The sequence below is a fragment of the Cucumis sativus genome, chromosome 7, assembly GCF_000004075.3.
Source record: "Cucumis sativus cultivar 9930 chromosome 7, Cucumber_9930_V3, whole genome shotgun sequence".
Lineage (NCBI taxonomy): Eukaryota > Viridiplantae > Streptophyta > Magnoliopsida > Cucurbitales > Cucurbitaceae > Cucumis > Cucumis sativus.
In genome coordinates, this window is record NC_026661.2 from 22,349,927 (window position 1) to 22,466,726 (window position 116,800).

A 116,800-nucleotide genomic window follows, 5' to 3' on the forward strand; every position below is an offset into this window, starting at 1 on the left:
ACTAGACTTTCTCTTTAATAGCTCACATATATCATCTTTAGTTTTAACTTACACTCTTCTAAATTTGAGATTCCTTTTCCTTCCCAATAATACTTTTATGATATCCTCTCACTCCAAAGTTTTAGATTTCTTCTAAGAGTGAGATTTCATCACCTTCACCATATTTAGGCCTTCTAAATACTATAGGAAATGAATAATCTCTCTCCGGATCTACGATAATAATAGTTAAATACTATATACAATTCTTAATTTAAGTCTTTTTAATATGTCGAATTTGGCTATATGAAAAAGAAAAAGAAAAAACTAAATCTTCAAGTTGTAAGTTAGAACAAATTTAAATTTTATTAAATGTTTGTATATCCCATCCGTCCAACCGACTTGTAGCTTCCAAAATTGTCTCATCAATAGCCAAAGGCCTAAATTTTGGATATGTTTTTTCTTTACCAAGTATGTTTGTGTATTACCACTAAGCTAATTGCTCATGTTATCAACTTAGTACCTTAATCAAGTGTTTAGTATATGTACAATAATAAAAAGAAGATGGCCAAGATTGTAAGTATGTTTCAATTAATTAAGAGAATTTCGCACGAAGAAGTATAAATTTTTTCACCCTAACATAGTTTTAAATTAAAATTGAGTATTGCAATTTGATCCTTAAAAAAGTAAGGGAAGGTAAGTTAGATAAAATATGGTGTTTTTCTTTGTTAACAAAATGTGCAAAATAAATTAGTATTTACTTAAAGTGATGAAATGAATGAAAAATTGTAAGTAAATTGAAACGTGTGGGTTTTTTCAAAGACCACGTGTCTTTTGGCCAGGCTGGACGGTGTGATAAAGAAACATAGAGCACGTGAATAAAATGCTGATACCGCTGCTAACTACTTTTGGTAATATATGGTGGGGAAAGGAGTGGGTTTAGCTTTTAAAAAGCTAATGGCCCATAATGGTAACTACAAAGCCCAACTAAAATTGCTTTCGTTTCAAACTATATGGTCCATAACGTAACCAATCGATGGGCTTTCTATATGACCCTTCAACTAAATCCATAACGTAAAATCAAATATATATATATACACGTGGGTAATTGTAATTGTAATTGTAATCGATGGCCAATTGACCATTTATTTCATTTATGAAGTGAATTTTAGATTGATATATATATATATTTCACACTGTATCTAAATGGGGTTTGAATGGAGACCATTGAGAGAATAAGAAGGATGCGAAAGTAAAGAATAAGACTGAGAATTAACCATGGTGATCAATGTGGCAGTTGCCAACAATTACTTTCGGGTAGCAAAATTATTATTCTAAGAAAACGTGCAACTCTATTTATATATCGATAGTTAAGAATACTGAGAAATGTAAGTATACATCATTGTTAAGCCATCGCCAAAGAAGATGCAAATTGAGCAACCGATTGTCCATGATGAGAAAGGAAAAACCCTAGTAATCATACCATCTTTATTTGGCTATGAGTGATCACTGCATTGCAGCCAATATTGATCATGCCATACGTATCCTAGTTGGTTTGGTCTAGACATGGTAAGATTTTATGTGTTAAAATAAAAGTATTTTGAAAAATAATCACTCATAAACATATATGTACCAACTTCAACTAAATTGGTTAGAACCAAATTTTGTAAAAGTTCACCATCTATTAGATGGTGTTAGAAGATGTTATGAATGGAAAATAATAAAATCACACCATAAGGTGAAGCCGAAAATATCAAATCTTCAAATACATTCACAACCACACAATGAATTAAACTCATTACCCCAAATGCAAAACCCACTTGTGAAGGAAGAAAAAAAAAAGTCACTTTTTTTTTTTTTAATTAAAGAAAAGTTTCTTTTGCTAATCATTTAATAGCAGCCTCCCTTAATTAATTATTAATCTGCTTTTCGTGAAGCTGCTACAACTCTCTCTAGATATTTTAGCAGTTTTTTCCTTTCTATGGTAATTAATAATGGTGTTGGAAAATGGGAAAGATGATGAAACTCACTCACTTCCACTCAATAATATATAAGTGAAAGAGTAGTGGGGTTTCATAAAAGCTTAATTTTTTCAGATATGGAGTTTGTGTGTGGCTCAAGACTCCAAACTCGTGAACCTTAAACCCTACCTTTTTCCTTTTTTAAAAGAAGACAACATTTCTTCTAAACTACCAAACCCTTTTCTTTTTTCTTTTCTATTTTTATCATATTAGCTACGTTTTATTTTAAATAAATCTCTCATTTTTTCAAGTAAAATGTTAATTACAATAAATAATAAATAATTAAGGACCATTGGTATTTATAACAACATTTTTAAAGTATTACTAGACTTCTTGGATGATATAATCTCCCTTCTCTGTATTCTATTATATTTAAGTTTAATTGTATTGTTATATTTGCAACTAGTTCTTTTTATTGTGGTTTTTTAAAATAATATTTTTATTATCTAAAATCATCCCATAAACTATACTAAACACACTTTACATTACTATTTTAATTTGCTTGTAAAAGAAATAAATTTTAGTTAAAACATATTTTCTGTCTTATGTACGTATACACACAATGGGTTAACTGCGGTGACAAATTAAACCCTAAAAGAGTGAAAGTTTGGAGATTGATATTCAATGAATTATCATTTTAAAGGATGAAATGCCAAAACTTTTATATGCATGTGTGTGTATTATCTATAAGGTGGAATTTTCTTTGTGTTGAAGAAAATAATGAAATGTAATTTGCAGACAAATTTATACGAAATAAGTGGCTTTCTCATATTTAATGCATAAAGGATACTACTAAAGAAACATTTTTTTTGTATTAGTAGTAGTAAATTTAATTACATGTATATACAATAGCATCTCTTTTTTTATTACTTCGGAAGTAGAATTATTCATTTGTAAAGTTCTAAATCTTTTTAAAATGCTTGTACATGGCAATATAAAAACGTTTTTATATGTTGACAATATATTTGGTTTAAAGTCAATTTGTTTTGGTATGTTATAAATTAAAATTATTGGGGAACATTGCATTAATTGATCAACTAATTTGAAAAAGCATCTTCATTGAGTGAGAACATGACTTAAAGGGTGACCCTTGTGATACTTCAACAGAAAAGAAAAGTGAGATTTTACTGAAAACCAAGTTCAGATGAATGCTAACCAAGAATAATATTGCATACACACATATATATATGCATCTTCTATTTTCTTTTCTATTTCATCTTTTATCTCCTATATGCATTGCATGTTAATGAATGTGACCCAACGTCACACATTAATTATTACAAACAAAATTAATGCAATTTCATGCACTTACGTTGAAAATTATAGCTATTATATTTTATTAATATGAGCTTACCTATTCAAAATAAAAGTTTTCTTTTATAACATTTGAATCAATTAGTCCATTGTTCAAGTGTGCAATTAGTAATTAATGACTTAAGTTTATTGACTCCAATAATCCAAAAGAGACAATACCATCGTAAATTGAAATTACGAGAGAATTTTTTTTTTTTCTGATGCAAATGCAAATTATATGGTTTCAAATTTATTTAAATAAAAGAAAAAAGTAAGCAAGTAGACATCAATCTCTCGAAGATTTGTGCATGTTCATGACTCTTCACGTTAACTTTGATAAATGACATGTGACTCTGCTTTCATCCACAGAACTTCTTCCTTCGTACTCAACTCAAACTATTATAAATAACCCCAAATCCCTTCCCTTAACTTCTACAACCATTAGAGTCCTTATTTCAATCAACACCCAGAGAATCAAAGTGTTAAGTTTTCCAGTTCTTGAAGAAGAAAACCAAACATTTCCTTTCATTTGTCAAACATGGCACCTCATGGCGAGGCTATTTCAAGGAGCAACAACTTTTCCAAGCCACCAAGGCTTTCATCCAATGGCCTCCAAAGAACAATCTCAGACATTTCAATGGAACTCGGGAAGGAGTTGGCAATAACATCCGATACCAAGCAAGGGGTGCTTCCACCGATATCTGAGATCGAGGATGCACGATGCGAGTGTTGTGGAATGTGTGAGGAGTACACACAAGAGTACATCGATAGGATGCGAGACAAGTTCCTGGGTAAGTGGATATGCGGGCTCTGCGCTGAGGCTGTGGAAGGCGAAGTGGAGAAGCACGGAGGGAGCAAAGAGGCGGCTTTGAACGCGCACATGAGCGCCTGCGTAAGGTTTAACAAACTGGGGAGAGCTTATCCAGTGTTGTTTCAGGCTGAGGCAATGAGAGAGATGTTGAAGAAGAGTAGGATGGATGGGAGAGATGGTTTTAGAGCCAAGTCTTTGAGTCCTAGAGACAAAGCTGCAGTTCAAAAGAAAGGTGGGATTGGTAGGAGCTCAAGTTGCATTCCAGCCATCATAAGATCAGAGGATCTTAACAATCTCAAACTGCAAAACTAATTCATATTTGCTTCAGATCTAATTTTAGTAATTTTAGCTGCCCTTTATTCCCTCTATTCCTATACCCCATCATCTTAACCTCTACTAAAATTTCAGTTTACTTCCCTTGCTGTCTTTCAAATCTTCTTCAGCACCTAGTTTTATCACCTGGCTCGTAAGGTCATTTTTTTTCTAGGTGGGTTTCTTCTATTTTTGCTTCCCTTTCATGGGTTTTTATTATTATTTTTTCCTGCAGTAAAAGAGTACCTTAAATTTGGTATTTGCTTTGATATGCATTAACAAGTGGTTGGATATGAAGATCTGGCTACTAGAAGAAACTCATGATTTTCAGCTGTAGGCCATTTTCATTTCTAACCTATTAACAGCATGTATCTATATGAAGCTTGTTCAAATAAAATATGTTATTAGTATTAATGAATCCCTTAAACTATGGTCTTTTTAAGATTACTTGTAACTTTCATTATTTATCTGGTACATCATATTCACTTTCACTTGTCATGTGTACCAGTTGAACTGTGAGTGACGAGTGAGTCTATTTGATTAGTGTTGTCAAATAGTGCGCTGCAATTAACTAAGAAAACTAAGCACGTTAAATACAAAGATTTGATAGTACTGAAGGAGAAGCCCGGCTCATTGTCTGTCAGTCCACCTGTCACTGAGATCCAAAGTTTACATAACCAAAAGAACTAATAAAAAACATCTAACATTAAACAAGTCTTCCAACTTCATTTGGGAAACCTTAGCATCAGACAAAGGACCAGTTCACAAACATAAAACAGATGCAGTGTGCATTTTCCTCTTCATTCAGCACCTTCCAAGCCACAGCTCTTTCGTACGAGACAGGTCGACCCATGCTCGAAAGGCATATGCCTCCTTGAAGACAAGCAAATCCCTAAGAAAACAAAGATATTGTTAACAACGTTGATATGGTCATCTTTTATGATATATGATAAATTTTCCACAGTAAAAAGGATGGAAACCTGTTGCATTATCTGTGGAAATTCTGAGCAGAGTGTCTTTTTTCCATGGTCATCAAATATCTTTTCCAAAGTTATGTCTTGAAGTGCAACTAAGGTTGTCTCAAGCATGTCAAGGCCTGCCTGATTTGCGAAAGTGAACACTGGCAATGCCTGCATAGACTACAAAAGTTGTAAAATTAAGCGCTGCACATGTATACAAGTACAATATAAAGACAAAAGACCTTATGTTAGAACTGAAATGGATTAACCAGAAGTAATAGGACATTTATTGAAGGATAAAACCATATGAGCTTTTTCCCTTGCGTATTGTTCAGAAAATAACTTCTTGAAGATCAATGGAACTCTAACGGTGTTTGGAAACTACCAGTGACCATTTTCCTAAGATTTTAAGACTGTTCTTATGAAATGTAATGCCATTTGCTCGATGTAAAATTTATTTCTGCAAGTTGTTTCGATATAGTAAAATACACACCTTTAGAGAGCAGCACATAATTGCATCCGAATGATGCCACAATGTTTTCAGCACAAGCTCCCCTCCTTCATTTCCAGATTTTAACAGCTCCACCCCCAAGTAGCACCTGTACGCATCCAAACCAACAATTCACATATTTGAAGTTTTCCCTGAGCGAACTCTGGAATTCACAGGTTGAGGAAGAATGACATTTTCTTAAACTTGATCATTATTTATAAAATCCCCATAAAAAAATGAAGAGGAACTTTTTAACTAGACATGGAATTGGCAATACATACAAGAAGATAAATTATACCTATAACTATTGCAAATCCAACGAGCAAGTGTCTGTGCTTCAGGAGTACCAAGTGGAGATCGTAGTCCAGTATGTGAACTTAAATGAGAAGGTGAGAGAGCTAATGCAACCCTCTGAACCGATGATATAATACTACGTACATATTGTCGAGCCATCGATGCCACATGCTCTTGCATGTGGCTCTCAAATGCAAATTCAAATGCAATCGTCATTACAGACCTTGTACAACCAGAATTTACAGAGTCATTTGGTGTTCTATTTCCAGCAGGGCCAATTTCAAGAGCAGAAGCAAGGTCAAGTGTGCGATTTGGGCTGGATGCTTCCTGAACATTTGCTCAAAAATATCAAAATAACAACAACAATACTAAAAGAAGAGAAGGAAGCTCAAATCCTATATCGTACAACACCTCACCTTTCCTTTGATTGGCTAATAAACTCACACTCAGCAATTTGAAAAGAAGCAAAATATCCGAAGGAATCCATCCAAGAGAAGGAATAATTGTATACTAATTTAATTGAACAAACCTTTCCAGAATCAAGTGGTATGATCCGAAACCCCGAGGGCAAAAGAGGTGCGTCATCAGCAAAAGAGGCATCAATTGGAGCAAATATTAGTTCAGCACAAGTGCCAATAGCATTTTCATCCATTCCACTGCAGAGCTAGGAGGACAGAAAACAAAGATAAGGACCTAGAACTAGAGTATAATCTCAAAACACAATGTTCATCCTACAACACTGGAACAGATTTTGTACCAGTCCCCAATGATATGGAGAATGATACTATTAAAGAAAAAATCAGGTGGGGTTGTAAAAAATAAAGTGGTGATAAGATACAATGATGTTAGATCAAAACTCGTTCTTGAAGGAGAAATAGCCTGATATCTTATTGTCCAATTTTATAATTGTATTTACACATTTTAAATAAGCTTGGGCTTTAGTCATACACAAAGTTACCAACCCAAACCAGAGTATCAATTAAAAGCATAAGATTCAAAAAGCTAGTAAATGAGATGAGCAATTGCTTAAGTATTACTTACTTGCAGTAGAAACATTTCTCTAGGCATCATTGCATCTTCAGGAGTATGGCCAATCCCTTCCAGTTTAATCACTTCTAGAAACTGAGGTCAGAAAAACGTATTTGGTTGTATTAACAGCAAGAAAGAGGCCAATGGCCTAGAGAGAAATAATTCACTGCAATATGTTTAATCACCTCTTCGTGCTCAATGGTATGAGCCAGAGGAAGTATTACTTGATTCCCAAAACTTCCAACTCTAGACCCTGGTAAGCTCCATGGGCCAACCTTGACAGCAGCAGCTGAATAAGCATCAATATTGTTGTCTGCCCATTCTGACCTGTGCTCCCGCAGAAACCTCAGTAGAATTGCAGGAGGCACATTCTGCAGTAGCCACATTGCAGGTGAAACAGACAATTGGCAATAACATAAAGAAAAATTATAATATTCAAGTAGATTTGTCATGATGAATCAAAAGAAAATGCTTTGAAGCAACTATTCTATTGCACACGAATTCAAAACTAATGGATGAATTTCCGATGAAAGCTATGGCATATATATATCCGAAGGAGTTATTAAGAAAGAAATTAACAGCAAATGAATTTCTGCCTGGAAGTGAGGATGAAGATTATATCTATTCAAGAAACTTCAAAGAAACACATCCTGCCATTTTATCAAGTAAAGAAAAAAAAATTATGAGAAAGAAGTGTGCACACACACACACACACAATTTTACCTGCAACAGCATCGATGCTCGAGCACATAAAACTGCATTACTGATGGCAGAAAATCCATTTGCAAACGATATGTTCAATCCCATTAGCTTGTCAGGAGAGGAATTCACGAGAATAGTTACATCATCCATTCCATCATTTCCCATCACAGACCACCCTTCGTCATTAAACCCATTAAGTGCCTCGTTAAAACCCCTACAAGGTATTTGCAGCGTTAAAGCAATCGATAAAGCTACATAAGTAAAGCAGATATGGAGAAACAATTGTTGTATGCTAACCGGGTAAGCCTCTGACCAAGCGAACGTAGAGCTGCAGGGCGTCTACCCCAGCCTGTTACATTTGACTGCGAAACTTCATGAGCTATCTGCCTCAACTGGCGTAGAGCCTGAATAAAAATTAGACAACCAATGTATGAATATGTTTGGCAATTCAAATATTCTAAAAATTAAAAAATTTGTCACTGAATTCTCTCAAACTTAAGAAAGTAATGAGCACGTTCAGCACCATAAATCCTACAGCAACATCCATAAGGTTTCTTACCGCCATAGTCATCTTTTGAGCAAGAACAGTGGATGATTCATACAATGGGCGCAAAACTTCTGGAACACTCCATGGCTAAGTAATAAATGGAGTATACTCAAATTAGCATTTGCCATGTAGACTTCAAGAAATGATCTGATTGAGAAAAAAAGAATACAAGTGTATATACTACCTCCAGATCCATATGATCAACGATATGAATGATAGAACCACCTCCTTCACATGGTCTTATCAGATATCCACTCGGCAACATCTCTGCTCTAACAAAATGCTGCACTGGAGGCATGGTTGGGCCATTCTGAGTGTTCTTAAGTGATCTCTCACAGATCTGTGAACATCAAATCCCCAGAGATTTCAGACAACCAACCCACATGAATAATGTAGTTGAAACTTGAAAGCAAGTTGTATCATAATAACAATCCAAAAGAGCATACCACAAGGCTGCCATCTTCCAAAACAGAAGTGTAACGTAACAACCAGAAGTCTCGTGCAGGCGCCAATGTTGTAGGCGCATAGAGCTACAAAACCAAGGAGTGGAGAGATGTCAGAGTGCCTGAGATACTTGAGAACCAGGGAGGGGCATGAAAATGATTTAGAAATAAGCAGTAACCTGCATATAAAGCAGCTCAATGGTTCCACCATTTGCTGTTGGCAGCACATTTAGAACATCCACAGCTCGGCAATCGCGAAACCACGACGGCTGATCCTTGAGGATTTCAGCAACCTGAGAGTTATATTAGTCATCTGTACGGTCTCACTAGCCTAAACTTGTTGACTCAAATTTAATAGTCATGGCACTTACTCTAGTAGGTTCTAGACCCACCAGGCCGCAGGCACGTGCAGCCACACCAGGGCAACCATGAGAAATAGCAACGATTCCAATGGAATCCGGACCAGGCTAAACAAGGAAGAAGCAAGAAAAGTGCTTAGAAAGGTGAGCTTTATCCCATTCAAAGATAACAACTTGGCCCATTCTAATTTAGAAAGTAGTTTGTTAAAAAAAACAAGACCATGCTATACCACAAATAAGTAAAAGAAAAACGAAAATTTAAGAAATTAAAAATAATAATAAAAACAAACAAAAACAAACAAAAGTAATGATAAAGGGGTCTGACATGTGGGAATGTGATATTGCAAAAAAACTGAATGAATTTGCAGTAAATTTAAACTATTTACTGACCGTATATTAGCAAAACGAAATCAATTGTCAGACAAGTATAATTTAACATTAATAGAAAGGAGGGCAAAGCGACACCTTCATTCCAGGCATTTGGACCCACTCCACGGCAGTTCCAGTAGCCTTTGAAAGAAACTCTGTTAAAGTCTCTTCTGCAATAGACAAAAGTCTGAAAAGATACGGAAAATAAATTAATCGTCTGCAAACACGGAGAGCAATGTGGTCACAGATTACGATATTAGAAAAGGACCCATCAACCAAATGCCCACTAACCCTGCAGGGCTAGCATCCCTTGGAGGATGCTGAGATGTCAAATTGTGTTGACCGCTTGTTACCACCGGTTCACAACTTGTGTCTTTAGCTCCAAGCGTTGTCTGAAGAAATTCCATCACAAATCAATTGCTAGTGTTGCTCAACGATATATAAATAAACAGAGAAAAATTGAAGAAGGATCAATAAAGTATCGTTCGTTTAACATTAAAATTGGTGTTTCATTCATGAAAAATCAATATATTCCAGGAAATCTCAAACTCAAGAATTGGAAATGGAGAAAAAGTATTATTATGATAGCCCACGGCAAAACTCACACTCTGAGTATGCTGGCGGAAATAGCCATTCTCATACACCAGCTGCGAAACCTGCTTCTGCAGCCTATCATTCTCCTCCATTAAAAGCTTATTCATAGCCGTAAGCTTCCTGTTCACAGCTTGTAGCCGTGACGCCTCTTTCCTCTGTTTTTCACGACATCTGAAGAAACAACATTAACAGATGTACTATGGTAAGGATGGCAATACATCTAGCAGTTGAAGAAATAAAGGCAATTAATACCCTAACTAACGGATTTTCATCTTTTTCAAAATGAACTTCTGCCATTATCAAATGGGTTTATTATGGCTACCCAAAAAGGAAGAAAAAAAAAAGTTGAAACTATCACATAAGACATAGCTATCGGAAATGAATAAAATAGAATTTATCCGTGCCAATAAAGCACAAGGAACGGGAAAACCTTAAAACCCACGATCATAAAATTAAAAACCAATAGCAACTGAATTAAACTCTGAAGGTAAAGTAAAATATAGCTCAATTAAGCTAAGAATACCTTCTATTTTGAAACCAGACTTTGATTTGCTTAGGCTCGATATTAGAGAGAATGGGGCACTCTCTGATAAGCTGCTGACGACGAATGGAACTGGGTTTTGGACATTCGTGATAAAGCCGCTCAAGGGCTTCAACCTGCTCCGGTGTGTACCGAACGTATTTGCCGTTGTCGATACCATGTTTGTTACCATCCTTGCAGGACATAGCCATCTTAAATTTCTAACTCGAAATTCTGACGAAGTCGATGGAAGCAGAACCAACCCTCTTTGCCAAATTGGGCAAAAAGTTTGAGCAATCCTTGCACAGCCCAAAAAGAGAAACAAACATACACACGCACAACTTTATCACAATCTACAACCCTCCTGCAAAATACTAGTAACAGTAACGGCTATTCCACTAGCCGCAGCGATAAAGATGAAAAAGATAACGATATCCAGAACCGTAAAACACTTATCCTTGTAGAGTCAAAGTGAGACAAGCGCCAAACACAAGGATAAGTTAAGATATCGAGATCAGAGCTTCAAACCCAAGCTTGAGCTTCAGAAAATTAGAACGATCTGAATTCCCAGCGCACGGAAATAACTAAGAAAACCCTAAAGAGATGGGGGGAAACAAACTGATTCAAACCCAAATACTCCATTAGCTAAATATTCTTGAACTCCCACCAAAGATTCAGTATGGTCATCGCTAAAAAAAAATCCACCAAAATCACTGAGAATCTACAAACCCCGAGATTAAGCACATAATAGTGAAAACGATCTCTCATTTAGGCTTGGGAAATCGCCATGCATCGCCGATCCTCATGGTGCTGGTTGGGTAGAAGCACACAGAATCTCCAAAACATCTTGTGGGGATTCAGAAGGAAGCGAGTAAACTCAAAAGGAACGCCATAGGAGGCGTATTGATAAGAGAAAAAGGTAAAAGGTAAGCGGGCAGCTACAGGAACCGATTTGAGGTGTGAGTGGAGCCTGATTTCTACAGCATACGGTTCAGGTTGGTATGGTTTGATGAAAGAAGAGCAGAGGAAAGCATTGGAGACAATGAGAGAGAGTAATGTGAATATATTTTGTTGGTTTTCATGCGGATTTTGTTTCACCACTGAGCTTCCATTGGTTCGTCACTTTCGGCTCTGCTCGAAAACGAGTTTAATCTTTCCCTCCACTGTGCAGGGGGAAATGGAGCATGTTTTTTATTATTATTATTTCTTTAATTTTAAATATTTGGATGACGTGTAATTACCAAAGTGCTCATCATTCCTTTTCTAAACAAACTCTTCCTTACCTTATTCGTTTTTTCCATTCAAATTCCCTGTATTACCCCTCTATCCCCGCTGTTTTCTTCACAAAATAACCCTCTTCAAAATACCTAACCTTCCCTTTCCTATCCTTATTCCCATTTCTAATCATATAATTATCAAATATCATTCTCCATACATACTTCTATTAAGTATATATATATATATAAATCTACTTACATCGGTGATTTACTTTCTTTTTACTCTCAAATTAAATTATTTGGAGATATCAATAAATAATTTACACTTATATTGATCTACCATCCAATGGCAACTTTCAATATTCTTTCTCTTCCTACGCATTCAATTTTGAAAATGGTAAAATGCGAAAGTTTCCGTTATATACAAAATTGCAAATTCAATAATTCGTTTGACGCGAACTTAAAAGTTAGAAAACTCGTTATAAATTTTTGGTTAGGAATGTTAGACTAACTTTAAGTGTGACTTTGACACTAAAATTGTAGTTTTTAGGGAAGAGAGCTTGTCTAGAACAAAGTAAACACAATACAATGGTGTGGTGTAGGTCACACACACTTGGATGCTTAATTGTTTTATCAAGTATAAAATGTATAGACTAAGTCCTCCAACCTTGTTTACTTTAGATTATTATTCCAATTTGTAGTTTTCAAGTCTGTGTCTGTTTTGTTTATGAAGTTTAGGGTTTAGAGTATAAGTTTGATATAATTGACAATCTTAAATATATGAACATATGTAATACAAGGATGAATTTGAATTGGGGGCCACTGAGATGATTCGGCTAGTTTTATTCGTTAACTATACACCTTTTCATAGTTAATAATGCGTTTGGAGGGTGTTTTGGTCCAATTAAAACAGAGAAAAAAAAGACGAAAGTGAGAGTGGCAAAAACGTAAATGAGTGGAAACATGAGGGGTAGTAAAATAATGGGAGGCGCGAAGGAAGGATGCTTGAAAAATACAAAAGGCGAAACGGGGGGGGGGGCTTGCGTGGGGGCTCAGAGGACACCATGATGAGGTCTCTTGCATGCGTCTCGGTTTTTAAATTATTTATTTATTATTATTTTATAATAAATTGGGATTTTCGTTTATTTTTTTATATATTTTGGGATAATTTTAATAAAATTACATTGTATTTTATTTTTTAAAAAGTTTTTTGTAATTTTAATTTTAATTTTATAGAAGGTGATGGTCGTGGTCATCATACTGCTGATGCCGTATCAACCATAACATAGCCCGCATACATGACATGACTTGACATGACATGCGACATAATAATGGTTGATGGGAAAAATACCATTTCTGTCCTTTGTCTTTTTTCTCCATTCCAGTTTTTTCTTTTTTCTTTTTTCCTTTCTTATTAATTTTAAATAGTAATGTTCGTATTATTTCAATCACTTTAAATATATTGGATATAACTGTTTAAATAACCTAAGTTAAAAACAGCCTAAATCATAGAAAACAACTTATAGTATTAATAATGAAATGAAAAAAAAAAGAAGAGTAAAATATTAAATCAATATATATGGTGCATAAGGGTAGAAAATCTCTACCTCCAGAAATTGAAATATCAACTGCACCACTTCATCTCTATCTCTCGTTCATGTCCACGGCAGTTCTCACGCCAACTCAGCTGGTATATGATTTCCACCGATCTCAATGGTTTCTATATACCCATCTCTACCACAATTCTCATCGGTAAGAAAACAATCTTTGTTCATCATCTCTGATTCTCCACCGCTTTTTAACCAGATGATACCTCCATGAAACACATAACAAAAAATACATTGTTTGACAATTTAACAATTTCTATGGATGCTAGTTTAATCGGTACAACAAAAGTATTTCTTTAAGGAATTTAGACAAATTTGGAATTAACCTTACTCTCTATTTCTAAGAGTTGGAGTCCACACTTGTAACTCATTTGGAAAATATCACGTGGTGGTATCATTTTTCGTGACGAAGAATGAAGAGACGTGGAGTTTGCAATCACTTTCTCTCCTTTTCTCAATCTTCACCATGACCATGTTTAGGTCGTGTGATTGTTTTATCTTTATTAAAAATCTTATTTTGCTACTAAATTTGTCTATATAAAAACCAAAATTTGCACACTTTTGCAAAATTTTGATTCCATTTAGTTCTAGGTGTAAGAGCTTTAACAATGGTGCTCCACCATTGTCTCAGTTGCTCGACAGAGCCTTGGTTTAGAATTTGATTATAAGCAAATTGTTGAAAACTAGATAACTACAAGGGTGAAACATACTTTTGATTTATATGTATTTATGAATAAATAAATCGTGAAAACCAACTTGCATGTCATGGTTATATACATAAAGTGTACGTTTTTACACACATAAGTTATTTGTGTGTTTTTCACTCTCTCTATTCCTTATTCCCACTTCAAGAAGGATCTTCACGGTTGAAGAAATAGTTTGTTGCGACCTATTCTACCAGGATATAGTAAAGTGGATATCGTGGAGAGATGAACCAATTGAGAATTAAAGCAAGTGATTCCATTGTTTCCGCTCCTACTTGAATGGTTCCATACTTTAGTTCTTAATGAAGGAATAAATTAATTTTTTATTTTTATGGAGGAAAATGTATATTCTTTTTGCAGGTTTTTTTTCAATCTTTCCAATTTCTGTGAATGAATTTTAGAAGGTTAAGATTTTACTTTTTTTTGTATGAATATATTTGCTTTCAAATTTCTTGAAACAAATGTAAACTGTAATCATTAGTTGCTTCCAAAGATTTACATACAACAATATTGAAATCGACAAAAATAAACTTAAAAAACATTGCATAGAAGAGAAGAGTAGGAGATAAAAATTAAATTAGGGTTCCAGATTTGAAAACAAAAATAATGGACTTGAATATAATAAAGAAAACATTTTCTATTTTCTAAATGGTTAATTTTTCAAATGGAAAGGTAATTATGTGATTGAAAGTTAATGCCAGACTTGAGAGAAGATCATATACTTCCACTTGCAACCATAATTTGGAAACTTCTTTCATTTGTATGCCTTTATGTTACATGTGTACATTCTTGACAATTACTTAATTTTTCAATATGAGAAAACACTCCTTTCTTTTTTACTTCTGCCTTTTTGTATGCCCATTGGTCCATTGTTATAAGTTGAAACTATCGATAAACCTTAAACTTATAATATTTTCAAACTTTAAATTTATATCAAAATCAAAATTTAAAATTTAAAATAAATCATTTTCAAATGTAAGTAAGAAAAAAAAGGTTTTATAATTTCTAGCAACACTCGAAGAGTTTTATATGGCTTATGAAATATGAGTTTTTAGATTTTGTATACACATACATATTTATAAATAGACATAGATATTCGTTTAATTTACATTGTATAATTAAAATCGAAAATATGGTTAAAAATCGATATAACAAAGAATGCAGTGGAGAGAGACTAAAAATAAATTCAAATCAATGAAAACAAATATGTTAGATTAGTTCAAATTAATTATAAATTAATAAAATAGTCAGGTATATTATCAAAACATGGTACAAATCTAAGACATTATCGAAAAGAAATCCTACGAAACAAACAATAATCAAAATATTCTCACATATATACACGATATTCATATAAAACAATCATAAGGTAAAAAATCTATAATTACGAGCATATATAAGTAGAGGGATCTAAAATTGTAGTCATCTGGATTTTCACAAAACAAAAGCGGATTAAATTGTAAACGTTCATACATAGTTAGTTACTTTTGATTATTGGACTTCTTACATGGAGATCAGATGAGGGGAGGAACATAGAGAAAAGATGGTGGTGCAATAATTGAAGGTGTCCGATCAGGGTGAGTTTTTTGACGGCTCATATTTAATGAGGTCCAAAAGAACATACGAGTAATGGGCGATGGGGATGGGGATGGACATGGACATGGATGCCAATACAACCACGTGGGTCCAGCCAGGGTGTGGTAGTGGACACTGAACACCCAAGGCATGACCTGACAGGATATCGCTGGGCTCCACTTTTTACCCCATATTACTTCAACATATGTGTTCTTATGGGACCTTTTTCATTTCCCTAGCCCCATCAATCTCCTTGGTGCTGCCCTCGACCCTGTAACCAATTGTATATCAAAGAATTACATTCATAGTTACACATTTCTTAAAGATATTTGCAAACCAATTACATTCATTCACTGTAGACTTCTTTACTATTTTGTATTTTCAATATTATATGAAAAAGCCTTATGGAAAGTAACAAGTATCATCGACTAATTACGTCGATCTGTTTAACTACTTCAAATAGAGAGCAGACCGCTGAATGGAGGATATTCATGTAATAGCCCAAATACATGGGGCAAGCCCAATATGGTCCTCTAGTATTTAGGCCCAGTTATATAGCTCCTTGGTACATCAATTCTGCGCTCTTCGTGTTCCTCTCCTCGTTAGTTGTTCTCCCTCAAATTGAATGCTGCATCTTCTCCGCATCCGAGGTTTGCCTTTTCTCTTCTACTCACTTCGGAGCTCTTAATTCTTTTTCTTCTAGGGTTGGTTTGGTTCTTTCTTAATGTGTTGTTAATTTCTTACAATTTCATCCACTTGATCCATCTATTTCGAATCATGTCACTTTGAAACTCAGGATTATAGATCTATAAATGTTGTGACACATGATTGCCATTACCAATTGACTTATTAAGTGGGTTGTTCACATCATTTACGACGTTTGATTATAAATTTTCTCATGCTTTCAATTGTTGTTATTATTTACTTTTTTTTTTTCTTAATTCGTGTCTCCCTTTGCAATCTGATAGATTGAAGTGTAATACGAATTCTATCTGCTCCCCGGGGGTAGTTAGAGAAAGGTTCGACATTCAAATTGATCCCGGTGTTCGCATAGCTGAAGAATAAGCCATATCGGTATTAGAGAAATGCCTGCTCTGAAGATAGATAGTGGTCACCAGGACACCGTCCATGATGTTTCGATGGATTATTATGGGAAGCGTCTTGCAACAGTTTCATCTGATCAGACCATTAAGATAATTGGAGTCAGTAACTCGGCTTCTCAGCATCTAGCCACGCTTACTGGTCACCAAGGGCCAGTTTGGCAGGCTGCTTGGGCGCACCCAAAATTTGGGTCGTTGCTGGCTTCGTGTTCTTATGATGGACGTGTGATTATATGGAAGGAGGGCAATCAGAACGAGTGGACTCAAGCCCATGTTTTCGACGATCATAAATCCTCCGTTAACTCTATCGCTTGGGCTCCTCATGAATTGGGTCTGTGTTTGGCATGTGGTTCCTCTGATGGGAATATTTCAGTATTCACTGCAAGGCAGGATGGTGGTTGGGATACATCAAGGATTGACCAAGCTCACCCTCTTGGTGTTACATCGGTCTCATGGGCTCCTTCATCTGCGCCGGGTGCTCTTGTTGGTTCTGGCTTGGTTGATCCTGTTCTAAAGCTTTGCTCTGGTGGTTGTGATAATACTGTGAAGGTCTGGAAACCGTATAATGGAATTTGGAAGATGGACTGTTTCCCTGCACTTCAGATGCATACTGATTGGGTTAGGGATGTTGCATGGGCGCCGAACCTCGGGCTACCAAAATCTACTATTGCAAGTGCTTCTCAGGATGGAAAAGTTATCATATGGACTGTAGCCAGGGAAGGGGATCAATGGGAAGGAAAGATATTGAGTGATTTCAAAACTGCGGTCTGGAGGGTCTCATGGTCTTTGACTGGAAACATCTTGGCTGTGGCGGATGGGAACAACAGTGTGACTTTGTGGAAAGAATCTGTTGATGGGGACTGGCAACAGGTGACAACGGTAGAGCCATAGATCCAGTTTTTAAATTTTTGCAGTGCATCTGGTTTTAGACCTTACGATCTGCTTGCTACATGAGAAATATTTTGTTTCTTTCAGAATATATATATAATTGATTTGTTCTCAACCATCGATCCACTTTGATCATTCTTTTAGCTCTGGCATTTACTTCGCTTGAAAGGAACACTGGTAAGTACTAAGTAGTCCCTCTCTCTCTTTTGCCCTCACGATCAGTTGGCTTTGATGTGGTAGGGAGGTTCAGTAGACGATAATTCGACCCACCACTCTTGGTTGGCCAAAAATTGGAGGAAATGAGTTCAAGCTAGGAATTAGGATAGTCATCTAGTTGGGAATTATATAATTTATGGATTTATTTTAACAATAAAATACAATTGGGTTGTTTTGTGAGAATAGTGAAGACTTGAGAGTGCAAAACCAACTAGCTCTATGATGGTGGTTTGTGGATCACTAGTTTAATGCCTTTTTTTCTAATAACTATTTAGTTTTTAGAAATTAGTCTTCTAGACACTATAACCCACCTATGATTTTCTTTGAGGCGAGACATTAGGTTAGAATTTATGGTTGCGGGTAGTTGCTTATCCGATTATGACTTTTTTCACTCCTTCAAAGACCCAACATGCATTGTAGCTAATTACTTAAGCTGGCAGAAGGTTAGTGGGAACCTTGTTTCTGGCGACACGAAAAGTTAATAAAGACTCTAAAAGGAACTTCTTTTTTCTTCTCCATTCAACCATGCAATACTTTCTTTACTGCATATTGCATATCCAACTTTTTGGACACAGCTCTATTCAACTTGAGCCATCAGGTCAGTAGCAGGCTTTGAAACGGTGCATTGCATGTTTGAGTAATCTTCTTCTTAAACTTATATTCATATCGTACCTAGGAGAATAGTAGTTTGATGAAAAATGTAATCTGTTGCATGCATGGAGTAAAATAACTTTGTAATGTTCGACATTTTTATTAGACTGGGTTTATATGCAAAACTTCACCAATGATATGTTATGGACATGGTACGACCTTACATGAACAAGATTTGTTCTATTGATTGTACATATGTGTCTGTGAATTTTAAGGAGACAAGATATTCTACTCGCTTGATAGGTCAAATTGTTGATAGACATGTGTTACTTATTTGACAACGCTCGAGACATCAAATTATAAATAATATTTTTGTAAACTTTTTTTGGTATTCTTGCTGTATATAAAATAATGTTCAAGCTTAAGATAATTATTACAGTCCTACTTGGTATTCATTTCAATTTTTAACCATCTTTTTTTGTTATCTAGCTTGATTTAAAAAGTAAGTCAAATTCATCTTTCTTTTTTTGTTATCTAGCTTCTACGAATGATTTAAAGTAAGTCAATTTTGTTAAGAATTCAAATGGAAGATTCAAATCATTATTAATATATAGAAAATATAAAAAAAAAACTAACAGCTTACTAAACTAGGATTTTGTTATTTGTTTTAATATTTTAAAAATCAATGCTTTTGAACACTAGTTTGCTACACGAGTTTGTTGATTAGTTATATACATTTGACAATTTAAAATCTTAGTTCGATAGGTAAAATGTGTTATTATTTTCTTTTTTTTTGAAACGGACTCAATTAAATAGATGAGAACTAGTAAACAATCGAGAAGATACGTTTACTTTTTTAAGAACGAAAAAACTAAATAATCAATTCGGTTCAACCTTCCTTTTATTTACCAAATGAAGTTTTTGAGTTGATTGATGTACATTGAGAAAATGTTGATGTTAATATCACATATCGTGTTGAAGTAGTAAACATATCACATATCATGTTGAAGTAATGCCACCATACACACGAAGGTAGGAACATAAGTATTCAATATATTCATCAAGGCGAATCTACCTCTAAAAAGAGAGGAAACAATTGACTCCATCGATGTATTAATGACCTAGTAAAAGGTAAAAGCACGGGATTGCTCAATGCTCATTTAAGTGTTAATTTTCTACATTCATTTGATTTGTTTATAAAATAGGGAGTGGTAGATATAAAACTTTGGTCTAGCTTCAAATTGGCCAAACCTTCAGCGAGAAAAAAAAAAGCACATATTTTATTACCACGATTGATTCATGTGTAAAAAAATGGATTTGAAAGAGTAAGTTGACATGAATAAAGAAGGAAAGACTAAATAGAGAATCTAGGCGATGATGAAGAGTGGTGAAGGTGTGAAGAAGCAGCAAGAGGAAGGATCCCAAGAAACAAGGTCCGTGCAATGCACGTGAGTGAGTGCACGTGCGAGGGTGTGACTGTTTGGACACGTTAAGGGAAAGCACGTGCGAGGAAAGATGAAGGAAACGACGGTCTTTCCAGGCAACAGATTCGAGCCACGTGGAAATTGACCAGCCATTAGGGACCAATGGGCTGGCTTTTACAAACCAAAAACCTTAAGAACCCTCTCACATGCTCCCTGACACAACCCCACCTTTGTCACGTGCTCCATCGACCCCACCATTCCTTTTAAATTAATTCCAAAGATAAATAAATAAATAAAGCTTACGCAGAAAACAAAAAAAGAGAAGCAATATATTCAAGTATCTTTACCTTCTTTTATTATTCTTTTATAAATAGTTTTAGTCCTTCCCCTTTCACTCAAGCAACAATTTTACTTCTTACACTTTATTACCCTTTTTTATAATTTAGTTCATTCATGATTCATCTATTAAGAGCTAATTAGCATATGTATGATATAAATAACAATATTTAGCTTTATTATTGGTTCCATCAGTCTTTCTTATTAAACTAGTGAAAATTAACTTCTTACTTAGTAGTAAATGTGCATCTCACTGAAACTAGGTAGATACATTTAAAATAGACAAAAGTATTTTTCAACTTTATTTTTTAACAGTGTAATGATTAAATCAAACGATTTAATACATATTTTAACCAATCTGAAATACTAACTAAAGAACCTTATCCAGTTTCGGGATCAGTGTCCATGTCCTCAATTTACTCCACAGTATTTTTACAACCATTAATGGCATCTTTTGTTTTCCTCAAAATATATCTATATACAAACATTACACAAAGTCACAAAACCCACTCGTATAATTGATAATAATAATAAGTAAGGTCGAATATTTAGAATTATTAGGATATTATAATATATCTTATTTATCTCTATAGTATTGTATTGTTGAGAAATAGTAACATTTGCTCGTTGAATTCTCAAAAATATAACTTCTAATTTCCTGATTTTCGAGAATATGCGCGCACGCTTGATGATTCAATTTTTAAATTAGACATTTTCAATCTTAAAACTTATAAGCTGAGTTTTGAAGGACTAAACACACGGATATTTTGAAAATTGGAAAACCAAAAAAGTAGATATGAAGTAAGTGGACATATTCTAAGATGAAGTTTTACGTTTATTCAATATATTAGAACACAGAGAAGAGAAATTAGAATTGAATTTTGGGGTGAGAAATTAAGAGAGAGAGAGAGAGAGAGAGAGAGAGCGTTTCCATGTTGATGAAGTCGAGCTGTAAGCGTCGTGCTTTAACGTGGGAAGAAGAATATAATAAAGGGTTATGAAAGAAAATAATAATAATTATATTAAAAACAAAATTTAAGTTTATATTTTTTTTAAAAATGAAAAAAGCACACGTCCCAATGGGGAAAAATATTATTAGCTAAGGCAGAAGAATCCGGGTGTAATTTTGGACATTATTGGAGGAATCACAGCGACAAAACCTGGAAGATGGATTATTTAGGTGTGAAATTTTGATCACAATAAGTAGAAGATTAATGTCTGTAATTAATTAATGGAGATTTGTTTTGACAAAATTACTGTATTGTAAATGTATGTGGAAGCCATTGAGGAGGAGAAAGCTGGTGGTAAAGAGGCTAAATTAGAAGTAAAAGGAAGGGTGTTTTGGGCAGAGTGAAAAAATAGAATGGTATGTTTGGGAAGGGAAAAAAAAGAAGGAGAGTTTAATTGGAAACAACTTTACAGAACTTGCAAGTCACTTCCTCATTATTATATTCATCTCCCTCTGCATGCAGCGAGATGCTCATTCCTTTTTTTTTTTTTCTAAGAAAAATAAAGGCTGTATTCCATTTCTGCCCTTGGATTTGGTCCTCAAAATCCCCCTCTTCTCCATCTTCCCCATTCTCCATCGAACACATTTTCTTTTCTTCCATCTCTCTCTCTCTCTCTCTTTTTTTTTCACTGATTCTTCTGCCACTTTACTTGCTTCTCTTTTTCTCTCGAACAACGAGATTTTTGTTTTGAGTTTGTGTGTGTGTGTGTGTTTGAGAGAGAGAGTTTGGGTTTTGGTGTGGTTATGGAGGTGAACAAATTTCTGATCGGTGGATATTTCGATGGTGGAGTGGGAGAGTTTTCGCCGGAGATGACGAAGGCTGCGGATCATTTCACCATTGATGACCTACTTGACTTTTCTAATGAAGATACGATTATGACAGACGGTCTCTTCGATAATATGGCGGGAAGTTCGACGGATTCCTCAACCATTACTGCAGTTGATAGCTGTAATTCATCTGTCTCTGGTGGTGATCATCATCATTTCCATGGAAATATCGGCTCTCGGAGTTTCGACGAGTCACAATTCTCCGGAGACCTTTGCGTTCCGGTAATGTTTCACATTTGAATTTCTACTGCTATTCAGAACTTCAATTCAGTTGATTGATCACTGAAATTTGGAATTCGTTGCGAGAATTAAAACAATTTGAAGACAGATTAGTTCGATTCTGATTCAATTTCTGGATTCTATGTTTACAGTGCGATGATTTAGCGGAACTCGAATGGCTCTCGAACTTCGTTGAAGATTCATTCTCCACGGAAGGGAAAGATCTTCAAGTGCTTAATTACCTCTCTAATAGTCATTCAACTTCCAAACCTCAAACTCCAGAAACTTCATCTTCCTCGGCATTACCGGCTTCCTTATCAATTCCCTCCAATTCCTCGAATAATTCGCCGCGTTTCCCAGCCGAAACGCCGCTCCCTTGCAAGGCTCGAAGCAAGCGATCGCGAACCGCTCCTTGTGACTGGACCACACGCCTCCTCCATCTCCTCTCTCCAGCCGATCCTAAACCGCCGAAATCATCTTCGTCGAAGAAGAAAGATGCTTCTAACGGAGATTCCTCCGGCCGGAAATGCCTGCATTGTCAGGCGGAGAAGACTCCTCAATGGCGGACTGGACCCATGGGCCCTAAAACACTGTGCAACGCTTGTGGCGTCCGGTACAAGTCCGGACGGTTAGTCCCGGAGTATCGACCGGCAGCGAGTCCGACGTTCATATCGGCTAAACACTCGAATTCTCACCGGAAAGTTCTGGAGCTGAGAAGGCAGAAGGAGCTTCATATTGCGCAACAGCAACAGTTCGTAAATCAGGGTGCAATTTTCGGAGTAACGAACGGTTGTGATGAGTACCTGATTTCTCATCACATGGGCCCCAGTGTTAGGCACATGATCTAGTTAAGGCTAGTGTAGCAATCTTACCGTGGACTTCATAATTTCGCAATCACACCTTCTTCTTCTTCTTCTTCTTCTTCTTCTTCTTCTTTTCCTTTCCTTCCACAGTCCATTTTGGTCGTATCATATAAACAAAAACAGAGGAGCTCCCAATTTTTATTTATATCACAATTTTTAATTTTCAGCGTCAAATTGTAGAATTTAAACAGAAATATATAATCAATGAAATAAATAAATAAATAATAATAATAATAATAATAATAAGTGGTTTCAGAAATAGGGCTTTAATCGATTTTAAAGATATTACAAATACCTTTAAATTTGGCTTATCTGTCAAATTTTATTCTTCCTTGAAAACCAAATCTTTTGGTTCCAAATTATTAAATTTAGTCTCTTCTCTTCTGGTATCATTTTTCATTTACCTTTCTTAAAACTTTAACTAATTTGTATCTTATCTTTTAATTGTTATAATTAATACTAGCTACCATGATCATAAATTAAACACAAACCTTAACACTAACCTTTACTCTTATATATTTTTTACTATAATATGAGAATCAAATCATAAATTTTTTAATCACTAATATATTCATGTACGTACACCTCTATTTACTTTATAGTCGTTTTTTATGGATTACATATTTTGATAGATGACATATATTTAAAACTACTATTTAGCCAGAGTTTTAGTCAAACTTATCTTAACTTTGATCATAAATTTATCTCTTCATATATTGTGAGATTGTTATAGATTATATAAAACCCTATATTCAATTCAAATTTGGAGGGACATATATAGTTGAAAGCGTATAAAATTCTAGGACTAAATAAATCTATTAGTTACAAAAATTAATCAAGCGTATTATTCAACTTGGGTCGAAACTTTTTGAAGAGAGGTATGTGCCATTTCTTAAAGTAGTTTTTAAAAATATAAAATTTAATGTGAAAATGTTGGGCAAAGTACTAACCACAAGGGGATAAGGTATATTGAGGTCAAAATAGCTACAAAACAACTTAGTGCATCTTTGGTGTATATACAGTGATCTAGATTATAAATATAAAACATTACGATTATAAAACATAGAAGATATGTTTGAATAACGGGGGCTAAGTTAAAGCATACGAGATGAGACTAAATTCTATCTCCTCAGATAAGGGTTTCACCTTGAAAAGAAAACAAGAAAGAAATAAAAATAATTGAGAAAAGAAAGGAAGCTAAGGGAAACACAAGGGGGGTGGTACAAAAACAACTTTGAGGTTTAAGCCAAACGAAATGGGCCATGAAAAGAAACAAAAACCAGGGTTTGCAGCTGTGATAGGCTTTCTTTTGGTTTTGGAGTAGATATATGGCCAAATTGCACATGAAGAACTCATTAAGCTTTCACTAAAATTCACGACTTCTTTCTTTCCCTTTATTTATTAATTATTAACAATTTTCGTTTTGTTGGGTTAGGCATTCAAAAAAGATATATGCAATATTGTTTTATTTTTATGATTAGATAAAATATAAAATAATTAATTTGGTGGCATTTCATTTCAAAATTCTTTTCATTCTTTATAGTCACATGCACATGGGGGTTTAAAAGGACAAATACCAAGGCAGCCACTAGAGAGAGCATTGTTTTCAGAGTCCCCATATCCCATTCCATTTCGTACCACTTTTTATTACCATCGTATCCTCTACGTACCATCCACATGGACCGCAACTGTGTCTCCAAAGTTTACACAATTCAATGAACCATATACTATATATAATATAAATTTAATTTAAAGTTTTACTTATCTTCAACCCTATTATTCCTACCACATTACACTTTACTTTACGTATATTTGATGTGGTCGATTCTTTCTCCAAATTTCTTTTATTTTTAACTTTAATGGTGTACCAGTGATTAATAAGGTTTTATGAAATTATTGTTCCTCTATTCATCTCATTTTAGTTTATGATTTGTTTTGCAACTCTTGTGTCTTTCAACATGTTTTTGTCATCTTTTTATATATATAGCAGGAGAATTCCTGACATACAAAAATTTAATTAAGCATGCTTAAGTTTGATATGACTTAACTAGTAAATTTCAACTCTCTTAAGTCTTTTTTAATCATGCTTTTATGTTCCTTCAAATGTGATATATTTTCATGCATGTTTCCAACCTAGAACTCAAGTAGTATGACACAAATGATCTTGAGAATTTCACATGACTCAAGTAACTATCATATATGTTGATTCTATTACCTCTTTTGAAATACCAACATTTTCAATATAATATATTATGGAAATTACCTTTAACAATCCTAAAATATTTGCATGGGTGTGGGTAGAGAGATTTATAAACGGTAGATTTCGATAGTTAGTACACTCAAATGCTAAACTCTTGATGAACAGATTTATAGAATAATAACATTTATCTAACCTGTAAAATGATATTAAAAATAGATTATGTGTCTATAGATATCAAGATTGATCATATTTTATTATATTGAAATGAAACACTATTTTAATTCATCAATTGAATGAATAGATAGACAAACCAACAAATTTTAAGATGGATAATTCATATTTCATGAATGATTAACGTTTCATTTAACTTCATATAAATTGCAGTAAACCAGTTGGAGAAACACTTGTGAGTTGAGGATATTATAAAGTTAATTAAGCTGTTGGCCTTCAAATTTAAACTCGGTGCTTATTTCCCATCCATTTTTGCATCTTATTAATTTTTTTATAGCATATAATTAGTATGAAATGATAGTTTTAGAAATAATAATTAAGTATATAGCAATATATTTTTTTAAAAAAATTAAATATAACAAAGTCTATCAATAATAGTTTTATATCTTTGATAGACTCTGGTAGTTTTTTAGTGATAGAGAGACTTTGATGATTTTGCTATATTTGATTTTTTTAAAAAATATTGTTATATATTTAATTATTTTGAATATAATTGTTATATTTGTAACTGTCCCTATTTTACTTGAAGGAAACTTAGGTTTATTTGTTTTCATTGTCACGTCTCTCTCGTACTTACATCACAAAAACTCTATCTCCTGAAAGGGTACGTTATATTGAAATTAAAGGATAACTTTGTCATTTCACTCCACGTTATTCAAATGGAAGTACAAAATAGTTGAAGTGTGATGTTTGAGTGGCTAACATTTATCATATGAACTTTCACAGTTTGATCAGTGGATTAATTATATTAAATAAAACCATTTTTAATATATCCTTATTGTATTAAAAATTAAAAAGACAACATATCTAATATGGTGGAAGTAAAAGTAATTTATTTGTCATTTTGTGGGAGTAATTTAGGATCATTTCTACAATTTATAAGTTACAAATTAAATTATGTGATATTCCTCTCTTGTTTTCATCCCCTTTTCACATGTGATTATACACCTACCCGGCCTCTCCTTTTATTATTGTTGTTTTCTTCATCTCCATCGCTCTCTTATCTTTTTTTGTTTTATTTTATATATTATTCAAATTAATTCTCATTTACAAATTAAAATTCTTAGTTTATAAATTTAAATCAATAGTGAAACTAGAAAGAAAGAAAGAAAGTAGTTTTTTTTTATAAATAAAACTTGCTAACGATTCATGTGTTTTTAATTAGAAGTATAAAAAGCAGGTCTAGGGTACATTTTATTTGCCATATAGTTTGAAAATTTCTTTGATAGTCTTTTAAATATTCAAAGCTATGGCACTTGTAGTCTTTTAAGAACTTGAAATTAGTTCGTTGGTAGTAAAGATGGACATATTTAATTGACTAATTTAAATTAATTTTTTACTAATTGGTCCGATAGATAAATAGAATATTAACATCTCATCTAAAAAATTACTTTATGAGAAAAATCAAATTCAAACCTAGAAAAGCTTAGATGTGTGACTCTTAAGATTTTTAACCATAAAATAAAAATTAAATTCAAATACAAAAAAAGATAAAAGTGTTGGTATTAAAAGTCTATTATTTAAGTAAACGATTAAAGGACTTGGATGGAGGCTATACGTTCGAAGGTTAAATCTGCAAAACAAAAACTCATTAGTAGTATGGTTGAGTTGTAGATCTCGTTTTCTTTAAAACATTTTGCAACTCTGCTCGATATGCAAATAGTTTTAAAATCGCCTCATCATCTCCGGTATTAAACAATCTTAACTTTGTTCATCGATCGAAGTTGCACCAGAATCGAACGGAAAACTAACACTCCAATAGATACTTGCTCCAAATTATTCACGAGTTAAAAAACATAACAAAATAGAATACGAGAGAATAATAGTTTTTTTCTTCTAATGATCTGAAATGAGAATTGAAGTGGATATGTATATATATAATGAAGGGAATGTAAAGTTGGTATATATTAACATGTCAAGTGAAACGTTTCAACAATCCAAAATTAATTATGAGAAACAGTTCAACAGTCCAAAATTGTTTGTAAAAAATGGCAACAGTCAAGATTTATTTTAGCAAAATGATAAGTGTATCATTATTTTATTCTACCACATGACCACACGTTACCTCGGCGCGCATGTGTGAAGATATTGACAAGAGCACATTTATGTATCTCCCTATCTTCTCACCCTCTATAAACTTGGGTACCCCGGGTTCGTTCTAAACCAACAACTTAAGTATGAGTATATTTTGGGGGAGCTTTCACTTAACTTTCTAAGCAAGGTACGAATCTATTTTTGAATAGAATAATAATATTTAAACAATTTTTTGATGAAGAGTAACATTTACCCTACTTTTCAGTTGTGGAGTAAATTTATGTAACTAAACTTGAGCCTGAAGAGAGATCAATAGTTGAGGAAATGTGTGACCAATATAATGATTCAAAGCATTATATTGGTTGAAAATTTGTGCATCTCCCACGAGAAAGGACTGAAAGAGGACAATAATAACATATCGAGGTTACTTTTGTTAAGAGCCTCAAAGTTTTGAAGGTGAGTTTAATTAAGTCAAAAGAGCCCGTGAACTTTGCCAAAAAGGATTGAAAGTGTTGGGTATAAATTTGGTTAGCCACTGAATCAAAATATTATATTGCTGTAAAGCAAAGCCTTAGGTTTGTGCAGTAGCAAATATTAATGGGCTGCTGCTGTTGCTGCTGCTGCTGCAAAGTTTCTAGCTTTTCATCTTTGGCTTATAATTATGGCTAAGCCTAATGTCTGTTGCTCCATTGAATTGGAGCCCAAAACCTTGAACCAAGGCCAACTCCACAAGGCTAGGGTCAGTCATCAACCCATTACAATAACAAAACGAACCCAAACCCTTATTTGTCCTAGCTTATTTTAATATTTTTTTTCTTTTTTCTTTTTTGGGTTTTGGTTTTTTCAGGAAGTGGCTGCTGATGTTGTTCAGAAACTGGAGCACAGTGAAGCTACTCTTGTATTGATTGATGTATGTGTTTCTCTTACCAACGATATATCTAATCTAATTGAAATATTATTGTTTTCTTATTTATGGTACGTAGGGTTTGGAAATGTTGAAATTATTTTTGTAATGTTGGAGAGCATTAGTCATATATATGTGGTTTTACGTTTTTAGATATGATTTTCTTAGAAGATAAAGATATATGGATACATACAATGTTAATAGAAATATAGTAATCGTTTAATTTGAATGTGTATAATTAATTTTGTGTGTTATTGAGAGGTTAGATGGTAGAAAGGTTGAGACCGATGAAGTGTATGTTTGAAAGAAGAGGAGGAGGAGGAGGAGGAGGAGGAGGAGGATCATTGAGAGAATTTGAGGAAGAAAGAAAAAGATGTCAGTGCTCTTACGTTTCTACTGATCAATCCCCAAATAAAGTGCTGGAGTTGCTCAAGGAACCCCTTTCAGCTCCATTTTGAAGCTTTTTAACTTCTAATTTAATTACATCTCAAGTGGTATGTAAATGTAACGAATGTTTTTGATTTTTTTAATTGCATTTGGTATATCATCACTACTTTATGTAAGTTGTAATGAATAATTCTCAGTTGATTAATTAATTTAATTGTCTCGTTGGGTAACATATATATGTAGACTACATGCACCAATATGTTTTCAAAATTTGTAGTGAGAACACTACAAAATATGTAAATGAAGAAACAACCATAAAGTAGCATTAGACACTAAATTTCAATTTTTTTTAATTAATTAATTTTATTTTTAGTTGTTCTGTTCTATAGAGTTTAAATAGTTGGTTAATTTTTATTTTTAAAAAACTTATTTCGATACCATGTAATTTTGATAAAATCGAATTAACTGTGAAAGACTATAGTTAATATATATTCAAGTTATTGAATATTTGAAAATATAGGAATTAAAGATACAAAATTCATTCGAATGAAATAGATTTTAAGTTGGGATTAAATTTTGGGACAATTTTAAAAATAGCAAAATAAATTAAAATTTTGTATTCTATCACTATAACATCGATATGATTTGCTATATGTTGTAAATATTTTATAAAATCTACTGTTTTTAAAATTTTAATTTGGATCTAATTGCACAAAAGATTTTTTATGCTTTCAGTTTTTTCCACGATTTTAAACTAATATAAGAATTAGAAACATGATTTTTCAAATTTTAGAATGAAAATAACGGTGTACGTGTCGAAGGGCCGGGTGTCGTATTCGTCTCCCTATGTCGTTTGAGTATATGAGTGTCATTCGAGTTCCACTTCCAATACCATCTACCCTAAGTAAGTTATACTTGTATATTTAATTAATTAATTATATATGTATATATATATATTAAAAAAAAGTGGTTTAGTTCGGTTTTAGAACCAGTTTATATTTACACACAAATTGAATTGAACCACATGCATTCAATTTTTGGTTCGATTTTGATTTGGTTGCGGTTCAGTTTATCTATATGTTTGATTTTGAACTATTTTTTAACACCCATGGTAGAAGATGACAATCAAAATGTAATCAAATGATTATCTCAAAATGTTAACTAAAATTGAAAAAAAAAAAAGGATAATCATATGACAACCGGAATATAATAATCAAATTATATGTCAGTATTTTATTTTATGGTTAAACTTTCTATGACCATTTCTAGAGTGACAATGAGATTATCAACAATGTTACATATATTACAAAAATGGTTGATAATAATTGACAGAGAAAAAATATAAAGTCATTAGATATCGATTTTATCATTTACAATTAAATAACAATCAATTAAATTAAATATCAATAAACGATAAATATGTATCATTAACAAAGGGATAACAAGGAAATAAGATGACAATAAGATAACAATGGTATGGTAATATTTGTTAATTAGTTATTTCTGCAAATTTTGAAACGTTAGGTTATGAACTCAATTTCCATTTTATCAAAAATTTCGTTGTTGTCACCAAAAAAAAAAAACTTAAAATATGAATATTGAAATTAAAGCAATTTAATTTCGAGTGTGGGGTTCAAATAATATCACGAATCACGCTGTCAAACCGTATTCCCCACCGGAGGGAGTTGGGGTTTAGGGTTTCAAACTTTCAATTTTCAACCTTCTAAACCTTTTTAGGTCTTTTGTCGTCCACTTTGGGCGTCTCTGTTCCAAAATACTTTGGAGAGGGAAAAATCAAATTCCCAAGTCTCCTCGCCTCTCTAATTCTCTAATCCAATCGATCAGTTCGAAGCAGAGTTCGACCATTTTCTCAAGGTGATTCTCCTAATCTCTCCTCCATTTTCTCATTGCCTTTTCCAAGTTTTCTGCATTTCGTATACTTGAACTCCACTTTTGTGTTATTTGAACAATTGAATTAATATTTCCCAGCGGCTATGGACTTTTCGACCCAGTTGAACTATATAGTGTTTTAGCTGATCTATTGTTTCTTGATTTATTATAAAGTTCTAGATTGCTTCCTCAGAATTCGTATTTATTGGGTTTGTTCTGGAACCTTGATTCTCCCAACCCCCCCTGCATCTGTTAGTTCTTTAATCGAGCTCACACAGACTGTTTGGCGGTTTAATTATTAGAACTTAAACGTTCGTTTTTTCAAATTTGTTTTGTCGAAGGGAAATTTCATTTTATGTTCCTATGCAGTTGAGATATATCTTTCTTTGAAATCATGAATACCACTGTGCATAGAACTCCCAATTCTGGGAGCCGGTCATTGTTCTACCAAGATTTAGCATCTCCTGTTACGACGCGGAAAGGAAAATTTTCAACTCCAGGCCAGGCAGCTGCTGTTTCTGCTTTATGGCGGGAGAATTTTGGAAACTCAGATCTTCCTCCTCCTCCAGTTTTCACTTTGGAAGACCGCTCGGTTTCAGATTTTTCTCCCGAGTCTGGGATTCCTGATTATCCTGTTTCCCCAGAAACTAAATCAGACCCCAGGACCCCTATCCGAAGGCATGACTTCTCTTCGCCGACAAAAAACAAGTCAAATGCCAGCACTTCTTATACACCAATCAGTGGACAACAAAGCCGTCAGGGATCGGCTGGCTTTAGTTGGTGGTCAACATCGAAAGGTGGTGGGAGCGAGCAAGAAGATAAGGGAAAAAGTTCACCAGTCGAAGGTGTTATTCAACCTGGTGCATTAATCACACTTCCAACCCCGAGGGAAGTTGCCAGACCGGAGGTGCAAAGGAATTGCTTGCCTTTAGCAAAACTCAATGAAGAGGAATGGGTTACTGTCTATGGGTGAGTTCTTTATTTCCTTTCTTCCTTCTCACATCATCGTTAGCTGTGGTTTTTATCTTTGAATTTGAATGATTCATTTACCATCTTTGAGTTTTGCCTTATTGATTACATTTTTTTAATCTACATATTAAACAGCTAACCAATTTTCTTTTGAGTCATCTTAAAGTTCCCTAATCACGTTGTGGACGATCAAAGTGGTTTTCGTATGTATGATATGGTTTATGCAGCCTTGCCTTGTCATTTCTCTCAGATGAATCTTTCTCTTACATGCACCCACATTTCATTCCTGCACGCAAAAACATGCTCGCATATTGAATGTTGCTTCAAAATCAATTTGATATTAAACATCTTCAATTTGGAAGCGTTTTAAGCCTGTTCTTATAGCTTGCTTTCCTTCTTGTCGAAATGAATGAGCATGCGTCATTTGTTTGACATGGAAGGAAGTACCCTAGCTGCTTAGGTTTACCTCAGTGGCAATGCTGTGGTAATTTATTGCAGGCTGCATTTATATTAGTTTTGATACGGGATTACTTGAACAAGATTTATTCTATAGATTAACAACGGTGCCCTTGAGTTCTAAAGTGAGGTTGGTTTTGATAGAAGCAATTTAAATTGTTAGTGTTGAGTATTTGATAAGAAGCGATTCTGTTACTGATTCCAAATGTTATTTATTAATTATATTATTTATTAATTATATTATTTGTTGTTCTCTTTCTTCAGATTTTCCCCTGCTGATACAAATCTAGTTTTGAGGGAGTTTGAAAAATGCGGTGAGATCTTAAAACACCTTCCTGGTCCAAGAGACGCTAATTGGATGCACATTCTTTATCAGGTACCAATGCATCTCTGTTTCCTAGCTTTATTTGACTGGTTTTCTTGGTTTTATGTTCTTTTTGTTTTAGATTCTTCCAGTCAATCTGTTATTGTAAATCGGAATGGCTTTGTTGCTAGTTGTTAAATTTTGAAATCTTGTTAATTATGTATCAATTATTGTGAAAATAACAGCACAACATGTATTCATGGATGCTAGGAAAGGCATTAGGTTTGAAGTTCGTCATTGTTGTTTTTAGTTCAACGATATGGGGGTGGTGATACAAACATCTACCGTTTGGTTAGGGTTTAATTGATACCTATTGCATGTTTTGTTTGAATATTAACCTCATCAATCAAATTAATGCTTCATAATCAAGTCAAGACTTGACACTTTGACCAGTCGAAAGATACATATTACGTTGGGTATATGTAACTCATATAATATTCGTTTATGAGCAGGAAGACGCTATATTTCAACCTCTTAGAAATACTATTTACGTTATGAACATGTTTAATTTTGTTTCTGGTGCAGAACCGATCTGATGCTCAAAAGGCTCTCAATAAAAATGGTATTCAAATTAATGGGGTGCTAATTGTTGGTGTGAAACCAGTGGACCCAATGCATCGGCAAGCACTAGAAGAAAGATTAAACAATCCAGGATTCATGGTTATCCCACCGGTATCATCTCGAACCTCAGAACTCCTTGCAACGAGAGGACCCATGCGTCCCTACAATCTTCAAAATGGTTACACTAGTGCACGGCACTCAGGAGGTGCCATAGCTTCACCATCGAAATCATTAGTATCTAAGGTCATGGATTTGATGTTTGGAGTCTAAGCTCCTCCTCTGTGGCAAGAAATTCCTTGAAATTTGAGAGCTTACACATTGATTTGACGTGATGTTATGGACTCCTATAACTGTGTGCAATGTTCACACTTCACCGTCCATCTTGATCTTTTGATTGTTTTTCCTGATTCTTACTCAAAATGAGACAGAAGGACATGAACATGATGCTAGAACATTTTTTGTTCCCTTGAAAACCAAACAAATATGAGAACCAGGTATATAAGTATATTTCCACTTCCCACCCTTTGAACTCTCCTCTTGCTGAACTTTTACAATAGGTTGAAATAACTCATTTCAAGCATGTGGGGTAACTTTGAGTTATTATAAATTATTAATGCATGCTACAACTCAACATTGTTACATGAGCAAATTTATTTGAGAAAATACTTATAATATTATAAAGAAAATTACTTGGATGTATACTATTATTTATGTGTAACTCATTCAAGAATCAAATTATCAATTGTCAAGTGACAAGTTTGAGATGATAGAAATATTGGAGTATTGGAGTATTGGAGATCATAGAAATATTGGAGTATTCAAGGAAACATGATTTCTAAATATATAAAAAGGAATTGCAGAAAGAAATAGATGAAGGAGAAGAAGATCAAAAAGTGTTATAGTGAAGTAGAGAGAATCAAGTGCTCAAATAGAGAAGATAGAGGAATCGAGTAGAGAGAGTATTGAGTCGGTTGTTTATTATCATTTTAGTAAATTTACTTGAAAACGATGTAAGCATATTGCTAAAAGACTTGAGTTTTCTTAAGAACGATGTAAGCATATTGCTAAAAGACTTGAGTTTTCAAAAGGTAAGCTCATTTAGACTCTCAAAATTGACCATCTGTTCCAAGAAAAACCTTTTTGCAATCGGTCTTTACTCTTTTCTTGCTTCTCAGTTGAATTATTTGTTTATTTCATAATATTTCTCTGTATTCTTCTTTCTTTTTCAAACCGACCGCCTGCGCTCTACTTCACCCAAAACCGATGAGAAACGTTGGCCGACCGACTACACTTACTTATTTATTTTTAATGCCTATTTATAAACTTTCTCCGCGAAAACACTCAGTCCCTCACGCTGGTCGTTAACTAAGACATAATCCTCTCTCCCTCACGCACTCAGAGACTCAGAAAGAATCTCACCGGAAAGATACGCCTGAAATTTTCTGAATGACTGGTGAACGAAAAATGCCGCCGGCGCCAGAGGCAGAAGTGCAGCTACCAGAGACGACTAAGGTGGCGGCTATCTCGTCCGAGAGCGGCAGGATCAGTAGACCGATGGAACCACCGGACCGAAGCTTCGACCGCCTGAGAGCCGATTTGTGTCAGTTCGCACTGAGGCTGGTTTGCATTGCCACGTCCACGACGACAGTGGCGTTGATGGTTACCGCCAAGGATTCTACCACTGTTACCATTTACGGATTTGAATTTCCCGTTCAATCGAAGTGGTCGTTCTCAGACGCATTCGAGTAAGTTACCGTTTGTAGTGTTTCTAGTTTAAGCCCTGGATGTTTTGGTGACTGAGTCAGTGGTTGTCTTGTAAAAAGAAAAACAGTTCAGGGGAGGAGCTGTGAGATCCATTAGTTCAATGGGTATGGTCTTTGGAGGAATGGTGCTCCCCTGTAACTATAATCACCGTTAAACTTTTAATTTCTTGTTCGTTCTCTTCTTCTTCAACTTTGAAATACCTTTTGGAAATCACAACGGATCCCAATAGGCAGAATTGGAAGACGAAATGATGAGGCTCGTGTTTTCTGTCGGCTTAAGGAGGAAACATCTTATTGCTATGTTTTTTCATTTCTTAACTTGCTCTCTTGGCCCCCAAACAGAGTATTATTTAGTCCTGATTGTTTCCGATTGTTTTTTTTCAAAGAAAAACCATCACTCGTTAGCCTGCTTTAGAAAAATGCACTTTCTAGCTTACAGTTGATTTAGTCGCTTTTCTTCCGTTGGAATGTTGACAAATCTGCGCTCCTTCGAATATGAACAATGGAATCTGAAAAACCCTCTTCATCCACGTTTCATGGCTTGGTCTGAAATGAACCCGTGAAACCACCCGATTCCTGCTTTCCCCAAAATATTCCCCATTTCACGTTTGTCTTCTTCTGGGTCTGTTGTGACCCTCCATACAAAAGTTTGACCAACTAACTGACTATTGCTTAATGGGTTTGTCTTTCTTTATTATTCTTAGTGCATCCAATCGCGCCACGGTCACCGTAATGGGTTCTTTTTATAAAAGAAAAATTATTAAAGGGTAATAATAAGAATAAAAGAGTTTGTTCCATTTGTTTGTAGTTCATTATTATTAAAATGAACTTGCGCGTTGGGATTCTGGGGGTGTTTTTCAACGAGTTGAAAATGAAAGTAGTTGATTCCCCGTGAGTTTATGATGAGTGTAGGTACCTTGTTGGAGTTTCAGGGGCTGTCGCTGCCTACTCTTTGCTGCAGCTGCTTGTCACTGTTTCTATGCTCGCTAGGAGGTCCCCAGTGCTTAGCTCCAGAAGTCAAGCCTGGCTCATTTTCGCTGTTGATCTGGTAATTATTCTGTTCACTAGCTCATGGAAATGGTAGCATGTCGACTAAAAGAATTTCAGGGAGAAATATTTTGTTTTTTTTTGCCCTGTTTTTTTAATTAATTTATTTAATTTAAGGATAGATGTTGGTTGAAGTATCAATAGGATTAATACCTTAACTCATATGCCTAAGCTTTTGAATTTAGTGGTAAGTTAATATTGTATCAATATAAGTTCTGTATTCTAACTTCCACTTTCTTCTCAATTTATACTGCACACATCAGCTTAATCAAGTTCTATAGTTCCCACCAATTTTAAGTACTAGCCATCTTTCCGGTTAATTAACAGTGAGAGAACTTTAGATAATTAATACGTTTGAGTTGATAGTTGTTTACTTGTTATTTTAGATAAATAGTTATTGAAAATGATGAGGTGCATATTCGACTGTATTTGTAGCTCACCCAAGTGTGCCAACTACTACTTGATAAACTTTTCTTTTCTATTGTTTTCAATAGTCTTTTTCTTTTTGCAATTGATGAGGATTCCAGCACTAAGTATTGCTCATTAGTTATTTATTATATTTTCTTGCTAGGCTATAAATTGTCACTTTGAAAATATTGGGCTAGAGGAGTTCGCTTGTCCATGACTAATAAAGATCACTTTTATGTCTTATTAACCTGTATATTTGTGCGGCCCTACGACGGAACAATTTCTTAATTTTCACAACTCCCTAGATTTTTTCTGCTCCACTCATAGCTTCAAACTCTCCTTTTTAAAGTCATGATAGTTGTTTAGAAGTTGATATATTGTTATCCGTATTCATGTTTGTGCTTCATAGCTTTAGAGTTGTAATAGCTAATATAAAGCTTTTGAAATCTTAATGAAATAAATTTTTGTTAATGGTAGGGCTCTCAACTTAGAGACGTACTTCTTGTGCTGAGCCATGAATTTGGCGTAATATTTTCTATCTTCTATTAGATCAATTAGTATTTAAACATTGTAGGATTAGATAGATGTGTTGTGACCTGTGAAATTAGTCAAGGAGAGCATGTTATTTCAAATTTCGGTTGTGTTGGTTGCAGGCCTTGGCATATGCATTGATGAGTGCTGGATCAGCTGCAGCTGGGATCTCAAATCTGAATCGTACTGGCATTCAACACACAGCTCTGCCTAACTTCTGTAAGCCATTACAACGCTTCTGTAACCATGTCGCCATCTCTATTGCCTTCACATTCTTTACATGTTGCTTGCTCACCACTTCTGCCATACAATATGTTATTTGGCTCTCCAAAAACTAAACCCCCTCATGAAAAACAAACAACTTGCTATCTCTGTGAAAAATATGACGTTCATTTCTGTTCCTTCAAGTCCCTTGAACGATCCATAAATCAAAAGGAACTTCTATGGTATAATGCATTGGAGTAGAGATGCCCATTTGACTCAGTGGTGGGGAATACCGGATTAGACTACAAATTGGGGGGTTCTATTCCCACTCGGTGTCCATCCCTGCCTCGAATATATATATATATTATTATAAGGTTTTAATTGTATATTTATATAATATTATTACTGTTCTTATTAATAATACTAAGTAGAGAATTGTTGTAATATTTAATCTTAATTTTGGGAAATTAAGAAGAACCATTTTAATAATACTAGATAACATTAACGCACTTATGAAAATAAAATAAGAAACATGTGGTTCTCTTGATTATTTTTGTTTAATACAAATTGAAATTGGGTTACACTTTTTTTTAGAGAACTCAACAAAATGGAGTTCAGAGTAACAATAATTTAATTTTTTAAATAAAATAATTTTTTTATAAAAAAAAGTTAAAATTTTGACACTTTTATATAATAATAATAATAATATATATATATATATATATATATATATATATATATATATATATATATATATATATATATATATATATATATATATAAATAAACTGAAATAAACTAACTAAACACACGGAAAAAAACTATTATTTGTTTTGCTTAACCAATGAACTGCTTTACAAATGCATTAAAACAATAATTTTCGAAGAAATTTAATTCGTAGAGTGGAGTTGAATTAAGTTATGTTGTATTTTTGTTAATTTGAAACTGCAAGAGGCTACATGAGTTAGAGAGTTGAATTTAGCCAATAATATTTAATTGAACCAAAATAATTAACTTGATCTAACGGTTATGATGAAAATATGTGTCATTATCACAATTCGTCAATTTATGTTTTCAATTTTAGTTTAAAACACATGTCAATATTTTTTTTAATTAGTTCCAAATTCAATTGTTTATACTTCTAAATGATGTGGTAATTCGAGCACTAATTTGTGATTGCTCTAAAAATTTCCTATTCAACGAGTAAAAAGAAGGCAAAATGTATGTTATGGTGGACTATTTATTTACGACAAGAAATATTTTTGAAAAATTAAAAAAACAATAAGAATGGTAGGATTATCAAATGTATGGCCTTAATTTAAAAATAAACTAATTATCAAATTAGAATAGTTAGAGAATTGATATAAACTTGACCAAAAAAAGTAATTTTATAGACCCAGGTTACCACAAATTAGAAAAAAATAATAGAATAAAATCAAAAATTGATATTATATTAATAAAGTAATTTTAGTTTTCCCTAGAATGAAATATTATGGGATTTTGTAAAAATAAAAACTATTTACTTTTTCCTAAAATGAAATAAATGAAATATTATGGAATTTTGTAAAAATAAAAATGATTTATTTATTTCATTGATTTATTTTTTCCTAAAATGAAATAAATGAAATATTATGAAATTTTGTAAAAGTAAAAATGATTTATTTTTTCCTAAAGTAAAATAAATGAAATATTATGGAATTTTGTAAAAGTAAAAATGATTTACTTTTTCCTAAAATGAATGAATTTACTTAAAACAAATTAATTTATTTTTTCCTAAAATGAGTTAAAAAGAAAATTTTATTTATTTATTTATTTTAAAAATGAGTCAAGGAGAATTTATTAATTCTCTTTTTTTCTTAAGAAGAAAAATGAATACAAAAAAGTCAAATGTGGTATTATTAAAGTGATTTTCCTTTTTGTTTCTTAATAATAAATATTATTATAAAAAATTCTCTTTTTTTTTTTTAAGAAAATGATAAAAATGTGTAGGGTAAAATTAGGTGGCTACATATATTACATCATAGACGAAACATAATACTTTTTTTTTTCGTGCAACTCAACTTAAAATAAACTATCCTTTTTATAACATAGAGATCAAGTCGTAGTTCAACTGAGTTCATGTATTTATTTTTGCAATTCACCTTTTAAGCTATTATGAACTATAAGCATCATACAGCTTAGGATCTCGCGATAAGGAGCTTTGCATGTTTAACAACTCATATTTTTATCAAGAAATTGTTCACCTTCTTCATTTGTAGTCATGGCTTCACCGTCAAGAAACCTTATGTATTTATGTCAACAGACAACTTTCTCTTCATGCATGATGGGGCACGACTGTGAATCTTCTCATCGTTCTTTTCTTTATGAAATGGTTTTGCTTTCAAAGTTTTTATCTCTCTTTCATGTTGATCATTTGTCATCTTTAGACGATCAAAAGTGGATGTTGAAGGTTGATTTTTCTTCGATGTGAGATACTTAGCCTTTTGAAAGCTGAAGTTCTAGTGAAAGTAGACGTTGGACATTAGTTTTCTTCTTCTTTCATGACCAAACTCAATCTTTGAAAGACTGAAAATCGAGTAGTTGAAGATTTGCTACGATTAAAGACATAAGTCATTTGCTTAATTTTATTTGAATTGTCGACTTCTTCAGAAGATGCATAACTGTTGTTGACTTTCGTTATACTGCCAGCATGACATGCTGTGACTACTAATACTTCCGTCGAATGATCATCAAGGAAACTTCTTGAGAGAAATTATGTTAAAGTTATTGACGTCGAGGTAGGAGGAAGTCATCGTTTTTTTCTTTGATAAAATTAGACTTTCCCATCTTCTTGTTTCGTTTCTCCTTATTTTTATGGGAGATGCTTTTAACAACTCATTTTGAAAGAATTTGGTTGTCTTCCTTTTCGACGAGTCACGACTATTCATCCTTCATCGTCATTTTCAACAGGCTCTTCTTTGTTTTGGGAGTTTGTCGTCATGTTCCTTTGTTGGTATTAGACAATTATAGGTTTGAAAGTCCCGAATTGAATTAAGTTTTTCATTTGATTATAAAGTTGTGTTAATTGTGGAACACTTGAAATCATCTCGACCGCAAACATGATTCGTCTCAACTAATTCATCAATATCTAGCTTGATCTTCTTTTCACGAGCTAACTTTATAATCAACTCCTTCAACATAAAACCCTTTCCAACAGGGTGACTAGCGACCCGATAGTACTTATAGTATTTAGGATCATATACTTTTCCTGCTTGTTCTGGTCGTTTGCATCATGATAATTGAATAAGTTGCTTTTCTATCAGTTGGTCTAACATGTATGCAACATTAGAATTGAAAATTTGATAAACTTTTTTTTTGTATTTCTTATGAGTTGGGCATCGTGTTTCCTCGCCATCATGCTTTCCTTCAATGTTTATTTCTTTTCTTTTAGAGAAATATTTCAAAAGAGTTGCATGAACAACCATAGACTCATTTGTAATTTTTTTAGTGTCATCAATTTCATTTTTGTCACTCCTCTTTTTTTAAACCAAGAAATCTTTTACTCCTTTGTTGGTGATACTCGGCTCCATATCATGGGCACGAGTTGCCAAATCTTCAAACATGCAAGGTTTTATTCTCATAAAGATATTTATGAGTTCTCAATGCATATCTTGGGTGCACATCTCTACTTGAGACAGTTATGTGAGCTTGTCTTTACAATCAAGGCTTAGTGCTCTCCATCGATTTATGTAGTCGACGACTAGCTCCCCCTTTCACTGTTTGGTGTTTGTCAACTCCATCATGATGAGATACGTTGGATGCTGTAGAAGCGGTTGAGAAAGTCTCTCTCAAGTTGCTCTCAACTATCAATGGATTCAGACTTCAGGTCGACGTACCAATCGAAGGTGTTTCCTTTAAGAGTTTGAACGAACTGTTTTACCAACAAATCTCCTCGCGTACCAGCAGTTTCACATTTTCGATGAAATGAGCAACATGTTGTTTTAGGTTGCCCTTTTGCATCAAATTGTTGGAACTTTGGTGGTTGGTATCCATTCGATATTCTAAGATTGTCAATCATCTTCGTATACGGCTTGGAATCAAGAGAACGTTTGAGTAGGTCCACCATATTGAGTTTTGATGGAATTTGCAATCATCACTTGCAACAGCTGAACAAATAGTGATGCAATTGAGGTTGAATTTTGTGGTTGATTTTCTTGTATAACTGTCTTTTCGTTGTCAGTATTCTTGATAGTATGTGTATGACTTGAATGAGCAGTATCACGATGCTCGATGTGATTCTCGAGAGATGAATCTCATAATCCCTTTCTTCAATGACTTTCACGAGCATGCTGATATTCTTTTCAAACTCAACCATTATGTCTTCACTTGTATCCACGCCAGTCACCATAACCGACATTATATTTGGATGAGGAATCTCCTCATTTAAGCATTCATAGGATGAAATTTGTTCGTCAATCACAATATTTTCTTTTATTATAATTCCACCTTTTGGTGGCTTGAACAATTGTTCCCAAATGTTCTTTGCAACCTCAAATGATGACATTTTCTCAGATGATTTAGTGTTCCTTAAGCGGCTGCAAGTATTTGGCTGCTTATTGATGTCGCTTAGAGCTTTGGAAGTGCTGTCTTAAGATGTCATGATTTCTTTAGATGTTCGTCAAAAGATAAATAGATGAAAGGTAGAGATGATCTCACCGGGTGTGCTAAACTGTTCACACGAGATTTCAAAGAAATGTAATTCGTTGAATTGAACTTTGTATATTGATGAATATTATGAATACAATGTCTAGTATTTACTAATTTGATGATTTCTCTCGAATACAAGTTAAAAGCTTATAATTTCTTGATCGTCTTCAGGATGTTGTATTTGCAAGTTTATTCGAGCTTCAATCTTCTGAATTTTCAAGAAAGTTTGATATTCAAAGTCTTCAATACTTCAGAAGATGGTGATCTCAAAGTTTATTAGAACTTACACGCCTTTAGAGCTTTATAGAAGTTTGGATATTCAATTAGCTTAAATATTTAAGAGCTTGAATTATTCCTTCAACGAATATCGCCCAAATAAACGTCAAAGATCTAAATTTATAGAAAAATTTCATGGGCTTTAGGTGGGCTTGGGATAATTTGCTTGGTAGGTTTTGGCTTGAGCCCATTTACCTATTGAGCTTGAGCCCATTTGACTGTTGGATTTGGGTTGGGTCCATTAACCTTTTTAAACCCAATTTTTAATATATAGGGCATGAATTGAGTAAGGTATGATAAAACTTAATATAAGTGATAGATCTAAACGATTATTTATCAAGATTCGAACAATCGTGTACCAATACCCTTTAGATTTGGTACAAGATCGTGTATCAAAATTGTTTAGATATTGATATAAGTAGTACTAATATCCAAACGACCAATTGTCTATCCACAAAGATATACCAATATCACTGTTATCCCATATAGATAAGTGATAGATTCAAATTAACGTTTACCAATATATGAATGATCGTGTACCAATATCTAAATGATCGTATAAACGATCTTTAGACTATATTATACGATCGTTTAAATTACATGTGTGTGATTAATCGCAGGTTATTTTTGCTTTTCCATGCCGTGTGTTTGTGGGCTTGTGAGTTTTTTTTTTTAATATACATTTTAAATATTTTCATGTTTTTTCTATTTTAAAAAATATTATTATAAATAAACTAAAAATGTAGTTGGAATGACTTAGAAAAAGAGAATGGCGCCGTAATCCATATTCTCGACTAGCAAAAGGTTTAGGGAAGGTTTTAGCTCGCACCGAAACCAGTTTCGGAATCAATTACAATCTTAGAACCATGGTTGTGAAGCTCCCAGAAGACGCTTCGAAGTAAAGTCATCCACATTTTCTCATTATCTTCGTCTCTCTGTTTTCCGTCTCTCTGTTTTCTTTTGGGTGTATAGTTGTTAAATTGCAGTTTTCCACCATTGTTAATTACTGACCAGTTATTAGCCAACTTGAAAAAAACTGCAGGAATGAGAAGCTAGGTGACAATTCTAATCCAATCGATTCTGACATTGATAAGCAATTCATAGGCCTTCCTATCAAGTCAGCCGTCGATAAGTTTCAACTTCTTCCTGAATTTTTGAAGGTGTAAATCATCACTCTGTTATTGTTTGTTACGATTATCAGTTTAATATGCAGAAGACACTATAACAGTATATATTACTATGCGTTTGTTTAAATTTTAGCCTATAATTGGTTATTAATACTCATAGTGTTGACCCATCTGGTTGTAGGTAAGAGGTCTGGTCAAGCAACACTTGGATTCGTTTAACTACTTCGTGAATACAGAGATAAAAAAGATAGTCAAGGCCAACGATCGCATTGAATCCAGTACTGATCCGAGTATTTATCTTAGGTACACGTTTTTTCATTTTATATAACCGTCCTTTTGTTAAATACATGGGAGAATATTTTATATCCGAGTATTCTTTTTTTTTTTTTTGGAAAATATTATTTTTTCATTTTATGTAACCGTCCTCTCGTGGAAAATCTGCTGTTTTCTCTCAAACCACAATTCAGCCAGAGGAGCTGTAGACAAATTTAACCATATTAGTCTAGGCTCTTTGAATTGACAGGCTTTTATCTTTCCTGGCCGTTAGAAGATACCTCTTGATTCAACTCCTATTCAGTTGTCAATCGAGCTTTTATTGAATGGTTCTGTAAAGGGATTTGCCCTCTAGTTACTGTGTTTTTTTGTATGTTTGTTTAGTTTCGTCTTGTTTCTTTTGGCTTTAATGAGCTGCATCCTTGAGTTATTTAGCTTGCGATTATCTTGTTCCAACATGATGAGGGTGCTAAGGGGTGTCAATCTAGTTGGTGCGTCTCCTGATCCATAGGCTTCATAGATTATGCTCTTTGTATAATTCTCTTGTACCATAAGCATTGGTCTCATTTCATATTATTTAAAAAGAGGTTGGTTTCCTTTTCAAAAAAAAGAAAAAACTTTGGTATTAGAGTTTGGATTCTTTTTTCTAGACATTTGGTATGATGAGTGTTTATTATAGTCAACGGGGACGTAATGAAGGGTTTCCTTTTCAATTCTATGATTGAGGAATTTCTTCCGCCTCCTCCTTCCTCCCCGACAACCAGTCCCCTTTGGCCACCTCCAAATATTTCAGAATGGAGCTTATGTGGCTGATTGCTGGTGTAATGCTACTCATTCTTGGAATTTGGGCCTTAGAAGAAATATGCTCGACAATGAGATTGTCAATGCGGCCTCAGCTTTAGAAATTCTTCACTCTTGGGCCCCCACTGAAAGGAATGATAGTCTTAAATGGATTCCTAACATGAATGGCAATTTCACTACAAAATCTACTTTTCTTAACTTAACTAAGAGATCCCCCAACATTGCCGTCCCCTTGATTCGTCAGATTTGGAAGAATAAAATCCCGAAGAAGGTGAAGTTTTTCTTATGGTCGCTTGCTTACAGAAGCCTCAACACCCATGAGAAACTACAAAAAAAAATCCAGAACACATTGCTTAGCCCCTCGATGTGTTGCCTATGCGCTAAAGATGAGGAAACTTTGGATCACTTATTCCTACATTGTCCCTTCACAAGAAAAGCTTGGAACACGCTGTTTGGTATTTTCGACTTGGAGTTTTGCCTTCCTAGCAAGATTGATAGATGGATGATGGAAGGTCTTAATATTAGAGGTTACAGCCCTAAAGGAAACATCTTATGGAAATGTGCGTCGCGTTCCCTTTTGTGGAGCATTTGGAAAGAAAGGAATAGCAGAATTTTTGAAGATAGATTTAATTCTTTTGATTCTTTTTGAACTGTGGTTCAACACACAGCCTCTTGGTGGAGTACGAAGTACACCAAACACTTTTGTAATTATAGCCTTTCTATGATTTTCAACAATTGGAAGGCCATTATGTCCTAGCTCTTTAGCTTCTTCCGGGGAGGGCCCTCTTGTCCCTCGCCCTTAGGATGTTCTGTTTTGTTATATGAATATACTTGTCTCTTATAAAAAAAAAGAATGGAGGTTTTTAGCTGCAAAATCAACCAATCTCACTATTGTATTTGGAAGGAAAATGAAAGCTGTATCATTGAAGATGTGGAAGCCAACAAAACACCATCACTTACCAATGATCAACTCCGATGGACTCAAAATGCCATTGTTGAACTCCTTAATTCTCCAGTTGAACGCTTCTTCCAAATGCTAGCTGGCATTGTGACGGAATCCAATTGGTATGAATTTACTTCTTATCTACTGAATATAGAACGGGATCGTTCTACGATTACAATATGAAGACGCTCTCTTCTATTACCCTCTCTCTCAAGGATGAACAGAGAAATACACTACTCAAGATAAAACCTAACTAACTTTCCCGCGCACTTCCCTTTTCTTTATATTCACAATCTCCGTAACTACTCCTCCCTTCCTAACCCTCACGTGCTAAATAGGTGCACGTCTAACCTTCTGCAATTCTTTTACTAACTCTTTTGCAATGAAATTATGTGTGGCTCCACAATCAATTAGTACTATAATTTCTTTTCCTTGTAGTAACCCTTTTACCTTCATCGTACGTGGATTGGATAATCCTACTATTGAATTAATGGATAACTCCACCACCAGACTCTCTTCTGCCACTTCAAGGTTATTCAATTCACCTTGATCAATGCCTCCTTCAACAATTTCATACTCATCACCTTCACCTTTCATCACAATCATTCGTAACTCCCTCTGTTCTTTCATCTTGCATTTGTGGTCGTGTGAATACTTTTCATTGCAGCGAAAACACAATCCTTTCTCTTTCCTAGACTGGAATTCAGCGTCAGACAATCGCTTCGTCGGTCCTTCCTTTCGTACCTCCTCTTTAGAGGTTCCTCGCAATGTAATAGTTCTCATCGGCCAATTTCCTCCTCCTTTATTTTCTCCCGTATTTGCATTGGTATTAGCTTTAGCAATACTATATGAACTTACTGTCTTTTCTCCAGAATACCCGGGCAATTTTGCTTCCCGACGTATGTCCTCTCTTTTCTCCACATTCTGTGCGATTCGCATCATCTGTGCCAACCCTGACATAAAGGTTTCTTCCACCACTTTTTCCGGAAGATCCGACAGAGGTGCCACCCATTTATCGAATAGATTTCGATATTCATCCACAGTCGTCGTCTGTTGAATTCGCAAAAATCTACCCATACAATGATCCTTCTCTCCCAGACAAGAATCGCACCAACAACCTCTCCTTCATATTCACCCAATCTATTAATTTTTCTCGTTCTTCTTGAGAACGATACCAGTTCAATGCTGGTCCTTCGAAATTGATTGTCGACACAGTCATTCTCTCATATTCGGTAAGTTTATGAATGTTAAAATACCTCTCTGCACGAAATAACCCGGAGTTCGGATCATCTCCATTGAATATCAGCATTTCCACTTTTTTGAATTTGTTGCGATCTTACTGCTATTGTCATATGCTTTCTTCTCTTCTTTTCTTGTTTCGACTTCCTTGGTTGTCGATCCTTCGCCTTCGATCGTGTTCTTCGCCGTGGAATTACGCATCAACAACTCGGATAACTTCTCACTCATCACAAAACGGTCCTGTGCTGCCGATTCCATGATATGTAACATCCTTTGGTTCTGCTTCTCCATGTTTTTTGATATTTTAGTCAGCGTCTTTTCGATCGCTGGTATCTTACTCATCTCCTTCTTGATGCTCTGTATTTCCTGGTCATACGACTACACCTTCTTTTCAAATCGAGTTTGCACCATCTTTGTTTGCTTATCTCGAGATCAATGCTTTGATACCAATTTGATGGAATCCATTTGGTATGAATTTACTTCTTATCTACTGAATATAGAACGAGATCGTTCTACGATTACAATATGAAGACGTTCTCTTTTGTTACCCTCTCTCAAGGATGAACAGAGAAATACACTACTCAAGATAAAACCTAACTAACTTTCCCTCCCACTCCCCTTTTCTTTATATTCACAATCTCCGTAACTACTCCTCCCTTCCTAACACCCTCACGTGCTAAACAGATGCACGTCTAACTAACTACTACTTAATCACGTGCTAAACAGGTGCACGTCTAACCAACTTCTAACTTTATTATTTCTATTTTTTCCTCCTACTGTACTTATACACTATCGGGGGTCTATCACGTTGATAGAGGCCGGCTGAAAGTCTCTCAGTTTCATGCAAAATATGGATGGATCCGTAGCTGCGACTTATGGTCTTATTCAGGAGGACACTTCATCATAAGTGCCTACTCCACAGAATACCAATAAGGTTGGTGGTTCTTCTGTAAGATGCTGATTTAATTTGTAGAAAAGGTGAACTACACCAGTTGGTTCCCAGGAAACTCATCAAAGACCTTCCCTCAATTTCCGGTGAACATACCTAGTTGCGTAGAGATGGTCAAGTCCTATAGCTCCAACATTCCGGCTACAAAACCCAGAAAAAAGGATCCCAACTTCCTTTTCAATAAAAAAGAAATCCATCAAGTTTCTGACCATCCTTCCCTCCATAAAGACAAGCAATGGCTAATTAAGAATCATGAAGCGGTCAAGGTAGACTTTGATAACCTATGGATTATTACAGAACTTTTTGCATTAGATGATTGGAGGTTGATCTGCGAAGCAGTTGGAAAAGCTTTCCCAAACCAGAATCGTTATAAATCCCCTCTAGAATGATAATGCCCTCGTTAGCTTCGACAAAGTTTCAATCAAAGACTTCATTGGAAAGGGAGTGAAATGGTAGGCCCAGGGTAACTTCCATCTCAAATTTGAAATGTGGAATCCTTTGCGACACAGTAGGCCACTTGTGATAAAAGGTCATGGGGGCTGGATCAAAATCAAGAATCTTCCATTGGATTTATGGCAAAGAAGCACCTTCGAAGCTATAGGAGATCATTTTGGAGATGCACCTCCTGATCCATGGTTACATATGCCCATTGTATAATTCTCTTGTACTATGAGCTTTTGTCTCATTATTATTATATTAATAAAGAGGGTGTCTCTTTTTTTTTTTAAAAATACTAAAAGCAAAATAAGAAAAAGACAAAGTCATCCAAACAAACTAAACAAAGATGAACCTAGACAAAACATATGGGAAAACGACCAATAAACGATCACAAAGTAGAAACAACGAAAGAACCAAAGCAACAATATTATGTTTGGCCTTGTATTTGTGGTTCTTGTATTAAAAATAGGAGCCTAGTATAATGGTTATTATTTTTGCTTCTTGGATATGATGAGAGTACTAAGGGGGTGCCAACCTAGTTGAGATGTTGGGTGCGTCTGTTGATCCTTCCTCCATTACTCTTTGCATAACCCTCATGTACATTGAGATTTGTCTCTTTATTTTTCTATTTTTCTATTTTTCTATTTTTCAATATTAATTATAGTGAGACTTGTTTCCTATATAAAAAATTCATTTGAGAAGCATCTTGCTGAGGCTATAGACTCTCCTTTCAGTGTCAGTAGTGAAGATTCAGTGGGTTTCCTAAGGGATTTTGATCATAAAATTTCCTCAGAGATAGAAGGGGCTGACCTTACTGCACTATTTAATGAAACTGTCATCCCCCCTTTAAAGTTCCCTCGGAATTGCTTAAGGACCTGCTATCTTTAGTCAATGATGGTGGCATAATTCTGGTATAAGGGGTCAGCTCGCTATTTTCAGAACTCCAATCCATACTCTCCTTCCTCTCATTTGGAAAGTTTTTGATTCTAAAGCCCACAAACGTTTATTTAAAGCCTTGTGGAAGTCAAATAGCCCCTGGAGAGTTAGTATTCTGATTTGGGTCATGATTTTTGGATTCCTTAACAGTGTTGATATTCTGCAAAGTAGGCTTCCAACAAGAGTTTACTACTCTCTGTTTGTCCTTTTTGCTTGAAGGCCAATGAAACTCTACTCCATCTCTTTTTTGCTAAGCCTCTTCTCTTCCTTCTGCTGGAATAGATTCTTCTCCATTTTCAATATTGCTTGGGTTTTTTATGGCTCCCTTTGTTCCTCGGTTCTCCTAGTCGGCCCATCCTTTTTTTAGAAAGAAATAATTGGAGCTTGATTCACCATTTAGTGTAAACAGAATTTTTTTTGAAGGTTTTCCAATTGATCATGAAACTTTTTTTTTTTTTAACACAATGTTGGCCCAATTGATCATGAAACGTTCACACAGGAAGATATTAAAGGCACATACCTTCAGGCTCTAGTCACTTTTTTGGTTCAATAATCGGTTGCATTGGAATTTGTATAGCGAAACTTGTGTGGTTTGAAGGTTGCAAATAAAGAGATCGGCTTTCAAGTCTCTTAAAACACTTAATTCAGAACTAGTACTCTCCCAAGAATCAAAGAAGAAGTTGGGCTCAAGAAACTTTTCCAATCAGTTGAACAATTTTTGATTTTTAGCCGTTTTTGTGGTTTTATCTTAGTTCATTCAACAAGGCTGTTTGTTGTTCTCTTGGTGTTCCCACTTCACTTTTCACTTTTCACTTTTCACTCTTCACTCATCTCGAAGTTTATTGTGAGAAGTTGTCAGCTTACTTTGGGTTCCTTTTGACATCTGGTTTAATCAATTACTTTGTACCTTTTGACATCTGGTTTTATCAATTAGTTTACATTCTAGATTTCTTTTGTGGTTCCAGGGTAGAGGATTTTGTTTAGCTCATTGTTATTGTTGAGTTTGATTTAGCTATTGTTTAATATCTGTTTTAGCCCTTTTGCTTATGTATAATTCTCTTGTACTTTGAGCGTTAGTCTCTCTTATTATTATTATTAATAAAGAGGCGAGTCTCCGTTTCAAAAAAAAAATTTAACTATCCTTTTGCACAGTGAGTCATCAAGTTATAACAGCCCTATTCACTTCTCTGTTCATTTTTGGATATATTATTTTATTCTAATGTCCTTGTGGTTTACAGTCAAGTTTATTCTTCCTAGACTCCGGGCATTGCTGAATAGTTTTCAAAGGTTCGAACTGAGCCGTTCTTCTCAATTTTTGCAGGTTTTTGGATGTGAGAATAGGTGAGCCTTCTGTGACGGTGAATGCTGTCAGTGAAACTATCAATCCTCACATGTGCCGCTTATCTGATCTAACGTATGATTCCTCTGTGGTTATTGTTTCCATTTAGTTATGCATCTGCATTGATTTCTAAAATACTTATGAGTGACTGTGACTATCCACACCTGTTCTAGTATTTCAAAATTTCAATTGTATCTACATTGTACATTGTAATAGGCTGGATCTTGTTCTCTTTGTTGCAATAGGCTAGTTTTAGTTGGGTATGATGTTTTGGTGCCAAGGGGGTGTCAACTTAGTTGAGATGTCCGGGTGCACCTTTTGATCCATGTTCTTCTTTCGCTAGTTTAGACTTTTTCATTTAGCTCTTTGTATAATCCTATTGCACACTGAGTTCTTATTAGTAATAAAAAACTGTCTCCGTTTCAGAAAATTGTATCTACATTGTCCATCATGCTAACTGAACTAAGTTGATACTGTATTCTGCTGTAGTTAATTCATTGATCATACTTTGACCCTTTCAATCGAACGCTGGATCATTTGAGGAATTTAAATAACTGTGATTTAATTGTTGACATTATTTTATCTGTGCATTAGATATGCTGCTCCAATACTAGTTGATATCGAGTACATAGAAGAAAGTCATGCACAAAAAGCCCCAAGGGAGAAGGTATAGACATTATTATAAAGTTGCAGTCATACCTGTTTTAGAGTTTTTTTTTTGACATTATATAAGTTGGCTATTGTAGAAGGACGTCGTCATTGGGAGAATGCCCATAATGTTACGAAGTCGTTGTTGTGTTTTACATGGAAAAGATGAGGCTGAACTTGCGAGGCTTGGTTTGTGACAATAAATTTCAAAATTAAACTATTATATGTTGCTAATTTTCTCACTGTAGTTTTGATGGGAGATAATCATAAATGCCCTTTCTAGGTGAATGCCCACTTGATCCTGGAGGCTATTTTATAATCAAGGGAACCGAAAAGGTAAAGCTTTTAATTGTCTTTGTATTGTAAAAAGTAGTGAACAAGACATCCTTGAGGTAGATTTTCAGTTTTAATATGATCTCGGATGTTATCATTCTGACTTTTCTAACTCCTAAAGTTACAGGGTCGAACTATTGTCCTTTGGGGTTTGTCTAAAATTAGACAGCCCTCTCTGTGTAGACACTGTTGATATCTTATTATCATATGTTTCAAAACATTAATATATAGTTTTCCTTTGATTTTATCATTTTGAATGTTGTAAAGTATATACATAATTCTGCTTATAAAAACAAGTATATGCATAATTCCAGTTCCTTTTTATATTTATTTCTTTAAATTGTACATAGTTAACATCTAAAACTTTCCCATCCATGTCAGGTAGTATTGATTCAAGAACAACTTTCAAAGAACAGGATTATCATTGATACTGACAAAAAGGGGAAGTGAGTAGCTCTTTTAAGTACTTTGTTTCAATGTTCTAGTTTGTTGCCTTATTCGTATTATCATTATTCTCTTGGTAATGAACAGTGAAAGTTAAACATCTGTCACCTTTTCTCTTCTATATTATCGTGTCTACCAAGTTACATATTTTTTGTAGGATTAGAAATTGCTTCTAATGGGCATTGATTGGGTTTACCTAAACCTACTAACTACAACCTGAAGTAATAAACATTCAAATAAAAATCATAAAACAAGTAGTAATTTTTCTACAACATTATATTTATTGCTGTTTATTTTGAAAAATGAACGGGATATTTCAAGGTAAGGAAAAAAAGATGTCAGATTAAACCAAGTTTTGAAGGACGAAGGTTTTGAGGAAGTTTCAAATGGCTCCAAGTTTGACTTGCTCCTTCCTTAGAACTCCATCCCAAGCACGCAAAGGAACCCTTATAAGTTATCTGAAAGACTGTTCAAACATCATCATCAGAGGCCTTCATCAACTCACTGGAATTGCAAAGCAACGTCGGTTCTAGGAATTTTTCTCTTCAACCTCCGGCTAATGGCAGTTCCGTTACAGATGGTAGAAGACAAACGAAAGTCAGAGATAGCCAAAAGTTGTTCAAAATTAGAACCCCAATCACGAGAGGGTTAGTTGTCCCGCCAATGGAGACTTCTTTTAATTTTATTCCATTTGAAAAGTCACTTGAAGGAGTCCAGGAGTCACATACTTGCAGCATTAAAGATAGTATTAATGCTGTCTCCTTGAAAACAAGTGCCAACAAGACATTAATTACCATGAAGGCCAATAATATTGTTTAGACTGGAGTTGCATTTACTCCACCAGAAAGCGAAGATATGTTATTAAAGAAGAGAGAAAAGGGTGCGGAAGACAGCTGTGATATTAATTTAGTGGGTCCTAGGCACCTTCCAATGTCTCCTATTTTTTAAAATATGGTATGCGGAAAGACAAAAAAAAGGAGAGCAAAGGTCACCCAACTTAAAAAACAAAAACAGTTGTATTTTTCCTATTGATAACATCGGGGCCAGGTCAACATTTTTAAATCCAATGTCTAACGGTCTCTCTCCTCATTGTTCATCCAATAGTTGACACCCTTGCTTCTTCTCCTACTACTTTTTTACCAAGCAAGTCAACCAACAAAGAAGAAAGATTTTCTCCTTCCTTGTCATCTCGGTTTAACAAAGCTAAGAAGAATTCTTGCCCTCCAAAGTTCTTCTTGAAGCATTTTAGAAGGAAAAAGACTTCCTTCAACAATGTTTTGATTGCTCTTTTCAATTTTGAGTCTTTTGGAGCTTGTTTGTTCAAGGCTCAAGACAAGCTCTCCCAAGGACAACAATCATTCAATATTCGTTCACTGATGTGTAGCCGCCTCAAATGTGTCCTTTATGCGAGGTACATTGAACTCTCAGCAGGAGTGCGAGCAAATTATAAGCAAGGTGCAATATGGGATTGCTAATCAAGAGGAAGCTGGCATTCTCGATGCTCAAGAAACTCAAGACTTAGATGTTGAATCAGTCTCAAGTGTAAGTAGTGAGGAATTAGAAGAGATTAAGGCAGAGGAAGAGGTTGAAGATTTTGAGATCTTGGAGAACATAATCAGCAATGTTTGCAAGTTGTTCGTGGAGGAAGGTATAGAAGAAGAACAACCTTCTCTCCAGAAATTCAGAGAAGATGTCCCACAACACTTGCATCACATCATCGAAGCTTGTGGTGTATCTTTCCTTTGAGTTCTATAAACTTTATATCCAACATTGAAAGTAGTCTTGGATGTGGTAATGCATTGAAAGTCCTTATGGGAATACAAGGGAGCTAGGAGTTAATAAAAAAGATTGGTAGTTAGGAAGCAAATAAAGAAGATATCCCCGATTTTGGTTTTGCTACAAGTAACAAAAAGTAAAGTTTTGATGATAATTGTGCTATTAAAAAAAAGGTAAGTTCTCTCCCCTCTGTCCTCTGTCCTCCTCTACCCTCCTCTCCGGTTAGTCAGCCTCTTTGACGAGCTTCAATTCTTCTTAGCATAGAGAAAGTTAGCTGCAAAGTTATTCAATCACACTACTGCACTTGGAAAGAGAACAAATGCTGAATGAAGATTTCCAAGTTTCAAGCTATTTCGGGTTGGATCCTTATTTGTGATATTTGGCCTTATTCAGGAGTTCACTTCACCCTTAGAGTTTGCTTCGGAGTTAACAAGCAAGGCTGATCATCCTTCTGCAAAATGCTGGAAAAGTTCGTTGATATAGTTGATTATTTTGATATAGTTGATTATTCCAAAGGGTTTTCAGACAACTCTTCCAAAGTCCCCCTCCAACCACCTGTGGAAAAGCCAAGTTATGTTGAGATGGTTAAGTCTAAAAACTTCAATAAAACAGTACCAAGGCCTAGAAAAAAGGAACCCAACAAGACTTCCAATTATCAAGGTAAGCTTCATGGTTCCGACCGTCATCCTTTCCCAATTCAAAAGCAATGGTTAATTAAGAACCATGAAGTGGCCAAGATCAATTTTGAAAACCTATGGATCATATCAAAACTTTTTGCTTTCGACGACTAGAGAATGATTTGTAAGGTTTTGGAAAAGATCTTACAAACCAATGTTGTTATAAATCCCCTTTATGATGACAATGCTCTTATCGGTCTTGATTAAGCCTCCCTTAGTGACCTCATCGATGTGGAAGGAAAATGGCAAGCATGAGGAATTTTCCATCTTAAATTTGAAAAATGGGATAAGTTGAAACACGGTAGACCACTCGTGTTGAAAGGTTATGGAGGATGGCTTAAATTTAAGAATTTTCCGTTTGATTTCTGACGTAGAAGTATTTTTGAGACAATTGGAGATCATTTTGGTGGTTTTATAGATATAGCCATAGAAACCTTGAATCTTATTAATTGTAGTGAAGCTCAAATTCTTGTCAAGAAGAACCTTCGTGGTTTGTCCCTTCAGTGATTGAAATTTCAGACAAAAAGAGGGGAAACATCTTTTTACACTTTGATGATTTTGAATTTTTAAACTCCCCAGTTTCCAGAAAAGCCCCTAGATTGTAGGATGTTTACATAAATTCCATTGAACGACTAAGAATTAGAGAAGTCTTGTATGATGAAGGCTTTGATCTCTCCTCCTTCCCACCAATTCTAAATGTCCCAAAATCTTTATTTGCAAACCTACTGAGGAATAGATGTCCATTTGAATCTTTGAAGCATTTTTCGGCCACTGCACTGGTGCCAGAGAAGATGACGAGATCCGAGAAACAGGTGGCAGCCGACATCATTAGGTGGGAACCTGAACAGTCACCTATTTTTGTTAATGACATCCCTAATCACAACTGGCCTGGCCATTTGGGGAAGTAACAACGATCAAAAGTCCCTCCCAACATGTCATTCATATTTGACGCTCCCATTGATCTTTCCATTCATTTTCTGCATAGAAAGGAAGAAAGCCTTTGTGAGAAATTTCACTTTCAAAGAGAAATGGAGAAGGGGCAACTGCTGTTTCAACATGGAAGCCCTCGAGAAGCTGGAGGACGGAAAAGGAACTTATGGTAAGGTTTATAGGGCAAGGGAGAAGGCCGCTAGCAAGATTGTGGCGCTTAAGAAGACGTGCCTACATGAAGATGAGGAAGGTGTTCGTCCTACCACTCAGAGAGGTTTTGATTCTAAGAATGCTTTCTTGGGATCCTCAACATATTGTTAGATTGATGGATGTCAAACAAGGCCAGAACAAGGAAGGAAAAACCGTCCTTTACTTGATTTTTGAAGACATGGATACCGATCTAAAGAAATTTATCAAGAGTTTTCGTCATATGGGAGAAAACATTTCTGTGAACACTGTCAAGTGTTTGATGTATAAACTCTGCAAGGTGTTAGATACCTAGATTTAGATAGGACTAAGGGTAGTTAGATGGTTATAAATAGGAAGTTGGGGAGGGAATACAAGCATGAGGATTTTGGTGAAGACAATGGGCTGCGACATTCCTTGAAAGAAAGGAAGGGTAGAGGGTTAGGGTTTCTTTTGAGTGTTCTTGAGTTTTCTTTTACTTGTTGGTTCTTTATTTGATTGTAATTTTTTTTGGTTTTGTTTTGCTTTTGGACATTACTCCTTTGTTTTGGTTTTTAGCTTGGTTGGATATGATGAGAGTACTATGGGGTGTCAATCTAGTTTAGATGTCCAAGTGCACCTCTTTGATGCATAGTTTACAGAGTCCTTGTATAATTCTCTTGTACTATGAGCTTTTGTCTCATTATTAATACATGAACATAGAGATATGGGCATGATAGCTTCGAGGGTGCCAGTTGCATCTTCTTGCTAGTCTCTAGATTCGAGTGTTTTCCTTATGAGAGAGATATTTCGTTATGCTTTGTATTCAAATCTCTTTGTTTTTGTTCTGTTTAGCTTAAATTTTTCTGTTTGGATTTCGCTTTATTATCTTGTTCTTTGTGATTGTTTTCTTGGTCGTTTTCCCTTTAGTATTGCCCGAGTTCATCTTTGTTTTAGTTTGTTTGAATGATTTTGTCCTTTCCTTATTTTGCTTTTAGTATAATACTTTTGTACTTCGAGCATTAGTCACATTTATTATTATTAATAAAGAGGCTTGTCTCCGTTACAAAAAAAAAATAATACATTAATAAAGAGGCAATAACCTTTCCAAAAAAAAAAACTTTTGTTTTGAAATACTCATTTCTTGTTTTTTCTTTTTCCTTCTCTCTTATTTGTTGGTTAAAAGTTCATATATCTGTAACTTTGGCTCAATTTGTCCTTTTTGCATTCCAGTATAAATGCATCTGTTACAAGCAGCACTGAGGCAACAAAAAGTAAAACAGTTATTAAGATGGAAAATGAGAAGATTTATCTTCAGCTCAATATATTTACTACACCAAAGGTCTGAATAATTTCTACAATTGCAGTTTTTATATTTTTCGTTCAACTGATCCTCGTTCAAGTGCATGTCTTGAATTAATTATTTGATTATTTCGTTTTTTGGTTTTGTTAGATTCCCATTATGGTGGTCTTGAAGGCTATGGGAATGGAGAGTATTCAAGAAGTTGTCCAAATGGTTGGAAGGGATCCTCGATATGGAGCCCTACTTCTGCCTTCAATTGAGGTTGCTAACAGTGCCAAAATGTTACTTTTTCTAGAAGTCTCTGTCATCCCATATTATTATATTCTTACTAATGATTGAGAGTTTGACAAGAAATGGCTTTCTTGCCAGTTCTATAGGTTTTCTTGACATATGTACTACTATTGTAGGAATGTGCGAAGGAAAAAATATATACACAAGAACAAGCATTAGAGTACCTTGAGACAAAGGTTCGTATGCTATGATACTTCCAATTCTTGGTCTTTACTATGGTTTCATTTATTTATTCAGCTTATCAATATTGATAAATTAGGTTCAAGGAGATGTTGCCATCTAGGGGTGTTATGAAAACTGAAAAGAATGATGAATACTCAAGAAACTTAGGGAACTAATTTGTATTGATAAACGAACTCTAAAACTACCCAAGTTATGTAGCCTAAGTAACCTTAAAGGTTTAATCCTTCATGAATGAATAGTCAAGAGTCTCAAGACCTTTAAATAAATCCAGTTGGAAAAAAAACGAAGAAATAAAACGTATATGGGTCTCTCCTCCCTCCTCCCCACAGTCAGCCTGTCCGACGACTACTGCTTTTGGAAACATATATGGGTCTCTCCTCCCCATTGTATCAAGCTGGGTGTTTTATTATTGTATCTTTGTTGGGTTTTCTATGTTTTTACTCGGGATATGATGCTTGGTGCTATGGGGGTGTCAACCTAGTTGAGATGTCCGAGTGTGCCTCTTGATCCCCTAGGACTCCCTTGATTACAACTTCTTTATTGCTCTCTTTGTATAAATCTCTTATACTTTGAGTTCATATATTTTTTTTGAAACGTAGACAAGCTTCTTTATTAATAAAGGAAAATGAGACTAAAGCTCAAAGTACAAGAAAATTATACAAAAAGCAAAAAGTAAAGAAAACAACCAAACAAACTGTCCAAAGACGACCTCGGCCAAAACAAGGAAAAAAACGACCAAAACAAAACAAAACAAAACACAAAGAACAAGCTAAAAAGGCGAAAACCAACAGAAAAAATGAAGATAAAACAGAACCAAAACGAAGATAACTAAATACAAAGCATAACAAAATAACTTTCTCAAAAGGAAACCATTCAGATCTAGAGACTAGCAAAAAGATGCAACTGGTGAACTCAAAGCTAACTTGCCAAAGTAGTCCAAACCCAGAAGAGGAACAAAAAAATCTTTCATAATATCAGCATCAGCAAAAGGTTGTACATCCTATACAACGCCTTAACACACCATGTTGAATCTTCAAATTGATGTTCCAATTGAAAACTCATCCCACATGCATGAAGAAGTACTAAAGATATATACCAAAATATTTCTCCCATAAGCCACTTTAATAGATTCCAGCACCTTTTTCAACCGTAACTTGATTCATGAAGAACAAGATAATCTCATAGAATAAGCTTGAGAAATATTAGAAGAGCAACCATAGTTTCTGGCAATGCAGACTTCTAAAGATGAGTTGCACAAAACATTAACATTTTCGCCTTCTGAACTAAATACTTCTTGGCAGTTACCATGAAAAGCCAGCGATACTTTACCATAGGAACCACGAGCAAACCTTTTCTTTAGGGATGGCTACACTTTTAAATTAGGCCAGAATAATTCCACATTTACTGACTATTGATATCAACTCTTTAGGCAAATCTAGTGGAAAATTATTTGGGAGAAAACCTTCCTCATTAAACAAAACAATTAAGCCCCTCCCTTCGAATTCTGAATCCAATTTAGGGTCAACTTCACTAAGATCAATTGATTCTTCACTGCTAACACTGATAGGAGAGAAAATTTAGGGCTGGCCTTTAGGACTTAAGTTAGTCTTACAAGAGGAGCCTTGCTGACAAGATGTCTTTGCAATGGAGTTCATATTAATAAAGAGGTCTTGTCTCCATTTCAGAAAAAAATATTTGAAACTTTCCAACTCCAACACTAAAGTAAATTTGATGCAAGGCTCTCCTTGTCTTGCTGCCAATTCCTCTTAAAAGCTTTCCTCCGAGGTCTTGGATTCATAACTAAGGGGTGGAGGATGTTGCCTGATGATGAGGTGACTGTTTTTGATGAATGTAATCAAAGAGTTTTCCACGATAAATCTTTTGTTTGGTTGGATCGCTCTGAAGTTGCCCGTAAGAATGCCTCCTTGTGGTGTTCCTTCTCCAAGCCTTTTGAAAGCTACAACGTTAAAAATAATTTCTAATACCATGTCAAAAAAACATCAACTTACAGCCAAAAAACACAAGAAAACGTGGCTGCCGGCAGCATCCGGCGAGTTGTCGTTAGCAGCGATTGGTCGCAGTAGAACAACCAGCAGCGACAAACCTCGAGGCAGCAGAGCTGTGGGGATTTTAGGGTTTCAAAATTATTCTCTGATACCATGCCATGGAAGATGCTTTGGTTACGTTCAAACCAAATCTCAACTAGAATTGCTTTTGTCAAATTAATCCAAATTAGAGAAGGTTTTTTTTGATAAATAAGACCCCCTCAGTAATTGGCGCACATTGGTGCTAAACGAACCATCAAAGACCCAAACTGATTTGAGCATAGAAAATATGCTAAACCAACAATTTGATGAGAAGAGACAGAAAATGAATAGGTGATTAATAGCTCACTGTTTTCCAAGCAAAGGGGGCACACTGAAGGCAACAAACACGTGTTGGGAAGCTTCCTTTGCATAGTCCCAGAACAGTTTAGAGAACCCACTGCCATAATCCAAACCAAGAAATTTATTCTCCTTGGACTGCTGGTTTTCCAAAGTGCTTTAAAGTAATCTTTTTCCACAGGTGAAGAGGGAGAAAGGCGCTTTGAAAGGGAAAGGTGCTTTGAAAGGGAAAGGTACTTTGAAAGGGACTTAACTGAAAAATGGCCTGAGGATTCTAATGACCAAACTCTCCTGTCATCCAAGTCCGTTAGACCTTTATGAGATATGAGTGTTAAAAGACATTGGAAATCTTGAATTTCATCTTTAAGCAATCTTCGAAATACTAATGACCAAGATTTAGTGACAAAATCCCAATGGGCAGCCACTGAATAATTTGGCTGTTGAGCTAATCTGAGAAGATGTGGAAACTGAGATTTAAGAGGTAGATCACCTATCCTCGATCTGACTAGAAAGCTACTCTCCTTCCGTTCCCTGTTTTGAAAGTTGCCAACTCAACCACCTTTTCCTATTCTCTAGAGATACTGATCCATGGGCTTCTAAGACTGTTTCCTGATTTGTTTAGAGTCTGCCAATCAAATTTTTTGCAGCCATGTATACTTTCATTTACTTGGCGCCACAATGTGGAGTCTTCTTTCAAAAATCTCCAACCCCATTTTGCAAGGAGGGCCTTGTTTTTATTTTTTAAATCGCCCAAACCTAGTACCCCGTCTAATTGAGAAGGGTTGACCGTTTTCCATGAAGCCAAATGATTAATCTTGCTGCATGCCAAATAATGTAATTTTCTATAAATTTCACAAAGAGAGAAGAGTTTTCTTAAATATAAGGACAGCCTTTACAAAGAAGAAAGAAATAAATCTAGCAAATATAATACAACCAATACAATTAAATATGATACCAAAATGGAAATAATAATGAACATGTCTGTTTCATATAAAAAAATTATAGTAATTCTCTTTCCCTTTGTACACCATACCCGTTGTTGTAGTACTGTTTTTAACTTATATTCTAGGATTTCAACTCATGCATTGCTTTTGTTAATTTGCTTCCATGTTTTCTTTATGAATTTTGTTTGTTTTCTGCCAGGTGAAGAAGTTTCAATTTGCTAGTGCTCCTCCAGAAAAGGTTTTCTTCTTTCTCGTACATTTTAAGTTTTTGAATATAAATTGAATGTTCTGATTGTTTTATGGGGAACTCTTAGCTGTACTCTTCATACTTTTTTTGGGTAGAGAAGTCAATTTTATTGACTAATGAAGTGTGTTAAAATACCTGATGAGTTACTTGACAACTCTCCAATCAGCCAGGATAGAAATTATAGCATAATTACAAAAAGAAAAAGTGGGTGTCCGTGAGTTGGGTTGGGTTGGGTAGGGTTAGGGGTAATTGTTTGGGCAACTCAATTTTGGGTTGCCCGATTCTCTAACCTAACCAACCTAGTTAGAGAGGGAAAAACAAAATATAAAGGTTGGGTTGTGTTTTTTGAACACCCCTAAAGGAAGCCTTAGATTTTGTATGCCAAAGCGAGGGAGAAGGCCTAAAAAATAAGTTAGGATATGTTTTGTTACGCACTAACCAAAAGTTTCATAAGAGCAAACAAGTGGCATCGATCTATGGGATGTACTAAGTGTATAAAATGATGTGATCATTGAATTTTAAAATTTGGTTGGCCAAATTTCAGACAAGAGGGTGTTTGAGAATTTTGGTCAGAGATTGTGGTCATTAGAAGCTTCTGGGAGGATCTCAATCAAATCCCTTTCTTCACACTTCTCCCTTCATACCCAGTATATAAACCATTAGAAGCTTCGAGTTTTAGTCTCACTCATTACATCAATGAAGAGGCTTGTTTCCGTTTTAAGAAAAAAGATAAGCCAATTGTTAAGGCCCTTAGGAAGACAAGAAGTCCGCACGAGTCAATATCCTTGTGTGGATTATTGTTTTTGGTTGGCTAAATTGTTCCTTGGTCTTGCAAAGGAAGCTCCTTCACATGTCCCCATCTGTTTGCCCTCTATGTGAAGTGGAAGGTGAAGATCTAGAGCACCTTTTCTTTAATTGCATTTATGCTGAACGGTGCTGCTGGAGGTTTATCTCCTTGAAAGTCGCTTGGTTTTGTTTGGGGATGATTTTCGTGACATTGTTCAGCAACTTCTAATAGGTCCAGCTTTGAAAAGTGGACACTCAGTTGATTTGGGGTAATGCGGTTAAGGCGATGCTTGCTGAATTTTGGTTTGAAATAAACTGAAGGATGTTTCATGACAAACAACTTGGGTGGTTGAATCGTTTTGAATTCCCTCAGTTGAATGCTTCATCTTGGTGCACCTTATCCAAGCTTTTTGAAGGCTTCTTCATTCAAGACATGTTTAAATTGGGGTGCTTTTATTTTTCCATCTTAAGTTTCTAATCCTGATGTATTTTTGTAGTTAGATTGTTGTGCTCTTTGGAGAACATTTGTTTATTTGGCACACTGCTGGAAAATCTTGATTTATCTACTTAAGGCCACCCAAGATCTGGACAACATTTTTTTTTGAAATAAGCACTGAACACCCACTACAATTGAAAAATGCTGAGAAGCTTGTGTCAGCATGCCACAAAATAGCTGCAGTTCAATGGCTCTGTTAGGATTGTACTTTTATATTTTCTAGCTCTTCGTTATGTATCCTTGTAATTTGAGTAATAGTCTCTTTTCGTTTTTATCAATGAAAAGTTATGTTGTCTTTCAAAAAAAAAAAGAAAAAAGCCATGGCAAACTGGGAAGCTTTTTGGTAACACCCTGGATTTAGTTATTTCGTATGTTGTCCTTGATTATAACTTCTTTATTACTCTCTTTGTATAAATTTCTTGTACTTTGAGTTCATATTAATAAAGAGGTTTTCTCTCCGTTTTAAAAAAAAGTTATTTCGTATGTTGTATACATTGATGAATTTTGGTTCATTCATTAGGAAGGAAGAGCTCTGGGGATACTTCGTGATGTTTTTCTTGCCAATGTCCCTGTGAGTGAAATTTCTCTCACATTGATTTATTTTGATTCTTATATTTGTTTGCTCTAACGACTCATGTTCTTTAGTTATGTTCTCTGATCAGGTGTATAAGAATAACTTCCATCCAAAATGCATATATGTTGCAGTTATGATGAGACGGATGATGGATGCAATTTTGAGTAAGGATGCTATGGATGACAAGGTAAAGTTGCTACTTCCTAACAGGGATGTTTTATTATCATTTTCTTAAAGAAAAAAAAAACACATATCTAGTCTTCATGGATGTACCATTCTTGTCCTCCTTTTATATGGTATGAAACATCTACTTAATAAAAAGTTGTAGTTCGTTGTCAAAACTATTACAAAACATGTTTGGAACGCCATGGTGTATGAATTACTATTAACTAGAGCTATCTTTTGGTTAGTTTGAAATTTGATTTTGAGTAGAAAGAAATAATAGAATTTTCAAAGAGAAGAATAAAGAGAGATATAAAAAAGTGCGGAGAGTATGGTTAAAGATATGGACAGACACAAACACAATAAGGCAAGGATACATCTCTAATTTCTTTGTTAAGTGTTCATAAATATATGTATCTAATGTGCTTAATGCGTCCAACATAGGATAGATTTTTAAAGGATTGTTTCTTGTTGAAGTTATAGGATTATGTGGGCAACAAACGTTTGGAGCTCTCTGGTCAGTTAATCTCTTTACTTTTTGAGGTATGTGCTGTTTACTCCTACCTGCGGATACACTTTTAATTTGTGTTTAATATTTAACTATGTTCTTACAGAAAAAAAAAATCAACAAAAACGATAATAATAATGTTGGTGATATATAATTAAATTTACCTTCAACCACTAGCTTAAGCTTTTGGGTGAATTGGTGGTTTAATATGGTATCAGAACAGGTGGTCCAGGGAGGTTTTGTGTTCAAGCCCCTTCATTGTAGTTTGTTTCCCAATTAAAATCAATTTCCACTTGTTGGGCTTTTCAAATATTTCAAGCCCACAAGTGAGGGGGAGTGTTGGTGATATATAATTAAATTTACCTTCAACCACTAGCTTAAGCTTTTGGGTGAATTGGTGGTTTAATAAATAATAATAAGAATAAAAAGAACTGAAGCGTTTACTTAATTGCTCTGTAGGATTTATTCAAGACAATGGTTAGTGAAGTGAAGAAGACGATTGATAAGCTCCTTGGAAAGCACAGTAGGTCAAGTCGGTTTGACTTCTCACAGGTTAGAATCTACTTTCAAATTTCTATGTGAGGTGTGTCCAAGTTTTGAGGGTCTTGGTTTTTAATTATTTTTGACATGAAGCTATAATGATTTTTGATCTAGTGGAAGAATAAAGGGGTAAGGTATATTTTTTATTAATTCTGGTTAAATTGTAGAAGAAAAGGTATCAAATGTACATCTACGAAGGGAAGGTTGGGTGGTAGCAATTTTTAGTGTCGACCGGAAGAATACGACGATTTATTGAAAAACATTTGTTTCCTATTTACTTATGTCATTTTATTAAATATATTCATGTATTGTGCAGCATCTGAATTCAAACATTATTTCATTTGGGCTAGAAAGGACTCTTTCAACTGGTAACTGGGATGTCAAAAGGTTCAGGATGCATCGGAAGGGGATGAGTCAGGTCATTCATCTCTTCTGTTTCTATTATCATTCAATTCATTTGGTGTTTACCGTATTGAATAACGCTGAATTTTGCTAGCCATATTTTAGATTTCTTTTTTCTTCTTTTCCTCTTTTTTGATCCGATTGAATTGTTATTTCTTGGTCTATCAAAATGGATGTAGCTAAATGACAATTGAGTAATGGATTATTGTTGTTGTTTTATTGCATCCACTTTTTGCCTCATATTGTGTAGATTGGTCAAGTTGTTGGGATGTTTAGTCAAGTAAATTTTAGTTTGAATGGTTTGTGGATGATCTGATCTCTAAGAGTCGAGAAAATTATATAAGTGACCGTTTTGAAAGACCCAAATAAAAATTACTCACCTTGTTAAAAGTATTGGCAATTGTCTTTTTGCTGACATCATGGATGGTTAAATTTATAGATTTTTCCATCTCTTCTTCTTCTTCTTTTTCGAAGTTTGCTCGAAGATTTCTTCTCTTCGCTTTTTCATCAGAGCAAGCTTGTATTATGTCTAATGGTTGTAAGCCATGTTTGTGTAAGACCCCCAATTATCCATACTTATAGGAGGAAGGGTAGAAAAGTAACTGCACAGGGAATTATTATGGAGAAATGATTGGAAGGACGTTCTGAGTGGTAGGGCCCACTGGGCTGAGGAATATGTGAGTCTATAAATAGGATTATTAGGTTGGAGTAGCTAGGGTATTTTTAACTTTTAGGAGGTAGGGCTACAGCAGCCACCAGGGTCTCTTAAAACCAAGAGGCTGGTATGATCTTTTCTGCATTTTTCCTTGTTGTTTCTTGTTATTTCTTTTCATCTTGTGAATCTGGATCATTTGGCTTTATATATAAATAAAGTAAACCAGAGTACCGCCTCTGTTTAAGCCATTTATACAGTCCTTTCAGTCTAAATTATTGTTAGTATCCTAACAGTTTGTTTGTAAACCATTAATCTTCTCCTATCAATGAAGCTAGCTATTATGTGCACATAAGGAGGAAATGAAGCCGTGTAGGAAAGGACTGCATGGTGGAGTGAAGCTGGCCAATGCGTAAAAGGAGCGTGTTGAGCTTAGCGGCCTGCGAAACAGAAAAGTGAAGCAGGAAATTCTCCAAGGGATGCTGTTGATGAAAAAAACATCATAGTAGCCTATGTGTGGGAATGGTTCATGATTCTTGGTAGAAATGAATATGCAAGACTAATGTGTGTTTCTGTGTTATGAGTTCAGGCAACGAAAGCCACGTTTATGAAAATGATTTCATATATTGTATGCACGAAAAGGTTTGAAAAAACTATCACTCACTAAGTTTTCACTTATGTTTTAAATTTTGCCTCCCCCTGGTCACCAAGCATTAAGGCCAAGTAGTGTGAAGGAAGATGAGTTACCACGCGTTGAAGCTGAGCAAAGCGTTTTAAGCTTATTGTTATAATTCATGTATTTAAGGAAGCATGTACATTGTATTGTAGAACGCATGATATTAAGTTAATAAAGGGGTTATTTGTTGTTTTTCTGCTGCGTTGTACTATTCTGATCGCTTAGTAACCGAAGGAGTTAAATTTGAACTAGTCGATAAAGCCAAAATTCAAGGAATTAAATTGAGTGTTCTGGTGTTTCATCTTGAGGCGTCAAGGCTACTCAAGTGACTTAGCGTGCCACATAGCGAGGTCTAAAACGCGTGCGGGGCGTGGCAAATAGACTTCCCAACTTTCACATCCGTTCTTTACATTTTTTCCCCCATAGAACTTGTACTGGTTGCCTTTTTTGCAATAATTTATTTTATACTAAGAATTATATGGGGATGCTCACTTCTTAATCTTTTCTTGGTGATTTATCTAGCCACTGTAATCTTTTTTTAGCCCTGTTTGATGCAGTCCTCTTGTCAATAGGTTCTTGCTAGGTTATCTTTTATTTCTACCATGGGCCATGTGACTAGAGTCTCTCCTCAGTTTGAGAAGTCCAGGAAAGTCAGTGGACCAAGAGCCTTACAACCTAGTCAGGTAAGGATAATCAGTGAACATCATGCATAGTTTTATCTTAATAATTGTTATTGTTAGATGATATAATATTACATTTGCCTTCACCCATCAATTTAGGCTTTTGGGTCAGTTAGTAGAGCAGATGTTCGAGAAGGTCTTGTGTTTAAATTCATGTAATACTATTTTCTTCTCACTTAAAATTGATTTTCACATTGATGGGTCTTCTACATATTTGAAGCCCACATATATGGGTGAGTTTTAATGTTAAATTTATCTTCACCTGTCGGCTAAAGCTTTTGGATGAAGATAAAGTAAATATTATATCATCTGATCGTTCTTCACCCATTAACTTAAGTTTTTTAAAGCTATTGTTCTTGATGTCTCTCGACTCTATTTGGATAACTTTTACCTTATAGGGCCTATGTACAGAATATTTCTTATTTATTTGTGAAATTTGTTGCTGTAGTGGGGTATGCTTTGCCCATGTGATACTCCAGAAGGTGAGGCTTGTGGACTCGTAAAAAACTTGGCTTTGATGACTCATGTAACAACTGATCAAGAAGAAGGCCCATTAATATCTTTGGTATTACTCATCGAACACAACTTTCTCATTTAGGCTCTCCTTTTTACAGCATGTCTTCCCCTGTGTGAACTGTCACATGTCTTTCTTTTATTTGTTTATATAATTTTATTGAATTTAGTTTGATATTGCCAATCAACTACTTAATGGATTTACGATGAAAAACAAGGTAGAACATAAATTTCCAATAAAAAATGGAAATAAAAGGTTCATGCTGAAAATTCTCAGGCTAGGTGGCCAAAAAGAAGTTGATAGCATACCTATTCCAGAATCAGTCAGTTGAACATTTTTGTCTTTGCATACACCTGCAAATATGATATTAAAACGTTGAGTGATCAATGCCTTTTTGTACGTTCAAGTTTGCAACAATGTCTCAATATTTGATATTAATTTTGAACTGTAAATTTTTGTATCAATAGTGCTACTGTTTGGGGGTTGAAGACTTGGAGCTTCTTTCTGCAGAAGAGCTACATACACCAAATTCCTTTCTTGTTATTTTTAATGGACGGATTCTTGGCAAGCATCGGAGGCCACAGGTGGAGACATTTCCTTGTTTTTTTATTTTTTTTATTTTTTCTATTACTTACATACTCTTGTAATTATAACCTTTCTATGATTTTCAATAATTGGAAGGCTCTTATATCTAGTTCTTCTCTGGGAGGGCCCTCTCGTCCCTTGTCCTTAGACTATTCTTTTTTTTTGTTCTCTTGAATATATATGTTTTTTATAAAAATAAAAAAGCTTACATGCTATATGTATGTTGTAAAGTTACGTGTAACTTGTTTGTTGATTAAAATTTTCATCTTGTTCACACATTGTCTGCTTCTATCTAGTATTTTGCTACTGGTATGAGAATGCTGAGGAGAGCTGGAAAAATTGGCGAGTTTGTCAGTGTTTTTGTGAATGAGAAACAGGTGAGTTTCTTTTCTGCCCGTGTTCCCCTATGCTCAATGTGCCAGCTACACTAGGTTTGTTCTTATGTTACAATGCCTACGTATAGGATAACCGTATGCTGTCATTTTTAGCATAAAGTTTTAATTTATACATGCATTATTGCAGTCACTTTAATCCATTCTTCTGGAGGAACTCAAGCAATTGTCTTTCATTTTAAATGCCTTAAACCCTGAGCATGGATATTATACTCAATGTATCTGTCATATTGTTTTGAAATTTTCTTGTATTTAAAAATGTTTGATAATATTTCTTGTGAAGAAGCTGAAAAGGTTGCATTTTTTGCAGTGGAGATATTCTTACATATTTATGTTTACATCTAGTTGAGACACTAATTTCACGAGATCATATTCTCACTTGACTAGGCTTGTGATGTCCTTCATTTTAAATATCAATCCCATTTTCCTTTTATTTATTACCTTTGCGGACGATTAAGCCTGTTTGACTAACTTGCATCAGCACTGTGTATACATTGCTTCTGATGGGGGACGAGTTTGCCGTCCACTTGTCATCGCTGACAAAGGTGTATCTAGGATTAAAGAATACCATATGAAAGAGTTATCGGTATGTGCATCTAGTCACCGTTGCTTTAAGTTCCTCTTTTTTGCATCAATTTTTACCTTCAGACTGGAAATGAAAGTATTTTTTGTCGACTTTTCCTTTTTTTTTTATTTTTCCTCAGGATGGAGTCCGTACATTCGATGATTTTTTACGGGATGGTTTAATTGAATATCTTGATGTGAATGAGGAGAATAATGCTTTGGTATACTCAACTGAATTGTCTGATGTTCTTTGGTTTCAATATGTTATTTGATCAATAAAAGTATATTGAGTGCATACTTTTTCAGATTGCTTTATATGAAGGAGAAGCTACACCTGAAACAACCCATATCGAGATAGAGCCCTTTACCATTTTAGGTGTTGTAGCTGGACTAATTCCTTATCCTCATCATAACCAGTCACCTAGAAACACGTATCAGGTTTGTTTTTTAAACCTCCATGTTTTTCTCCCTACCCATTAATTATTTAAGTGTCTTTAATTAACTTTATTCTTATTCATAGTGCGCTATGGGAAAGCAAGCGATGGGAAATATTGCATACAATCAGGCAAGTATCTTTTTTTGGATTATTGATTGCAAGCTTCAGCTCTTTTTTTTTTTTTTTTTTTTTCTGCTCGAGTGGTAGGGTAGTACATTCTTTGTGCTACTAAATTCCTTCGTGAAAGTGATTTTTTTTTCTGCTCGAGTGGTAGGGTAGTACACTAGGTTTGTTCAAACCTAATTCTCTTGAAATTACTTGATATTTACAGTGAAGAGTAGAAATAACCACCGATCCTATGAACTGGTTGTGGTTTTAAACTAGGTAAAAAACATTAAAATGTCTAGCATGATTATAATTGATTTAAAATCCACAGAACACAACGCGGCAGCTTGGTTCTCTCTAAACTAGGAGTTTGTGAATTACTCAACTCAAAATATTTGTCTCAATTGGGCAGCCTTTCTCTCTCAATCAGTCCCCTAGCCCTAGTTTTGTTCGGGTGACTTTGCCTGTATATTTTAGAACTTCGTTTTCCCCCACTTTGGCAGGCCTTCTTTTGAGCATAGCATACGTTTTCATCTTTGTTTTTGTTCACACAGTAGCTGTTTTGATTTAGGCTCAGTCTCTGTACTGTTTTGTTTCCATTTTCTTCCTTTATTTCTCTGTCTCATCCCTCCGTATTAAGTTGGACTTTGTTTCTTTGTATTTGGCTTAATTTTTATTCTTGTTTTAATTGGAATATGATGTTTTGGTGCTAAGGGGTGTCAACCTGGTTCAGGTGTCCGGGTGTACCTTCTGATCCCTCTTGCTTATTGCTCTCTTGGCTTCTTTATTATGTTCATTGTATAATCCTCTTGTTTTTATTATTAATAAAGAAGTTTGTCTCTATTTAAAAAAAACTTGAAGGTGGTATTAAACTTCTGCTAAAGAGTTTTTTTTTGTTTTGGTTAATTTATTCCAAAGTCACGGTTTTGGAAAAAAAATTCTTCTGGTGGAACAGCTTGGGTATCATCGCTCTTAACCAGGCTGGTATTTTCCATGATATTCCCTGCCATCAAGGTCCGAAGATCTTGCCCTGATATTAACTTGATGTGTACGATATTTGGAAAGAAACTCTGAATGGAAATACCTCTAAATCTGATCATTTTCAAAGGATAGGCTATATACTTACCTGTCCTGGAAACATCCTAAGACTAAAGAACCAAAAGCCACACATGGTTTGTTTGGAAAACATATCAAAAGTTACAAAACAGTAATTAAAAGTTACAACAAGCCAAAATAATGAAACACTTAAACTAGAAAACAGCATCACAGTTCTTTTCATTTTCTAGAATTTATAAGGTTTATGTTGCTTGAAAGGTCCACGTTAAGCAATATGTTTTCTTAAGTAGCTCTGATAATCTTGTTGTATCTTGCAGTTAAGACGGATGGACACATTACTTTACTTGCTGGTGTATCCCCAGAGACCCTTATTAACAACCAAGACAATTGAGCTGGTTGGTATGATGTATACTTTTGAGCTTCATACATTACGGATCCACAATTGATTACTTTGCTCTCAGGTCGGATATGACAAGCTCGGAGCAGGCCAGAATGCAACCGTTGCCGTCATGAGTTACAGTGGCTATGATATAGAGGATGCAATTGTCATGAATAAATCATCACTTGATCGTGGTTTTGGTCGTTGCATTGTTTTTAAGAAGTATGAAACATTACTTTGGGGAGCTTAAATTATATTTGCTGCATGTTAAATCTATTTGCTACCTATTTTGTTTTGGACTATGTCATGAATGGGTTAGATTGCAACAAGAAGAATGTTCTTTATAACCACTTATGTTCCTACAATGTGCAGATATTCTTCTGTCAACCAGAAGTATGAAAACAACACTGCTGACAGGATAGTAAGGCCAAATAGAAATGAAGATTTTACAGGAAATATGCAGGTAACAACTACACATATTCATAGCTTCTTTTACTGGAATTATATGGTTTATTGTGTATGCTTCTTTGAACAGTTACTGTTTCCATTCAACTATTTCTGGTCATTCATTGTTTGACCATATGAGATGTAATAGTAAGCACCCTGTTAAAGTTAGTGGGCTTGGCTCCTAGGAGATTTGCCCTAAATATCTGTTCTTTTTTATCTCATTGTATTATTCTATTTATTTCCCCCTCTTGTATCTTTTTTATTTATCAGAAAATAATAAGAAAAAAATAGTGGGTTTTCTCCCAATACTCGGGTTTCCACGTAATTTGGTGTTTTCGTTGGTTTATTGCTTTCAATACGGTATCAAAGCGAGTAACGACGAAACCCTAGACATTGGTATAGGTGAAACCCAGACAGAAACAGGAGCTGCTCTCGTCGTCGCGGAAGAACTCCTCCATTAGATTCAGAGGGTGCTGGCGGTCACTTTGGGGCCACCCTTAGAGCAATCCGCACCATACCCTCGAGCCAACAGATTGTTGATGTCCTTACAAAGCAACTCCTCTGACAAAATTTTGATTTGTGTGTTAGCAAGTTGGGTCTTTATGTCATTTATGTCCCAACTTGAGGGGGAGGGTTAGAAATAATGGGCTTAGTTCATGATGAAAGCCCATGGGTAGTTAAGATTTAATTTGGTCTAATTTTTTATTCTTCTAATTAGGCTCTTGTTGCCTAAAAATGTTTTTCCCCTTTGTACCTCTATGAATTAATAGAAAATAATAAGATCATCAATATCGTGGTTTTTCTCCCTCCATGTCAAATTGTGTTTTTTTGTCTCTATTATCAGAAGTTTCATCTCTTGTATTGTTTTTCTTCAGCTTTGTATTTGCCTATTTTGGCTATTTTGTACTGATTTATTTGTAGTTTATATGGTCTTTGGATGTTCTTTGGGATATGATGATTGTGCTATATGGTGTTAATCTAGTTAAAATGTCCGGGTGTGCCTCTTGATCTATTTCCCTCCCCCCCCTTTTGGCTTCTCTATTTTTCTCATTGTATAATTTTCTTGTTTTTTGAGACTTTATATTAATAGAGACGCTTGTTTTCTTTAAAAAGAAAAAAGAAATTACATCGTAAGACTTAAATGTTTACCCGTTCTTTGATTTCTGTAGATATTAGATGATGATGGGCTTGCTGCACCAGGTGAGATAATTAGACCAAATGACATTTATGTCAACAAACAATCCCCCATCATAACGAAAGGATCGCCCTTACCAGGAATACCAGATAAGTAAGTTGCAGTCCAAAGATGTTTTTGACCGGTCCCACTGATGTTATTTGTTCTTACACTCACTTCTTTTTTTGTTTTTTGTTTTTCTCTTTTTTTGGTGTTATCAGTGCATATAGACCTTGCAGACAAATATTTAAAGGTTCTGAAGGAGAACCAACAGTGGTTGATAGGGTGGCTCTTTCCACAGATAAGAATGACTGTTTATGTATCAAATTCTTGATTCGTCAAACCCGTAGACCAGAGGTGGGCATTATTTATGTAGAGGATAACCTTGAGTACCAATATCTCATTCATGGAAATTTCTTCTCATGCATGAATTTGAATGTTTTTTCTCAGCTTGGTGACAAGTTCAGTAGCAGACATGGACAAAAAGGTGTGTGTGGCACAATTGTGCAGCAAGAAGATTTCCCATTTTCAGAACGTGGAATTTGTCCAGATCTAATTATGAATCCTCATGGATTCCCGAGGTGATACTTGCTTGCTTGTTAATTTCTTTTCTCCTTAATGCAATAGACCTTGGCAGGTCCAGAACTTGATGTCGTGGGGGTACGAATTTATACAAGGATAAAAATATTGCACATAAACTTCTAAATGTTATATTAAACTTTGTATCTAATAGGTACTGTTAGATATCTTTTTAAAACTAATGCGGATATTAACTACAAAATTGAATATTTAAAATTAAGTTAGACTCAAATAATATTTTTTCTAATAAAATGATTAATTTTTAAACATTTTTTACAGGAAAATTATTTTAAATGACAAAACTTTTAAAAATATTTACGAATATAGCAAAATATCACAATCTGTCTGTGATAGTCTAGATGGTTGTAGACGTGGTATTCGTTATCATTATTTATGCACTTTTCTTTTTATCATTTTGAGTTTTGATTTGATTTATGATTTAATTTATGATTTGATTTATGATTTGATTTATGCTACTTGTGCTAATTGTTATTGATCGGTTGCTGCAGTCGAATGACAGTGGGGAAGATGATTGAACTTTTAGGTGGAAAAGCTGGGGTTTCATGTGGTAGGTTTCACTATGGTAGTGCATTTGGAGAGCCAAGTGGTCATGCAGATAAAGTTGATGCTATAAGGTATAAAGGTGCTCCCTTTACATTCACTAACACTGTCTTCTATGGTTTTCTAAGAGGATTATTTTCCTCTTCTTTTCAGCGAGACTCTTATCAAGAGGGGCTTCAGTTACAACGGGAAGGACTTTCTTTACTCAGGTTCTTATCTTCCCCGTGGAGTTTAATGTCCTATTTCTTGTTTGATTTTTTTCTGTGGGCTGTAAAGCATTTTGTTGCTTCCATTCTAACGACATTGAGACGTCAAAAGTTGAAAAGTATATATTGAAACATAGAGAACTGTTTTGAACTTTTCTTTTTTTAGAAAACTATCCATTTGTTCTATGTACTTTTTGAAATGGTCATTTGGTCCTGTTTTTAAATATTTAACACAATTTTTATACACAGCGAAAATTTGAACTTAGTTATAGCTATGTTTCAAACAAATTTAGACAGTAACACTTTTGGAATCTGTGCTTAATTTTCAGACTAATACATGACCTCTAGAAAACCAAAGATTTAGGTCAAGCAAACCAACTGTTGTCAATACACTCCGCATGCTAAATAATTGAGATGCGGAAAGAAAATTTCCCAGACTATTAATCTTTGGAGAGACAAAATTTGGTGCTTTGCCTTTTAGAACCTGATATATTATTTCATTCTCCAGGTATCACAGGTTGCCCATTACAAGCATATATATTTATGGGACCAATTTACTACCAAAAGTTAAAACACATGGTAAGTTTATGTTCTGATCTATTGATTCCAGTTTTCAACCATGTTATAAATTACATATGAGATATTTGTTTTGCTTGTCTATTGTTTCATGATAAATAGGTCTTGGACAAAATGCATGCTCGAGGTAGTGGTCCACGAGTCATGTTAACTAGACAACCAACCGAAGGAAGAGCTAGGAATGGAGGTTTGGTATCTTTTAAGTACTAGTTTCAGCGTCTTCTCATTGTAAGAACTGCTGTGTTTAGATAGCTCTCTATTTCCCAGGACTGCGAGTAGGAGAAATGGAACGTGATTGTTTAATTGCTTATGGTGCTAGCATGCTGATTTATGAACGCTTAATGATCTCAAGCGATCCTTTTGAAGTTCAGGTACTTTGCCTTGTTTGTATTTGTGCCATCATCCCTAGTTGCATACCTCTAAATTATTGTTACAACGAATGAAGTAGAGCCTCTAGATTTGGATGGAATAAAATATTTTGCATTCCAATGAATAACTGTAAGATTGATAGCTTTCTTATATAGGATAAAGACTCAATACATAAAAGAAAAGACTTACATGAGGTATTTTTGCTATGAGGTGTTAACGATTTTTGTTCACATATTAACAGTAAGTTTGAACTTTTTTTAAGTTTAAGGGTATTTTTGAACTTTTGAAAGTTGGACATCCTTTTAACAAAATATTAACGATTTCCATAAAACAATAACGGTAAGGGTTTATGTGAACTATCTTTTAAAGTTTAATTGTATTTATTGAAATAAAGACGAAGAACAAGTATAAGTTTTACACAAAAACCCTAGTTCAGGGAGAAATACCACGTTGAAAATCATTCTTATTATTTTCTTATTATTAGCAAATGATACAAGGGGAGAAATAAGTAGACTACAATGAGGTAGAAAAAAAAAAAAAGAATACTAGGGGGAGAGTCAAATCTTCCCTTGGGCCAATCCCACTAAATCTAACATGTTTAATTCTATCATATTGAATTGGATTATTGGTGATGCTAATGGCTGCCTTGCTATCACAAAATAATTTCATTGGTATCTCACAACTCTGATGAAGATTAGACAAAACTTTTTGGAACCAAATTTTCTCACATATCCCCAAACTCATAGCTTTGTACTCAGCCTTTGCATTGCTTCTAGCCACGACCTCTTGCTTCTTAATCCTCCAAGTTACAAGATTGCCCTATGCAAAGATACAATAGCAAGAGGTAGATTTTCTGTCAACATACCCTGGCCAATCTAAATCAACATAAGCTTCAATAGTTTTCTTGTCTGTCTTTCTGACCATCAATCCTTTACTAGGAGTCGTTTTTAGGTATCTCATAATTCTGTTTACAGCCTCCATGTGTTCCTTATAGGGAGCCAACATAATTGGCTCACAACACTCACAGCAAAGGAAATATCTAGTCGAGTATGGGACAAGTAAATCAACTTACCCACAAGGTGTTGATATTGTTCTTTATCAACTGGAACTTTATCAACTAGCTCATGTAGACTTCCTCTAGGTTCCCATTCAGGAACGCATTCTTAATATCCAGCTGATAAAGAGGCCACTTTTTGTTCACAGTAACCGATAGCAAGACTCTAACTGTATTCAATTTAACAACTGGTGAAAAAGTTTCTAAATAACCAACACCATAGGTTTAATTAAACCCTTTTGCACCTAACCTCGCCTTGTATTTGAGAGTCAACACTCATTTGCATCCCACAATTTTATGTCCTTTAGGTAGAATGCAAATCTCCCAAGTCTTGTTCTTCTCAAGGACTCTCATCTTTCATGACAACATTTTTCCACTCAGGACATTCTTAGGCAATGTGGATATTTTTTGGTATCATAGTAGAATCAAGGCTGGCTGTGAAGACTCTGAACTAAGGAGATACATTATTGTAAGAAACAAAGTTACTAATAAATTGCTTTGTTTTGAACCTAGTACCAAGGGGTAAACTTAGTTGGGTTAGGAATATGGTTATGAACATGGTTGTGCACCCGAATACCCGAAGAGGAACATCAGAAATGAGGCGGGTAGAGGGATACAACTCTTTAAAACACTCTAAGTAGATCTGGAGATGTAGGACATGAGAAGGCATTTGGTTGATAAGATGAGTTGCAGTGAAAACATCGTCCTAGAGATAGGAAGGAAGGGAAGTAGACAACATAAGAGAACGAGCGACTTCCAACAGGTGACGGTTTTTGCACTCGGCCACCCCATTTTGTTGGGGGTGTAGGCATAGAAACTTTGTTGGACGATGCCTTAGGAGGACAAAAACTCATTGAGGGTGTGGCTTTGGAACTCACGACCATTGTCACTTCGTAAAATGACAATCTTTGCATTGAACTGCATTTCTACGGTATGATAAAAGTCCTCGAAAACAAAGGTGGTCCTCAGATTTGTCAGAGACTAGAAAGACCCAGGTAAGATGTGTATGATCATCAATAAAGGTTATGAACCACCGTTTCTCAAATGAGGTTGTCTTGGATGATCCCCAAACATCACTGTGAACAAGTGTGGAAGGGTGGGTTGGTTTGTATCCTTGTGAAGGAAAAGAAACCCAATGTTGTTTAGCCCAAATACATACATCACAAGATAAGGTAGACACATCAAGTTTAGAGAAAAGATGAGGAAATAAATGTTTCATATATTGAACATTAGTGTGGCCTAAACAAAAATGCCACAACATACAATCTTGTTCAGTAGTATTAAAATAGAAAGAAATGTTACTAGAAGAGGTGTCATCATTTAGAAATGTTACTAGGAGGTAGAGTCACATACTGTGCTGGACAGTGCCAATCATCTTCCCCAAGCCTAAGTTTGAAAAAGAGACATAATCAAGTAAGAATATTGCTTTACTGTTTAACTCATGAGTAATCTTGCTTATAGATCGCAAATTACAAGAAATTTTGGGCACATGCAAAACATTATGTAAGGAGAGCCCTGTACAGGGAGAAATCTTCCCCTTCCTAGCAATTAGGTCTAAGCAACCATCTGCAATTCTAATTGTTTCATTACCGACACATGGAATATAAGAAACAAAATGTTTAGCGGGACTAGTCAAATGATTTATGGTGTCAGAATCCAAAATCCAGAATCCAGAATCCAGGGGTCCTTCCCAACACCACTAATAAGACCAAAGGACTGAGACATATCTGATTGGACAGTGACACATAAAGTAGCGGGATTGGGATCAGTTTAGTTTCCATGTGGATCAATGGTTGAGAGGGTCCAACAGACTCACTCACATATGCTTGCCCTATGTTCTATTTGTCGTCGGGAGAGCGTTTCTTACCTCCTGGGGGACGACCATATAACTTCCAGCACTGCTCTATCTTATACCATTGTTTTTTGCAATGCTCACAGACAGGAACTGGTTTTCCATTGTGCTTGTCACTGCCACTAGTAGAGGACCTCGCAATAAAAGCAGCGGAGTCAATAGTAGGAGTTGTCGAAATACTCATAGCACTTGTACGATCCTCCTTGAGGCGGATTTCATAATAGACTTCCATTAGGGAGGGAATCGATCTTTGGCCTAGTATATGCCCTTGAACTACATCAAACTTAGGATTAAGACCAACAAGAAAGTCATAAATCTTTTCGATCTCTTCAATTCTAGAGTATTGCAAACCATCACTGGAATTGCTTTAGACTAGTTCTCTACATAGGTTCATTTCCTGCCAGATAAGAGATGTGACATCCATGGTTTCTTGCTTGTTAAATCATCACTAGGATTGCTTGTTAAAAAAGGATGTGACATCCATGGTTCCTTGCTTGCATTCATGAACTTGTTTCCGTAGTGTATATAGACGTGAGGCATTCAGACGTTTGGAATATAGTTTCTGGGCTGTTTCCCAAATATCCTTAGGAGTTGCAGTGTACAGTAACGGTTTGCCGATTTGTGCTCCATACTATTGATCATTGTAGATCAAAGAAGAGAGTCTTCTCCCTTCCAATACCGTTCCTGTGGGTTTCCCGGTGGAGGACGAGGTATTTCTCCTAACTAGGAGTATTGGATGTCACCCCTAAGGTAGCCTCAATTGTGGCAATTTGTTGTCGAATCCCTTCCAATTGCTGGTGAGCTATACCCGAAGAAAAAGCGGAAGCTAGCATGTTAAGGTTGGAATGTGCCGAAGATTCACCAACCTCAAATGTTGAGTGAATTTGAGGATTCCTAACATCGGGATGATAGCTAAAGTCAGTGGGTGGCAGGGCATACAGATTTGACACCAGAAGCGGTGATGGCCAGCAAGAATTAGGTGGCAGCAAATGGAGCATCATGTGGGGGACAATACAAGTCACGGATGAAGACAAGGGTGGCACAGATAGGTTGGCCGGCATGGTTTGAACTGGATGGGTTGGCGTGTGAGCAGCGTGGATGACGGAAAAAACGACGAAATCACATTGGCCGATGTTGTCCGAAGGCGGCATAACCATTCATCCATGGCACTGCTGATTCAAGCATCGACAACATAGATGCCAATACTAGCGGCTGTCTATTTTGTTTGGTTTCCATCATGAGTTGTGTTGTCTAGGGTTTGATCAATATCAGGCTCTGATACCATATTGAAAATAGAGACAAGAAAAACACAAATTTTATGTGGAAACCCAGTTTAGATCGAAAAACCATGATGCAAATCTGTCTTATTATTTTCTTATATTAACAAATGATACAACGGGGGAATAAATAAACTACGGTGAGGAATAAAAAGAAAGAAAAATATTATGTCAAATCTTTCATTGGGCCAAGCCCACTAAATCTAACAGTATTTTTTAAACTTTTGAAAGTTGAAGAGTATTTAAACCTCAAATAAAGTTCAATGACTTTTTTATAATTTAGCCAAAAATGATAATTGTTTATACTTCCATATTGTTGATGTTGCTCCCTGCTTGTTCGCTCAGGTCTGCAGAGTTTGTGGCTTGTTGGGATATTACAATCACAAGCTAAAAACGGGAATCTGTTCATCGTGTAAAAATGGAGATAATATCTCCACTATGAAGCTTCCATATGCATGCAAGCTCTTAATTCAGGTAGATAGTTTTTCTATATATATATATATATATATATATATTGCTTCTTTGTATCTCAATATCATGCCTGCACATGTATTTTCTGGTCAATTATTTAGGCTTTTGGCAGTTTTTTTTTTTTTTTGAAAAGGAGATAATCTCTTTATTATTTCAAAACAAACTCAAAAGATATATACCAAGAGAACAAAGGGGACACACTCAAACATATCAACTAGGTCGACACCCCCTTAGCGTCCTCATCATGTCCATACATAGGATAGATACCCAAAAATCCAGATATCTTAGCATGTAAGAGCCAACCAATTTGAGCACAAATCTTGAATAGAGTAGGCACTAAACTTCTTGTTTAAAGTGCACCAAACGGTTGTGTTTCTTTCTACAATGTCCATTGGCCCATGAACTTATCATGGAATATAGTCCGTTCGCACCAAATTTCTGCAAGCAGTGATTTGAACAAGTTAGTCTAAAGTAGCCATTAGCCCTTTTTCATAAGAGGGCCCAGTCTAATCTGTATCACGTTTGAGCTGAATCTTCCATCAAACACCGCTTACTTCAAATAAAGAGAGAAGACTGCCCCATCAGTTAGCTGAACATGGACAGGAGAAGAACAGCTGCTGCAAATTTTCTTCATCAAGGAGGCAAAGAGGGCATACAGAGGGCAGAAGACAACCGTTGGGAGCTTCCTTTTCATGACCAAAGACCAGTTTAGTAAACCGAATAGCATAATCCAAACAAAGATTTTGACTCTTGTAGGGCTGTTGAATTTCCACAAGGCTTTGTAGGTTTCTCTAGTCACTGGAGAAGATGCTGAAAAGTGATTCACAAGGGATTTGACTGAAAACTTGGCAGATGGTTGTAGAGACCAAATCCTTGTATCCATAGAATCTACCACCTGCCTTAGCAAAAGGATATGAAGCAGTTGCTGAAAATCTGAAATTTCATCTTCTTTAAGGAATCTTCTAAAAATTATAGACCAAGATAGGGTGTTATGGTCTGAATGTGCAGCCATGATCCATTAGGCAGCAAAGTGTTCCTAAACAGCTTTTGAAAACGAGATCAAAGAGGGATATCATCTGTCCACCCATCATTCCAAAAAGTAATTCGATTGCCATTTCCAAGCTTGAAGGTGGACAAAAATTTCACCTTTCTCCATACTCTAGAAATACCTAAGGACTTTTCTGGCTATTCCCATAATCACCAATAGTATGCCATTTGAAAAGCTCTTTACCGTGAATGCTTCTGACAAATTGGCGCCATAAAGACTCTTCCTTCATGAATCTCCATCCCCATTTAGCTAGCAATACAGTATTTTTGTTGCTTAGCCCTCCCAAACTAAGGCCACCATCGAGCTGTTGGCAGGATACTCTATCCCATTTTACCATTTGGTTGATTTTGCTACCCGAGCGGTCTTCCCAAATTTTTTTTTCTCAATATCCACTCCAATGGGAGACCACCCTCACCGGCATTACATAGAGAGACATGTAAGTTGGTTAGTTTGCTGGAACCGATATACATAGTGTTTGCTCCCCCTCTTGAAAGATTAAACTTCCTCCATCTATCCATTTTTTTTATGAACACAATTTCTTTCCTCGGATAACCTCCCAAAGGTAGACCAAGGTATGTAAAAGGAAGCTTCTCGGCCTTCCTAGTTTTCCGTCCATATAGTTGAGCTCATCATCACTCAAGTTAACTCCACTAAAGGCTGGTTTTTCCCTGTTAATTTTCTGCCCTGAGCACCATTGGATCAATGTTGAAGTATCATTTAATTTAAACAACATATCCTCATCATATTTGCAAAAGAGCAGAGTGTCATCGGTGTATTGGAGGAGAGGGACGTGAACCTCCTCTTTTCTCACCACCAAAATCCTCATAAAGACCATTTTCGTTAAGCTTCAGAAGGAGAGCTCCCAAGACCTCACCAACTAAAAGAAACAGGAAGGGAGATAAAAGGAACCTTGCCTGATGCTTCTTGATGCCAAAAACTAGACCACGTGATTTACCGTTGATGGAAAAGGAATATTTGTGTCTTTAAACATCCTAAAATCCAGGATATTTATTTATGGTCAAAGTTCTTACTGTACAGTTTTTTCTAAGAAGCCTCAATCCATTCTGTCAAAGGGTTTTTAGCTATTTTGATAGCCATTTTGATCTAATTATCTATCATGCTATGAGTTGGTGTAAATGTACTTTCTTTGAATCATACACCCTTTCTTCCCTTTTGACCATTTGGAAAACTATCGTGTAACCCTTTCTTCCCTTTTGACCATTTGGAAAACTATCGTGTAACTCCATTGCCTTGAGCTTTGGTCTTTTTTTTTTAAAAAAATCATACATAAATAAAATGTGTTTCTTACCAAAAGAAGAAAAAAGATAATATCTTGAGTTTTGACAAGAAGAAAAATGTGTCCGTTTGCATGCCCTCCTTTTATATTTCTGACATCATTGCTCATACCAACTCAAACCAAATAAGGACAAAATGTGCTATCAATGTTTCTCATATGGTTCATGAAAATTGATCAAAGATGGAGAATGACATGTTAGTGATACTAGTTTTTTTTATATATATAAAAAGCCGTCTGTTCTTGTATGAATGTTTGCAATCTCACCAAAGTGTTTTTCTATGCAGGAACTCCAATCTATGAACATCGTTCCTCGTCTAAAACTAGCAGAAGCGTGATCAGAATCAAAGCCATGATTCAAACTGTACATAGCTGAAATTTTTTGAAAAGCATATTTGCAAGCCAATCATTCAAACTGCAGGATAAAATGAGGCCTTGCGTTCCTACCAACTCGGGTTCATACATGCGCAACATCATCCAACTTGGGTTCATACATGTGCAACATCATGTCACCGAGAGGCAAATCCATTTTCGGGGAAGGTCATATTATTGGGTGACATCATGTTATTTTACAGGATTGCTTCGTTATGCAATTGAAAATGAAAGATCCTTAGTTTTGAAAATTTAGTGACTGTTGTAAGGAGACTCGAGTTGCGTATGATTGATAAAAATTATCATTAAACAAAAGCTTTTATTTTTTTTTTATCAATCTTTAATTTGAAGAGCCAATAATATTTTTGTGATGGAAGGATATAGAAGTTTATTTTGACAATCAACGGATAGACATTGATAAACGTCTATCTAGAAAGACAAAGATAGAACTCTATCTCAAAGTATTACAGATAGATAGATAGAGATAGGCGTCTATCTAGATTGACAAAGAGAGAACTCTATCTCAAATTATCACGGATAGATAAAGATAAACATTTATCTTTGTCTATCGCTTTGCTTTGTGACAAACAAAAAAAGACTTCTATTCTTTTTAATTTCTATCAAAACTCATTTATTGAACAAAAACAACAAACCAAGAACCACAACCAAAGTATCAAAACTCATTTATTGATGAAATTTAAGTGATAGAAATAGAAAACTATCACATACAACTTTCACTCCCTATCTATATAGTTTTTGGATTTTGTATCGTCGTATCTTTGAAATACAATTATGGCAATAAATACAATTATATATGGCAATAAATACAATTATATATGGTAATTTTTTTTTATATAATGAGAGTAAATACGGTAACTATGAACCTCTTTGGTAAGGTTTCCGTTTCCTGTTTCTTGTTTTCATTTTTTATGAAGTAGAGGTGTTTGGCAACGTTACTTGTTTCTCGTTCTAAAAAAAAGTAGAAATGTTTCTCATTTTATAAGGAATTATTGGAAAAAAAATACTTTCTCCTGTTCACGTTTCTCAATTATTTATATTGTTTTTTTTCTCAATTATTTCTATTGGTTTACTTTTTATTTTTCTCAATTTTTTTATTGATTTACTTTTCTTTTTTCTTAATTCTTTTTATTGGTTTCCTTTTCATTTTTGTTCTATTTCATTTTCATTTTTTATTTTTCTTTCGTGAATTTCTTTTTTTTCCTCTTATTTTCAGGTTCTTCCCCAAACAATCACTCTCCACGTGGTTTCCTTTTTCTTCCTCTTATCTCCATCGTCTTTTCTAAATAACCATCCTCTTCCTCTTCCTCTCATCGTCTTTGTTGTCTTCCTCTTCGCCTCTCATGGTCTTCTTCTACACGACACCTTCCTCTTCCTTCTTGCGTGAATTGTGTTTTCGTTGTGGGTTTTTGTTAGATTTGTGTTTTAGGCGTGAATTTTTGTCTTGCTCTTTGTCGTGGGTTTCGGTCCTTCTCTTCGTCGTGAGTTTTTTGTCTTCCTTTCGTCGGCTCTCTTCTTCAGATCTCAATATTCATCTCGCTCTCCATAAGATAACAAGAAGACCTTCCTATCTAGGTTTGATAATTTTATTTTTTTACATTTAATGGAAGACATATATTTTTATTTGATGTTTAATTGAATTTAATGTGAATAAAATAAAAAATAAATCTCAAAGAAAATCAAGAAACAAGAAAGAGTTATCCAACCCATTTTCTGTTTCTGTTTTTTTTCTTTCAAGAAATAGAAACAGTTATTAAACACATTCATGTTCCTTGTTCTAAAAACAGAAGGAACAATAAACCAAAAACATGGAACAAGGAACAAGAAACGAAGAACATAAACGTTACCAAACGGACCCTATATATACACCGAAGTCGTGAACATAAACACATTCTCATATTTCTCAAATTGAAAACCATTACGGATAGCAATTTATACGATATTTCACAAATTGAGAGTTACTCTACCCTTAAGTGGCTATCATTGATCATAAAAGTTACTATTGCGATGGTTTGACGTGGGTATTTTAATCTTTTACTATTTTTTATGTCATGTATGCAGTTATTTTGTTGTTGTGCTATATATATATATATATATATATACACACACACACTATTATTCTGGTTTTTTTTTATTTTTTTTTTGCTATTTATGTAACGAACTCCGGAATTTGCTATTTTCCCCGGTTTTCCTTTACCACTGTCTCCCAAAACACACGAAAGGGATGACGTTCTGAGCTGTTAGTGTGGCATTTTATGGGCCAAGGCCCAACCCAAAAGGGCTGCAATGTGATTACCCGCCATTCTCCAAAGTCCGAAACTAACTGATTTTTCACCAAAATTAACTGCCCACGTTTCCCTGTTTAAAGATTGAAGTTCGAAACCACCCGCCCACTCTCCGAAGATGGCAAAAAGAAAAAAAAGTACTCAACTAACTTTTCCATCGTAAATAAATAAATGGAATACACTCCGCCATTTCCAAATTCCATAGAAACTTCTCACTAAAATCAACACCCGATTTATAAACTCCTTCAATTGGAATGAAGACAACATACACCCCACCATTCTCTGCTTATATGCTGGTAATTTCAACTGCAGTAATGGTGGCTGCCACCGCTTTTCAGTTCAAAGTCGGCGACGAAATTGGTTGGCAACTTCCTCCGACCAACGACTCTGAATTCTACGTTTATTGGGCCTCCATCAACCGATTTCAAATTGGAGATTCTCTCTGTAAGTTTTACCGATTACATTACCATCAATTCCTCAAATTTGCTCTGTAATTTGTTCTTTTCTTTTTACCAACTTCTTTACCATGCTTATCATGAAAGTATAGCGATTGAAACTGTCATTTAACTTTTTCTTTTTGGAATTTTTGTAGCTTTTGAATACAAGAATGATTCAGTTCTAATGGTTGAAAAATGGGATTATTATCACTGCAATTCAAGTGACCCAATTTTGGGTTTCAATAACGGGAAAGGCGTTATAAAGCTAAACAGGGCAGGGGCTTTTTACTTCATCAGTGGCTTTTCCGATCACTGCAGAAACGGCCAACGCCTCCTCGTCCGAGTCATGTTGCCGCATGATCTAATCGTTGCCTCCCCACCGCAATCTACTGCCGACGATGCTCCTTCGCCCTCGTTCACCAATGATGGAGCTCCTCTTCCGGTCACTGCGCCGGTGGTGTTCTTCCCCATGGCTGCCATTGTCGAAATGTTACTGATCTCTCATCCTCTTAATTAATTAGCCTATTTCCTGTCGTTTGGTTTTGTTGGTTACTGTTTCATTGCTTATTGTTTTGATTTTTTAAATTTTATTTTACTGTTGGTAATTGGTATGCGATTCATCATTATGTATTCTTTCAACTGTTCAATGTAATTTGTCATGTCTAATACTCCATACAGATCTTTAACATGACTTTCTTAATATGTTAAGGAAGTTTACTAGAGAAATACATTCAAAGAGTATGTAAAGGTTTATAGGGTGTCTAATTTCTATATATATATATATATAACCTTTAGATGTATAGACTAAGGGTTAATAATGCATTCTTATGTTTTTGTTGTATAGACTAAGGATTGACCAGTGAAGCTCCATACTTAATTTTTATTTTTGGCACCAAAACTTGTCTTCCAACGATTTCTTTTACACGTTTTGGTCATGCACCCCATTAGTTTAATGATCAATGGCTGATAAATGTGAGATCACATCTCTGCCAAGGTCTACGACACAAAAAGCAAGCCAAGGATCGCGATTGGTGCTCCTTGGTAGTGGACTAAGGTGGCACCAAAAATGTCTGAAAAATTGTCGATGCTATAGCCTAAGAAAAATGATCCAATTTTGGCCATATAAAAAAGTCATTGAAATTCACATCTAACTAGTAAGTGGTCTCTTGGAGGATTTTTAAAGTTTTTTCTAAAAAAAAATTATCAATGAAACCCAAGACTCTTTTTTTTTATTTTTGTCAGACAAAACTAGTCTTTCAACATTTTCTTTTATTTGTTTTGGTGTTGCACCCCTTTAGTTTAATGATCATAGGTTGATAAGTGTTGGGTCACATCTTTGCCAAGGTTTATGGCACAGAAAAATGAGCCAAAGGTCGTGACTAGTCCTCCTTGATGATGGACTAAGTTGACAATCAAAACATCCAAAAAATTTCCAACATTGTAGCCTACCGTAAATGACCCAATTTTGGCCCGTATAAAAAAGTTCTGAAAATTCACATCTAACGAATAAGTGGTCTCAATCCTAGGAATGTTGATGTATGTCCACAAAGAAATTGACTAATGAAGCCCAGACTTAATTTTTATTTTTTGCACCAAAACTAGTCTTCCAACGGTTTCTTTTATTTGTTTTGGTCCTACACCCTTTTAGTGCAATAATCATTAAACGCAAGATTGCATCTCTAGCAAGGGCTATGGCACAAAAAATGAGCCAATAATGACAGTTGGTGCTTGTTGGTGGTGAACTAAAGTGACACCCAAAACGTTCAAAAGATGACCAATGCTACGACCTACAAAAAGTGACCAAATTTTGACCAATATACAAAAGTTCGACAAATTCACATCTAACTAATGAATAGTCTCATTTTGAGGAATGTTGAATTTTTTCCTAAAAACGAGTGACCAATGAAGCCCGTGACTCAATTTTTATTTTTTGTGCTAAACTTGTCTTCCAATAATTTCTTTTATTACTTTGGATCCTACACCCCTTTAGTTTAATGATCATGAGCTAACAATAGTAGTGAGATTATATCTCTAGCAAGGTCTATAGCACATAAAAAAGAGCCAATGGTCATTATTGGTGATCCTTGGTGGTGGACCATGGTAACACCCAAAAGCGTTTGAAAGATAACCTACAAAAAATGACTCATTGTTTGCTGATATCAAAACGTCCTTCAAAGCCACATCTAACTAGTAAGTGATCTCATTTCGATTGATTTTTTTTTAAAAAAAACTTATGAAAACCTGACAATTTTTATTTTAATTTTAGCCAAAATTAGTGTTCCGACAATTACTTTTGTTTGTTTTTGTCCTGCCCCTTTAGTTGAATAATCGTGTGTTAATAAACATGAGATCATATCTCTGGCAAGGTCTACGATATAGGTAGACAAGTCAAGGTCACAATTGGTGCTCTTGGTAATAGACCAAAGTGGTATCCAAAATGTTCGAAAATGGCCAATGCTATAACTTCAAAAAAAAAAAAAAAAAAAAAAACAATCAGAGTTTGGCATTTTTAACCATTTGCCAACAAAGGACATATACACAAATATAAAATTAATTTTCAGTCTTAACTTAGTTCAGCCGGCCGGCCTAATGGTGTAAATTTCTTTCAAGTGTCTTCAACCAACCTCTACAGATGTATAAAGGCATGGAAACAGGATCTTTAATTTAGCCACCAAAAATGTCACGTGAGAAACTCAACTTATTATGAATTAACATTAACCGTAGGAGTAAGATCTAAAAATAATACCTGAACTTAGGAATAGTTACAACGATACATAAATGGTAAAAAAAATGTTAACATTGCTGCCTCCAAAACCTACATATTTCGACGGGATAAAATTGAAATGGAACTATTAAATACTCATCTTTCTGCAGTCCAACCGATCGACCAGGAAGAACCGGTCCCCAGTAGGAATATATATGTTCCTTCTCCAACTCGGGCAATGACTTTTGCTATCACAGTCACTGCTAGAAATTTGTGAAACCATGATCTCAAAACTTTAGGGCATAGTGATAGCATTAGATTTTGGAATCCACGTTTATGAGCTGTTACTGCCTACGGGTATTTTCTTTTGGTTTTTCTTCATCTCTTCATCAAACTTGGCCCGCTTGGCAATTCGAAGGTCAATGATGCTTGGAGACATAGGTTTAATCGAGCCGTGCAACTTGACAAGACGGAGGAATTCCTGTTTTGATAAACTTTTCTTTTGAATAAGACCATCAACCACCGCATCCATAAGCTTTCTGTTTTGTTGCAAAATCTAATACAAAAAAAAAAAGAAGATTAAAATATAGCATTACATGTAAAAAGGAATTGTATAATTTTTTGTACGACATTTCTTGAAAAAGTATGGTACCTCTTTTGCACGCTCATAACAAACGCTCAAAATCCGCAAAGCTTCCAAATCAATATCCTGCCAATTCAATATCCATCAAATCAAGCTAGACAATGTCAAGGATATACTTATTAGAAATTTATTCCCAGCATTTGCCAACCTAAATTTACTTCCGGTTACAAGATGTACCAAGGTGAAAATTCTTACTCATTTAGAAAGAAAAAGGTTGAGCTCAATAAGAGCGGAGCAACGACAGAAGAAGAGGGGTAAATGGCTCCTTTTTAGAATTTTAAAAATAATTTAAAAAGGTAGCACTTTAAAGTTCTCACCCGTCTGAAAAATTTTCAGAAGTGAAAGATTATACACACACACAAAGTTACACAGTAAAAACTGTTTTCTTATAAACAAAAACAATAAGTACGCTCTTCTTTTTCTCCTTTTCAAGTACATAGTCCTGTATTTTCATTAACTATGGGCACATTTATTATAGTAAAAGAAACAAGCATACATTGATTCGATCTGCAACCCAGAAGTTTGATACTCCATGATGTTTCTCGGAGAGGCCTCCAAGAACAAAGGTTCTAGCAGCTGATCTAGCATTGTCTGCTGTTTCAGCCCAGATTGTACTCAACTGTAATGTCAAAAAGATTGCAACAACTTAGACCAAACAATTCAAGAAAAGAAACTGCAAGCAAGTGGACGTGGAGGTTTAGAAAAAGATATCAAGAAAAGATCCTCTTTTTTTTCTTTTTGAAGAGAAGGAAAAGGAACAACGAGTGCATCCAGACATCTCAATTAGGTTGACACCCTCTTAGCACTCTTTAATAAAAGTTTCATCAAAAGAGTCCCTCTTTTTTTTTTTTAAAAGGAAACGATTCACTTCATTAACATAATGAATAGACATCACTGAAGGTTCTATAATTTCATTCATAATACCTTGATGGCTTAATGTCAATGTATATGTACAAGGAAAGACCCAATAAAAAATAAGGAAATTATCTCCCCTGAATCAAATATTTAAATAGTTGCAAAATAAAAGAATACAGTAAAACCCTAACAAAACAATTACAAAGATACCCTAACTTTAATAATTTACAACACTCCCCCTAAAGCTGGGTTGTATATATTATACAAACCTAACTTGCTATTCAAGTCTTCAAAGTTAGGTCTTGGTAAAGGCCTGGTAAGGATATCTGCTATCTGTTGCTTTGTGGGCACATAGTTGAGATAAACCACTTCATTGACGACTTTTTCTTAGATCAAGGGTCGATCAATTTCAATGTATTTTGTCCTATCATGGTGAAGCCATATTGCAGAAAATGTGTTTTCAAACCATATTTCACTAATAAAGCATTGACTACATTGCACCATAGAATTTGCAGCACATTACCACTAAAGCTGCCATAAAAAACCCATCTGAAATTAAAAATTTGCAGCAGCCTACACCAACAATTTACTGTATAAGGATACTCAAAAACTAGGTGCTGAAGATCTTGATTCATACAACATAGATGACACATAGGAGATAGGCAATGAGAGGGAAGCTTTTTTTGCAATGAAGAGATACAATTTAAATTCCCTTGGAAGCATAATCCACACGAAGATGTCGACTCTTTTAAAGAAACATCAAGGGGAGAACCAAATGATAGATGAGTAACCAAGGATCTAACTGTGAAGTAGCCACTTGGTTCTAGGGACCAAACTTTCTTGTCTGGGTTAGAATTTACCACTTTCCCATTTAAAGAAATCATCAGCTATTGAAAGTCAACAACCTACTCCTCTTTCATTAATCTTCTAAAGTAAACTGCTTAGGAACTAGTTTGGCTACCCAATGCTTCGAAATTGACCATTTAGGCAAGAGGGCAATAAAAATAATCTAGGGAACTTGCTGTTTAGTGGAATATTATGATGGGATACCAGCTATTCCCGCTTTCAGTAGATGAAAATCAAAGATGCTTGATATTACTAAGATGAAAATTGCCGAAAGTAATACAGGACACCCTCACCGAATTGGTTTTAAGCCGATTCGATGGACTCCCTTCCCTCTCCTGCTATCCTCTCTTTCAAGAATAAACAGAAAGATACTTTGCCAAAAAAGAAAAGCTCCCCGTTCTCTCTTTCTCTCCCTTATTTATATTCAATCCCCACCTACAGTGGTCCCCCTTGTATCATGCGTCGTTCCACTCATTTGTGGTCCCCACTTGCGGTTACATAACTAACTCCCTCTCCTGTTTCTCTTTCCTATTCTTTCTCCTACTGTATTGATGTATGATGGGTGGTCTAACATATTATCCGGCCATGGACCATTCCAAAAAAACACTTTGCTGCCATTACCTATTATGAAAGTGGCTAGAGCTGAATCTTGCACCATTCTCTTGTAATACTAATCCACAGGCTTCTCAAACTCAATTCTCCTTCTCGCTAGTGTGCCAAAGGAAGGGGTGGGTACTGTGACTACTTTTAACTGCTTTGCACCACAAGGCCTTCTGTTCTGACATGAATCTCCATCCCCATTTTGATAAAAGAGTCATATTTCTTATTCTCAAATCACTAAGGCCGTGGCCCCCATCTCTTTGGCTTTTGATCATTTTAGACCATTTAGCTAAGTGGTTCACCTTGAATTTTATCTACAATGGGCTGCCAGAATAAGGAGCTTTTTGGGTAGCCTCCAAGCAGTAAACCTGACGACGTTTCATTGATTGTCATGCATGTTCTCCCCCTGAAAATCAGTTTTGGAATAAAATGGAACATCTTCAAAGAAGATGACATCCATAGTAACATAAACTTGATTGGTGGAAGGAGAAAAACATTTGTAACCATGTTGAGTGGGTGACTATCTCAAGAATATGCATTTATGGACTTGACAATCCAATTTACTGCGATGGTGGGAAGGGATGTGAACGAATGCACTACACCCAAAGACTTTAGGATTCAAATTAGGAGATTGAGCAAGGAGATGAGGAAATGATTGAAGGAAGACTTGACGAGGAGTGGAGTAACTAAGAACACGGGAGGGCATACAATTGATTAGATAAGTAACAGTAAGAATGGCTTGTCCCCAATAGAATTTAGAAACATGGGTAGAGAACATCAAGCATCGAGTGACTTCATTCAGCCACTTTATTTGATAGTATGGGGTTCTATCTCAAACCTTGGCAAATGAGAGCAGTAGTGTCAGTAGTGAGGGTCGTCCCTGGGTTTCCAAATGGTTTTGATTTCAAGAATAATGAAGAAGCTGAAGGGGCTGATCTCTCTTCTCTATTTGATGAACCCAATGTTGTTCCCATCAAAGTTCCCTCGAAATTGCCCAAGGATCTGCTGCCCTTAGTCAATGATTGTGGCATCATTTTGGTGTAATGAAAATTTGATAACCTTCCTCCTCATCCAGTCTAATGAAGATAATTTCTCAATAGTAGAAATATGCAAATTATTTTTCTTTCGAGATCTGATTTCAGCCACCTTTGGGTCCAATAATCGGGTACTTTGTAAGGTTTGAAGGCTGCAGATAAAGTGTTAGGATTCAAGTCTCTTGAACACTTATTTAGAACTAGTTCTCTCATATTCAAGAAAGAGAAAAAATCTGTAATTGATGCAGTTAGCTTAAAAGATTTAGCTTTTGGATGTTGTCTTCGTCATCATGATTTTCAGTTGAGTGCAAAATCTCTGAAAAAAATTATTTGGGCTGGATAGTTTTGAAGCAACTGATTGCCTCTTCTTGGTTCTCCTTTCTCCTCTCAAATTGAAGCACGTGTATTCAAATTTTCAGTCTGAAGTGGGCACTTTTCATCAAAGTGTTTATTTTTAGTTTGTATTAAGATCCTTACTAGTGTCTCAACTCTTTGTTGCTTTGGTTCTTTCCTTGTTTCTACTTTGTGATCGTTTGTTGGTCATTTTCCCATATGTTTTGTCTAGGTTCATCTTTGTTTGGATGACCATCTTTTTCTTATTTTGCTATTAGTATATTACTCTTGTACTTTGAGCATTAATCGCATTTGTTATTAATAAAGAGGCTTGTCTCCGTTTCAGAAAAAAATAATAAAAAGGTCATCTCCTTTTCAAAAAAAAATCTTTTAACAGTTCCTCTTCTTTCCTCTTGGGATCTTTCTGGAGATTTCCATTCCATAATTTTAGAGCAGCCTTACATTTCTCAATTTACCAAAAAGCACAAATCCAGCCCAACCAGTAAGGCTTGCATTGTTCCAAGCTTCTTTGATGATGTTGTTGCATTCTGAGAAAAACAGCCACCTATTGCAGAATCTGAAAGGTGAGGGACCCCATGTAATTGAGCCAGCCTTCAACAGTATAGGGAAGTAGTCTGGTATTGTGCAGGCCTTTCTATTAACTCTAGAATTTTCAAAAATTTCATCCCACTCCTTATTGACGAACAAGCGGTCTAGTAAAGATCTAGAGGCTGAGGATCCATCTCTAGACCATGTGAATCTGCCATTTTGAAGTGGGATTTCTAGAAGACTGAGTGAATCAATGAGGTTATCAAACTGTCACATACCTCTAATTTTTCTTCCAAGAGGAAAACGTTTGTGCGCCCATCTAGTGATGTTAAAATAGCCTCCAATACACCATGCTTCTGTGCAGTAATCTGATAGTCAGACTAATTCAGGGCATATAAATATTCTTTCTTTATAATTGTTTGGACCATATACGCTGGTAATCCAGCAAGATTTTTTACAAGAGGTGATACAGTTGATGGACAGTGAATATTCACCTTTGAGTGCTTCGAAAACTCGGATCTTACTCATATCCCACATAGTTAATGATCTCCTCCAGCTTTGATTGCTGTAGCATGACAACATCCGAGTGAAGCTTCTTGAGGAGCCTTTTAATGGTCAGGCGTTTGGAAATATCCTTAAGGCCCCTTATATTCCATGACACAAACTTCATAGTGTAAGAATCTGTTGGATCACCAAGAATTGGGTGATCAGGATCAAGCCACAAGTACTTGGCAGTCTTTGACTATAGAGGTCAAGTGATCCTGATTATTTCTGAGGATATTATGGGAGGAGAAGCATTGAGCACCCTGATTATTCCCAAGGGTGTCAGATTCTGCTGTGAACAAGGCCTGGAGGACATTTTCGTTGATAACTTCTTGTGGCAGAATCTTTCAATCTGTTGGCAAAATTTCAGAATCTTCAATGCTTGCACTAAAGGGGGAATCAAGCTCCAATGCCTTCTTTTAAAAGAACAGGTGTGCCAACTGGGAGCATGGAGACCCTCTCAAGAAAGTGATTTTTGAGTTAGGCAGTAACACGAGAGTGCTTGAACAAAGGAATAGGCTGAGTAGCTTCGGGTAATTGGGCACGAGAGCAACAGATTCCCAAGGGGTCTGGATTTACTTTCAGACTTGGAAGGATTGGCCTTGATCCGTAGCTTGTCCGAGGGGGTTGCTCACAAAACTCCTTTGCAGATTTGATTACACCAAGGCTGTCCATGCATTGCAAAAGGACGTATAGCCTTTTCTGTAATATCTCTTGAACATCTAGAAATTCCTTTTTATGGGAGGGCAGGGTAGCTTGTTGGTTGGGGTACTTTTTTTATGTTGTCTGAATTGTCTTTGGAAGTATTATGGACGGATGAAGTAACTTCCAACTCTTCTTCTGCCCCGTTTGAATATCATAACCCAGGGGTTTCAAGTTAAAGGGTTTAGTGGGGCCTTTGTCCCTGGTGGCATTCAATTGAGTTGTCAGAAGTTGCATTGATGATAGGTAGAGCCTTTTATTTTCTGAAGAATTAATGAAGTGAGCCAAGATTCTCTCTTTGATATTCTCATTAAAGGCTTGTCTGGTAATGACTCATGCTCTCCTTCATGCCCATTGGCCGCAGCAGTTACCCTAGTAATGTTCTCTCCCTTATCATTAGTTTGGTTAGCCGAAGAGTCACGGGCGGATTTAGAATTTTCCGACTGATCTTTGCTGAATTCTGGGTAAAAATTTCAGAGTGACTCAAATGTATGGCTTATGATGTTTGAGAAAATCCCAATTCGATGGGGGGGGGGGGGGGGGGGGGGGGTTCAAGTTCATCTCTTCGTCCGGTGCAAGTCAATTGGGTTGGAGAAATCACCAATGAATAATTCTTTTTTTTAAAACAGAGACAAACTTCTTTATTAATAATAAAAACCAAAATACAAGAGAATTATACAATGGCTGTAATAAAGAAGCCTAAAGAGCGATAAAGCGAAGGGATTAAAAGGTGCACCCAGACATCTAATGAATAAATCATTTTTAACAGATCTAAGGACGGTTAATGGTTCAAAGTTACCAAAGTTTAGGAAAAAACTGCCCCTTACTCTGTTTTTCAACTCTAGTGAGACAATCTGCAAAGATTTCTCGAACCTTAATCCTTGCATCAGTACATCTAATCAAATTGAGTGTGTCCAATTCTACACCTTCCAATCCACGGAAATGGGCATCAATCACTTCAAAGATATCCTTTCTCCAGAGATCAAGAGGAAGATTTTTAATGGATAACCAACAACCGAAGCCTTTAATGACAGAAAGCCTACTATGTTTGATCATGTCCCATTTTTCAAGCAATAGACGAAATTTACCATAATTAGACCATTTGCCAGGATTCAAAATTAAGTCATCTAACTTTCCATGGGATGCTTTTATGGTAGCTTTATCGTCCAAAAAATGGATTGATAACTATATTCACTTGAAATAATACTTGCACAGAGATTGTGATTTCTTTCCAATAGTCAAAGACAAAAAGTCTTGATATGATCCACATGTTATTAAAATTCTCTTCAATGCCGTCATCATTTTTTCTTACCCAGTACTGATGCACATTTGGTTTGTCAAGGGGGGAAGTAGAGTAGAATTCCTGACCAGGCTCCACAGAGCTTCGTGTCCCAGTGCTCTGTTTTCTATTTAATGAAACAAAGGGGTTTGTGAGTCAAGACTTTACCTTGTCTGCATCACCAGGCCTGCGATTCTTCTGATAATGGGAGGGACTGGAGGCCTAATGTATGTCAGATTGCCAAGACTGATATTTGTGTTTCATAAGGAAGCTTTTCATCATTTTCAAAAAGGAAGACCAGCCCTGCTTCTCATCCCTTTAAAACACATGGATGAAGGAGAATTTGCCAAAGCATCTCGTTTAACACATCTTAGAATCCATCTCGAGGTAGTTTTGAATTTTGTCAGCCTCGTGGAACCACTCTGATCCATACTGTTTCTAAATAAGTAACTTTGCACCGAAAGCCATATTACTAGTTCAGAGAGGGTCTCTATGAACCAAATCAGTTAGAGTCTTCATAATTTGAAGAATTTTTTTAAAGTCTACATTTTCAATTTGGAAGCATCCATCTTCAAACCAAATACAATAATAAGATTCAGCAATCATGCAGCTTTCCACTTCCATTTGCTGATGATGAGATCGTCTAGAAGTTCACCGAAGAAAATGGGTAACGGGAAAGAGGGCAGGGAGGAGAGAGGGGAGAGAACTTACCTTTTTTATTATCTCTACCCAGTTATCAAACTCAGAGAGCTTTGTAACCACCCAAAGATTGTTGGAATAAACTTTAAAAACGTCAAGATATTTAATCACCCAATAATTGCTTGTGCTCTGTTTCACGGATGCCAAAATAGTGTTGTCTGGTCTTCTTTGTTTTCACGTTGTCAACATAGCTTTCCTTCTTCTCCTCATGTGACTGCTTCTCTACCTTCCTCCCCAAGCTTTATACTCATGACAATTTGAAATTCCCCAACATCTTGCCAAATAATTTCCATCCCTGTCTATCTCCACCTAAGGAGTCATGAATGAATGATCTTCCACCCGTACAAGGTCAACCAAGGCATCTTAAGATCCAACCTTTTCCAATTCTGAATTTAGAGACTTCAACCCTTCTGTTTTCCACTTTTTATTTTTTTGTAGAAATAAGAATCCTCCGGTTTTCAATTCAGTTCCAAAATTGCTTCAAGAAACCAAATAAGTTGTGAGTTCAAAATTGGTAGGATTATGTTGGCATTTGACATTGACGTCTTCCACCTGGAAAATACCTTTTTTGTACCAAATGCAGAAGAACAGGTTGTCTATTTTGCAACTTTCGACTTCCATTTCTATCTTTGAATTTGAACAAAGTGTAGGCTGAAAATTCACTGGAATAACGAACTGTCTTTCGCTCGCCAGAGAACTTTGGTGAATGGTCTGAGAGCAGTCATCACTGAAAGGCTAATGTTGGCAGTCTGGGATGCAAACATCGTGGAGCTTCCTGAAAGAGAGAAACGAAGAGGGGCGCGGAGGAGAGAGGAGAGAAAGCAGAGAACTTACCTTCCAATTTGTTTTTTTTACACTGGTCAATTATCAAGAAGAGATCTTCCAAACAGGAACTTCAGCAAGGACTGGTTGTTCACCATATTATACATTATAACTTTAAAATGCTGAAATGATCGATACACCATGCTTTAACCATAAACATCCCTGCTGAAAAATAAGGAGGACAAAAACAATGTGGAAAAATGGAACTTCTGAGCAAACTTTGCAATTATTTATAGCTTTCAGTTGACATCTTTGATAGGTCTCAACCTTCCAATTTTTTTTATTAACAAGCAAGGGAAGTTTCAAGGGCTCCGTACCTCACCAATTCTCCAAAAGAGAACGATTACAATGAACAAGGTATTCAATAACTTCCTTAACTATCTCTCCTCTATATTTATGCAAGGGGAGTTTGCAAAAATAGCAAAAAAAAAAAATAATGATAATAGAGCCTATGTTACTTACATTTTCAAAATTGCAAAAATAGCAAATTTAAAAGCAGATTATCGTCAAATTATTGTCTGATTACCGTTGATTGCTGTCATATTTGCCAAATTTGCAACATGAAAAAGAGAGGTGTTATGAACTGTTTTTTCTAAATTTTTTTGTCATCTAATGCAATTTTCCTTTATACAACTCATGCCGGGAACCCTCAGCACCCTAACTAACAATATTCCCATACACATAACCAACATTTTCCCTCACATAATATCACCTCTCTCTCTCTCTCACGCTTCCTCAAGTATACCTTGGTGATTTGGGGCCTATCAGGCTCACATCAATATCCCAATTTAGTATGTATAGAAGAAAATGGTTAGTAAGTTACGGGGAAAATATGTCAGATTACTTGCAATGCATCTATCTTATAAGAATTAGACAAGTATCATACCTGGTCTTCCCCATGCCAGAGTTCATCTGCAGCACGTGGTGCTAGTTGAACAGTTATATGATCCAAGAGGGACTGGCGGCTGCATGAAATCATATGCACGAGTAAGAAATACCAAAAACGAATGAAGAAAGGTTTTGTTATGCATTTTGAATTTAAACTAATGTGTTGAATTAATAATAATAATCATAATAATAACAATAACAACAGTTAGACAACCAAACAACTTAAAAGTTTGATCCCTCTCACCTCTCTCCTCTCCTCCTCCCCTCTCCAACAGCCGGGTTTCTCAACAGACCTCTCCCTTAATTCTCAAAGCATAACATGGAGGTTGTTTGTTGCAAAATCAACGAGTCACACTATTCCACTTGGAAAGAGGAAGATGTTTGCTTTATCGAAGATGTAGAAGCCGGTGGAAACATCTTTCTTTCTGATAGCCAACTCAGTAATAGCTGAATTACTCAGAATTCCAGTGGACAACCATTTTAGGAAATTCGGGGACATTGACAGAGGAAGATTGAGAATTTTGAAGTTTCAAGCTAAGTCTGGATGGATTCTAAGTTGTGATCACTGACCATATTCAGGGGGTCTTTTCAATATTAGAGTGCTTAGGAAAAGATCGGCAAGGTTGGAAGTTGTTCGGTATGATGCTGGGAAAATTTGTCGAAAAATTGGATTACAATAGATGGTATTCTGAAAATATCTCAAAGATTCCTTCTTTGATTATGAGAGGAAAAATTAGTTACGTTGAAATGATAAAATCCAGTCTTTCTAACTCCCCTGCTCCAAGGTCCAAAACCAAGGAAATCGGTCAGGTTCCTAGTCAAAACAGGAAGCTTCAAGTGCCCAACCATTCTCCCCCTCCAAAACAGAAGCAGTGGTTGATTAAGAACCATGAAGTTGTGAAGGTTAATGATAGAACACTGATATCGTGTTTCTATTTATATAGATAATTTGCAACAGAATCTACAATAATAACAAGTCTATTGATTCTCAAGATAAGAACCAAAACAACCAAACTAGAAATTCAAAAACAAAGACAGAACATCTACACCTAACCAAATACAAATAAACTGCAAACAATTCTGATCCTATCCAGAATACTCGCAACAAAGAAAATACAGACAAACAAGAACAATAGAACCTGGCCCTCTGCTACCCTTCTCTCTCAAAGAGTAATGAAGCCCACTTTGTTTCTCACTAACCGCCCCCTTCTCCTCTTCGTACTTGCCTTTTAACTTCCCCTGTCAACATAACTGTTGCTGGGCCCACTCTTCTCTCTCTCATTTCTACTTCCTATCTTCTGTGCTTCATTCTCACGTGATCTCTTCTCCTTCTTTCTTCTATTATAAGTAAATAATAATGGTGGTCTAACAGTTAATTTTGAAAATCTATGGATTATATCAAAATTATTTGTCTCTGACAACTGGAGACTGATCCGTAAGAGGCTGAAAGTTCTTTTCCAAACGAAAATTGTTATAAATCCTCTTTCTGATGAGAATGGCCTCATTAGCATTGACCAAGGATCAATATTAGACTTAATTCGTGAGGAAGGTAAATGGCAGGCTTGGGGAATTTTCACCTCAAATTTGAAAGATGGGATAACCTCAAACACAGCCGGCCACTTGTTCAAAAAGGCTATGGTTGTTTTCCCTTGTGTTCAAATCTCTTCGTTTTGGTTCTGTTTTAGAATCATTTTTTCTCTTGGGTTTCGCCTTTTTAGCTTGTTCTTTGCGTTTGTTTGTTTTGGTCGTTTTCACTTGTATTGGCCGAGATCATAGTTGGGCAGTTTGTTTAGATGTTTTTGTCTTTTCTTATTTTACTCTTAGTTCAATTCTCTTGTACTTTGAGCATTAGTCTTATTTTCCATTATTAATAAAGAAGCTTGTCTCGTTTCAAAAAAATAAAAACGATAACTTTAAAAAAAAGTATATATAAAAGTTTTGACAACTATTTGAACCGAAAACTAGTGCAATAAAAGGAATAACAATTGTGTGGACTACAACTCATGAGAATGGCACCACCCCCATGAGAACTTCATACATGATCAGAACAGCAGTGAATAAATAATTATTATTAATGAAAAAAAAAATCATTAGCTCTCCCTCAACAATGTAAAGAATTGGATGGCTAAAACATAAAGAGAGGTACAACATACGTAAGCATTCCTTCATTGTACTTCATGGCATTCATTTTCATCCGAACATAACCCAATTCCCTACCAGATCTAGGTGCAATAGTGACCTGCACCAGATGTAGTCATGTTCAAATTGTAAATATATTCCAGGTATCAAGCAGAATAACAGGTACGTGTAAAGTTTCCCTTACAATTTTACACTGGAAATTTGAGAATTAGAGACAAAAGTGTAGAAAATCTACTAAATGAACACTAATATTTCCACACACACAAAAGCAAAAGAGAGACAACACTCTGCTAAAATTTATTTATGTATATGCCAAAAGATTACACTAGTCACAATATCCAAAATAACAAAGATAAAAGCAATAAAGAACATACTCAGCTTCCCTTTCCGATAGCTGAATACCCTCCCCAGGCTACAGCAGCCGACTTGACATAAAGGATAATAAAACCTACCTACCCAAACCCAAAAAGACCTATTTATATACCTCATTCCTTCATTCTTGCCCATGGGCCCCCCTTGCACGATCTCTTTTCATCATTCCCTCATCATTAGCTGTTTGTCCATTTACCCTTTTGCCCCTCCTTTTATAGGTGTGAACGATTGGGGGCCTTAGAAAAAGTTACTGATATTAACTACCAATTCAAGAGGGTTGATTCTCTCCACTGAAGTTCAGCTACTACCAAACATTTTCCATAATCTCCATCCCATCTAAACATTGTGGAACATGTCCCACACTACCTCGGTTCCTAACATAATGGTTATATTTCCAAAACATTATAGTCTTGCTAACGTTGTACATACTGAGAAGTCAAAAGGAACTTTGTCCGAATATTAAATATATCATTTTACACACTCACTTTATTTATGTATTAGATGTGTCATTGTACATCTTGAGAAGTCAAACGACTCAAAAGTATGAGTTACACAATAAGAGAGGTCCCACAAGAACTCAGATTATTCAAGTGTTGGTACCAAGTTTCAAATTGATCAAGAATCGTGTATAGAAGTACTTCGCTGCTGTTAAACTGACAATCCTTGCTTTTGTTCCTTCCTAATGTTAGTTATTCAATTCAATCTACTTCAGGAATATCAAAAGTAAAAGCAGTGGATAATTCTAGTGCATGAGAAAAATGAAAAAGTCGATGATTAAGACCATACAAATTCAATATTTTCAAGATCAGGAAAGTTCACGGCCACAACAGCCATTGCTGCTTCATTAATGGCCACTTGCTTCCATGTGTCTGGGCTTCTTTCCTTCCTATCTAGCAGTCCCCTTTCTTCTATTTGAGCAGCTTGCAATAAGTCATCGGTCGTAATCTGCACAAATCAGATAAATTTTCCCTGATATTAGGGCAATCTATTGCATGGGCAAAGTGACAATATTTCAGTAGGAAGCCTAAAGTCACGGAAGGGAAAAGAAAAATTAACGATATGAATCAATAACTAGAGAAAAAAACAGTATTTTGTTACCAATACAAGTAGAGCAATATCAAAGATATATACAGGATATTTTTTGCTCATGAAAAGTTTGTTCTTTTATTTATATTTTTTTTAAAGAAGACCGACCTCATTATCAATGAAGAAAACTCAAAATACAAGAGATATACTATTAGCACAAATAAAGAGACCAAAAAATCAATGGGCGTATCCGGATATCTCAACTACGTTGACACCCCATAGTCCCCTCATCATATCCACAAAAATTGGAAACGAGAATACAAATGACAATAGTACATTCACAAAGGTATAAAAATAAAGGACTAAACCAAAATTGAAACCGTACAAACCAACAAACAATGATAATAGCTTATTAACAGTGATGAGATATACTAAAAGAAGTCAATAGGGAGGAAAGCGCCATCTTCTTTTTCTTCTAGCCGTCTTGGGATAAATAAGCCAAACAATTCGAGCAAAGATCCTGAATGGAAGAGTCCTCAAACTCCTTGTTCAAGGTACACCGAGACTGAGCAGCGGCATTTCGCTGCAGTATCCAAACATTCAAACCAAAAGGAAAAAGGTAAGTTCTCTCCCCTCTCTCCTCTTTCCTCTCCCCTCTCCCCTCTCCCCTCTCTCCTCTCCCCTCTCTCCTCTCTCCTCTCTCCTATCTCCTATCTCCTATTTCCTCTCTCCTCCTCTACCATCCTCCCCGGTTTAGCCAGGCCTCTTCGATGAGCCCCTCAACATGGAAACTGTTAGCTGCGAGTTTAATCAATCACATTATTGTATTTGGAAAGAGAACGAAGACTTTTTTTATTGAAGATGTGGAAGCTAACAAATTCATATCAATCTCTGAAGCTCAACTCCAATGGACTTTGTACCATTTCAGATCTCCTCCATAATCTAGTAGACCGCTTCTTCCAGAAAGATGGTGAATTTGACAGAGGGAGACTAAGGATCTTCAAGTTCCAAGCCAAATCAGGTTGGATCCTTAGCTGTGACATTTGGCCTTAATCAGAAGGTCACTCTACCCTTAGAATCTGCTCAGAAGTTAATATGCAAGGCTGGTCTTCATTCTGTAAAATGCTGAAAAAGTATGTACATATAGTTGACTACTCCGGATGGTTCTCAGCCATTTCTACTAAAGCTCTCTTCCAACCTTCAGAAGAAAAACAAAGTTATGTTGCTATGGTCAAATTCAAAATCTCCAACCTTAAATGTACTACTCAGGTCTCAGTTCGTCATTCACCTCAATTCAAAAACATTGGTTACTTAAAAACCATGAGGTGGCTAAGCTTAATTTTGCTAACCTTTGGATTATTTCGAAAATATTTGCTTTTGATGATTGGAGGTCGATTCACAAATTTTTGGAATCGAAACTCTGAACCAGCATTGTTATTAACCCCCTTTAGGATGACAATGCCCTTATCGGTCTTGATCAAGGCTCCCATAGTGACCTCATAGGTGCACAAGGTAAATTGGCAGGCATGGGGTAATTTCCACCTTAAATTTGAAAAATAGGGCAGCTTGAAACATAGTAGACCACTAGTGTTGAAAGGTTATGGAGGTTGGCTTAAAGTTAAGAACCTTTCCTTTGATTTCTGGTGTAGAAGTATTTTTGAAGCAATTAGAGTTCATTTTTTAGGCCCCATAGAAATAGCCACTCAAACCCTCAAATTTACAAATTGTAGTGAAGCTCATATTCAGGTCAAGAAGAACATGTGTGGTTTTGTTCCCTCAACAATCAAAATTTTAGACCTAAAGAGGGGAAACATCTTCTTACATTATGGAGACTTTGAGTTTTTCAGCCCTCCGTTCTCCAGAAAATCCCTCAGTGTGCAAGATGTTTACAAAAATTCCATAAACCGACTGAGAATAAGAGAAGCATTGCTTGATGAGGGGTGGGATCTCTCCTCCTTCCCACTCGTACTTAATGTCCCAAGATCGGTTTTTGCAACTTTACCGAGTAGAAACCCTTTTCAACCTCTACACATTTTCCAACCACCTCACCAAGCACTATGAATATTCTAACCATCCCAACAATTGATTCTGTTGCCTTCAGTGCAAGTTCCTCTACTCATGACAGCGAGAAGCACAATGGAAAACTGGACCCTTTCTATGAGCATTGCAAGACACAGCGGCAAACCAAGGAATAGCGTTGGAAGTTACACGAGTGTCCCTTAGGAGGTAAGAAACTCCTTCGAAAGACAAACAGAATACCGGGCAAGCTTATGTGAGTAAGTGTGCTGGAACTTCTCATCTATCTGGTCACACTAGAAACCATAATGATCCTAATCTGATAGACCCCCAATTATGCACCAGTACAGTAGAAGGAAGAAGAAGCAAGGTTAACCGCACGTGCTAGGGTGAATAGCCTTAATAGTTTTAATATTGTTAGTAGATGAGCAAGATTATCTGTGAGCTGAAATGTAAAGCAACCTTCTTACCTGATTTTGTTTCCTTTCTAGACTTGAGCTAGTGGAGGATGATTGGCACTGCCCGACATAATAGGGGACTCTACATCCTTGATGATGATAATTCCCCTAGTAGCACTTCTAGGACTAGATTTTTTTATCTTCGTACTTTACTACTTCTGAAAAAGAATGTATGTTATGGCATTTTTGTTTAAGCCACCCAAATTTTCAATATATGAAACATTTATTTCCCCATCTTTTCTCTCATGTTGATGTTTCCACCTTATCTTTTGATGCGTGATTCGAGCTAAACAAAATCGAATCTCCTTTATCTCACAACCATACAAAACAACCCAACCTTTCACTCTTATCCAAAAGGGATGTTTGGAGGTTGTCCAAGGTTACTACCGCCTTTGGAAAATGGTGGTTTATGACCTTCATTGATGACCATCCTTGTCTTACCTGAGTCTTTCTCATCTCCAACAAATCTGAGGTTACTTCAATTTTCTATCACATTGAAGAAACGTAGTTCGATGCAAAAATTGCAATTCTACAGAGTGACAATGATTGTGAGTTTCAAACCATTCCTTTAATGAGTTTCTACCCTCTAAGGGGATTGTTCACCAAAGCTCTTGGTATTACACGCCAAGAAAATTGGGTTGCCTAGAGAAAAAATTGTCACCTTCTAGAAGTATCCCGTTTCCTTAGGTTGTCTACTTCCCTTCCCTTCTATCTCTGGGGAGATGTAGTTCTTACTACAACTCATTTTATCAACTGAATGCCCTCTCGTGTCCTCCATCTTCCGATCCTCTTAAAATGTCTCAACATTAAAATAAGAGCAAAGGAAATTACTGTGTTTTACCCCTTGTAAAATATGGGCGCCAAGCTACATTAATCGAAAACATGCTCCAACGGCCTCTCTCCCCCTAGCCTGCTAAGAGGGGTTGCCTCTCACTATTTCAGACGCAGTGCACCAGATCCCGCCGAGTACTAAAGGAAACATTTGTAATTCATCCTCTGTTGTGGGCTTGAAATTTGAAATGTCCAAAAAGTGGAAATCAATTTTAATTGGAAAGAAAATAACATTCAGAGCTTGAAGTTTCAACACATAACCTTCCAGGACCACCTGCTCCAATATCATCTTAAACCACTAATTTAATCCAAAAGCTTAAGTTGACAGGTGAAAACAAATTTAATATAATATCTAACACTTCGCATTTCTTTTTCCAAAAGTTAATGATAGAAGTAACACGCTACTAGTATGAGGAAAAATCGCAAAGTACCTCAGTTCTGCCTTCACGGATCATATTTAAAGCAGCAACCTCAACTATGTTCGCTAGTTCTGCACCAACCATTCCATCTGTCATACTGGCTACAGCCATGTAATCAACATCTTCAGCCATAGGTTTCTTTCGCGCATGAACCTATAATGAGAAAAGAGAAAGGAAAAACATTTGTCCTGGAACCTTAAAGAATATTGTTTGTAGATTTACTATAATCAAAGAAGTGTGGAACCCAAAAATCAGCAACACTAGTAAAATTGAAAACTATATTACTTTGAGAATCTCCATGCGACCAATAAGTCCAGGCTTAGGAATATAAATTTTTCGATCAAATCGTCCAGGCCTCACAAGTGCTGGATCAAGGATGTCTGATCTATTAGTTGAAGCAATAGTGATCACTTCACCCCTGCCTTCAAATCCATCCAAGCAGACAAGAAGCTGAAATGCATAAACCAACAGCAATATAGACCATTAAGCAGGACTTCACAATTCACAAAAATGGAGTTAATAATTCTAGCCCAACCTGATTAAGAGTAGCATCACGTTCTTGCCCTCCAGAACCTTTTATCAAACCACGTTCCCTTCCAACAGCATCTAGTTCATCAATGAAAACAACTGATGGAGCCTATCATGACCAACATAATATTGAAGAAAATGTGAAACCGACAGAACATTTTAAAATTCTACGACATGAATTGGGAAAATTAGAAGACAAGAAAGTGGACAAGATTGATATTTATAAAAATAGGAAATGGAAATATGAGACCTGATAATAGTTAGAACAGGGATCGGTGAGCAAACTTTAGCATTCAAATAATGGAGACCAACAGACTGAACAGTGTTTTTTTTCTTAAGAAAACTTAGGTTTAAAATGAAATGAATTTGAGCAAATAACAACCGACATACATTTTCCTTTGCTTCTTGATACAGAGCTCGAACACGTGATGCACCAACTCCGACATATATTTCCACAAATTGAGAAGCAGATATGGAGAAAAAGTTAACACCTGCCTCACCGGCAACTGCTTTTGCTAGTAAAGTTTTCCCCACTCCAGGAGGACCGCTAAGCAGTATTCCACCTGATTAATAAACATTTAACCCTTGAAGCATCCTAATGAAACAGCTCCAGTTACTTTGTGTTTCCATTTAAAGCAGGAAATTACTCATACATGGCTTAATCTACATTAGGACCCAAAAAAATGCTCATTTGTAGTACTAACAAACCATTAATAAGAAAAAATTCTTACGATAAAAGTACATTCTGACCTGGTATCTTTACACCCCTTCTCCTGTACATCTCTCCTTGTGTGAAAAACTTCACAATTTCCTCCAGCTCGAGCCTTATTTTCCCAAGCCCAGCGACATCCTCAAACTTCACATTCACCCCTTTCTCCAGATACTGAGGCAGCCTCTTGCCATGAGCCCGACGAACTCGAGCACCAGACTTCATAAATTGCGTAGCCATCTTCAAATAAGGATTTTGTTCACCTTTTCCTTGCTCAATATCATCATCCTCACCTTCTGTAACTTCCAGATCCGTCTCTAACTCCAGCATTTTCTTCCTCTCCTCTGCTTCAGCCTCCTCAATCTTTAATCGATCCTCATAATCCTTCTTCTGTCTCCTATAACTTAACACCACGGTCCTGTAAAAAATAACAAAAAATACCAAACCAAGGGCAAATGCCACATTTGGACTATTGGCTAATTCTTCCCATATCATTCCCATATTTTCGCTAATTTTTCTAGCCTCACGTAATGATTCCACCTGCTTCTTCCTCCTTGTCTCTCTCTTAATCCTCCTCTCCTCCTGTTTCTTCTGCATCTTCATAGCCTTTTCAATCTTCTCATTTTCCTGCCTCATTTTCGTCAATTCAGTAGTAGTTTCCATCTTTACCTCATCCCTCAGACGCCTAAGCTGTGCAACTCTCTTGGACTCCTTCTTAGGTTGACCAAAATAAAACATAAAAAACGGTACTCTGGCCAAGAACCCTAAATACGGTGTCGGCAATTCAGGAGGCTTTATAGGAGGTGTATATGCATTAACACAAACAGAATCGATCCCCAACTCATTCCAAAGCACCCAAAACCTTCGATTACTCTCCACAGACGGCAACACCGTCCTCAACACTCTGGAATCCTCCAAAATCACCATTACTAATTCCGACCTCAGTCTCAAAAACCCATTAGGATTTTTAATCACATGTTTAACTTTTCCCTCCCTTTTCAAATCGAGAAGTTCGGTATAGGGAATCCGGTTTGAGATAGCTGGAAGTCCCTGGGACCAGGAAAGCAGCTCCTGAGGCGAAAGAGATTCAGCTTTTTTGGCGGAAGATCTCTTGGGTCCACGTCTTCGTTCCTTCACTTCTTTGGAAGCGGCGGCAGCGAGGGCGCTGGACATAGGAAGAGAGGTTGAAAGTATAGACAGAGTTACGGAGATTTGCAGGAAATTCAGCTTGTTCTTCTTCTTAGAATCGTTGTGTTCGTCGGTTGGAGAATCGGACGGTGTTGAAATTTGAGATGATATTGAGGGATGTGGACGACGCCATGTTCGTGGCTTAAGGGTCCCGAGCCTGGCACTGGAAAATGGGGAAGAAAGAGTGAGAAACCGTTCGCAGGCCATCAATTGCGTTCCAGCCGGGGAAATCGATGGAAGGAGAATTCACATGGTCGGAAGAGAAGAGCGGGAAATCATCTCCCTTTCGAGCCTCGGTATTTCAGTTTCTTGATGATAAGTTGTTTCGAATAAGTCTCTTCGGAAATTAAAAAAATGGGATAATTTTGAAGGGTATAAAGAGTTTTGGGATGGATTTTAGGACACATTAACTAGTAAATTTCTATATTGTCCGTCAATTAAAAAAACCCTAAAAATAAACTTTTTATTCTTCGTTTCCTTCCTCATTTTTGCGTTCTCCTTCTTTCTCACTCTTTTCTACATAGCAAAATGCTGCGACTTCAACTTTCTCCTTTCTCAGTTGTCGTCGTTGTCTCCTTCATCGTCGCCGATTGTTCAAGCCTCCATAGTGGTCAGTCCATGTATGACATGCAAGATTCTGCGTCAGAGATGTGTAGAGAAATGCATATTGGCTCCCTATTTTCCTCCCTCTCAGCCTCTCAAGTTCACCATTGCTCACCGCATCTTCAACATTAGCAACATCATCAAATTGCTTCTGGTACTTAATCCCTAATTTTCTACTTTTCTCCAAATTTTTGGTGTTATCTTCTTGTTTATAGGTTTAGAAATTATGAATTTCGTTTTGGAAATTGACCAAAAAAAATCAAATTAGTTTGAAAAATCTGTTTGAGCAATTGATGTCATCTCTGGTTGGAATGAATTAGTACTGATATTGATCAAACGAAATCCTAATAGATTCAACTCACTGTGGTAATTATCCTCGTCATATTGTGATTGCTTCCAAAATATGTCATTGCTGTAATTTGCTTTCTTTTTTTTCTTTCTTAGAAAACATCTCCGGAAGAAACTCGAGTAGGATTAGAACGGTAGCTGCCAAAAGAAGAATGGGTTCCAATTAATCCTCTTCTGGTATGTAATGTTCTTTTACAAATAGTTGCTGCCTGGGGTACCATGATTCGATGAATTTGATGACACTATTTCCTTGTAAACATATTGTACCATATAGTTTACCCACACGCAACAATATTTTTAGTCATAATTGTGCATTTCCATATTTAAACATTCACACACGGTGTAGGATGTTTATCCCATTGGAAAAACAACCTACTGCATCTATCATAGCACTAGGAGTGCAATAGGGTTTACATTAACAAAGTTGAAGTATACTTCAAATTGACAAAATTCAATTGTTTTTTTTGTTAATGTTCTTCTTTTTGGGCTTCAGCTCTAAGTTCAATTGTTTTTTTTTCGTTAATGTTCATTTTTGTGCTTCAGCTCTACCTTTTTTTTTTAAGCAATTAATTGGTAACTTGTGCTCTTTTGCTTCCTATGATATGAAGTTTGTTGGGTTGTGTGGATTCTTCTCTGTAGTTTCTTATTACATCTCCATTTATTGATTTTTTCTTCAATTTTTTAATCATTGTTGATAGGTGAACAAGTTGGATTTGGACAAAATATTTGCATTCCCCTTAGACCCAAATGTGGAAATTGTAGTGTTAGTGACCTATGCTCATTTGCATTTAAGGAGTCTTCAACACCATCACCCAAATTAAATGGTTCAAGTTCTACCAAAAAGTTGTGATCATCTTTCTGTATGAATGAATATATTTAGTTAGTCTTACATTTTCCCCAAGTTTTTGGTTTTCTATCTTTTTGGTTTTTTGTTTTTTTTGGCACCATAATGGTTTATGAATTTAGAGGTTCCATTATGGTTTATATCACCAAGTGGATATTGAAGGATCTCAATTGGCCAATGTTGTGTAGAATGAACCTTGTTATTGATATTATAATGTATTGATGTTCTTGGTGCGGATTTTACATTATACCATAGTTTCATCATCGTCATTTTATGATTTTGTGCATGTTTATTAAGTTTATTAAGCCCTTATGTTTTATCTTGCACGCATCTCGCACACATTTTGCACGTATCCGCAACTATCTCGCACGTATCTCGCACGTATCTCGCACGTATCTCACTTATTTCGTACCTTTCACTTTGAGTTTTACAATCAAATTGCTGCCTCTTCTAAATTATTTAAAGTGATTTTGTGCATGTTTATTAAGTTTATTAAGCCCTTATGTTTCATCTCGCACGTTCTAGAAGTGGTTCTATGCTTGTTGATTTCATCTTCATTGTTGCAGAGCTTAGTGTGTAAACTAGTGTGTATTTATAGTGATTTCATCTTCTTTCATGCTTTTTTTTAGTCTGAATTTAGCAATAGAAACAACTATATCTTTAGAGAGATGACTTTGGTTAGCTTTACAAATTAAAAATACAAATAGGATTTACAATGAAGATTACAAAATAAAAAGAACAAAACCAAGGAGAAGGAAAGTCTTCAAGTTGCAGATTCATGACTTCCATCCTCACATAAAATCAAGGAAAAGACCATCTTCCACCTGCATTAAAACAAGAAACTTTTTTTACGTTGTGATCTTGCAAACAACTCGAAGTACAAAATCTGAACTCACATGCACTAGTTGAAAATTTGAAGTAAAACTGATGATCATGATACCATAAAGCAATTGAATCCATATACTACCCATTCTTTCTTACTCCCAATGGTTGTCCTAAAGGTAGCCAATTGAGAGTTGAGACACTAAGCACAATTACTTCCAGTGGTATCTCTAGCACACTTATTTAAAATTTTCTTCTTTTCTATCTTTTTTTTTCGACAAAAGACATAAATTTTGGACACCCCCAATTAACATAAAAGACTTGATTATTGATAATGCATTATATTTCTATACTGCACACCCTTATAATGCATTATATTTCTATACTGAACACCCTTATAATGCTTTATATTTCTCCCCTAAAAAATATTGTTTAACAAGAAAATAAAAGGGGTCTATTAATCCACAAAACGACACTCCAATGAAGGCATGAGAAATCAAACATAATATAAAAAGGCTTAAAGGGTCTCTTTCCCTAAACATAAAGATTGATAATTACACAAGACAACACCCAATGTCATTCAACCATTCAATGAAAATGCACAACAACAAAGACAATACAATAAAAACAATCGCTAAACAGAAAGTGCGTGGTTATAAAAAAAACAGAATGGGACGAAAACTGTCACAAATTTCACCATGTATCTAATCCAATCAAGGGCTCCGTTGCACACTGCTAGCCATTCCACCAAAGATAGGTCATGTTTCTCACAATATCAAACTAAAAAATAAAAAAAGACTCAGAAGTTGTTCTTGCTTAGTAGTTTTTTTCATAGCATTAAGAAAATGTGCTTTCTTAATTTAATCATTGATAAAAATAGGAAGGATGAGTCAGCGCACTATAGACAATTAGAATGAATGTAAACGGTTGAGAGCAAGCAAGATTAAATGGGTTCTAAAAAATTTCTCATAGATATTACTACCTACAGAATTCAACTTTTTTGTTTAGCCGATAGGGTTTTGAGTAATGAAAGACAAAATTTAACAAAAACAAGAAAAATAACAAAGAAGTAGATGAATATGTGAAAATGATAATGAACTTTAGGAATGAGACACTAATACTACAATATAAGTACTCAATTTAGAGAACCAAACAAAAAACATAAACTATTACCGGACATCACGAGAACTCGATCAAAATTAGCTATGGAATCGTAAAAGAGATGGAGAGAAAGGGAGTTTGAAAGAGATTAGAGAGATTGAGAGGCTAGAGATTGGATGATCTTTTTTTTCTGTCTTTAAGTTATGGTTTTACGGTGAAGAGAAAGGGAAAGGGAAAGGAAAGGGAAAGGGAAGAAGAAGAAAAAAATTAAAAAAAGGGTAATCTATCCATTTCACACACAATTTGTCCTAAAACTCAATCCTTTTAAAATCAATCCTAAAATTCATTTATTTATCTATATTTGACCTATTTTTGGCAATTTCCCAAGTTTCTTCTGCTCAGAAAAAAAAGATGGTATTTTGATAAATTCTCTCCTTTGATGTTTTTTTTTAACTGAAACGAAAACTTTTTTATGATTATTTTTTTGTTTTTTGTTTACTGTGCTATTTCTCCCGACTTTTTTGTTTATTTTTTAGTATAAATATAATTTGATTAGGTTAAAAAAGTATAATAAAAAAACAATTATAAATCATTTTATCGAATACATGTTCACATTGCAAAATTAATAATTATGATTCAATAATTTTTATTAATTACATGTAACTAAAATTTGATTTGAAATATTATTTTTCATCCAATTTATTTCTCTTAAATAAAATTAATTTAAATTCAACTCTTATTATATAATAATAATAAAAAAATAAATACAACCTAACCTTGGTATTTATCAGATCATACATTACATTCAATCATATATATATATATGAACTTCAAAACTTAATACTTTATACAAGGATAAATATTATTTTGAACCTCAATTTTGAAAAGGAGTTGGATTTGATCCTAATGTTTTAGTTAATAAGTTTAAAACATATATTTTCAAATAAAATTATTAAGTGATGGATGAAGGTCGGTTTGATTTTTATTTTTTATTTGAAAGATTTAGACAAAATGCATTAATTGAATTTATTGAATACCAATGTTCTAATTTGAAAATTATTTTCTTAAATAGAAAATATAATATTTTATAGACAATTATAACCTTTCAATAATTATTAATTAGATATTAGGATTATTAATTAGATAGTTTATTCATAATACTATTTGAAATATTTTCTTATTGAAAATGATTTGAATTTAATATGAATTCAATATTAATGAATATGGTAATAAATTTTAAGTATCTTTTCAATTAACTATAAATCAAAATATATTGTAATATGAGTAATTTTATTCTAATTTGTAATAACCGTATGATATCTTCTTTCCAATACTATTTTTTTACCTATTATTCTCCATCACAGGTAGCCATTATTGTCCATCACTTGAAGTTTTAAAAAATTCAATCATAAATTTCTAATTTCTTATTTCCATGTTTTCACAGATTTCGATGGCCAAATCTGTATTCAATTTTGTAATAACCATACATTGCATCTTCTTTACAAGTCGCCGACATTTACAATTCTCCATCACTTGAAACTAAGATAATTTCTAGAGCAAGTCATTTGTTCTTTTACCCGTTTAAAATTAAATAGTTAAACACCAAAACTACATGATTAGATAATTGAGAGTATATCATCTGCGTATATAGCGTATATTTTAACGATATACCCTTCATTTTAATGGTTTTCGGACATGATTTAGTAAATATATACCACATATTATTTATAATTATACTAGTTTTATAATATTATAGCAATATATAATAGTTTGTATATGTGATTTATTATATATATACCACATCTTGTTTACATTTATATTAGTTTTATAAATTACTCGTAAGAAATAATACTTTTTAGTTGATGTTTTATAATATATATACCATATATTATTTACAATTATACTAATTTTATAATATTATTGTAATATATAATACTTTGTATATGTGATTTATTATATATACACCACATCTTATTTACATTTTTATTAGTTTTATATTATCCGTGAGATATAATACTTTTAGTTGAGGTTTTATAAAATATATATCATGTATTATTTACAATTATACTTTATAATAACCTATAGTTGTAATATTTGTGTGTTAGGATGGCCAGTACTGCTCGAAGATGCACTAGACTCAGTTTTTATTTTTCTCCCAATACTTCGAATAGTTTAGGTTTTTTGTTTCATTTTGTTGAACCTATTTAGACCGATGATAGTCAGCAAATAAGTATGACATCCCATCTATTTTGCACACCGTATGACATAGAAAAATAGCATAGGGCCTAAGGGTCGGGTGAGGCTCGTTTGTGGTGTAGAACGGTAGCACAAAAAACGATCAAAAAATGGCCAATGCTTTAGCCTACATAAAAATTGCCAATTTTTAACCATGTGAAAAAAGTCTCGAAAATTCACATCTAACTACTAGGTGGCCTTACTTTGACTAATACTAAAATTTTTCCCACAAAAATTGCTCAGAGATGCCCCAGACTCAATTTTTATTTTTTTCCTAAAACCTTTCTTCGAATGATTTTATTATATTGCACACTGTATGACGCAGAAAATAGCCGAGGGCCTAGGGGTTAGGTGGGGCTCGTTGGTGGTGTACAACAGTAGCGCTAAAAACGGTCCAAAAACGGCCAATACTTTAGCCTACGAAAAATCGGCCGATTTTTAACCATGTGAAAAAAGTCCCAAAAATTCACATATAACTACTAGGTGCCTCACTTTGAATAATATTAAAGTTATTCCCACAAAAACCACTCGGAGATGCCCCAGGCTTGGTTTTTATTTTTCTCCCAATACTTTTCTTCCCATGGTTTAGTTGTGTTTCTTTGATCTTGGGGAACCTATTTAGACCGATGATAGTCGACGGATAAGTGTGGAAACCCATCTATATTGCACCCTGTATAACACAGAAAAAAGGCCTAGGGCCTAGGGGTCGGGTGAGGCTCGTTCGTGGTGCACAACGGTAGTGCGAAAAACGGTCAAGAAATGGCCAAGGTTTAGCCTACGAAAAATGGGTCGATTTTTAACCATGAGAAAAAAGTCCCGAAAGTTCACAGATAACTAATAGGTGGCCTCACTTTGAGTAATATTAAAGTTTTTCCCGCAAAAATCGCTCGGAGATGCCCCGGACTCAGTTTTTATTTTTCTCCCAATACTTTTTTTCCAATCGTTTAGTTGTGTTTCTTTGATCTTCTGGAACCTATTTAGGCCGATGATAGTCCGCGGATAAGTGTGGAAACCCATCTATATTGCACCCTGTATGACACAGAAAAAGGCCCATGGCCTAGGGGTCGGGTGAGGCTCGTTCGTGGTGCACAACGGTAGTGTCAAAAACGGTCCAGAAATGGCCAATGCTTTAGCCTACGAAAAATCGACCGATTTTTAACCATGCAAAAAAAGTCCCGAAAGTTCACAGATAACTGCTCGGTCGCCACACTTTGAGTAATATTGAAGTTTTTTCCCACAAAAACCGCTTGGAGATGCAACAGACTCAGTTTTTATTTTTCTCCCAATACTTTTCTTCGAATGGTTAAGTTGTGTTTCTTTGGTGTTGTGCAACCTATTTAGACCGATGATAGTCAGCGGATAAACGTGGAAACCCATCTATATTGCACCCTGCATGATGGTGAAAAAAAGCCCAGGGGCTAGGGGTCGGGTGGGGCTCGTTCGTGGTAAACAACGGTAGCGCCAAAAACTATTAGAAAATGGTAATGCTTTGGCCTACGTAAAATCGGCTGATTTTTGGCCCTGCGTAAAAAGTCCCGAAAATTCACAGATAAGTACTAGGTGGCCTCACTTTGAGTAATATTGAAGTTATTTCCCACAAAAACCGCTCGGAGATGCCCCAGACTCAGTTTTGATTTTTTTCCCAATACTTTTCTTCCAATGGTTAAGTTGTGTTTCTTTGATCTTGTGCAACCTATTTAGACCGATGATAGCCCGCGGATAGGTGTGGAAACCCATCTATATTGCACTCTGTACGACACAGAAAAAAATCCCAGGGCCTAGGGCTCGTTCGGGGTGCACAACTGTTGCGCCACAAAAGGGTCCAAAAATGTCCAAGGCTTTACAATACGAAAAATCGGCCGATTTTTAGCCATGTGAAAAAATTCCCGAAAATTCACAGAGAACTACTAGGCGGCCTCACTTTTAGTAATATTAAAGTTTTTTCCCATAAAAACCGTTCGGAGATGCCCAGACTCAGTTTTTATTTTCGTCCCAATACTTTTCTTCCAATGGTTTAGTTGAGTTTGTTTGATCTTGTGCAACCTATTTAGACCGATGATAGCCTGCGGATAGGTGTGGAAACCCCTCTATATTGCACCCTGTACGACACAGAAAAAAAGCCCAGGGCCTAGGGATCGGGTGGGGCTCGTTCGGGTGCACAACGGTTGCGCCAAAAACGGTGTAAAAATGGCCAAGGCTTTACCATACCGAAAATCGGCCGATTTTTAACCATATGAGAAACGTCCCGAAAATTCACAAATAACTACTAGGAGGCCTCACTCTGAGTAATATTAAAGTTTTCTCCCGCAAGAACCGCTGGGAGATGCCGAGACTCAGTTTTTATTTTCGTCCCAATGCTTTTCTTCCCATGGACTAGTTTTGTTTCTTTGATCTTGTGCAACCTATTTAGACCGATGATAGTCAGCGGATAAACGTGGAAACCCATCTATATTGCACCCTGCATGATGGTGAAAAAAAGCCCAGGGCTAGGGGTCGGGTGGGGCTCGTTCGTGGTAAACAACGGTAGCGCCAAAAACTATTAGAAAATGGTAATGCTTTGGCCTACGTAAAATCGGCTGATTTTTGGCCCTGCGTAAAAAGTCCCGAAAATTCACAGATAAGTACTAGGTGGCCTCACTTTGAGTAATATTGAAGTTATTTCCCACAAAACCGCTCGGAGATGCCCCAGACTCAGTTTTGATTTTTTCCCAATACTTTTCTTCCAATGGTTAAGTTGTGTTTCTTTTGATCTTGTGCAACCTATTTAGACCGATGATAGCCCGCGGATAGGTGTGGAAACCCATCTATATTGCACTCTGTACGACACACAGAAAAAAATCCCAGGGCCTAGGGCTCGTTCGGGGTGCACAACTGTTGCGCCACAAAAGGGTCCAAAAATGTCCAAGGCACAATACGAAAAATCGGCCGATTTTTAGCCATGTGAAAAAATTCCCGAAAATTCACAGAGAACTACTAGGCGGCCTCACTTTTAGTAATATTAAAGTTTTTTCCCATAAAAACCGTTCGGAGATGCCCAGACTCAGTTTTTATTTTCGGTCCCAATACTTTTCTTCCAATGGTTTAGTTGAGTTTGTTTGATCTTGTGCAACCTATTTAGACCGATGATAGCCTGCGGATAGGTGTGGAAACCCCTCTATATTGCACCCTGTACGACACAGAAAAAAAGCCCAGGGCCTAGGGATCGGGTGGGGCTCGTTCGGGGTGCACAACGGTTGCGCCAAAAACGGTGTAAAAATGGCCAAGGCTTTACCATACCGAAAATCGGCCGATTTTTAACCATATGAGAAACGTCCCGAAAATTCACAAATAACTACTAGGAGGCCTCACTCTGAGTAATATTAAAGTTTTCTCCGCAAGAACCGCTGGGAGATGCCGAGACTCAGTTTTTATTTTCGTCCCAATGCTTTTTCTTCCATGGACTAGTTTTGTTTCTTTGATCTTGTGCAACCTATTTAGACCGATGATAGTCAGCGGATAAACGTGGAAACCATCTATATTGCACCCTGCATGATGGTGAAAAAAAAGCCCAGGGGCTAGGGGTCGGTGGGGCTCGTTCGTGGTAAAACAACGGTAGCGCCAAAAACTATTTAGAAAATGGTAATGCTTTGGCTACGTAAAATCGGCTGATTTTGGCCCTGCGTAAAAAGTCCCGAAAATTCACAGATAAGTACTAGGTGGCCTCACTTTGAGTAATATTGAAGTTATTTCCACAAAAAACGCTCGGAGATGCCCAGACTCAGTTTTGATTTTTTTCCCAATACTTTTCTTCCAATGGTTAAGTTGTGTTTCTTTGATCTTGTGCAACCTATTTAGACGATGATAGCCGCGGATAGGTGTGGAAACCCATCTATATTGCACTCTGTACGACACAAAAAAATCCCAGGGCCTAGGGTCGTTCGGGGTGCACAACTGTTGCGCCACAAAAGGGTCCAAAAATGTCCAAGGCTTTACAATACGAAAAATCGGCCGATTTTTAGCCATGTGAAAAAATTCCCGAAAATTCACAGAGAACTACTAGGCGGCCTCACTTTTAGTAATATTAAAGTTTTTTTCCCATAAAAACCGTTCGGAGATGCCCAGACTCAGTTTTTATTTTCGTCCCAATACTTTTCTCAATGGTTTAGTTGAGTTTGTTTGATCTTGTGCAACCTATTTAGACCGATGATAGCCTGCGGATAGGTGTGGAAAACCCCTCTATATTGCACCCTGTACGACACAGAAAAAAAGCCAGGGCCTAGGGATCGGGTGGGGCTCGTTCGGGGTGCACAACGGTTGCGCCAAAACGGTTTTAAAAATGGCAAGGCTTTACCATACCGAAAATCGGCCGATTTTTTAACCATATGAGAAACGTCCCGAAAATTCACAAATAACTACTAGGGGCCTCACTCTGAGTAATATTAAAGTTTTTCTCCCGCAAGAACCGCTGGAAGATGCCGAGACTCAGTTTTTATTTTCGTCCCAATGCTTTTCTTCCCATGGACTAGTTTTGTTTCTTTGATCTTGTGCAACCTATTTAGACCGATGATAGTCAGCGGATAA

At 35.6% G+C, this 116,800-nt stretch overlaps 10 protein-coding genes and 3 long non-coding RNA genes across 15 annotated transcripts; 10 read left to right on the forward strand and 3 right to left on the reverse strand.

Moving 5' to 3' along the window:
- Positions 1-3,702: 3,702 nt before the first annotated feature.
- Positions 3,703-4,840, forward strand: LOC105436220. The gene has a single exon (XM_011661382.2). The coding sequence runs from the start codon at positions 3,829-3,831 to the stop codon at positions 4,411-4,413; it is 585 nt and encodes a 194-aa protein (XP_011659684.1). The 5' UTR covers positions 3,703-3,828; the 3' UTR covers positions 4,414-4,840.
- A 162-nt stretch (positions 4,841-5,002) lies between these two features.
- Positions 5,003-11,884, reverse strand: LOC101213106 (homeobox-leucine zipper protein ATHB-15). 2 transcript variants are annotated; one of them, XM_011661380.2, is made up of 18 exons: positions 10,723-11,884; positions 10,211-10,370; positions 9,897-9,997; positions 9,702-9,792; positions 9,249-9,344; positions 9,057-9,170; positions 8,881-8,964; positions 8,619-8,774; positions 8,447-8,521; positions 8,185-8,291; positions 7,909-8,101; positions 7,371-7,556; positions 7,198-7,278; positions 6,686-6,820; positions 6,161-6,483; positions 5,866-5,971; positions 5,394-5,552; positions 5,003-5,305 (listed from the first exon to the last, which is right to left on the reverse strand). In XM_011661380.2, exons 1-18 carry the CDS (start codon positions 10,929-10,931, stop codon positions 5,159-5,161), a joined length of 2,523 nt encoding a protein of 840 aa, XP_011659682.1. In that variant the 5' UTR covers positions 10,932-11,884; the 3' UTR covers positions 5,003-5,158. The 2 variants fall into 2 exon arrangements, with proteins under 2 accessions (XP_011659682.1, XP_004141659.1); XM_004141611.3 differs by having other exon boundaries at positions 5,394-5,543; positions 10,723-11,883.
- Positions 11,885-12,974: 1,090 nt separating this feature from the next.
- Positions 12,975-14,798, forward strand: LOC116405133. The gene is made up of 2 exons (XR_004218237.1): positions 12,975-13,688; positions 14,396-14,798. It is a non-coding gene; the product is annotated as an uncharacterized LOC116405133 (long non-coding RNA).
- A 1,532-nt stretch (positions 14,799-16,330) lies between these two features.
- Positions 16,331-17,943, forward strand: LOC101212870 (protein transport protein SEC13 homolog B). 2 transcript variants are annotated; one of them, XM_004141610.3, is made up of 2 exons: positions 16,331-16,472; positions 16,791-17,943. In XM_004141610.3, exon 2 carries the CDS (start codon positions 16,908-16,910, stop codon positions 17,811-17,813), a length of 906 nt encoding a protein of 301 aa, XP_004141658.1. In that variant the 5' UTR covers positions 16,331-16,472; positions 16,791-16,907; the 3' UTR covers positions 17,814-17,943. The 2 variants fall into 2 exon arrangements, with proteins under 2 accessions (XP_004141658.1, XP_031745211.1); XM_031889351.1 differs by having other exon boundaries at positions 16,434-16,526.
- A 3,945-nt stretch (positions 17,944-21,888) lies between these two features.
- On the forward strand, positions 21,889-23,470 carry LOC101212634 (GATA transcription factor 9). Its single transcript, XM_004141609.3, has 2 exons — positions 21,889-22,436; positions 22,586-23,470. The coding sequence occupies exons 1-2, from the start codon at positions 22,131-22,133 to the stop codon at positions 23,279-23,281; spliced, it is 1,002 nt and encodes a 333-aa protein (XP_004141657.1). The 5' UTR covers positions 21,889-22,130; the 3' UTR covers positions 23,282-23,470.
- Positions 23,471-28,324: 4,854 nt separating this feature from the next.
- LOC105436221 lies at positions 28,325-29,286 on the forward strand. The gene is made up of 3 exons (XM_011661383.2): positions 28,325-28,500; positions 28,609-28,671; positions 28,932-29,286. Exons 1-3 carry the CDS (start codon positions 28,423-28,425, stop codon positions 29,121-29,123), a joined length of 333 nt encoding a protein of 110 aa, XP_011659685.2. The 5' UTR covers positions 28,325-28,422; the 3' UTR covers positions 29,124-29,286.
- A 1,393-nt stretch (positions 29,287-30,679) lies between these two features.
- Positions 30,680-33,807, forward strand: LOC101212387 (nuclear pore complex protein NUP35). Its single transcript, XM_004141608.3, has 4 exons — positions 30,680-30,927; positions 31,312-31,911; positions 32,632-32,743; positions 33,257-33,807. Exons 2-4 carry the CDS (start codon positions 31,337-31,339, stop codon positions 33,560-33,562), a joined length of 993 nt encoding a protein of 330 aa, XP_004141656.1. The 5' UTR covers positions 30,680-30,927; positions 31,312-31,336; the 3' UTR covers positions 33,563-33,807.
- A 151-nt stretch (positions 33,808-33,958) lies between these two features.
- Positions 33,959-37,736, forward strand: LOC101203562 (CASP-like protein 3A1). Its single transcript, XM_011661384.2, has 3 exons — positions 33,959-35,037; positions 35,968-36,103; positions 37,164-37,736. Exons 1-3 carry the CDS (start codon positions 34,739-34,741, stop codon positions 37,377-37,379), a joined length of 651 nt encoding a protein of 216 aa, XP_011659686.1. The 5' UTR covers positions 33,959-34,738; the 3' UTR covers positions 37,380-37,736.
- A 5,230-nt stretch (positions 37,737-42,966) lies between these two features.
- LOC101212145 (DNA-directed RNA polymerase III subunit 2) lies at positions 42,967-81,721 on the forward strand. Its single transcript, XM_004141607.3, has 38 exons — positions 42,967-43,105; positions 43,250-43,367; positions 43,516-43,637; positions 50,235-50,327; positions 50,847-50,919; positions 50,999-51,089; positions 51,184-51,236; positions 51,615-51,679; positions 56,459-56,567; positions 56,679-56,789; positions 56,936-56,995; positions 60,530-60,568; positions 62,380-62,430; positions 62,522-62,620; positions 63,079-63,138; positions 63,563-63,655; positions 63,960-64,061; positions 65,946-66,056; positions 66,502-66,618; positions 67,035-67,151; positions 67,449-67,529; positions 68,026-68,130; positions 68,249-68,329; positions 68,415-68,546; positions 68,629-68,673; positions 70,023-70,100; positions 70,167-70,306; positions 70,457-70,547; positions 71,701-71,819; positions 71,927-72,062; positions 72,156-72,286; positions 72,794-72,919; positions 72,999-73,054; positions 73,560-73,630; positions 73,730-73,814; positions 73,895-73,998; positions 78,525-78,653; positions 81,280-81,721. The coding sequence occupies exons 1-38, from the start codon at positions 43,074-43,076 to the stop codon at positions 81,328-81,330; spliced, it is 3,477 nt and encodes a 1,158-aa protein (XP_004141655.2). The 5' UTR covers positions 42,967-43,073; the 3' UTR covers positions 81,331-81,721.
- Positions 81,722-83,479: 1,758 nt separating this feature from the next.
- Positions 83,480-84,830, forward strand: LOC101203317 (mavicyanin). The gene is made up of 2 exons (XM_004141733.3): positions 83,480-84,111; positions 84,260-84,830. The coding sequence occupies exons 1-2, from the start codon at positions 83,922-83,924 to the stop codon at positions 84,619-84,621; spliced, it is 552 nt and encodes a 183-aa protein (XP_004141781.2). The 5' UTR covers positions 83,480-83,921; the 3' UTR covers positions 84,622-84,830.
- Positions 84,831-86,743: 1,913 nt separating this feature from the next.
- On the reverse strand, positions 86,744-106,631 carry LOC101211900 (probable inactive ATP-dependent zinc metalloprotease FTSHI 2, chloroplastic). The gene is made up of 11 exons (XM_004141606.3): positions 105,141-106,631; positions 104,781-104,953; positions 104,398-104,499; positions 104,148-104,312; positions 103,875-104,015; positions 99,899-100,057; positions 98,755-98,840; positions 96,600-96,678; positions 87,948-88,070; positions 87,461-87,517; positions 86,744-87,364 (listed from the first exon to the last, which is right to left on the reverse strand). The coding sequence occupies exons 1-11, from the start codon at positions 106,492-106,494 to the stop codon at positions 87,143-87,145; spliced, it is 2,661 nt and encodes an 886-aa protein (XP_004141654.1). The 5' UTR covers positions 106,495-106,631; the 3' UTR covers positions 86,744-87,142.
- A 155-nt stretch (positions 106,632-106,786) lies between these two features.
- Positions 106,787-108,329, forward strand: LOC116405298. The gene is made up of 3 exons (XR_004218458.1): positions 106,787-107,044; positions 107,335-107,415; positions 107,937-108,329. It is a non-coding gene; the product is annotated as an uncharacterized LOC116405298 (long non-coding RNA).
- A 408-nt stretch (positions 108,330-108,737) lies between these two features.
- Positions 108,738-110,327, reverse strand: LOC116405283. The gene is made up of 2 exons (XR_004218436.1): positions 110,078-110,327; positions 108,738-108,906 (listed from the first exon to the last, which is right to left on the reverse strand). It is a non-coding gene; the product is annotated as an uncharacterized LOC116405283 (long non-coding RNA).
- Positions 110,328-116,800: the final 6,473 nt, after the last annotated feature.

Bases quoted from the DNA above. Each gene is read 5' to 3' on its own strand.
- LOC105436220 (XM_011661382.2), top strand. From the start codon at position 3,829: ATGGCACCTCATGGCGAGGCTATTTCAAGGAGCAACAACTTTTCCAAG.
- LOC101213106 (XM_011661380.2), bottom strand. From the start codon at position 10,931: ATGGCTATGTCCTGCAAGGATGGTAACAAACATGGTATCGACAACGGC. The intron at 8,965-9,056 runs GTTACTGCTTAT...TTGGTTTTGTAG, and splicing joins TTGAGCTGCTTTATATGCAG to CTCTATGCGCCTACAACATT. The intron at 5,306-5,393 runs GTTTCCATCCTT...TTGTTTTCTTAG, and splicing joins TTCCACAGATAATGCAACAG to GGATTTGCTTGTCTTCAAGG.
- LOC101212870 (XM_004141610.3), top strand. From the start codon at position 16,908: ATGCCTGCTCTGAAGATAGATAGTGGTCACCAGGACACCGTCCATGAT.
- LOC101212634 (XM_004141609.3), top strand. From the start codon at position 22,131: ATGGAGGTGAACAAATTTCTGATCGGTGGATATTTCGATGGTGGAGTG. The intron at 22,437-22,585 runs GTAATGTTTCAC...CTATGTTTACAG, and splicing joins CCGGAGACCTTTGCGTTCCG to TGCGATGATTTAGCGGAACT.
- LOC105436221 (XM_011661383.2), top strand. From the start codon at position 28,423: ATGGCTAAGCCTAATGTCTGTTGCTCCATTGAATTGGAGCCCAAAACC. The intron at 28,501-28,608 runs GTCAGTCATCAA...TGGTTTTTTCAG, and splicing joins GCCAACTCCACAAGGCTAGG to GAAGTGGCTGCTGATGTTGT. The intron at 28,672-28,931 runs GTATGTGTTTCT...TTGAGAGGTTAG, and splicing joins CTACTCTTGTATTGATTGAT to ATGGTAGAAAGGTTGAGACC.
- LOC101212387 (XM_004141608.3), top strand. From the start codon at position 31,337: ATGAATACCACTGTGCATAGAACTCCCAATTCTGGGAGCCGGTCATTG. The intron at 31,912-32,631 runs GTGAGTTCTTTA...CTCTTTCTTCAG, and splicing joins GAATGGGTTACTGTCTATGG to ATTTTCCCCTGCTGATACAA. The intron at 32,744-33,256 runs GTACCAATGCAT...TTTCTGGTGCAG, and splicing joins GGATGCACATTCTTTATCAG to AACCGATCTGATGCTCAAAA.
- LOC101203562 (XM_011661384.2), top strand. From the start codon at position 34,739: ATGACTGGTGAACGAAAAATGCCGCCGGCGCCAGAGGCAGAAGTGCAG. The intron at 35,038-35,967 runs GTAAGTTACCGT...TGATGAGTGTAG, and splicing joins TCGTTCTCAGACGCATTCGA to GTACCTTGTTGGAGTTTCAG. The intron at 36,104-37,163 runs GTAATTATTCTG...TGTTGGTTGCAG, and splicing joins TCATTTTCGCTGTTGATCTG to GCCTTGGCATATGCATTGAT.
- LOC101212145 (XM_004141607.3), top strand. From the start codon at position 43,074: ATGGTTGTGAAGCTCCCAGAAGACGCTTCGAA. The intron at 51,680-56,458 runs GTGAGTAGCTCT...TTTGCATTCCAG, and splicing joins GATACTGACAAAAAGGGGAA to TATAAATGCATCTGTTACAA. The intron at 60,569-62,379 runs GTTTTCTTCTTT...TTCATTCATTAG, and splicing joins CTAGTGCTCCTCCAGAAAAG to GAAGGAAGAGCTCTGGGGAT.
- LOC101203317 (XM_004141733.3), top strand. From the start codon at position 83,922: ATGAAGACAACATACACCCCACCATTCTCTGCTTATATGCTGGTAATT. The intron at 84,112-84,259 runs GTAAGTTTTACC...GAATTTTTGTAG, and splicing joins TCAAATTGGAGATTCTCTCT to CTTTTGAATACAAGAATGAT.
- LOC101211900 (XM_004141606.3), bottom strand. From the start codon at position 106,494: ATGGCCTGCGAACGGTTTCTCACTCTTTCTTCCCCATTTTCCAGTGCC. The intron at 98,841-99,898 runs GTATGGTCTTAA...CATCTGGTGCAG, and splicing joins ATCTTGAAAATATTGAATTT to GTCACTATTGCACCTAGATC. The intron at 87,518-87,947 runs GTATGCTTGTTT...TTGAATTGGCAG, and splicing joins GGGTTGCAGATCGAATCAAT to GATATTGATTTGGAAGCTTT.